This window comes from Nesoenas mayeri (genome assembly GCF_963082525.1).
Source record: "Nesoenas mayeri genome assembly, chromosome: 3".
In the NCBI taxonomy this organism is placed as follows: domain Eukaryota; kingdom Metazoa; phylum Chordata; class Aves; order Columbiformes; family Columbidae; genus Nesoenas; species Nesoenas mayeri.
In genome coordinates this window covers 57184724-57316510 of record NC_137544.1, presented here as the reverse complement: position 1 = coordinate 57316510, position 131787 = coordinate 57184724, and the positions used below count along the sequence as shown (strand labels likewise).

Sequence of the window (131787 nt, the reverse complement as noted above, 5' to 3'; positions counted from 1 at the left end):
ACAAAGGCAGGAGGATTGTCAGAGACCATGAAACATGAGATGGGACACTCAGCTTTTCACCAGGCTTGCCAGGTGTGATAGAAAGGAAGAGAGATGCTCTTACTACTTGGAGGTGGAGGGTGAACCTTGCCACCAAGGAGAAGGCCATCTGGCAGATGTTCCTCAGACTGTGTCCTCTCTTCCTGATACTACCTGTCAAGCCAGACAGTCCCAGCTGTGTGGTCCATGTGGTGGCTTTTCCAACATTGGAAAAGAGATGGCTGCAAAAGCTGTGTAGTCATTTCCCTTATTTTGTTAGGAAATGCAACAATGACAACTCAGCAGCATACACATACACCTTCATTCCTGCTCAGATGCTTATTTCCTCCAGTCTGACATATCTTCTCAGCCAGAGCTTCTTATCAGCAAAACTGACTGCAATGAGTAATTGAAAAGCCTATTATTCCTTTTTTTTTTTTTTTCCTGCAACAGTGGTTAATGGAATCATTGGATACTTGATGCTTATCGTGTAATAAGTATAATTTTTGATCAACCTAATTCCTCCTTTGTACTTTGAAAATCTTGTTCATAATCTATGGCCAAGAAAAAGAAGCCTGTGTGGCCATCACCTTTCCCTTGGAGGGAAGGGTTGCATCACTTTAATAATTTTTCTCTCTACAGCACAAGGATCAAAATGAGAAACAGTGCTGCATAAAGTAAGCTTTGAGAGATCAGAGATTTAGTGCAGGAGCTTGACGCACAGTGAAAATTATTAGAAAATCCACTCAAGAAAATAATACAGGCAAGCACATTTTCCTTACTAGAAGCAGAAGCCAGCAAGCCAGAACAGCTCTTAGCCACTGTGTCCCATTGAGCTGTGGGAATTTGAATAGTTATTTAAAGTATTGAGTAATTAGAGGCTGAGTCATTTTGTGCAATTACTGATACATAAGTAAAGCAATGTTATGGTAAGATGTCAATGACTTTGTAAAAAAATGGTATATAGCTGCAGTTGTAAAAAATATTCTTCCCAGTGAGCATAGTATTAAAACAAGTAGTGAGAGAGAAGAAATGCATGCTAATTAAAAGTGTTCACCCAAACCTAAATAGGGAAAAACAAGTAGTAAGAATGACACTCGGAGGTAGGCTCAACACAAGAACATTTGGCAAAAAATGAAGTAGTCACAGGCATTCCATAAATTGAGCAATTTTAAGAACAGGAACGCTACTTCATGTGCTTCTCAAAATAAGCTTCAAGTCAAGGCAGATATTATCTGTGGAGTCAAAAACTCTGTTTCTTCCAGCCAGTACTTTTCTTCTTTTGTTTGATTCTGTTTTGCTTTATAACACTTTCAAAGTTAGAATGTCTGTAGGTGGTGGAGTGGCAGCTCTCCTCACACTCTGGGCAGGGGCATGCACTGACATCATGGGCTTTGCCATAATTCCTGTGGCAAAACCAAAAGGCTTAGGGATTTACACAAAGTAATGAGACCCAGACCTGCTTACCCTTGCTTACACTAATATTTTCCTTCCTCCCCTTGCTGCAGAATTGACATGTCCTCTAGAAGAAGTGAGAAGACAGTCCCTCCTCCTTTTCACAAGCGCAGACTAACCTCTGTAGTCCATTCTATAATGCTATCTAATTATTTAAAGTTTCTCTAAACCCCAGATTTCAGAAGGTGGCTTATATGTGATTGAATCTGAGTGTCAGAACCTGCAAGAAAACATTGGAGAAGCAAGGAGCTGTTTGTGATTTGCATTCCAGCTGTACGGAGCAACTCGGTGAAGGAGGTGGATATAGAAATGCTGCCTCCAAGAACTGTGGTAATAGCCTGGTGGATGCCTTGTAAAGGCAGGAGACAAAAAACTCAGACATTTCAATACAAACTTTATTTTATCATGTAAGTAAGGCATATTTAAATAAAAAGATTGTTCCTTTACCTCACAAGTTGAATAGTCAGATAGATTTTACTTCAATATTAATATTAAATGCTAAAAAGACAGCATAGCTGAATGAAGAAGCCTTTGTGGAAAAAATTTCAACTCCTGTAAAGGAACTCAAATTACTAGAACAATGTTTTTTTGGCACAGGAATTATGAATGCCTCAAATCAACATTCAACTCAGTGTGTGAGAGTCAAATACGAAGTTAAAAAAAACCCCCAGTCTATACTAACTATTAAATCAAGCAGAAAGCAATAATTTCATTACAACTGATAGAGGAACTGCAGAGTCAGAACTCTGATTCCTGCCAAATATTTTGCCAGATAAAATTAGTAGGAGGAATGGTTTTGTAGTCCTTGGTTATCAGAAAAACATTATTTACATTGAATTTATAGGAAGTTCTTTGTATTCTTACTGTTTGAAATAAAACAACGAAATTCCTATGTACAATTTATTATGGTGGACTTAACATGAAAAAATCCTCAAATATCTGTGGAAAGTTGTGTTAAGTGGGTTCATTAGGTCTGGTTAAAATTTGTAATAAGAGATAATCTTAGCATGCAGGAAAGTGAGTGGTTCTGTTCACGCTTCGCAAAAGTGTCACATTGAACTAGTTAAATGGCTGAGATGATCACTCAGTGAAAAGGGAATTGCTTCAGCTGAGATTGGGATCCTTGCTGGAAGCTTATGCTCATTCAAGTGAAGAGAAGAAAGGGTGACACTCAACCATCACAAGAGAGTAGTACTTTACCACTTCTATAATACTTCTCTAATATTTTTGTTTGGATATGAAAGTCAACAAAGATTTCAGATACAAACAGTATTCAGTGGAAAGAAGGCCAGACCACTCTAAATAAGAATTGTAAACCAAATACATGCGGTTACCGTAGCATATTGTGTGTCCTCTTTGTCTTGAACCTGGTGGACCAATTTGTATTCTGAATGCTGTTATGTGATAAACATTTAACAGCAGTTAAGGAATAACAGAAGTGCAGCAGTCTTTAGTGTTTCTGATTCCTGTGAACAAGAAATTAACTGTCTACAGAGAAAGTAAGGTGCACTATTTTATACCTCATGAGTCTTACTCTTTCCTATGGGAGGAAAGGGCTCCGTTTGAGCCTCTCACTCGTAGAAGGGCCGCTGACTTCTCTGGGCGCAGGCGTCCATCACAGTCCAGGTTGCTCAGGTGAACGTGCACATGCAGAAAAACAATTACAGTTGCGATAACATGTGGCAACTAGGAGAGAAATGTCCTTTAGAACCAGTTTCGGTCCATTTCAGGTCATTAAATCAAATCTTTGCCACAGAGGTGAGCTGTGAGACGTTCGCCCCTTCATGTTACTGGCATAGGATCACTACAGTGAAGGGTAGGTGCAAGAGGAGAATTGATCTCCCATGTATTAGGTAATTTTAATTCTGTTGAAGCAATTTTGATCTGCTCTGCTCTTCACAGTAGAGAAGCATATGGTCCCACATTTGGTGGCCAGCACTAGCAACAGATTAACATCTTAGATAAATGCTACATTTTGCTATTATGACAGCAAATGCAATTAGACCTGGGCATAATGAGACAAAAGATTCCATAGCCAGACAAAAGCACATGTTCTCTAAGAATTAGAGACCTGGTATTGATTTGTAATTATATATATGAGATAGAATGGTTTATATCTCCAATAATCTTTAAAGACTACCATCTGCCCCTAGACAAACATAAGAAGGAAACTTAATTTGGATAAAAACCTGCTGTGGATAGCTAATTGAGTTAAGGGATCAATTTCTAATAAAATTTAAGGATTGGGCTGTGTGATAATCCTTTGAACTACCTGCAGCAGCAAATTTGTCCTTAGCTTTTGTTCCTCACAGTAGTAACTGGCTTCCTGGTAAGTGATATGCCCAGTATGGTAAATAAAAACTGACTGAAACAAAATAGAAAGAATTTTAAAATTACTGCTGTCATAAGAGTAATAATAGCAGTAAACCTCATCAAAATATAGATGATAATAATAAAAGTACATTAAAATATATATTTGCTAAATGTAGTAGTGATATGATGTAAGTAGACATTTTTAAGATTAATTTAAAAATAATAATTATAAATGCATGCACATGTACATGCACTTGCTACAAATGGCATCAACGAAGACCTTCAGTGCTATGTGATAAGACTAATATGAAATGAGGGCAGAACAGAAATATTTGAGTAAATGTCAGTTTGAAGTGTCTTCTCAGTCTTTCAGGACTGCATTTCTGCACCTAAGCAAGAGCAGTTTGCATGCAATGAACTCCCTGGTTTATGCTGGCTCCCCTGCATTCTGTGTCCTCAGCAATTCCCTTTGAATTCTCTCGCTCAGCAGAGTGAAGCGTCCAGTTCAATTTGATAAAGAGGAAATCATGACATGTATGTAATAGATATAAGTGCAGTATGGGGTGTTATGTTTTCTTTCAAGATGTCTTTAGAGCTAATGCAGTGATACCATTTCAATGTTTCGGGCTTCATGTTGCTATCCATTTAATGGTTTACATCAGATTTATAAATCCACCATGACATTTTTGCTAAAGAAAACATTACTTCATCAGTTACACTGTTAAGAACAGCATATAGTTTTCTTAGGTAAATCAGAAGTTCAGGCCAGTGTCAGAGGTTAGCTACATTAGTCATCTGTGATGAAAGAAAAGCCTCTATTAATGCTTATGCACTAGGATTAAAATGACTTGAATGCTGTAATCCTTCCTGTTCGACTGTTGGCATCGTGCTGCCATGTGACAACAGCTGTTTCCTCCTTAATCTAATGGAAAAAAATTGTGATAGATTGTTGCCCACACCATTACAAGCTCAGTCATTCCAATTTATGTTTTAGTAAATACGCATGTTTATCACAATAAAACCCCTTAAATGTATACATCTATTACATATAGTATAGTCTTATTGATTTTTGGCATCTTCTTTAGTAAGTACCCAAAGAACCAACCTACATTGTTCTGCACCAACACTTTATTTTAGTTCTGTAGTTAGGAGCATGCTGTGTGGGACAGCAGGACTCAAAACTTGTTGTGAGGAAAAGAAACGGCCTTTGGGCACATAAAAAAGGAGTAAACATTGCATGTCATGACACTTTGTAATTGCCACTCTTGGCAGAAGGCCAAGCATGAAGCTCACAGAATCTTTTGAAGCCGCTGGAGCTGGAGGATGGTGCCTTGGAACTGGACATCAGGCATCAGACATCAGACATGTCTGTTTTCCTGCCAGCTGCTACTTTAATGACACAAAATTACATTTGCCTTAAGTATTTCCCGAGCTTCAAATTGTTGGGATACTTATGTGAAGCTTGGAGTTCCAAAACTCATCCATGAGAATCTGATTTGGATGCTGTTGGATCATGGTGCCATCCTACACACTGGTTTGACTGACAGCTACTGGTATGTTCACATACATTGAATACATTTGGTATTGGAAGATAAAAAAAAAGGCTTGCTAAATGACCAAGTATTCCTTGAGAGCAGAAGACTGAACATTTATGTTTAAAAAAGAAAACATTGCCTTTTGGGTTGATGACACATGGAAGAGTGATTGCTATTGGTTCTGAAGTGGGAGAATTTAGCCTGAAGATCCTGTCCCTCTTTATGGATGTTTTCTGAGTTTAACTTGGGAACACAATGAAATGCAGACATGGACAGAGGGGAGAAAATAAGGGTCAGATTGAAAATCAGGCAAATAATTCTGTACCTTTCAAGAGCAGAAACTCAGAACTCAGGGATCCCATGAGATACTTTATTAGAATTTCAGGTGAAGTCATTTGAATTGAAAGTAGAGACTCCCAACTTCTGCTGGGCCAAATGGGTTCATGACCAAGATCTCCCAAAATCCACCTGCACCAGCCCAGTTACTGTTGAGTGAAGTGAAAATAAAACTGCTCTACGTTTTGCAAAACACAAAGTATTCCCAGTAGTAGGAGACAGACGACAAATAGTCCTACTCTGCTGTCCACTTTTTGCAGCAGTTATGCATGATGAGACATTACTTTACATAACATTACTTCGTGTTTGAGGATGATGCTTTCAGGGGCTGGAACATGCCATGGACTGCCTGGGCAGGGACTGAACTTCTCATTCACTTCTAGAATAATCCTCTGGAGTTTGTGCAACCACTAATTTGTAATGTAGAGGATCTTTTGGCATACTCTTGTGTTAGCTAAGATTCATGCTAAGATTGTTAGCTTAGCAAATCACTGGCTTCTGCAGTGCTCTTCTATATTAGCTGCTTCCAGTAATGAGACTTTGCACTAATATATGAATAGTTGGGGCAAAATAAAAACATTGTAAATCCTAACAAGTAGAATTAAATATTGCAGGTATTTTTATGGCACTGCAGAATGTATGAGTAGTGATCAAATGTTTATGGGTAAAATGCAAGGAAACAACATATGGAATACTCTGAATATATATTAAAGGCCTGCTCTGTAAACTGTATTTAATATAATCTTTAAACAGATGAGTTCTTGTGAGCATGCTCAAGGGGGTTTCTTTTATTTGCATGATTTACCTTGGTTTAGTCTGAAGTAAATAGTTTATTTAAAATGCATTCTTAGGTTTCAGATATACTGCCTGAAACATAAGACCAAACCCAAACAATCAATGGTACAGTCTGTGATCTTCAGTATGTGCAGGATTATGAGCTCTGTGGATGCGTGTCAATTATTTTTTAGAAGGATGTAGGAGCTGATACTATATACTGACATTTTACAGTGAGAATAGATCTTCTTTTGGAAAATCTTGAACCCAGAGGTATTCTTAATATTTGTGCTTTTTGCTATAGCAAAATGTATTTGACAGTTGTAATTCTTTAATTCAAAATGTCACTCAGAAATTAGGAGTGATGCAGAGGACATCTTTATGTTTGTCTATTGACATTTTTGTTATTTACATTTCCAATCAGGGCATAAACACAACAGTTTCACCTGACTAAAACGCACCATTAAAATTTAAATAAGTGTTTATTTTGCTAATACATAACTCACTGAGTTAAAATAACACTGAACATCCACTATGAGCTAAAAACTTGGCTTGCAGTTTAGAAAAGGGCCTGTGTTCTGCAGATAAGTACACTGTCAGTATTATTCTGTGTTTAAAATGTTTCAGCTACAGGGGTTAGAATTGAAGAATTGCTTCATTTCTGCAAAGCGGGAGCAGGCCAACCTGTGCATCACAAGAACCCTGTTTGGCACTGAGTTCCTGGGGTTATTTGTGACCACAGCACATTAAATGTGATCCAGATTTCTGCAAATGGTGATGCTTTTAAGTCTAATCAGAAAATTGTGTCCTCAGAAAGGTTAAGAAATTCAAGCATAAAGTTAACAGGGTATGTTACTTTTATAAAAGTTATTTTAAAAAATAATGTAGGATAATAAACTTTTTTTGTGACTGTCCTATATACTGAATAATAAATTGTGTTTTTTATCATTCATACACTTTTACACTACTTTCATTGTTGCAAGGAACCAGAATTGTTTTTAATTATAACCTCTTTAGACATAAAAGTAGCTCTACTGGTTTGGACCAAAAGTCTATCTATCTGGTATCCTACCAGCGTTTAAAAGACACCCGTACAAGAGTTTTAAAGCAGATCTGCCATTCCTGATATGCCATATGCTGCCAGCCAGTTCCTGAGCCAGATGTTCTTTCTATGTATTCAATAATAGTCCACGGATTTCTTTTCTGTGAACGCATCCGGTCTTTCCGAGAACCTGTGTGAACTTCTAGCTTCCCCAGGATCCTGTGGCAAGCAATTCTGCAGTGTAATTACACATTACATGAAATGTCACCACTTTCTGTTTGTTTTGAATCAATTTTTTCATTGTAGTTATAGTTAATACCCCCTAGTTCTGGTACTGGAAGAGACAATGAATGACCAATTGGTATAATTTTTTTTAACCTATTGAGGTTTGTATCTTACTAATTTAAGTCCCAGTCTCCACCTGCATATCACCTTCTCTGCCCTGTTTTTTGTGCTTGTGTGTTTGGTTTTTTTTAAGGGATCCTATAATGATAGTAGCCAGCAGTAAAATTGCTAAGATTACTTACATGAGCAAGGTATACCAAACTAAGCCCTGAATTAGAAATTATATTTAATATAGTTTAAATATGAATATTGTTTAAATGTGAGCATAGCTTCCATTATATTTTGTTTGGATGTTGGGGGCAATCAGCTTCTTAACAGAAAACCTGATCTGACTGTACATTTTAGGCCAATACTTTTTCTTTTTTTTTTAAATATGAATTGTTCAGTAAGAGTATGTTATGCCAAAATAGTTGTACTCTTATGGCTTAAAGGACTTTCTGACATACACAAGGATAATACAGAAAGTGTCATTCCTAGATTTTCAAGTGTATTCCCAGTATTCTTCTGTATTTTGCTATGTGCCTATAATTTAAGAACAGTACATAATAATCTATTCAAACACTTGTGTACTTTCTGTCCCTAAATGTGAATAATACAAAATACACATACTGGGGCCTTATGCTTTGAAGTTTGGGTCCTTGCAAAGCAACTGTGGTGAAGCTTAATTTTAAAATATTAGCCTTGCTTATCTGCAGTCAAAAGAATGAGAAATTAGGTTGACTAAAATAGTTCCAATATTCTGAACAGAGTAGTTAGAAGTAGGGAATTCCACTGACTTAAGCAGGATCCTCGAAGCCCCTGGAGGCTGCTGTTCATCGTGGAAGGATATGGCAACGTCCTGAAGTTATTACCATTTCACAGCTTGTTGGCAGCTAAAAATGATGCATTTGCTTCATGGGGAAAAACAACATTCCAGTTTGGCCCATGTAACAAGTACTTAAGGCATTTAAAACTATTATGGTTGTATATTGTAATGTATATTTCTGCATAACATTACAGCACGCTTTATACATCGTGCTGATTCCTTGGGAAAATATCTTCCTGTGATTACTGTAATGAAATGCACTTTGCATAGATAATGTTGTAGAACTTGATGCTTCCACAAATAGATAACTCTCAAACTGGGGCTAGGAAAAAAAAATCTTCAGCTTCAAATCTGCTCCTATGAGCATCTGCTCTTATTGTAACAATAATCTTTTATAGCAATTTTGTCTTAATTTTTAGTGATGCCCCAAAGCAACTGAAGAGAAGAAACTAGCAGGCTAAGGAGAGAAAAAAGAATGATTTTGGCAGACATGCAGCTTTTCCCCCTTAACTGTTTATTCATGGCCAGAAGCAGCATACAGACACGTGGTCCCTGTGCTGATTCTTTTGTAAAACTAAAACAAATAGATATGTGAAGGTTCAGTGGCTAAACATTAATTTTCCTCTTTTTTTCTGAGTGATTTGTGGGATTCTGCACTCTTGAAAACTAGTCCATGTTAGTGAGAAATGTCATGTTTTTATAAACAATAGCTATACTAGTAAAAGGCCTACTGCAGCTGCAGTAGAAAAGCACTTTATACTGCTCCAGCCCCTTAAATACCTGAATAGGTATTAAATATTACAAGTCCTTATATTATTGATAAAATTTATCTACACTAGGGTCATTTTTCTTTACCCATTCTGGAAGAGCCTAACTGGCAAAATTAAAGTGTAGGGGGCCCTAATGAGAAAGCACACAAACAGTATGCTAATTTTCATATGACCACTGCTTGATTACCCCTAGCCCGCTAAACTAACAGAAATACAGTTTTATGGTATCTGTTAATGTCACTGATTTAATTCTGGGAAAACTGCAGACTCTCCCAGAGCAGAGGTACTTGTGTGTAGTTGAAGCTTTTGTACCTCAGCCAGCAGGTGGCAATGAGATGACAGTTCCTACAGGTGACAATTCCCACATGTACTTCAGTAAACATGTTCCAAACCAAAATTAAATTAAATAGGTGCTACATTCCTTCAAGAGCAGCAGGGCTGATGGTATCAGAAGTATCCTCCTTGTAATATTTTCTACCAAATTTTATTGTCATGCATGCTCACATACTAATCTCTTCAGTGAGAATTTGTGAAATACCTTAAATTACTGAAAGGCCTTACTTATCTTTCAGTTTTAAATATGGTAAAAATACAGTTTGGAAAAAAGAGGCAAAAATAAAATAGTTTTTGCAGCCTACTTGCTATACAGGGATTGCCAGAATACATAATTACTGATAAAGAAATGATACACTGGCTGGACAAAAGTATCCTTTCGTTAATGGAAAATGTGGTGCTCCACTCTTTGCCGCTGTCTGTCTCTCATACATACAGGTTCGCAGTATTTAAAGCAGCACAGCACTTTCTTTTATGATCAAGGAAGGACAGAAAAGAGAAGCTGATGATTTCTTCTTATTTTAGATAATTTGTCCCATAAGAAATGTGGACTCATGTAAATTCAGAGATGGAAATACTACTGACCAGATTACAGTGCTTTCTGGCAATTTGATTCTGTATTTAGTAAAAATACATGAAAATGCACAAGGAGTGGTGTTCCCCTATCCTGAGAACTGCTGTCTGTCCCCGAGGAAAATGCATCTCCTCACTGATGAAAGTTAGCAGCACCATTTCCATTGATTTTCAAGTGCCAAGACGTAACCTTCCTTCCCTGGCCTGAGAGAGCACCAGCCAAGGGCTGCAGATGGCTCCTTGTCAAAGACCAAACCCTGACGCAGCTGCACGTTGTGACTGCTCACTAGGAGCCCTGCTTGCCTATGGCAGCCATATGGCTCCAAGCCATTCCCTGCATCCTCTTCCCACGTGCATCCTCCTCTGCAAACCACCCAATTCGCCGGCCTGTTTTGTGCTGTGTGCTCTCGTTCTGATTTTGTTTGTGACTGTATTAATTCCTCCTAGTGAAGTTACAATTGCATTTCATAGATTGAAATTTCAGGACACTTGGTCATAGATGTCTTCATAATACTTACGTTATGTACATGTGTACGTTTACACACCTTTACGTTACTTTTCCCACATGCATCCTTATTTAAAAGACACTTCAGCTTCTCTCTTTTTCCAGCTTTTTTTTTTTTTCCTGGACATACTGTGAATAGTATTATACATAACACAAGGTATTAAATAGTAATACTCTATATTAAATAAAAAAAAAAAAAAATCAGACTGCTATAACATAAATACCATTTTTAGGTTAATATCTTCCAAATGAACTGCAAACATTATGTTTTTCCTGTGGAAACTACACAGATGATATCCTGATGTAAGCAAACTTTCAAGTACAGCCTCCTGTAACACCAGCGATTGCTTTAAAAAATCACGGAACTGGTATATATCCTTGCCTTATATTTCTGCATCTCTTGCTGAACTTTGCTCTACAAACCTGTCTGTCACAATTTCTCTGCAGACAGAGATGAGCAAATTAGCTGCAACGAGTGATTTATTAAACTTAGTCATTTGTGACTGTCACAAATGTACCCTTAGAGGACTGAGGCCTTAGAGGCTACACATTCAATGTTTTCTTTAAAATTATTTGTGACTAGGGCATGTGGCATCAGTATAGTTATTGCTAGGTACATGGTACTATAGTACAGCTAAAATAGTTCTTTGAGATTTTATTATTCTTGCTGTATGACTGGTATTTTCCAGCTTCTCACTGTCTGCTTTCAATCATTAAAAAAACCAAAACCTCAAATACTTATTTCTTGTACAAATTTTTGCACAAGTCTTCACATTAATTTTCCTCGTAGTTGTTCTTCTTGAGAATTACATGGCAGTTACTTCTGAACAGCTATGAAGAGTAAATAAAAAGCATTGGAAGTACTATCAGAAACAAATAATTGTTTGTGAATTTCTTTGTTCAAAATTTGGCCAATCCTTGTTATAATAATGCTACTGGAAAATAGCTTCCAATCCCAAATATCACACACATTCAAATTTAATTCAAAAGTACAAGTGCTAAGCATTGCTGTCAAAGCTGATTTATGCAAAAGATGTAGAAAAAATTCTAGTTGTGTTAATTGATGATTTTTTTGCAGAATGGAAGCATAACAGAAACAAGGCTGGTAAGCTGATGAAACAGGGAAGACAAGCAAGAATGTGGGGACTTCTATTCCTCCTTTCTGACTTGTCTCTGGTACTTAAAGACATGGCTTTAAGATATACTGTCTGATTGAAATGACATTGTTCAAACTGTACTCGGGACTTCACATGTAGTTAAAGTATGGTGCCCTTCTTTTGGATTTTCATTAAATTTCTGGAAAATGCAGTTCTGAGTTTATAGGAGCCATTTTAAAAATTCATGTTGAATTCAGAAGACTGTTTCAATTCCAACTAGCAAAAATAATACTGGCAGGTTGGAATACTCCATATTAAGGGTGGCTGAATTTGCATTGAGTAAAATGTGAGAGGGAAACATTTTTCTAAGATTTGTCTGGGATGAAAGAGAATGATGCAAAATGAATGCTTCTGCCAATAAGAAAGAACTAAGAATATTTTGCTTTGTGTTAATGTGAAGTTTTACTGGATAATCTTCACTTTTAAAGCCTTTAGAGAGAAGTGGTTTTCTTTCTTGCAGCCCATGACTCATGCAATTGTTCCTTTCTTTGTTCTGAAGCATTTCTTCTCAGCTCGTAGTGACATTTCTGGATAGCTCTGGCTAGCTCAGTTTGGGATTGTGTCACGATTTTCATGAGCTTTTCTGATTGACTAAATTCAGAAGAAATTCTTCTTCATGGCTGCTCTGTGTTTTACTTCACCAGATGTTCCTGTGCCACAAATTCAGCTGTGATCAAATCTGCAGGCAACAGCAAAATTAGAAGGGTAACAAACAGAAAAGCTCCCAGTCAATGTGTAAACTGAGTTAGTGAACATATGTGAGAGTGAACATGGTTTCAACTTCCTATCCAGATGTAGACTGAAAAAGCTATCCCAGCCGCTGTTCAAACCTGATCTAAAGCAGGAGGGGAGTGTCTAACACAGACCATGAACCTGAGTGGTGGATACAGCCTGCCTTTGAAACCAGCAAATCATATGTTTATTTTCAAGTTATGTTCTCCACACTTGCTAGCACCATCCCCATCTCACTGGATGAAACTTCAGCTGGTCTGCTCACCCATTCAGTTACACCGTGAATGCTGGATACCACAGTCTTCTTCCTGACTTAAAGAAGAGAGGAGGAACAGATACAGAAAGGAGCAACAAGGATGGTCAGGAGGATGGAAGATTTCTGAAAGAAAATTAAAACCATGTGGCGTGTTTAACCCAGAAAAGCTCTTTTTGAAGGGTTAAACAGCTGTCTCGTATAAATGTAAAATGAGATTGAACAGAAACATGAGATAGCATGCTCCATCTTTATTTCATTTTTATACTCTAGTAGATTATATCTACCTATGCAGTGAATGCATTTGGTGTGCACCACATCTAGACAACGCTCTGCTTGAATTAAGAATGACCAAGGCCATTGTATTCTGAAAATACACTGTTTTTTCATAATTAGTGGCATATGTTAAGTGATGTTTTATAAAACTAAAATTGTATCAAGACTAGCTCAAGGGAAAGGAAGCATTCAGAGTCACCAGTGAAAATCCCTTAGTCTCCAGCATTGATGCTGACTTTTCAAAAGTGGTATGAAACATTGGTTATGGTATTAAGTTTTCCCCAGAAGTCCTATACCTCCTGTGGAGATACTGCAAGATGTACCAGACCTGTTATCTGTGCTTGTGGATATAGAAACCCATGCCATTTTATCCCTATTAAATCATACACCAAAAGAAAGTAAACAGTGATGTGATGGGAAGTAATATCCTGCATTTCTGGTACCTTTCAGTGTAGTTGAACATATGGTGAATAATCCTCATGAATAGCTAGATATGATTAGCTCCATTATATGGATAGGGAACGGGAAGCAACAATTGATATGAGGGTTTGAACAAGGTCACACTACAAATAAACATGGGTAAATTACCGCTACTGAAACCGATATACCTCTGGGTAAAATTCAGCAGCTGTCTGACCATGAGCAAAAACATAAACAGATGCCACAAGAACCTCAACCACTCAAACCCCCCTGTGACTTATGTAAGGTAAGTAGATGGGCTGCAATGGGCAAGATCTGAATTTCTCCAGGGGATTCATTCAAGAAAAATCAAACTGGATAAACTGAAATAAATTCATGTCTTCATTAGTCTTTGTATGGATAATCTCAAAAACATCATCGGTAGTTACTGTTTCACCTTTTGCAAAGTCATTGAATTCAGAATTACAGAAGCAGCCACCAGAGTGCACCAGATACATTGTAAAGCAACTTGCAAGAAAAGAGAGAAACCTAAGAAGTGTCCCTCCTTCTTATTATTTTCTTATTTTCTTTTTGCTATGGGAAACAAATCAGCTGTTTACATATGTACATGGAGGGCAGTGAGGGAGAAGATGAAAACTTTCAGGAAGGTGGGAGGGTGTCAGTTCTCTTACCTGTGGCCATGCCCATGGGGTTGCTTCTGTGCCAATTGTGTCTTGCTTGCTAAATTCCCCCATGTTTCAAGCTGCCTCCTGATAGTATTGGACATTTTTTGCCATTAAAAATCCTATGAAAATTTGGATGTAGGATAAACATTAGCTTGAAGGATCAGACTACTAAAAATGTTTATAATGTGCTTTCTAGCAAACATGTTATCAGCTTTCTGTGTACAAGTCTGCTTTTTGTGTACACGTGTGACTTCATCCTCAGCTTTATATTCAGGGATATATAAGCACCCTCTTACATACCACTACTGTACCTTCAGAGTCCTGACTACTCCACATTGTGTATGCCAAATGGTGCATGTTATAACTGTACGTTGCGTCTTCCATATTTTGAAGGGCAACATAAAAGCATTAAAGGTGGAGCTTATCTGACAGATGTGGACATCTGCATGAGGTCTGCCTATGTAGTCATCCCTTCTAGTCAGTGGAAATAAACAGAAAATTCTAGAGCATGGTTCATCTTTACATCCTAAAGTGGATGTCTAACATGGGGCAGAGGATTTTACTCTCTAAGAGTACATTTCTGTCACAGACTTTCAGTGGAGCATAAAATCACTTACGTGGGTGTAGCCATCAAGAGTTAAGTAACAGAAATCATACCCTGAGTATGCTAACCTGTAATATTCTTTTTTATATTATTTCTAGCATTGATTATTAACAGCTGCAGAACACTACTCATGTATGTAGCTCTTTGTGTAGTGGACTGCAGCAATACACGAAGTGTGAAGCTTAATAAGGGTTAGATTCCATCTTACAATATACAAGCAACTTTCTATTTCACGTCTTTTCTGGCTGCTAGCTGGAACCGTGGAAACACAATTTGGACAATGGAAGTGCTGCTATTTTATTTGAATGTGAGTTAGGTGAGTGAGCTGATGAGACATTTTCTGCTCAGTTTAAAACCCATATGAACATATTTTACAGTAGATAATGCTAGGGAAAGGATGAAACTTTCCTACATTAAAAAATACACTTTCCAGGTCCTGAAGTACAGTTGTACTTTACTGCAGGACTGCATCAGTTGTCTAAATGCTCCAGCATTGGTTCCAGAGGGATCTCTGGACCTCAGCAGGAATAAATCCACCTACTGCCATTGAAGTCAGCCTGTGAATTCAAATTTGTAAGTTTACGTTCTGTAAGCCAGTGCTTCTCCGTGGACTGCATTTTTACCTGCTGGTAATTGATGCATGATCAGGAACATGGAGTGTGGAAAATCATCCATCACCTATATAAAATATATAAACATATATCTATATAAAATATGAAAATCAGTGTGATTTTTTTTTTAATCTGGGAAAGCTTTAAAAAGGAAAAAAAGCGCTCTGCAGTGAAAAGTCAAAAGCACATGTCGAACACATGCACGCTCAAACCCTGTAAAGCAGTCATGAAGGATGGTACTGCCGAGAAGTTCTCTTTTTAGCAATTGCTTTGCAAAGACAGCACGAAGCACGAGAACCCTGTGCGATCTGCTTGGCTCTGACAACTGATGATATTAAGTGTAAAGGCACTGCGTGACATCTTAATATTTAAACTCTTTGACAGAGTCTTGGATTTTGTAGCAAGATTGACTAATTTGTAATCTCGGTGATATCTCCTTTCATCACATAAAGCTATATGCCTCAAATGGTGCATTCTTATCTAGTCAATTACAAAGAACTTTACTTTTCAAATAAGCATTCCTGTATCTTGTTAAGAACATGAATATTAACTGCAAACTCAGCAATTGCTGGGTGCAAGTTGTTTTAGGCAGAAGATAGACCAGTGAAGGAAAGCGGTGATATTCATGTCTGTTGACAGCAATAATACATCTGTAGGCCAAAATTGTCTAGCTGGCTCCACTGTAAACTGGGAATATTTAATCAAAGAAAACTATTCTGGTTTTATGCTGTCATAACAGCAGAGTTTGATCCTATCATGTTGTTAAGCATAGTAAATAAAAAGGTGTGCCTAGAGTTAAGCTCCTAAATCCACTTCCATGTTTGAAGTGCGTCATATTAAAGACAGATTTAAGAAGGGAATCAGTATCTCTGGTGGTTTTATCAGTAATTTAATCTCTATTCTCATTCATGAATAGAACTTTCTTTCTAGCTCCTTTCCCACCCTCCTTGTGATATACTTAACAAAGCTTTCTTACTCTCCAGTTGGCTGGTAGAAACTCATTCTGGGTTTTGCCATTCTTAATCTCCTCCCTCCATGAACGACGCAGGTTCTTCCCCTTCTCCATTTGCAGTAAAATTTTCTTTGTGCAGTCCCTGGTGACGCCACATTGGCTACATCTCGTTTCTGCATTCTTCTTTTTACAGCAGCAGTGCAGCATGTTATGGTGTGCCTTAATTACGATGTGTTTTAAGATGCTTATCAAAGAAAAAGCAGTTTATATTGTTGTTCTTCTAGCACCTAATATATCTCTGATTTGGGCAAAGGGCTTTGGAAAGCACTCATTAAACACAGAATGCTTTAGATGTTTTTACTTTTCTTTCTGTTTTTTTTTAGTGATTCTTTGAAGGAAATTTTATAATGAAGTGGAGTATTTGGCATGCAACCAATTAGCTGAAGTTTTAGAAATGGCTGGGTCCTAAGGACCCTGGTATTTACATGCTTAGTTTTCTTGATTTAGTTTAAAAGAAAGAGGTTGGGTTCTTCAGAAATTATTTTGGGTTCTGCATAGGCTGTTTGACTATTATCCACACATGCATTTAAAGAAAGACCCAAAGGCACCAGCAGATAGGTAGGTGTACTGATATACATTAAAAGGACATTTTCTCATCTCATGCAGATTTACTTCTAAAGTGAGCAGTGAAAACAGACAAGTCTTATTTGTATGTTTATGTGAGAAGTTAGGCCAATTTTTGCCTATTGGACACAGCCTGAGATTGGAGTGGGGTTTTGGAGTGGGTTCATGTATGTTCCTGTGAGTAGGTACTTGCAGAGAATTTGTTACAGTGTATTGCTCCTGGTGCATACTGCCAGTTAAGCTGTTGTAGCCATGCTTACCAAGCCATTTTTTAAGCAAAAGTGTAGCTGTGCCTTCTCTTTTACCCATTCCCTTCGGAAACTGAGAACATCTGGGGAGGTGGGGCAGCACCAGCCTCTTTTCTGTGCACTGTAAATTGTAAAAAATTAAAAAACGCACATAGTTCAAAATAGACATGTTCTCTTTTCTAATTTATATGCAAAGCTCATCGGTGGTAGTAATGTCTACTTCTTAATATTTTTTTATTTAATATGAAAGTTTGGATTAAACATTAACAATACAAAAATATTTTAGCCAAAACACCTTGGCCAGCTGCCCACAGACAAAACATCTTACAGAAGCCATGGAAGAGGCAGGCTATATTAAACCCACTCCTACCCTCAGTTCTTTATATGAACTTAAAACTAAGGCAGCAGTTGACCTTCAGTGTTGTAAGAAGTCGTCTCTGTAATGGTTGGTCTATTGAATGTCAGCCAAATTTTCCTGTGCCTGTAATGTTGACACTCTTCTTTCATAGTGACATTACTCTTTTTAAAGAAATCGGGGAGTGCCTGTTTGGCACTCTGTAGAAGGCAACCCTTTGAAGAAGAAACCTACTGGCTGAAATCAGCTGCTTAAATCAATGACAAAATTCAGTTATGTCTGGATATCACCTGTGAACTCTGAAAAGTCACCAGCTGTAAGCACCAAGGACTCTGAAGGACAAACTGATCTTGCTCAAACATGACGGGAAGTTCTTTCCCTTTGCTCCTCCGCTGGGAGCAACTTCACAGCAACCGTAGGTTGAGATTTATGTGCTGGCCCTGCTTGGCAGCTCTGTGCTAGAGAACAGCTGCACAGAAAAATGCGTGACAGCACGCAGCTCTCTGGTTTGGGTGTGTGACAGTTTTAATAAGTTAAGGTTCAGAGCTCGATACCTGCATGCTCCAGAACACCTCAAATAGCTTGGTGGTGAACTCTTCAGATGTTTAACTGCAAGCAAAGAAGTTGCATGACTTGTTTTGTTTTAAAAGGAAAAGGGAAATGCAATTCAAATTACGCTCATATTGAAGCCAGTTCATTCACTTATGGCACAAAGCAATTCTAATTCAGGTAAATCATAGGCTTCTGTGGACACAAATTACAAACCTAAGTAGTGTATATACATTTACTGGTTATGTAGTTGCCATGGATAACAAAACAAAACAGGTCTGAGTGTTGTGTTACAGGTCCTGCCTACTAATTCAAAACTAATACTAAGGCAGTGAGTCCCACCTCATCAGTTTGTGCTGAGGTGCAGAGGACGCTGTCCTTATTGAAAAGGCCGACTCAAGGCTGCCCTGCTCCAGGTGTTGCTGGTTGGTAGAGCACGACCTTGAAGGCAATGGCAGCTGGTTGAAGGCACAGCATCTCTGAGGCAGCTCGATCACCTTGTGTCCTTGCCTGACGCTGCCACCTGCTGTGATTTTTATAACGATAGCTTGCAATTAAAAAAAAAAAAAGCCATGGGAAGTTAAACCAAGCACAGAATCACGTTGTGATTCTGTGAAATGGACAATGCATAAACTAAACACCAGATACCGAAAACATTCCTTATTTTTCTGTTTGAAACACAGTGGTCTCGTAAGCCACCTCTGATGGGAGCAGGCACTGGCGTGTGGCACACAGCACCGGCCATCGGGCGACTTACACAGCTCTGCAGCAACTTTCCTTCAGTTGACTGGTTTGTTCGCAATGCCTTAAACAACTCCAGCCTGACTCGGGAACGCTGTTTCTTAGCAGTACGTGATGTACGGGAGCACACAAAAGGACAAGGCGGGCGGGCAGGCAGGGCGGCCGCGGGTGCGCGGGGCCCGTCCCGGGTGGAGCCGCCGTCGGCGGCCGGTGCGGCGCAGGGCGGCAGGACACGCTCCCGGAAGCCGCTCGGTCCCGCCGCGCTGCTGAACGGCCGCTGCCGCCGGCTCCCGCCGCCCGCGCCCGTGGGGCGACCGAGCCGGGAGGAGGGGCATGGCCCGCCGGAGGAAGCGCTGCCGTCACCCAGCCCTGCCCCACTGCCGTGCCGGCGGGAGGCTGGGCTGGGTCGCGACGCGGCCGCGCTGCCCCGCTCCGCCTTGGCGTCCCCAGAAGGGATGCGGCGGCGCACGCCATGAACTGGCGGTCCGGCTCCCGCGGGGTGGTTCTCACCGCCTACCACCCCAGCGGCGGCGGCGACGCCCCCGGCGGGTGAGTGGCGGCGCGGGGAAGCCGGGCCGGCGGTGGCGGGGCTGCCCGGCTCGGCCCGGCAGGTGCGCTCGGGGTTGGCGGGGCCGGGGCGGCTGCAGCCGCGGGGCTGCGGGCCATGTTGTGGAGGAGCGGCGTGGCCGGCTCAGCGGCAAGCTGCTGCACGGGGAGAAGGTGTTTCCTCCGTCCCCCAGGGACTGGGGTTCCCGTTTCTTTTCTTTGTCCCGTATCCTCCCCAGAGGGTTTTTCCTTTCTTTTTTTCCCTCTCCTTTGTTTAATATCCCTGCGCGCTGTGGAAACCCCAGGCGTTTTTGCTGAGCTACTTGGAGTCGAGTGCCAACAGCAGACGCCGGCTGTTGTCAAGGTGTTTGTAGCTGCAAACAGTCCCGTGGCTGCCCAAGCGTGTTGTCGGTGTTAAAACCAACCTGTTGCTGTCGGTGTGTTTTCAAACTTGGTGTGTGGAGGGCGTCCAGGGTGCAGTGGTGGGTGCTGCTGCCCTGTAGTTTCAGGGGGAGCTGGACCGCAGCAGTCTTTGGGGTCGGACTGTTTGTGGGATGGAGTAGATAGATTTTCGCATAACCTGTTTGCACTTTAATGCTTTGTACTTTGCATTCTTATTATTATAATAATTATTATTATTTTAATGTGATAAAAGGAAGGAACGTGCAAGTAAGGTCAAGATAAACTTTTGGAAGCGTTTGTCATTTAGCTTAAAAGGTGGAACTGATAATGGACAAAGAAGTCAGCTTCATTTATGTGAAGGCTGAGGACCACCTAGTGCCTCACAGCATGTGTTTAATACAGGCAGAAGCACTGCTGGCTTTTCCATAGCAATGACGAGAAAGACTGCTGTGTGGAAATGGGAGTCTTTATGGCCCATTTAGTCTTCCCTCTTCCTTCCTGAAACTGTCAACAAAGGCCCCATTGATAAAGATGGGACTTTTATTAAGGCCAAGAAGCCAGCTGAAACTGGGAAGGTATTGAAACTGGCACACTGTTTCCATGTGTCCATAGGAATAGTGTGTATGATAAAAGAGATTACAGTCTGAATCAAAGACGATACAAGGAAGTACCATGTTTGACCCTGGTCAAAAGATAACTGATACATCATGATATGTCACACCAGGAGTCCACAGCAAAGGCAGGAACTGAACTGAGAAATACAGCCTACCCTGTGTTTGAACCACAAAGTCATGCCTCTCTTTTTGTTGAGATATTGTTTCTCCATAAGTAGTAGTATTTATCAGCCCCGCTTTAAGTCCTGCTGTTGTCTTAGCTACATATATAAGGGCACTGCAGATCTAGTTGTTTACCATGGAATGTAAAATATGTGCATTTTGACAAGAAATCACAAAATCCACTAACTTCTCAGTTATTGTTTCTAGTGTTTTTACCTGTCATACCTCTCCTCAGACTTCCCATGGAGGAGAGACAGAATAAAAACTACTCCTTGCAATAACTCCTGAGTAAGGATCTGTGGATCTGTAGACTGTTAGGATTGGTTCCCCCTTTTTAACGTGGGGCTGCCTTGATACCTGTCTCTAAGCTGCAGTCACTCATAACCCCCAGAGGTCCTGGATCCATGAGCACAGTGCTGGGGGCCCCTCCGTGTCATAGGAAATTGTCACTCGTAATAATGCTGCACCGTTAGGAGCAGAGATCTCATAAAGTTCTCTGCAGCTGCTTCTGGGGACAGCTGCCTGGGTAAATTGAGACATTGCCATGCGAGCAATGGTGATCCTTCACAAATTGTTCAGCTGTGCGAGAAAGGGAGTGTGGGAGGGAAATTAATGTGAAAAACAGTGTCATTTCCTTAATTATAGTAAAAAAATATGGATGTTAAAGCTGCGCAGAACAGGGGGTTCCCAGTTAGTTTGCCTGAGTCCCCCTACTGGCAGTGTTAGAGTTTTCCAAGCCATGCATGTTTTCCATTTAGCTCATTAAACTGAGAACCTGAAGGACACCTCTCTGTCTTTCTGCTGTGCCACTCTAAATTTGGAAGTCGGTTCCATCTCTCCAGTTTTCACTACCCAGGATGTCAGTTCCATGGTTCTGATTAATCTCCCTTTTGCCCTGGATCTCCAGTGTTTTCCCATTTCTGAAGTGAGAGAGGTGGGGAATATTATTTTCATGAGGCATGGAGGGAGTGGAATGACCACTTGTGTTTTTGTGGGTTTGTTTGTAGTGGGTTTTTTGGCTCTTTTTTATTTTTTTTGTGTGTGTGTGTGGTTTTTGTTTGTTTGGTTTTGTTTGGTTTTGTTTTTTTTCCCTTTCCTTTAAATAAATAAAACTTTTCTGAAACAGTATAACCTTTCTGTGGGATTTTTTTTTTCATTTTTCTAACTACTTTCTGTCTTCATCACCATCCCCAAGATGTGCAGATCTGCATGATAAAAATAGAGAAAACTCCCAAATCTATATAGTTCTGAAATATTTTGTGGAAATACATTCTTCTGTTATGCTCTGCACAATGTGAAAATGCACCAGTTCTGCAGTCTAGATTCTGCATCTTACTACTGATGTGATAGTAGAACTTATTTTGCCTTTTTAAAAAAGAGTAAGAACATCTTTCAGTATCTAGGTTAGCATCTCTCTGCTCATTTGAAAATTCTGTGATATTTAACAGGGATCAGAATATTAGGAAGCTAGCTTAATAGCATGCCAGCTGTAATGAAACAGCCCTTTGGAAAGATTAATGGAGAAACTCTGAATTATTTTTTTCAGAGGCATTCAAAATAGTGCCTGTTAGAGATTGTATTGTCTTTGGAGAGCTGGGGAAGCGTGGCAGTGGTGCATCCTGGAAAAAGCAATACCTTGGCTGTGCTCCAAACAAAATGACATCCTAGGAAAGGGCTATACTTCCTAACCATTTATTGTTTCCTTCAGGCATACAAGAAGTCTTGCTTCATAAGACTGAAGAATTTTACTGATCTGATAGATTGTTGGGATAGTTCTCTGTTCTTTTTTGGCCCTTGAAAGACACAATGAGCCTGTGAAATATTTCCTTTAGGAAAGGCTTGCCCTACCATTGGTTCACTAGGCTAAAATCTAGAACAGCCTCGGTGTCATTACTTCCAGGTTTGACATTGGTGCTGTCATCTTCACCATAGAGTAGTTCTTTAAAGTAAAGGTTAGAGGGATGTATTCATATAGTTGTAGATATTGATTGTGGGTGACATGTCCAAGTATGTATCTAAGAACTAACTTAGAGAAATTACAAAGGCAGGTTACCCAGTATCAAATTCAATTTTAATAGCTTTCTTTTCTGTATTGCATCAGTTTTCTCACTTCCCAGTTTTCACCCATTAGATCCACTAATGCTCTACCGGCTGTCACGCTATGTGCATTTTGGTTTATCTCCTTTGTGATGTTTCTTTGAAATGTTTTTTTCTTGTTTTCCCTTGAAGCCATTTGTTGTCACATGGCCTGTGGAAAAAAAGAGTGAATCAGACACCTTGCAGTTCAAGGCCCTGTTTCAGTGACTGCTTGTAGGTATGTCACCCTCATGCACGTGAAATGTGAAATCCACACCCTTAAGCATAGATGTCCAGTGCCATTTAGTTTCCTTGCTGAGGAATTTTACTCTACGTACTGTGGCAGAAAGGACTACAGGTCCTGTGTCATATTTGCCAGCCACATGTAGGGGTTTCAGGTAACAACAGGCTTCTCATATGGCTGTGTGGGCTTATCCTCAGGCAATCAAATGCCATCCAGAAAGTCTTCTACAGGAGTATTTCTGTCCTGTAGCATCAGTGAATGTGTGTATGTGTATGCATATATGTATATACATGTATGTATATATATGTATGTAAAAATATTTTGAAAATGTGATTATAAGGCTAAGACCAAGTCTGGACTACTCAATGGGGAACAGGATAGAGCAAAACTACAAGTGAGTATGTGTGGAACCGACTGCATGCCCACCAGTGCATGAGGCAAATAAACTTCTTCTATAGAGCATTTTCAAGAGCCAAACCTAAAATGTGAACAGAGTAACAGATAAATGATTCTAAATGTGGTGGGCACTGGAAGTTGATTTTTTTTTTAAATTTATTTAATTTTTCTTTCCGTACCTTTGTCCTATCTGGGAGGCTGCCGTTCTGTGCTGTCTTTGTGCTACACCAGATTGTCCTGTGAGTCACAGCCTCCTGGTATCTGTTTCCAGTGAGTCACTGTGCTTGTTCACCAGCAGGCAGCATGTGCACTTTGCTGCCAGTTCATTTGCACTTCTCTAACTTCCATTGGAAGACCAGTTTGAGTTTTGAAGCTTTGCAAGCTAGTGCCTGTTTAACATGCTCCCCAAGGGCCTGTGAATCCTCATACTGCTAATGGCTTTTTAAGAAGGACTCCATAGAGCTTGGGATATGTCTCTTCTTCCTCAGAGGCCTTGCAATATTTGCACCTTCCCTTATTTGCCCTATTTAAATCTTGCTTCTGGTTTGCTAGTCCTCACTTGCAAAATGAGAATGAGTTGTTTCTCTGAGATGAAACTGAAGCCCAGACCAGTTCTGGAAAGAGTACTGTAACCCTTGGCTGCGGTATGAGAGGAGATTGCTGCTGCCTCAGGTCTCCTTTTTTGAGTGACACCTGCCAGCCAGGGCCTTTGGTCCCTCAGGCTCCCTGTCCCACATCATTACTGAATCTGTGTGACTTTGGGAGATGCTTGGGTCTGTATGGCAGTGAAACTGGGGGGGTCTCAGGTTTTGTTGTAGAGAAGTGCCCTTTTTTGTGTGTTACTGTGCAAGTCAGCATAAACCAGAATATTTATTTTTTATATGTCTTTGTAAGTATGGGCTTTCCTAACTTAGTAGCAGTAGCATTTGTGTTCACTGTGGGGATGGATGACAAGCGAGGCACTTGAAAGGCTTGGTATTTTCCACATACAGCTGTGGTCTAAATCACTGACTCACTGCTTGATCTCCCTAAGAAAGAAACCAGATGACAGAAGTCCTTTGAGCTTGGAAAAATGACAAAGACTTCTGCTATGAATTTCCCACAATATATGATTTTTTTCCAAATATTGACCACAATAGACATTGCAAATCAGACATGCAAGAGAAGTTTATTCTTTCCTTACCAGAATAATCTGCCTCATTCATTATTCAAATATTTGCTCAGTTAATCTAGAGACTTAATAGTTTGCATTTTAAGCCAAGAAGCAGCCTTGTAGTAAGCATGAATTCATGCCTTTTTTTCAAGGGCAATGTCCATCTCCATTCCTTCAGAGAGAAAAGCCATAATTCCTTTCCCCCTCTTTTCCCACCAGTGACTCACTCTTGGAATTGAAATCTAGTGAAATCCAGTATGAAGGACTAAAGCACTGTGAGGGATACATGTAATGCTCAGTGTACAAGCAACAAACTCACAAGCTGATTAATCACAACTGGCTTAAGTTGGTGCAGCCTTTTGCAATTTCATTTGCAATCTGCTAATACAGCACAGATTTCATGTGCTCTGTATCATTGCAACATTAATTGTTCCTAACCCTTATAAACTGTCTTTTTTGATGCCAGTATGCATAGCTTAGTACCTATCACACTACATCTGACTTTACAGATTCATAGTAATCTTTTTATCAGCTAAGTTTGCAGGCTCTACATGAGCACAGTCTTCCATCTAAATGCATTAGAAAAATCTTTCCTACCTTGGATTTGCCTCCTACTTAGAACAGTGTTTCTTGTCTGGTGCTTACCAGCATCTTCAAATACAACTGACAGGCAACAATGCATTAAGTTGCTTTATTTAGAATTGCTTTTATGTCTTTTGCACTTCACGTATGTATAAATATGTAGTATACTGCAGACCCTTAATGCGTTGCTTAGTTACCAGTGTATTAATCCCAGTAACTTGATCTACTGACAGCAAGATCTGATGTCCCAACATTTCCTGCTTCTTTGATTCCTGCTTCATGGAGTCCACCCTACCCACAGTTTGCACCATATTTCTTCTTTGAATTTGTCTTGCTCCTGCCTTTGTTTCTTGCTATGTCTTTCCAATTGATCAAAAAGGCCTCCTAGTTCCTCTTGCTTATTGACAAGTTGCTGCTCAATTTTATCGTGGTAGGCAAAGCAAATAATTCTTTTGAGCCTCTTTGTTTCTTCAGTCTGAGAACCCCTTTTGTGACACTTTTCTTCAGCATTTTCGGCATCCTTCTTTACACTTGTCCTGCTACTTTGCTTACGCTTCACCACCAGCCTGAATTACGTTCAGGGCTTCATTGTCAGTCTTACAAGTGTTATTATAGCTTCACAAGTAAAATCACTTCCTTGCTACTAATTGCCACCGCAGCCAATTGTACATATTGCAATCATGCTATTTTGTTTTTCGAAACATCCTGGTGGAACTCACGTTGATTTGCATGGCCTTTCTGAGCCCTAGATTTGCCCAAGCTCTTTTTCAGTGCAGTCCTTGTTGTGTAAATATGGTCACTGTCTTGCGCTTAGACATCTATTTAGCATCTGTCAGTATAATAAAACAACATTATTTCAACAAGCCCACTTCACTATGTGACCTAGATTATCCAACGTTGTGGGTGTAGATTTGATTTAATGCCTTCTGCTATCAGTGAAAACAGTCTATTCACTGCTACTCTGGGTCAGGCCCTTAAATAGATATAAAATAAGAATAACTGTGCTGAATCAGTGGAGCTACAGAGCAGAAAAGAGGAAAATCAGGGCCCTCGGTATATACGCTTTCCTTTTTATTTTAATGACATACAGAGAATAAGATGTCATGCTTGTCTAGCTATAAGGAATGTGAAGCATAAAGGCCTTTTGAACATTTTAATTAAGGGCTTTCCCTTTTTTTCTTGAGTATATACAAAAGAAGATGATACAGAGCGTAATACAATGTATTGCTAGATGTCCTGTTATAAGCATGTAGACTTTATGCAAAATTGGAATTTAAATGTGCTTCTGATGAACAAAATGCAAGAGGAGCTGTGTAAATCTGAACTCCAACCTTTGTGCTGTGTTATCAAATGAATATTTTTTTAATTGTTTCTCTGAGTTCTTTTTCTTTGAAGAGCAGAATTATTTAACTTGTTTTTAAATAAGACTAATGTAATATTCAGTCTGCTTGTACTGATGCTTGATTAAAAAGTGTTATAGCCTACTGTTACTGCCAATATTTTACTTTTGTTTTGTAACTGTTACTAGTGAGAGTGGAGCTGAAAGCTGCAAGGTTTTTAAAAGGCTACTCAGGTATGTTTTGGTAATGCAATGCCAGCACCTTTTTCTGTTGTTAGTGCTTTTTTACTAGAGATACTGAGTGTTCACCTTCATTTTTTTCTTATGTGATTCGGAATACTATGGCTGAACGGAGGCAATGATTATGTTGAGGTTCCTGCTGTCGGTGGTGTTGCAGATTCCCGTTATACACAGGTCACCGACCGTCACTTCACACTCCTCGGTAAATCTGCTTGTCCAGGGGAAGGAAAATTCCACACTCATCAATTTTGAGCATTTCCAATGTACCAGTGGACTGTTTTGTGAGGGCTGCTGGTTTTTCAATGAACCTGTCTCTGCCTTGGAGTTTTGGCCTTAGAATAATCATGTTCAACCAGGGAATTTAAATATTGCCAAATAAATAGGAAAACAAAAAAGTAGTTGTTGGGTTTTTTTTAAGCATTTGGATGTGTGAAAAATAGATAGGCTTGATTTATTTCACAAGTAGAATTTTAGCCATCGTTTTCTGAGGTTTATTTTTATGACAGCAGTTTACCCCTGTGCCTCTCCTAAAAAGCTGGATCTATGAACTTATTCTTTGGTCATTGTTCTGTGCCAGCTCTCATGTATTGCAGCAGAATAAAGTGTCCACAGAAATAATTACTCACCTGGTCATACCTTCCTGTGAGGACAAGCTGTTCAATATTCCCCCTTGTTCTGTGACTGTTTGCTGCCCTTTCTGCTATAGCATCCCAGTCCCATTAGCCCTGAAATCCTTTAATGAGCATTTCAGTTATTTTACATGTCATTTTTCTACAACATCCTTTCCTAGAGAGGCTTCTTAGGCTGAAGGGTGACAAATGTGTAGAAACATATTACAATATTTACTTTGCTGTGCCCCTGGTGTTGTTGGGGGACTAAAATGGTTTGGGGTAGAGTATTCAAGGAGGAGCAAATATGAATGTTTTTAGCTTGCTTAGAAATATGATTGAAGGTATGCCACACATGAGAAAGCATCAAGGTAAGAATAATGCTGTCTTCAGCAAATAAATGTCTTATCATGTATACTCAGTGCCAGATGGCAGTAGAGCAGTTGGCATGTTTTGCTTGATCTAGCATCAGTACATTTCTTCAATTTACCACTCCTCAGTCTACCTTTTTTTCCTGTCTGCCAGTTGCTAAACCACACAGACAGCTTTCACAGTGGCTTAGGGAAGTCAGCTCTTTTGACTTTACTTTCCTGTTTGAAAACCAGGAAAATACTTAAGAGGATATGTGAGAATTCTTTGCCTAATGTTTCATGACTTTGTGAAGTGCAATGTTTAATTTTTATTATTTTTAATCACTTGATTGTTTTTAGCTGACTTCTGTGTAATTGTCAGAACAATAGCTGATGGGACTCATTGCCACTGATGAAATATTCTATAGGAAATTCTCTGCCTTTAATAAAATACATCAGCAAGGTCCAGGAGTATACTGTCTCAGAGGTAACAGGGAGCTTTGTCCCTGGTTTGAGAGCATGCAAGGTTAGATTTTAACTGCACAAATAAAGGAGAAAGCTCTTGTAGGCTCGTAGTGGCCCAAGGAGTCACATAGTAATCGCAGTTATAGCTGTGGTTATGGGTCTATGGTCCCAGCTACAAAGCAGGAGGCTTGGAGCAGTAAGGAGAAGCCTCAGCTGTGGAACAGGGATGAAACCCTGTCAAGTGCTGTCACACATGCAGCTGTGACTTGCTGGCCAGGCACAGCAGAGACCAGAGCTGTGGTTACTGGTGAAAGATACTGTCTCTTTCAGCAGCTGCCCATGGGATGATAGATTTAATAGATCCATAGTGTAGCTCCTGGAGCCTCACTGTGTGATTCCCTTTGCCACAACCAGATAAAGAAACACTGGTGAGAGTGTTCTCACTGTGGGAATAGTCATCCTCATCATTACAACTCATTTACAGCGTGAGCTTTTGTGTCCTACTGAACTCATTCTTGTGGCTTGGCTGTGTCATCTTCTGAGAAGCCCATCTTTCAGAAAGACTTGAGGAATATCTTCTTGTTCTGTTGAATGTATTATCTCAGAAGACAGATGCCATGCTGTTTCCTGAAACTTTTTCTTATCATCTCAGAGTGCCTCCTAACCAGCAGAAGTTTTGGCATGCAGTGACAGTGGGTGCATGTTATGGCCATATGAGGCTGAAAAGAGTGCAAACATCACTGAAACTGCAGCTTCTTCCTTCCACCTCTCACCTACACTTTTCCTAATGTTTTTCTTGCCCTGGCATTAGCGTTTCTGAGTCAACAGACCTAGGTTGAGCTGAATTTAAAACAAAAAAAATCCAACCGAAAGCAATATTTTTTGCAAGTGGTATTTTCAGACAGATTGGTTTCTTAACGTAGCTCAGCAAGTGACTGCATCAATGATGATGCTGATGCAAGGGAAGTGACAGAAACCCACAGGTGAAGGGGATTTGACAGAACCCTCTGGCGGCAGGCTACATCTGTGCCAGCTTAACGTGATCATTATGGTGCTGCGATTTGACAAGATAGCTCATTTTTATGACTTCTAGCACTGGCTGTGGCCACATCCTGTGAGAAGCTCATCTGATCTAATTTAACTCCATTGGTTCAGATTTGCTAAAAAGATATTTGATGGCTTAACTTGTACTGACAGGTTTTAAGTCAGTTCAAGTACAACTTGTCCTTTAGCAGCGACTCTGAAGCTAGCCTAAGCTTTATCTCCAGCTCATTTAGTCCTGACTTAACGCTGTTCAGTGATTCAGTCGTGTGCTTGGCTTCTACATGCAAAAGGCAGGCTGTGATATGAGTAGAGATCCTTGGGTTGCAGGTGTGTTACGCAGTGGGGAACATCTGCATTCCTCTTGTGGAGCTGCAGATAACCTGCCCTCCCCTCATTGCACATGGCATTGTGCAGCTTGCTGCAACGAAAGAAACAAAAACCCAGCTTGGATTCCCGCACACTGTAATGAAGTAAATTAAAGTGCAGCTTCTAAATTGTGGGTGGTTGTCAGTTGATAAGCTCTTGAAAGGTTGTTGATTGGTGCTTTGTTTAAACACACCTTTCTTTGTTCTGAACTTTGCACCAGAAAGATTGCTTTGGTTTCGTAGTGCCCAAGGTTATACATCAAAACAGTTGTCAGGAATGAGAAGTATAATGAGAATAGCTCATATGATTTCCTATAGGAAACACAACTGAACTTTTCATTGCAGTAATATTTTCTGTTTTAAGGGTAGAAGAGTCTAAGACATTATACAAATATGTCACTGAAAATATTATGTACTAATTAAAATGTCCAAGTGACTCAAAACTTCCCTGCCTTCCCCTTTCAGAGAAGGATATTTACACTGTGATACTTGTTCTTCTTTGAGGCAAAAGCTGAATGCTGTACTTGTTTGAACTTCTTACTGTGGATGCTGCGTACAAGAACAAACTAAAATGTTTTTTTTTTTTCTCATAGTTAGTAGGAGTGTCTCATGAGAGTTTATGGGGAACTTTATGAGCTTCGTGCTCTGGAAGCTGGTATTTGGCACTTTGTACTTGAAATCAGAAAACAGCTGATGAAGATGTATGGTATCAGAATCTGTGTGATGTGTCAGTGTTTTGGTTTTGAGTCCTTGCTTGAACTTTCGAAGTAATTGTTAAAGGTAGTTCAGTCATCCTGTATTAGAGAGTGCAAGTGAGACTTCTGTTTTCACTCACCGTCAATTGGCTGAATTATTTTATATAGATTTTACAGACCACTGTACAAGTTGTTATTTCTCTTGAGAAGTTTCATTTTAAATATATGTGTTCCCAGTCTGAGAAACCTTCCTTTCCACCTGATTTGGTCTTTTGGGTTTGTTGTTTTTTGGTGTTTTTTTTTTTTTTCCCCTACTGTGTGCTATGGTATTGACACAGGTGCACAACCTCTGATTCTGGACAGTGCTGCTACCCTTTGTACCGTGCTCTGTTCCGTTAGTCTTTTGGAGGTATTTGAATCACCCTTTCTTTCTTACCCTCCACGTCTTCTGACATAGGTAATTTCATGTAAAAAATGTAATTCAACTCTGATCCGAAAGAGCTTTATTTGGATAAAGGATACTTCTCCAAGTAGGTTATCTTGCACAAATCAATAACAGGAGTTGCTGTTCTGATTACATAGAAGAATCAAGGTCACATCTGCATATGCTGGTTTGGTTTCTTTTAATTTTGTTTGCAACATTCGTAGATAATCTTAGTGCCTGTACATGCAAGCATTTTTTATGTGGATGTATCGATAAATCTTTTTTTACAATGTATACTGACTTGTGTAATTTTGTATACAGCTATTGCTGTAATTCAGCTTGCTGGCTAGGAACACTTAAGTTTTTGGCTAGCAGCGTTCCTCTAGGCAACAATTTTCGTTATGAAAACCCTTCTATTGGGCTACTATAAATTTCTTGCTACAATTCTGATTTCATTTAAGACTTGAAGTTCTTCTCTGTCTGTCTGGATTTCTTTCCATTTTATAATACATTATGTAAGTATATATATGTTTATATATGAAGAGATATCTGAATTTCTATAGACTTGATTTCTGCTGTTGATGGAGTCATGGTTTCATCCCATCTGAACACAAATAATTTTGTAGGTATGTGTATTAACCTCTTCCTTAACATTTGTTTTATTTTCCTTTCATTTAGTTTTATTCACTTGCAAATGAGGACTGGGAGGTAAAAGCTTTTTATTACAATGTACAACATCATCGATTAATGAATATCTCTGAAATAATGAGGGACTCTTACTTAAAATAGTGTAGGACTGCTGAAAAGCTGTTAAAGTTGTAAAAGCTTTCTGGTGTGCATCAGATGTCCCACAATATTATGTGATCTTTGAAAAAAACAAAACCAAACCAAAACAAGACAAAACAACAACAACAACAACAAAAAACCCAAACAGCAAAACCCACCAACCTTGTTCTTAAGAATATTTGGAAGGTTGGAAATCTAGAAATGAAGAGTAACTGGACAATTTCTCATTTTACACACTGTTGTTCCAATAATTAAAAAGGCCATTCACCTGCCACTTTCATCTAAAACTTAAGTAAGATATTGCCATATACTACGACAATGTTGGCCTGAGAAACTAATCTCTGTTTCGCTTTAAAGCTGGAATTGCTGACCATGTTTTGTACTTACTCTTCATTTTATTTTTTAGAAGTATTCCCCATTTCTTAATTGAATTATATATATTTATATATATGTATTTTTTTTTCTTTATATAATTACTGAATGATTTTCTGTCTGGTTTTAACAACTTTTACTCACCTGTAGTTTAAGTTACAATAAGATTTTTCTGAAGACTGATGAAATTCATCCGAGTCAAAATATTAGTAAGAAATTAGATTTTGTGTTCTAAGGTGGAAAAATAAAACTATTCAGTGAAACTCTAAAAGCATAAGATGCTTTTGCAAATAAGAGCAACACTTTTGCAGCTTATAGTAACCAATGAGGGAACTGTAGTATTTTAAAGGTTTGATTTTTATCGTTAACTGTATTACTTTGGTTCTGTGGCTTCTTTTGAGCTAGTCAGAGATGATCCTTTGTCCCATTTCAGGCTGCTGCTGTCGCAAGAAACCATTGCTAGTACTTTAAATCAGGAAATACTTACAATAACTCTCCAAGGGCCATGTCATCTCCAGATCAAGAGCAGGACATTCTCTTATTGATGTGTGTAAGCTGCCTTGTGGCTGGCCTCATTAGTTCTGGAGATGCAGAGCAGATATTTCCCAGGCCTTTGTCTTGATCCCAGAGGATGCTGTATCTCTCACTGATAGTTGTCCACCAGGGTAGTGTATCAAACAGTATCTTGGCAATTTTACCTCAGGAAGTCCACCATCTATCTCCTTAACAGTCTTCCAGCTCTGTAAGTCCATGTGCCATCCAGTCTGCTTCCAGCTGCTTGCCATCTGAGAAGGGTGGCAGGGTGAAGGGTCATGGGACAATCAGCTGTGCCAGAGTACTAGAAGGGCATCTATATCCATATCTATATCCATAAGGAGGAGGCTTGTGGTGCTTACAACAAGGAGAAGGTATTGCTTTGTGTTTTTATGTTAGCAAGGGTCCCTCATGCTGCAGGTTTTGCTTTCTCAGAAGCACCTGCTTTGCATGGTTTTCAGCAAGTTGGTGCTGCTAGGCCAGTGGGACTTTGCCTGCTCATTATCCATTTGAGTGAGCTCTCAGTAATACTAAGGAAATTGATGCAGTTAAGGAGAAGTGGCCAAGATGTCTTCCATGTTCCTTCTGCTAGATACCCCAAGGTCTGCCTGCCTCTGTTTCTTTGACTTGATAGCTTGAACGAAGGACAAGGTGGCTGGCATATGGAGCTGTGGCAGGCTCATGTATGGTTAACTAATGGACAGATGTCACCTTCTACATTCTGGTTCCCTTAAAGGATGCCTTGCAGGTGTTAGGTGTTTTCCTATGATTCTCTGGAATCAAATGGCATTAAGGAAAAACTGAATGACAAGGGAAATTCTAAGTCCTCTGTACAATTCTGGGAATCCAAATCTTTTGCTGTGTCAAATTGAATGAGCAGTACAAGGGAAAAAGCAGTGACATTGTGGGGTTGGTTGGTTTGTTTGTTGTTGTGGTTTTTGTTTGGTTTGTTTGTTTGTTTTGTATGTGGGTTGTTTTTGTTGTTGTGTGTTTTTTTTTGTTTTTTTTTTTTTTTTGGTGGGAAGTGGCTTAGCTGCTCAAAGGGTGACTGTGTTACTTTGGATGTCTGATGGTCACCTCCAGCAGAAGAAAGCCTAGCTGTTGGCTGGAGGTGCAGTGCTGAGATGATGCTGATGACCTTTCCATGGATGTAGAGGTATTGCTGTTTCTGAGTAAAGAATTATTCCATCACTAGTTCTGAATAAAGGATTATTCTTTGCTGTGGCTGCAGAGGGTGGTGATTTTCACTGGACTGGTGACCTGCTTGAGTTATGCATCTGGTTGACTCTGTCAAATATTATCATACGGTCCTCTGACAGTCCTGGTAGCTGGAGTTTTCCCATGTTTTCTCCTCATAAACAGTGATACCCTTTACATTCTCCTGAATAGCACTGAGTGTGTGACAGGCTGGCTACCTTCCTGCTTATGCTGTCTTTGAAGGGCGTCTGCCTGTAAGGATGGGATGCACAAGGTCTGGCACGTGGCAGTTTTGGGGTGTGGATTAAGGCTCCTCTGTGAAGGGTGCTCAATGGGTGCTGCCTGCCTCTTGCAAGTTACTGTAAAGGATGGAGTGGCCTTGATGTGTCGCCTCTGGGTGCATTGCGCTGGGACACTCTGAGGTTACACTGGTGTGAACACTGTTAACTGAGCCGGTGCACCTGGAACTGAAAAGCATTACTTGGGGCATTCTTGTAGAAGGGACAGCTTCAGCATGTTACTTCTTTTTTTAAAAAAATAGACTTTGTGTTTGGTAATAAAAAGACATATATTCTGAGACTTGCAAATCATTTTAACTGATTTGGTTCCAAGTGAGTTGTCATGAAATATCAAAAATGGGAAAATGAGGTCAGTTGCCTAGAGGGCACAGTCAATGAAAATATCCCTAAATTCCTCATTGCACCTTCCTGACTTTCAAAGAGGAAGGAGATCTGAGAACCTTTGGTGAAAACACACAACAAGGGTGGCAGAAGCTGTGAAGTATACTCACCAGTTTTGCATTTAGAGAATTGAGAAAATGGTATAATTTAGGTATATGGGCATTTGTCTTTCTTTGAAAGACTCCTTTTCATCTTTATGTTAAAATGTGTTGTAAATTTTCTGTTACAGAGTCTTGACTTCCCTTGCCATTGCTCTTGTTGTCTTACATTGTAGGTTTTAAACCCTTTTGATGCTGACAGGTGTATGTTTCCATTTCTGTGTCATTGTGTTATCACTTGTATTGTCTTTGTAAATGTAGGGCTTTGTCCAGGTGCCTTATTTTGGCGAGGGCATTATTCTCTCTCCTCTGAGATAGAATTGTCTGCTTATACAACCAAGTATTTCTTGTATCCAAAGAAACTTTTAAGATAGCAAGTGTGCGTTTTCAGTGCAGAAAATATTAAGAAGGTGTTTAATACTTCTGGCAGGAAGGGCCTCAACTGTGTCACCTTGCCTGAGCTCCAAGGATGTGTTTGTCGCCCGCATCAGGCCCAGAGATATTCAGTACCTTCATTGCCTCCCCAGCACTGTTGGTATGTGCTGGTTCCATAAATTTCAGGGTGCATTAGGGAGTGTTTCAGAGCTGGAAAGCCAGCAGGGTCCTGGTCAGCATGGCGAGGCGGCGTGAGGGTTGGGGATAGACTGAGTATTGGGCAGTGCAGCTTTGGAGCTGGGAATGAAGGATTTGTGGGGCCCTTCCATCCTCTGCTCTGGTTTGCCTCACACTTCATTCCCTTTGCTGTCTGGAAATTTCTCTGCTCTGTGCACTCAGGTCAGGCCTGTTCAGGCTGTCTTTCCTTCCTCCCTCCCCCTCTCCCCAAACTGCAGGCTTGGATCACTGTCACAATGTTTTCAAAGTAATTTAAATGGAGTTTCCGTATGTGACTTAAAATTGCATTCAACATTTTTTTTTTTCTGTGTATGTATGATACTGTGTAAAAACCATATGGTATTCATTTGTAGAAGATGCATCTCATAATGGGAAGTACAGATGTCTAGCGTTGGGGTCTTGGTCCTGTAACTAAAAATCAAGGATAGTAATATTCAAGAGTATATAACATTGCTCTTGTTCTTTTGTACACAGTGTGTGTACATACGGCAAAATAAAATATGATTTCATTTTTATAGAAGCAGCTGCATATGGATTGTGCCTTATTTCAGGTTTAATGTGTTGTATGTGAAGCATTGTATTTCATTTTCCTTGATTATTACTGGGGTCTGTAATCATAGCTACTTAGTGTTATAAGTATGTGCTATTTTTACCCTGTTTACACAAGGAATATGTCTGAAGTTAAAAGTCAGGGATTTAACCTCTAGATACGTGGGGGAAGTTAAAAGAGTACAATCTAATTTTTTACTTGCATTTTTTGCTGGCAATTAACCCTCCACTGAAGTGTTTTGTTTGGGAAAGCAGGGTAAGAGTAATGGCTAATACTAGTGATCCAGTGATTTTAAAAAATCAGGTTGATGTTGCGTTGTATAACTGATTGACATCTTCCAATGATACTGTTTTAGAACAGTAATCACAGGTAACGTTATCAGCTGAAAAAACATAGGTGTCACCTATATGTTGATTTGGAAACTGGTATCTCTCATGTTTGTAAGATGCTGGTAGAAAAAGGGATATTGGTTAGGAAGGAGACCAAAAGGATTTTCCTAAATAATTTCTATTAAGAATTATCTAAATACTTTGTAAATCTAAACAGTGACACTTTTGTTTTACTTCAAGTATTTAATATTTAAGTCCCAGAATTCTCACAGTCCCTGTCTGTGTCCTCTTTGTAATGAGTGTGATTTAAACTAAAGCTGGTAAGAGCTCTTTTGGTCTTCAGTTTCCATAATTCTGGAACCATTTTTTTTTTTTCTCATTTTACTAGCAGCACATTTGGTTTTTTCAGCTGCAAAGCAAGCAGTGACCGTCAGCCTTCCCTTTCTGACCAGTCTTGGACATTTTCTATTACTGCCTTAGAGTATGATGACAGTCTTCCATGACCATGTTAAGTTTTGAACTCACTGCCCATGTACCCACAGGGAAAGGAGACTGCTTATGCCAAAAATGAATCAAGTCTGAGAATAAAGAACAAAAAAATGTAATGCTGTTAGTGGAAGTGAGAATCAAGGATTACATGTGTAAAATTATGATTGACTAATAATAAAAGACATATGGGATTTTTTTTTTAGGGTTTGTTTTTTATTTTGAACAGTTATTCCTATTAAGTGATTGGTTATTTAATTTGCGTGTTTTGTTTACTTCATTTCCACTGTTTGTTTCTTTTCTGGTTTTCTCCCATTGTTTGTTTGGTGTTGTGTTCTCTTTGTTTTTCCCCCCTCCTGGAACAAAACCAAACCTCTTTTAAATCCTTACCATTGAAGTTTTGGTTTTGTATTCAAGTCCTGATGCTCAGACTTTGTGGACAGGTGGCACAGTAGTATACGCTACAGTAGGCATTTAGGGATGGGTGGCATATTATCAAGGGAGACCCTGACTCTGAGAATGAATTATTTACCATGGGTAATCTGGGTTGTCCTCTGCATTGCTCCTCTAGAACCTGACACATCAGAAGACACGTTGTTTCTTCTGTGGTGTCACCTCTGTCTGGGCTGGTGAAACAACAGAGCAGCTGGAGCTCTTAAATTGCACACCAGGGCTTTTATGTTAGGACTGCCAGTGGCTTCCAAACTTGCACTTGAATGCATCTGTGTATACAGATTGGTAGCTGTACATCTGTGTACTTAATTTGTAAGCAAAGGGATGCACCTGCACATACAACTACCACTAAAGCTTTGTAGGGCACTTGGTTGAAAAAAATACGTTTTTATATCTTTTTGGCTGATGCTCAGAAAACAGAGATGGTAGTGAAGAGGGAGAGGGAAGGAGAGAATGTGTGGTCCCGAGTTGCTTCCTGCTTGCTTGGTTGTCTACTGACATTTAAAAACTGCCAGAAATACAAGTGGGGAGGGAATATATTAAGGTAATTTTGCTTCATTTAGTGGCATTCCTGCTGGGTATTTCCCTGGAATATTTCCTGGTATTTCCCAGGAATATTTGCTTAGAAGAAGGAATTTGCTAGGAAAGGAGTTGTTGCAAAGGCTCATGGCTTTTGCAGTTGCCCTCAAACATAAAAAGTAAGAATTTTGACCGAGTGCACTTTTCAATCTCTTCTGTTGAAGTGACAGTGGACTTTTCTGCTGCTGTCTTTGTGGGGTGGGTCGGGGGTGTGAATCACAGAATGTTAGGGCAGCCTGTTCCAGTGTTGTCACCCTCACTGAGAAGAAGTTTCTTCTCATATTTAAGTGGAACCTCTTGTGTTCCAGTTTGAACCCATTACTCCTTGTCTTACCATTGGTTGTCACTGAGGAAGAAGGAAACAGCTGGATCAGGACAGACCTGTATTGCTGTCTGCCTCGGCTGTGGTACACTGCCCAACTGCTGCTAGAGGAGTTCCTCAAAGCAGGTTTGCCTCCTGTGTAGAGACCTATGCAGTGTTGTTGTCTTTGCACCTCTGAGAGCAGGTGAAATCCCAGTGACCACTTTTGAAGCTGGTTGCAAACACCTCCTTCCTAATGCTGAGCCCCAACTAAACCCAGATTAGTCAATCCCTTGCAGTGTCCTTGAGGCCTCCTCTCTCCTACCTCATTGCCTTTAAGGATGCTTCTTAAAAGCATCCTCTCTGTTTTGCTTCTGAACAGACCTGTTCCCTCAGTCTACTTGAGTACTGGCCCGCCTTGCCCATGCTGCTCTCCTCAGCCTGTTCTGCTCCCTCCTCTCCCTCCTTGATCCAGCTTCTGAGAGAGCACCTGTATCTGCTTTGTCTTCCTTGATCTTTGTTGGTGATTTATTTACACAATTAAACGAATTTCCTGACAAAACCTCTTTAGCCTCCTACGTGGATTTCCTTGCCTTCTCTTTGAGAACGCTCATACAAATTTATTTATGATTTATTCTGAATGTAAGGATTATATTGTAATAAATTGACTATGAATGCGTGCCAGTTTCCTTCAAGCATAAACAAAATTACTGAATTGTGCTGTAGGCCTTATATTTGCAAGTAACAGGGTTATAGGTCTAGCTAATACGTCCTTTAACATGGTAAGAGCTAATGCTTTTAGAGAACTAATTGCTTTTAGAGGCACAAAAGTGACTCCAGTATCATTTCATGGCTGTAACTGCACTTTACTAGATGGTCCTGTTATTTGGCAGGATAGGTTAAATCAGGCTTTGTTACCATGCTTATTTTTTTTCCACTGTGTAAAGAAAAATCAATTATTTAAATCTTTCCTCTCTGTGCCTCTCAATAATGGAGTTAGACTGTATCTATTTCACTTCCTGGTTTATTCTCTTTGATATCTGTGGAGCCTGAAGTAATCTCACATAGGCTTTATTCTCTTTTTTGGGAGAAGATTAGTTCCAGTGGTTCTCTTCTCTGTGGGCAATAGGTTTTCTTTAAAACTTGAGCTTTAAACACAATTAGAATTGTGTGTAAGGGAAATATACTGCGTGTCTTTTTAGTTTGGAGTCTGACTTCTGTTTTCATTCAGTGGGATTTGAGGTTCTGTAAGCACTTCCAGTTCTTCCAATAGTCTGCAGCAGTTGCAAACTTGCCTCTAATGTGATGCCCCTTGTGTGGCTGTGTCTATATTGGTCACCTAGGTTCCCTTGCTGCCTTGTTTTCCTCTCTGGTGGTTTTTGCACTTCCAGGAATAGCTATTTCTTTTTCTAAAATGTATGTTTTTGAACAGGAAATTTCTGTGTATGGGCAAAAAAATGGGAATGTGTTTTAAAAGGGTCAGAATGGGAGGACCTGAGACAATATAGTCTGCTTCATTTTGTCAATACAGAGGTAAAACCAAAACTGATTTTTTCTGATATTACTTCTTAGTTTGGCTAATTGTGATAGTTTTATTGCAAGTCTGATAACATGCAATGTTCAATTTAAAGCTCCAAGTCTGAGTCCGTGGGACACGCTTTTCACTAACAGAAATAAGCAGACTTCTGTATTTTATGGCTGTGAGAATAAAGCTAAAAGCATGCACTGAACTGAGCAGCTCAAACCCTGGAATGCAACAGTCTCACAAAAAACAAGGAAATACAACTAGTCCAGTCATTCTGTGGGGGACAGGCTTCATGGCTGCAGTTGTCAGTCCTGAATTCTTTCTTGCTTTGTATGGAGTGGAACAAGATCACATTTATTATGGAACAACCTGCGACGGCATTGCAAACAACTCTTTTTGCAAGTGTTCAAAAGTGCATATGTTATAGTTCTATCACCTTTTTTGATTATAAATCATCTCACATCATCAACTGTACACAGGGGTCAATGATGTATACCATCATTTTAGATAGTGTGTGTATGTGTATCAGTTTACTATAATTATAATTTGTCTAATCAGAAGTAGAAAATAGGTAGAGTCTAATTGGCTGTGTGGGAACATGAGCTCTTATTACAGGAAATGTCATTAAATATTTTAATCTTCTTAGAAGTGCTGCATATAGTTCAGGCAGATTAAGTTTTGGCATCATATCTGCAATCTCCTATTTCTGGTGCAGTGGATTAGAATATTAAGTGTAATACTCTATGGTTTTGCCACAATTTCCTTCCTGTTTTATTCAGTGACATATTGGGGTTGGAAAAGGAGGAAGGTTATATTCAATAAGGTAAAAAAATCTGATCTAAATAATGATGAGGATATGGCTGGAAGCAGTGCAGTGTATATATACACCTTTTAGACTTACAGTCTGGCAGCCCTAACTTTGGGCTGTTTTGCATTTATTATTCGTGGAGGGGTTTAAAATGCTAGTTTGTGGGGTTTTCTCTGTTTTTTTTTTGCTGTATGTGTATGTGGATTGGTGTGGTGGTGGTGTTGTTAATCTCCAGAGCAGTTTTGAGCAGGTATTAACAGCAGCTGGTGGTATTACAAAAAAAATCCTAAGAGAGCTGATTCTCTTTGCTTAGGCTTTTTTATGCTCATTTGGGAAGTTAGTACTGTTTTATATGCTCTCTGCAATCACTTTGTGCTAGCTTTGGAAGGAGAACAGAACCTTGCCTCAGTTCCTAGTTCTTTGGCTTTTTTTGGGAGCTTAAGGGGGAATTAGGCAAGTTTCAGTGCAATTGCTATTTAAAATGGCTTGTAAGGTCATGGACGAGCCAAAATAAAACTCTTTAAGTTGGGATAGAAGGAGTGCTAAGCATCAGTACATGAAAAATACTGGAAATTACATTGATTTGTTACTGTTATCTTTACAAGTCTTGTATGACTCTCTTGAAAAGACAGTTGCAAGAGAGTTTGCAGTCAGTTATGGAAACAAAAGTGATAGAAAAGGTGGAAAGGAAAGGACGTAGTTGTTGCACTGAGTGACATGCTTTAGGAGCTGGAATGAATGGCAGAAATACAAGTCCAGACTGAAGTTTCTCTAATGCCTTCTAGAAGTTATGAAGCACTTTAAAATGTATGAGAAATATTTTTGCAGTGTTCTGGACACCAAATGTCTGGACTTGGGTCTTGGTAGGTATTGTTCAAGGGCTACCTGGCTTTTGTTTGATAAGAGGTTTTAGCTATCAATGAAATAGAACTTTTTTTTTTTTTTTAATGTTAAGCCATATAAAAAGATGAAGACATTTACATTTTATAAAAAGAAAACCCTTCAGTTAGGTAATGTACTACTCTGTGACTTATGTTAGATCTGGTTACTTTAGAACCACCTGCTTTGATGGGCACATCAATTACAATTTGATATATTTTTCTTTAACAGAAGACTTTGAAAGGATGCTCAAAGCTGCTCTGCAAAATGCTGAGTTCTGTGGAAGGGGTGGTGTGACAGAAGTCAGTTTCTTAAATATTAGGTTGAAACCATTAGAATAAGTGATCTGGTAATAAAAATTCTTTAACACATCCTTGAAATAAAGGCCTTGTGTTATCTTCATATCTGATCATTTGGCATGCAGCTTTGCCTAGATACTGTGAAAGATCAGGTTCTGGTAGGCACTGTGGCTATAGGAAGATCTGGCAATCACTTCCCAGGCCGTTGTCCCAGCCAAGAACAGGGAGCTTAAACCAGGCAGCTGTTGTTGCCATTAGATTAGAGCTTTCTTGGTTAATTCGATTAAGAAGTCTTTGCACCTCACAGTGCTACTTGGCATCTTGAAAGGAGGGGAGGGATGGGGGGAGCTTTGGGCGCAGAAGCTTTAGTTATTCCCACGCTTCTGTAGCTCAACCTTCAGGATGAGAAGCAGGACAGAAGACCACATTGTTTCCCTCTCATCTTTTTAGTTGTTTAGATTTGAAAGCACTTGGGAAGTCCTGTATTTATATTAAAGGGTACAGCATCCCGTGGATGTGATTGCTCGGTAGATAGTTGTCAAAATGGCCCACAGGCCATCGGCCCATAGGCAACTTCAATTGTTTGAATCTAGTTAGCCTTTGAACAATGTAAAATGACTTATGCAAATTACTGCTTAAGTTTGTAACTCCTGTGTCAAGAAGATAATTCTGTTTTGAGAGTGCTACTCTATTTATAGCCACAGAGCTGGAGTCTGTCAGATACCCACAGCAGCAGAGCTTCCTTTTATCTGGCTTGCAGTTTGCCATGGGGCAGATCTCGATCTTTCATGCTTAGTGGTCCAGTGGTGAAAGACTCTGGAGATCAGGGAATGGTTCTTGCTTCTGTCACTGGTTTGCACCCTCAATTTGAACAGCATGCTTCACCTCTACAGGCCAAATACCCCCATTGTCTTTTTCCCTCTCACAACCTTTGTGTGTCTTGTTTATCAGGTTATTAACACATCTAAGCATGTGTTGGGACGATGCTCAAAGTTGGTGAGCCCCAGTATCAGCTGAGGTATGGCTGCAATAATACTACCAATGGCTAAATGCACACAAGTCTTTGGGAGCGATGACTCCCTTTGTGTGGGGGTTTCAGAAGTTGCTGGTGTAATATAGCTGTAGTCAGGTGTGTCTTTATCATTTTATGTAACTCTGGAAGGGAAATGCTAGTTTATTGGGGTACCAGAGGGTGTATCTGAAGGGAATGTAGTGCTCAAGATGTTGCCTGTACAAGAATCCCAACAGCAGTGCTTTATGTACAGGATTACTTAAAGAAGCTTTTAAGGCGAAGCATATGGGTGATTGTATATTCAATGTACAGTTTAAGGAGGCTTAATAGTGTAGTCTGACAAGTAATTATATCACTTGATAACACATTGCTTTTTTTGCACTGCTCTCAATGTTGGAAATTAGCTGATACAAATGTTTGTGAAACTTTTAGTCTTATAGAACATTGAATTTGCCTTCAATTTGAGCTTGTTTAATGGTGATGTTTAAGACTCCCATAGGCTTTGTTAGGCAGCTGTGGAAAAGGATAATATTTGTTTAATTTCAAAGAGCTAAATCCTAATTGAGGTCAAACCTAGTAATTAATCAGGTGGCCTCTTCCCTTCTTCCACTTGTGACACTTCTTATAGTTACAACTGTTTTTATTTAAGAAAGATCTAGGCCTGAATTTTGAACCCCAAAATTTGACAAAAGGAGGTGGAAAAAGGACTCTACAGAAATTCCTAATTTGTGGCCAAGAAGAAAAGGAGTTCCTTACTTCTCCCTTTCCCTTGCTTTCTATATTTTATCGTGTTTTTGTTTGTTTTCCCCAAGGAGATGATAGCAGATTATAGGGACTGGTATCTTTTTGCTTTATGTTCGTGCAGTAGTTAGTAGCTGGACTTTGTCCTTTCCTGGAGTCGGTGAGCTCACCTGCAATAATCCTATTAAAGGAACTCCACTTCGCTTTCAGCATCGTTAATCTATTCGATTTGGTTCAACAGTGTATTTATATTCCCTAATTTGTATGACCATGAACATCCTTGCATTTAGTATTTCTACATTTCAGTGTATTTACACATCTAATACATGCATGCCCATATATAACATATAAGGATGCCATACAATTCTGATGTTTATATAGCAATGGAGAAAGATCATGTTCACGTTCAAAATTAGTGGCTAGCGCTATAGAAATGATGAAGTTATCTTTTTTTTCTCATCACTTACTGTTTTAAAACACAACACAGTCCTTAATTCTTATGGAGAAAACTGGAAGTAAAGACAAAATTAGCTTTCAGTGAAATGAATGTATCTGAAATGGCAGTGAAAGTGCACCTTCCTAACTGATTAATCTCCATGTGACAAGTTTCAGTTATGAACTGCTATAAAGGCACTGAACAGACAAGGAGGTTGAGATTTCACAGAAAAGAAAATAAGGAATAAAGATGACTGCACTAGTAAAAAGTGCCTATTGAAATCAAAATCAGGCTGACAGAACCTGAGAAATGCACGTTTTTATTATGATGTAAAACAACGATTAATGTGAAGAATTGTGTTTTCCACAGTTGGTCAGGAAAGGGAAGGCTGAAGAAAATATTTGTGCCCAGTTCTTCTCCCTTAAGTGCCACAACGTGAGGCTCATTAGTGCTTAGTGAGATAACCTAAATCTGGTTTCTTTCCTTATAAACGTTAGGAATGGTGTTCATTACAGTAATTGGTTTTAATAGCTCCCCTCTGGAAGAGCTAGAGTGCTTTGTCTTATATCCTTGACATTTCTAATAAATAAATGCATCTCTAGTGGGTGGGACAAGAAGATTAACTCTGGTAAAAGACTGCAATAACTATATTGAAGAATGTGTTTTATACTGGGGGCTCAGTTTAGTGTTGAGCTACATAGGCAAAAAATCTCATCTGCTTCAAAGGGCACATGTCTGAGTACCAAAAGTCACAGCTAACTGTGTAATTTGGAAATGAGTACTTCACTACTCCCTATAAAGCTATTTGAAGAGTAAACTATTTACTAGTGATTGGAAATAGATGTTAATAAGATTTTAATAGAACTTGAGGGTGTTGTTAGCAAAGACCTTAATGGAAATACAAGTTTTCTGGGGGAAGAAAGGTGCTGGAGGGTAAACTTACAATTTAGTAATCTGAAATGCTAAACAAGTAGTGTTTGAAAATGACTTTAAGTGACTAGTGTTTGTTAGCAGTAGCTTATTTTTTCTGGGAGAAGAAGAGACATCTCCTTAAAGATACTTGTGAAAAGCATCTGCATTCTTCACATTTTACATAGAAAAAATATAACACCTAAAAACTTCAGAATGTGCTGGAGAAGTAACCTATCTTCTGCAACCACAGTAATAGCTTTGTTTTTTGCAATGAACTGTACTTATTTCCTACTGATAGTTTTTTGGAAGGCAGTCGTCTACAAAGTTTTAAAGGTTTCAACATGGGGTATTTGAAATAACTTTTTTAAGATTGATTTTTATTTTTTTTTTTAAATGAGGCTGTGAATGTGGGATTAATTATTTTTAAAAACCAGATCTCTCTTGCAGATTCCTTGTACTATTCTTACTAAGATTTATTGCTTTTTCTTTTCTCCTCTCTTTTTTTTTTCTTGGCCTTAACTTGTTCCCACCTATGCATTTTTATTGTGTGATGTGGAACTAGTGCTTACTAAGCATATGTTTGGAAAAGGATTTCATTCAGTGGAAGGTCACAGCAGAAATCCCATGTTCTTGGTCTTGCCAATAAATACCTAGAAATAAAAATCTTAATTGGCAACCTATTTTTCCCTATACTGGGCATTTAAAAAATTGTTTTCCTTCTCTCACCTACACCAACCCTATGATATCAGGACTGTCCTTGATATCCTCAAAGGGCCGTTCTCATTCGTGCCTCTGTGCACAGAGGGAGAGACAGAGATGGGGATGCCTGGAGCCACTTTCCCCAGTGGGGCATGTGAAGCAAGAAATGTTGAGCCAAGTGAGGTGAAAATCAGATCTGCCCTGCTCTGTCAGATAAAGTTTTAGCAGTTCTCTCCCAGCCCGAGCCTCTCTCTGTCCTACCCGATAGAAACATCAGGCTGTGAATGAGCCTAAAGCAGGATGGATTTTGAAGGAGAGATTCGCACCAAAGCGGTGAGGTTTTTGAGGTGAATATTTCTTGGAAGGTTCCCCTGGCTTGTTAGTGTCTTTCCCTCTCTGAGGGCTTTCACAATGAGAAGTGGCGTTACTGCCTGATGAAAGCTGGGAGTTGCTGTATCGATTCATTACTGAGAGGCAGAGATCAGGCCGGGGGGAGCCTTACAAGACAAGCAGCTTATATTTGGTCGAGTAGAGCAGGTCTGTGCCTGGTGATTGAAGGGTAAGGCACGAAGGGTAGAGCACAGTCTCTGAGAGTTAGTGGAGTTGTTTTAATGTACAGCAAATGCTCACAGGACCTTGAACATGGTCATGAATGCTCTGTCCTGGGTGTCACGTATGCATTTGAGGACACAGACTTCTCATCTGTGAGACAGGACTTAGTCCAGGGAAGGTGATGGGCTGGCTTTGCTGGAGGAACCCAAGGAGTACTGCCCTGGGAGTGTGGCACCAAGCTGTGGCCTGCTGCAGCATGTCCCACCGCAGCCTGCCGGAGTCCCCCAGGTGCACACTTTTAACATATTCGATCTGTTAGCTCTGTCTGCCGCTTGGTGTGCTGTGGTGGTTAAATTTCAGCCTAGGTGGGTCAGTGAGAGCAGTTTGTTCCAAAGGTGAAAGGCCACTGAAGAGCTGCTGAGCAGGTCGGCAGGGTTAAGCCTAGGGACGATAAGCTGAAATCTGACCTCCCTCAGGCTGAATTCAAGTGTGCAGAGTCTCTGTGAGAGGGACCCGGTCGGCTCTGAGCACCTTCAGCCACAGGAGGAGGGAAGCCCAGGCAAGGGCTGGGAAATCCAACCTGCTTTGGCCACACCTGAGACCTACGTTGGCTGCTGGGAATGCTTCTGATGTGGCTCCATGAACATCCTTCTGCAGTGATTAGTGTTGGATTCACAGGCAGCACAGGTCACACACAGGACACACCTGTCGGGAGAAGTTCAAGAGCAGAGGTAGCTACATGGAGAAATCGTATTGGTTTGGTAACATGCTCTACTACCAAGATGTTATTACCATTGATGCAGAACCTGAATACTCCTTTCTATGTATTTTTTTCTGGGATTTCAAAGAAGGGCAGGTTAGGGAATGGTTTTGGGGTGCCTATTGGCTTGGTAATTCATTGTCATTCATTAACTTGTACCTGGAGGAGGGAGGCAGGGCGGGTGGAAACTCAGCCCTTTCATAAGGCTCTTTACCTTTAAAGGCAAAGTCCATATGGTTAGTATTTCTTATCAGAGAATCAAGCACGTATGGTGTGAAAGGATTTGTGACTTGGACACACAAGGGGCTTATCTTCAGAGAGAAAGGTATGACTTTTTTTACTTAGGGGCAGCTAACAAGCGTCAGTTGTCCCAAGATAAAATGTAAGGACGAGGTGCTTTTGTTTTAATTCTAGATAAACTTGCAAAGTCAGCCAGATGGGGTAGGACTTAATTTACAGCATTTACATTGTGATAAATCCACAGTGCTTGATCTTTGATATGTTCTTTCAGAATAAGTGATATTTATTATTTAACCCCAAACGGTGGCTCCTTTTTTTAAAATATGGAGACAAATTCAGACATAAAAGACATCTGAAGCTGTTCCTGAAATGTTAAGAACATACTATTTTTTAATACAAGGAAGTATTTTGATATACTGTCATAATACTAGAGTTACTCAGTTTAGAAATGACCACTGGTGATAATCTTGTCCGATATGCCCCAAACCCGTAGTATGGCTGCTTTTAAGTTAGATCAGGTTGCTACTCATGTAATCCATGTCCTCTTTCTGATGCTTTGAACCAGTTTGTGGCTTTTGATTTGATGTATTTGACCGTAAGAATGACCTGTAACTTCGATAATGTAATTATAACCTTTGCACTTTTTAAGAGGAATTCTTTGCTAGGTCAGTGGTAATTTTTGCCAGTGACTTAATGAGGTCAAGATGAGACCTAGAGGTTTTAGCTTGTTGGTTTCTTTTTTCTAGTTGCAGCTATACTTAAGATGAAAGGACCTTTTGAAAGCCTTAGCAACATATGTTTGGCAGAGTGAACCAAAAACTAACACCAAACTATAAAAATGGTAAGCTTTCAGTCAGAGAGGAAGCAAGACAGAAACAAATAGTGGCCTTTCTTAAACGTTTGGACTCACTAGTTTTACTTCACAAGCTGTAACTTCAGTAATTCTACTTTGTACTTTCCCAGCTGTAATTAAGGTCATAGATACCAGACTAAACATCGATAACAAAAGCAGAATAGCGAAGTAAAAGTGTAGGGACACTGTCAAGCTATAAGAATTTACTCAGGCAGAAAGACACTTTTGAAAAATTTGTTATGAGCAATGATGATAGGAAGATACATACCATGAGGTCTGTGAAACTGACTTGTGAATTAGAGGTTTGGTGTAACTAGCATTACTAGAACTTGGATTCATTATTTGTTCTTTAATACAGACTCCTATGCCCTTCCAGAGTGGGAGATGCATATAGCAGAAATGTTAAATTAAAAATCTGTTCCAGATATTAAAAATAGTTTTCAGTATCTTGGTTTGCCTATTTATAGTAGTTTGCTTTGATAGTCTGACACAATTAATTACCAACTCCCTTCACAGATATAAATATACCCTGTATCTTAAAATGCTAACCAAAAATTGCTTTTTGGTTTATGTTTATAGCCGTCGGTCTGGTCAGTATACAATGAACCATGACCATTCCAAGAAGACACCTGATGGAGCATCATTTGACCGCTCAGGATCCCAGGACTCCTTGGATGAACTGTCTATGGATGACTACTGGAAAGAACTTGAAAACATCCATGAAACCAGAGGAAATAATAATGAGGAACGAGTAGCACTTGTAGTGAAAGAGCCAGATGGTAATGAAATCCACTCTTTTGAATGATTGCTGTTTAGGGATTTTTCTTTAAGTCTTACTTAAAGAGATGGCATCCACCAAACACACTTAAATCAAGGAGGAGGTCACTCTACTGAACACCCATGTTGAAAATTCTGTTGCCTCTCATATATACCACCAGAAACAGGTGGTGCCCTGAAAGAGAATTGTCTCAGAGATAAGTAAAAGGCTGTTTTTCCATTAAATGTTATTTGCAGAACCTCAGAAAGTTTCCTGTACTTGCAAATCACAACAGTCAAAGCTTCATTTGCAGTTTACTGTTAAACTAACTTATCCTTTCACTTTTTGTATATGTTGTTCGTTATTGTAGCTATTGTGGATAGAAACCTCATGCTTTAGAAGACAAGCCAATGATTAACCGGTTTAAGTTTAGTGAGTAACTTTCTACGCTTGTAACTGTTGTGACTGTTCAGTTGTATTATATTTGTTTCTCAGAAGCATCAGTTACGGGCCTGATCTTAGAAGAAGTTGGGCAATTTCTGTATTTTTCTTGTCCTATCAGGTAAAAGAGGAGTAATGTCCTTAATTCTACTCTTCTCTCAAAAATTATTTTTAACAGTGCAGTATCTGCCCTTCTGCCATTCTTACAAGAGGCTCACAGTGTCAGTAAATTAAAATGGTGAGCTTTTCGCATGGCTTCTATGTGAGTGAGAAGAATGTGCTCCATTTACTTTCAAAGGGATTTGCAATTCTAACAGCCTAGGCATTTTGAAACATTGCTGCTATTTACAAGTGCTCTGAAGAGGGTGGCAGTGTGACCTCTGGAGAAAGCAGCAGTCTCCTAGCCCGCATTTCCGGGGAGCAGGGCATCTGACAGAGCTGCGAGGCTTTCTCTAGAGCAGCAGAGCCCCTTGTTCTGCAGCACAAGCCTCTTCTGTCACCCCAGCTCACTGATGCTGTTACACTTTCAGGCTCTGCACTCCCAAACCCACCTTTTCCTTTTTTATTTATACATAGCCTATTTCCCCTTAATTGCTGCTCCAGCTTGAGTCGCAGGCTGGCATGGAGCCCAAGTGAGTCAGCTGAGTTGAGTTGATGAGCTGGAGCAGATGTTGCTCTGCCCCACACCATGCCTAATGTGCAGCACCTCGCTTGGGTACAAGTACTCCTGAACATGTGGGAGACTGCACCTGGCTGATGGGCCTGCCTTGGCAGGGGCTTGCTTGAGACCTGGACGTGCAAAGGTGAGGCAGGGGAGGGAAGAGGTATACCTTGCTCACATCTGCTTGGAAGAATGAGTGTAGCACTTCTTTCTTGCCCCAATAACAGAATCTGAGAGAGTTTTGTCAAGATTTGGCCTCACAGCCATAACAAACTTCATACGTAAAATTTTGTGCCTGTTTTCTGTTAATATTCAGGTGCCCACTTGGATGTGCACGGGGCACTGTGGGAAGTTGCAGTCAATAGTGAAGATGACATGCCAGCTCTGGAGTACTTTTAGTTATCCAATAAATGGAAGTGTGGTTTGAATGTTTGAGACTGTTGATGGCATTCAGCACAAGCCCAGCTGCTACAGACAAAACTTAGGGTTTTAAAGAAAGTATCATTAGAGAGATACTGATTTCAGAAGCAGAAGTTTTGCCATCAATGACAGTATTTAATAGCTTTCTCATCATTCATGTGCAGTGATCTGTCAGTAAAGGATACCTTATCAACTATAAGACTAAAGCAATAATTGTGTCATGGGCTGTCAGCAGGCTTTAGACCATGTCATAAGGACTGATTAAAAAATAGCATTAAGGTGACTCCTGAAGCCTGGTTTGTCCTTCATTAAATTGAGCTAGTGGAGAGCTGTAGAATTAATGTATCAAGAAAAGTGGGCAGAATCCTGTCAGTAAAAGAGCTAAAAAGATTGAGGATTGAACTAAAAATCAATGAAGCAGCAATGATCAGAAGTTTTCAGACATCCCCATACACATTTATATCTAGGTACATTTATAAAATGGTATATAATTTAATAGAAGTGCTATAGATTATTATAAAGATTGCACTATAGCAATCTGTATTGGATTAACTATTTTAAAAGCTTTTCTATCATATGTTAACACTTTGGAAGCTCTTTAGAAACAACAGGGTTTTTCCAAGTCATGATAGGTTAAGTAATTGTTCTTAATTGTGGATCCCCTTAGTACTTTCCCTGTGAACTGCATTAAGTATATCGCGTTATTAACATCCAGTCTGCTTAACCATACTTGAAAGCCAACGTTTATACCTTTTTCTCTTTGCCTTGCTCAGAGGGAGAACTGGAAGAAGAATGGCTGAAGGAGGCAGGTCTGTCAAATCTGTTCGGCGAGAGCTCTGGTGACTCCCTAGAAAGCGTGGTGTTCCTGTCCACGCTGACCCGAACCCAGAGGGCAGCGGTAGAAAAGCGTGTAGAGACTGTCACGCAAACCATGAGAAAAAAAAACAAACAGCACCAGATTCCTGATGTCAGAGATATCTTCCGGCTACAAGATGACTCAAAGGGAAAAGTAAGTTCCTGTCTGTGGTTTTGTTTGATTCTGGCAGAGAGAAGAGAGGGGCATGTGGGAGCGGGGGAAGGGAAGAGGGATGCACAGACACAAAAGGAATATTTCCAGAAGATTTGTGTCTAACTTTTCACTGATTTCCAAGGGAATTTTTTACTGAATTTATGGGAATAGCATTGGTCCATACATGACATTACAATTTAGTGTGTAGAAAGAAGTATGTATGTTGATGATGAATAAAACAAGCACTCCATGGTCAAGATACTAATCGGAATTACTTTTAATGCAGATGCGAACCTCATGACAACAATCACCCAAAGAACTAACAACCGTGGTAGCGGCCAGCAGTCATCCTGAGGTGTCTGCCAGAGCAGTACCTCTAAGTTACTGGTGTTTTTGTTTGTTTGTTTGTTTGCTTTTAAAAAAGAGAAACAAAAATGGGACATCAACATAATGTACTCAATTTTGACTAGGCTTTTATGCCTGTCAACTAGGGGCTTAGACCTTGTACTGACTCAATGGGCCTGTGTGTGTCGTTAAACTGTGCGTGGGAAGTTGCTCTGACAGGTCCTGAAGGGTCCTTGTGTCCTCTCCTGGGCTATGGAACAGGAGAGTTCCTCTGCCACACGCAGGAAAGGGGAAGGAAGGAAATGGAGACTATGATTAGAGTTATTCTTCTCTGGAAAAGTGTATGTGTCCTCTCTACTCCCCCAAAAGCAGTGAGATCTTCAGCTGTAAGAAGGCTGTTACCTGGTGGAAGTGCAGGGTTAATTTACCCGACCTCAGCCCCATCCCTCATTCTTGCTGCTGCCCTTCAGCGCAGTGGTAGCAGTGGTGGAAAGCATGGTGGATTTTGAGAAGATTTAACTTCCTCTTTCCCCTCTAACAGCTTCCTCTCCTTCCACAACTCCTTTCAAATTAAATAGAAGTGAAGTGTCATGAGGGGAGTTTGTAAGCTCAAATGTATGTCCTGGATGCACAACTTCCCTTTCACTGTTCTGCCTTGCATGTGGTTGCACAAGGGATATTAACTCTGTAAAAGCTTTCCGGGATCTGATTTGGAATTGACTATACCTAAGAATTACAAGACCTAATAGCAGAGCAATTTATGTAAAATATCATATAGCTTAAAGCAATAAAATTTCCCTTTCAAGTATGTTATTTCAGTAGAGCACAGGAAATACCGGTGTTCTTGTATTTAAGTTATACATTGTAATGTTTGGAAGTCACGTCACAGTGTTCAGTAGACTTCTGAGTCTCTTAAACTACGTGTCTTGATATTGATACAAACAAGTGATTGTAGCCATTTAAGATATATAAAACAGAAGGTTAGAATACTTATTATGTACAGAAATAACTGAAAAAAATCCTTCTAAACCTGTCTCCTTGAGTGGAGTGAAATAAAATAATGCAAGTGTAGGCACTCAAACCTATACTGCATTCCTTTCTCCAAAGCAAGATAATTATTCAGAAACCTTTGCTCGTGATTATTCACCTGATTTATTACAGAAAGCCCATAGTAAAGTAGCTTCTACAACCTCCCTAGGTAACTTATCTCAGTGCTTTGTTACTCTCCCATCATTAGAAAGCTTTTTATGTGACAAAAGAGGACTGAAGCCATCTGCAGCTGTGTGAAGTCATTCCGGTTTAATAATAGCCTCCAAAAATCCTGTAGCCTCCCTTCACCTGGAGGAAAGCAGGAGGAAAGGTAAAACAATAGTGTTGATGTTTCACATCAATGCAACAATTGTGCTGATGTTTCTACTAAATTTCCTGCCATGTTCCCAAAGAGAAGCTAGACTTTAGGTACCTTGACAGCTTCCCAGTCTGCTTCTACTGCTCTGTGAAATAATAATAATTTTCTGGGCAGTCAGGCTATCTTCTTGCATCTCTGAATATCCCTGATTTGAGAGAATAATAATTGAAAAAAAGTATACAGATTTGTGTTGGTAGGAGGAATCTTTAAAACTTTCCTTTTTTCTCAGTAAGTATAGAGTTACACAGTGCTTGCATAAAATACCGTTAAAAATCCAGCGTGCTAAGCATTCATTGTTGATCTGAGTTACCAAAACCACAACAGAAATAATACATGGGTAAAAACTTATCTGGGTATATGTATACTCATATAGATAAGGGTATAGATTTTCTACATGCTCTGAAATATTTTTTTTTTTTTAATAATAGGTGTTATCCAGTTCATGGAATGTGACAAATCTTAAGACCGGGTAGTGCAGCATTGTAGAAAGGAGAAGGTGGTTCACATCCTTTCCTGCTTTATTGTCTTTTCAAAGTGTCCTTGTTTTGCTGTTGGGAATCTGAGCTGTAATCACGGATATTAATGTCAGGCTGTTGTGCAAAAGGGATGGGATTGTTCTGTAGGGGAGGCAATCATAGAATATTTTGCAAGAGGAAGGAATTTGGATTGAGTCAGTCAATATACTTCCTCCAGATTCCCTTTCCATATCCTTTCCAGTGCAAACTAGGGTTTCAGGTTAAAGACTACATTTTCTTATTCTTTACAACTCTGGAAAATAAAGTCTTATACCCACTTATCCTTTTAGGAAGAGGGGGAATTACTTAATTACTAATTTTTAATTACCTAGATTTCAGATCCCTTTAGACTTTGGCAAAGGGTTTTCTACTGAAACACACAGGTGTGCTTCTGCATACCCCTCAACTACAGGACTATGTGTTTTAATCCTGCACAGAATCAAAAGAGTTTCTGCAACTGTGCATTTGTTTTTTATAGGCATGCATATTTATTGTTCCTTTCTTAGGTCTGTGATGGAAGTGAACCCTCAACTGTGGAAACAAGTGAAAACAGAAATGAAACACAAGATGGAGCAAAAGGTAATGCCAAACAACTCCCTTCTTTTTTTTTTTTCTTTTTTTTTTTTCTTTTTTTGTTCTTTTTTTTTTTTTCTTCACCTTGTGGTCTGTAGGCTTTCAGCTACACAACTGACTACATAGGTCCATATTTCCAGTAACTTTTCAGGGAAAGAAAATGAAGTTCATATGAGGAACCTGTTCTCGCCTGCATGGTTCTGGTATAAAACTTTTAAGTGTGGCTGTAGGTAGTGTCCTTTGACCCATCTGTGAAACCTTGTGTGTTATCAGTGATAATCTTATCATCGAGTCATCTGGGAGAAGTCTCCTCTCATAGCTTATCCTTAGGTCTTTCCTGATCCTTAATTTATACCTTCTGGTTTATCTCAGCTGTGCAGCACAGGAAATGAAGCGATATACATAAGCTCATCAGTGCATAGAAGAGAACAAAACTAAATTGACTATAAGCATCCCAAAAAAGTGAGAACTGGCTATGGATCTGCAGCTCAAAATGAAAGAGGAATAGGAATGGAAGAAAAAATTTGTTTACCCTTTTAAGGAAAATGGAAAAGAAATAGCATTCTGTGTGCGTAGGACTGGATTGTGATTGGATTGTGATGACAAAAGAGTGGTGCAGTACTGAGGGAAGGCCCGTCCCTCTCACTGGAGGCAGGACAGAGCATCACAGAAGTCCTTTGCTGATTCCATAGTTTCAGTTTTGAGACTATGAATTTTGATGAAAGATTTGACAAAGCTTTCTACTGTTCTTCAGGTCCAATAATAGAAGGGTGACTGCCCTGAATCATCTTAGGTTTCTTCAAAGTAGGGGTTGTACCACGTCTGATATACCACCATACTCGTCACTGTAGAGATCAGGATATTAACTGGCAACCGTTTCAGCTGTAAAATATTGCATTGCTATTCTACACTCTTTGTATGTTGGGTTGTTTTGTACTTCCAGTGGACTGGATAGTACATAGGTGTTACACTGAACCCTATAGCCACTTAAATAAGCAGACAAACAGATCAAGTTCCCTACTGCAAGTTACTTATCTGTAATTAAGCCACCCAATAAACTTCTGCTCCAGTTCTAGAATACTGGCCAGTTGTATTCTGGAAAAATTGTTACTTTGAAAACTTTGAAACCAGCAACAGACAATACAGGATGTTCTTGAAAGTTGAAGTGGGAGAGATGAGTATAAACCAGATGAGAAGATCACCAAATCTCTGCGTTTCTAGAGGTGCTGTTAATCCTTCCTTCCCTTCCTCCCTCCCTCCCTCTCAGTAGACCTCTCTCTAACAGGAACAGTAAAAAATTGGGAGGACTGCCAAACTGCTGGTTCAGCACAAGGGAAGGAAGAGATGCCTGGTGTTTGTGTCAATAAACCACACTGTAGGATTCAGAGCTGGAAAATTACCAAGCAATTATTACAGAGTTTTTATCACATCTGGTTCTTGTTTTCCAGTGATCTTGATGAACTCTTCAGAAATGGGAAGTTCTGAAAGGCAAATTCCATATGCTAGAGCTCCTCAGCACAGTTTGCGATGTGGATGGCAAACACACTCTGCTTACATCCTGATACAACATGCAAAAATGGGCTTTGCTCCCAAGATTGGAGCAGGAAGAAAAAAGCCAGTTCAGTTAGCAGTCAAACCACGCAAGTTTGATGGTGTTAAAAACACCGCACCTGTTTGAGTGCTGTGCTGTGATCTTACCTCCAGAATGACGAGCAGATCAGTGTTATGCAGTGAATGAATTCAAGGCAAAAAGAAAATAATGCCTGATGTTTTGGAGATACCAAATATTTATGAAATCTAAATCCAAAGACTTTATTTTAAAATGGAAACCCCCTTTGACAGAGAAGTAGTACCAATTTACCTGGAAAATATTAATATAATCTCAGACATGTATAAAAAAAATCCAAAGCTTAAATTAAGATGTCTTAAAACTGCTAGAGTGATTGACTCTGTTTGGCCCTTCTCCAAAGGTGATGGCTTTGTTCCTAATTTGGTATTTGAATGCTGCTTTCCCAAGTGCTTCTGCCAGACTGATGATAATGGTTTGCCCTTAGAGCATACATCGGCTGTGTGAACCTGTGCTTACTCCTCCTTTCTTGCCAGTCTGACACACTTGGATTCTTGCCTAAACAGTGGAAGCAAACTCAGGGAATAATACAAAACCATTAAGTTTTTATTCACCTGCTCCTGCTGAAACAGAACAGTTCAATGAGTTCCTAAGTTGTTTTTGTTGATAGATTTTTGAGGTAGATTGTTGAGGTTTTTTGGATGGATGCTCACGTACTGGCTTTAAGTGCCTCTTTGTTTCATGTAGGTACAGAATGTGTCCACAGGAAATGAAAAGAAAATTCATAGTCGTGTATTATGCCGTCAAAAGACGTTATCATTTTAACAGTCCGTAACACTCATTAAAGACCTGCAAAGCTAGCAATATGTTCAACAGCTACGAAAGAAAAACGTAATTATCTTTGGATGCCTGTGAAAAGGAGTAAATAACTGTGTTGGTTGAGACATCTCAAGAAATAAAAGGGAAAGAATAAAGCAGCTGAAAAGTTAAATACTTGTTAGCTTAAACAGAGAGGCAGCAGAAGCGCAGGATTAGCTACAAGGGAAGAATGTTACATAAAACCTCTGTAGAAGGGCAACCTCAAAGCATAATGAACTGGCAAATGGATGAAATAATTGCGTGTACCATGTATAATACAAGGGAAAGGAGCTGTAATGTTTACTTCTTGATAGGGAAACAGACTGAAACATGGTTGTATTTTTTAATTAAAGAGTTTGTTTCTGCTTTTTATTTTACATTATAAATGAGGAATCTGTGGCTGGAGTAAGAGTGTGTTAGTGAAAAGATTGCAAAGTTTTATATTTTCTATTTAAAATCTTACGTGGGTTAGCATTTTGGAGAAATGCTTTGTCAGTCAAAAAAAAATCAGCCATTCTAACTTTTCAATTATAATTAAGATATGTCAGCATACCTCCATCGGGGTATACTCTGGGTTCTGTAGCAAAATTACAGAAGCAAGACTGACACTTGCGATATTTCCATGTCCTGTTAAAAAGAAACCCAAAACGTAACCTCCACCCCGTCAGAATTCCCATCATTTGATGTGATCTTTACATAGCACTGTGAACCAAGGACAGGGTCCAAGAGTTATGTAAAATACAGTTCTCACATCCCGACAGACGATGTTTACATTTTTCTATATCACACTTGCATTTCTCTCAGGAAATATTGCATGTAGTTGGCAGAATGCCAAGGCTGCTTCCTCTTACAGCTGCTTCCTAGTCAATGAATGCACAACAACAGGAGCAAAGCTATATGATCAGGAAGAAAATTCCCACCACAGCAACATTTCCAGACCTTTAAAATGCACTCAGCGTTACCAAGACATTTGCTGTACCCAGCACCCTTGGAAGTGGACTGAAATAGGAGCTACTACTTTATTGTTTGTTAACATCAGATCCCTCCCAGGCTGATAGGAAGTATGTAGGTCACATATAGGCCACATTAGCATGACAAAAGTCTTGAGGGGAAGGTGCATTAAACAGTTTACATAATATATACAGATATACACACAGGAGGCGAAAGGTTGAAACCAGGGATGAATTTGACCCTGGATATGTTTGGTTACTGAGGTCTAGTGTATCTCTTTACCAGAAGGACCAGCTCTAGTTTCAGGATCAACTTAATCTTTCGCATGTGCCCCAGGCTTCTTTCGGGGTCTATGGAAAGTGAGCAGAAGCCACTCTGGAAAGAGCAAGTCGTGAGTAAACACACGCAAAATTAGGAAATGTTTTGTTCTACTTCTCACAGTATTGCTTGGTAGAGTCGAAGTGTTAACTCAAGTCCATCCTCTTTCTCGCTGTAAGTGTCTGAGCTTTAGATTGATTACACGGACATGGGAGTGGTTGTGTAAAGCTCTGTGCCCTACCCAAGAGTGGCTGTGGTGGCTGCAGCCACTTACTTGTCTATCAGGTCCCTCGAGTTTGGCCCTGGCAGACTGAGGTCATTTTCAGGACTCACTCTAAAGAATATCAGAGACTAGTCTTGTTTTTGTATCTTTCAATTAGACATAGATAGACTTCAGAAAAATTTTTGAGTTTATGTAATTTTTTCTTTTTTTCTAGCTCGATGCTTTGTATGTTGTTTGGGTTGCGTGCTTACAGTTCAGCACTTTTGCAGACCACTGGAAGTATCCATGCAGAGCAGCACTTCCCTGTTGCCTTCTCTGTTACTCATACTATCTGCAGCCTTTCCCCTGCTTTAAAGTCAAATGTTGCTGTAGCTGTAACTATTTTCTGTAAATTTTTTTTTGGCTTGGCTTAGCACAGTTATTCCAGGCCGCACAAATATTTCTCACGGCAGTGTAAAGACATTCATCTATTATGTTATGCAATATTTTATACCAAAGCATATGCACTGCTCATGGTTCTCCTCAACTCATGGCTGATTGCCTATGACATTAGACTTCTTTTTCAAAAAGCAGAACTAGAACTGCCTCTCCCTTTTTTCCCTCTTCTTAAAAAAAAAAAAAAGTTCTGATTTTGTTTGATTCATTTAAGGAACCAAGAAAGAGAAGTGAGGCCATTGTTGTGTACTTAGTTCTTTCCAGTGTCATGGAAACATGTCCAAACAGTATTGAGGAATCTAGACTCTTCAGACTGAGGTGAGGACAGGAATGTTGGAACAACAGCATGATCTGTGTACTCCCTGTTATTCCAAAATGTTGATGCTTTGGATCATAGAGGAAACATTCTCTTTTGGTTTTGAAATTTTAACAGCAGAAAGAATTGCTGTTTTTGTTGCTGGATGTTACAGTCTTTGAGGCTGGAAAATGTTTGTTGGCAAGAAACTTTTGATACTAAAGCTGTTTGGCTCTGGAAGATGCTGGGAATCTGCTGTTTCTTCAAGGTGGATTGGTTTATCTTTACATAACAGATAAATAGGAGAAAACCCCATGCCTTGGCAGAACTAATCATGAAAAACTACAGAAGATGAACCCTTGTAGAAAGCTAAATTTTCAATTGACATAAAAAAATGCAGAAATCAGTGAATTTGCATCCAGAAAGTCCATCCTTTGCACAGCATTAACTTCCATTAATACTTAGTATTAAACTTATCTGTCATGCACTGAGGGATGCTCAATTGTGCTGCTATTGATTATTGTTTTTTCTACTCTGTTTTCAGGTCCAAAGTTCAGTCTTGGAATGGATGAGCAGAAGAGCCTACTTGAAGACATGCCGTTTTCGGACACTGACATCAATTTGGAGATATCATTTGCAGAACAGGCAGCTAATCTCAAAGACAGCTCCGTAGGCAAAATGTGCAAGGGTGGAGGGGGTGACACTCTTCTCCCGGTAGGTGTTTCTTATATATTGCTCTAATTCTTTGTTTTTACTAGTGGTACTGTTTGGATGATATTTATCTGATAGGGGCTGAATTGTGCTTGGAAGAATGTTGTCAGATCCAGCTTCGTGGAGATAGACCTTCTCAAGGTAACTTATTTTTGGGATCAGTACTCTCAATAACATGGAAGTAACTACTTTTGTGCCTATTTATGTCATTGTCTTTCTGGCAAGATGTACTTTATGTGTAAGGAATAATGGACCAATAATATTAAGCTAGGATAGTGGCTTAGTGGTAGTTGTACTCAAAACTTTGTCTTTACTTCATCTGCTTACAGCCCCTTTTCCTGTTATCTGAGGTGAGATGCTTTACCTCTGTAATGAAAATCTCTGTTGTCATTTAAAAAGGGTTGGTGGATGCCTGCAGAAACCTTGTGCGGTTATCCCATAGGTGAGGGGTGAGAATGAAGAACAGAACAGTCTATAGAAGTCTAAAGTCAAGGGGCGGGAAATTAAAGATTAGTTTGTACTCAGTTTTACTTTCCAACTCTTAAATAAAAATGACTCATTCTAAATGAATTCAAATAAATAGGAAAAAAAATCCTCTAAGGCATTTTTTTGTTGATCCTCAGGCATCTCTTTGAGGATCTCTCTCTAACAGTTCATGAACATGCAGTTAAGTGTGACCTGTGAAACAATGGCTGGTGTGAAAAATGTCTGTGTTTTTTCTAACAGTGTATGCAAACATGTCTGAGTAAACATAGTGTCTGAAGTAATAATGTTACATATTTCTTCAAACACTTAATTTAGATAAGGACATGTGCAGTTCTTCAAATAGTAATTACCTCATGTATTCTAGTTTAAACATTATAAACTAGACATTAATGAATATTTAGAAATGGATTCTAAAGTGTTTGAGTCGCGTTTCTCTAATGCAGCTTTTAACAAAGAAATTATAGCTATTGTCTAACTTCTGTATATATGCATGTATGTGTATGCGTACTACATACTTTATTTATACTTTTAGTGAGGCTTAGGAGGATTGCTCAAAGACATGGCTATGAGTTTTTTCCTTCAGTGGTAGAAGGAGTGGCAAAATGATAGGAAAAGGAAGGGAGTTACCTATTTAAATCTACAGTTTGTACTCGTTGCACCTTCATCATTGGCAGCTATTTTTAAACATACATGTTTGTGCAAGTCAATGAAACTCAAGGTGGGAAACTGACTATAAATACACAATTTGTAAATTGTGTTTATGTTTCGGTATGTGCCATTGTTGTTATCTACCGTAGCCACCAATTCAGCTGTGCTATCGCTGGGTCTGTACAGGATGAGATAATAATTCTGGAGTATAATTTATCTTTCCAAATGGCAGAAAGTCTTGTCAACCTTCCTGCTTTGATTCATGCACACTCCTAATGTCAGGCATGAGCAAGACTCTTACTTAGAAGCCTGCTGGTGAGAGATGGAGTTAGAAAGCCCTATGAGCTGGGAAGTCCCCCCTCTCTCTCCATCTTGATTCCGTTCCTTATATCGGTCTCTGACTGCAGCTTCTGAGCATTTAGTGCCATAAAAATGAGCCATAACTGAGGATCCTCCTTCTCTAAGAAGGGAACCCATTTATTTATATGACAGCCAAATGTGTTATTTTGTATGTGTAAGTGCACAGGGATTTCTGTCTCAATTGTACATGTGTAGGATTGCTCATGGACAGCTATTTCCACCACTGTCAATTGCAAAAGGTTGCACAAGGTGGATGTAGTGGGGTGGGAAGTGGTTACAAGCAAGACAAAGCCAGAATTTTCATGGAGGTGCACAGCGGAAGGACAAGAGGCAATGGACAGAAGTTACTACAAAGGAAATTCTGTTTTGCAAAGAAAAGAATTCCCCATGAGAGCATTAAGCATTCAAATAGACCCACGGAGGTTTTTGGAAGTTTTCAGAATTTGGTTGGACAACACAACAAGCAACTTGATCAGACTTTGAGCAGGTAGTTATTAAATGACCTCCAGAAGTCATTAGGAACCTAAATGCTCCTCTGATTTTAAGATCATCTGCTGCTCAGCCTATTTGGGGGATTCTCCTGTGATTTATTCAGTAACAGCAGGCTTCATGATGAAAGCTTGTGCCCTCAAAGAAGCACAACCTTTGAGCTAAATAATTTGTTATGACTTGGATTATTCACTCTGCTGCAAATCTCTTCTTTTAGAATTTCAGACTGCCAAAGGACAAAACAGGTACCACAAAGATTGGTGACCTGGCCCCTCAGGATATGAAGAAAGTATATTCTTTAGCACTGATTGAATTAACTGCTCTCTATGACATACTTGGGACAGAATTCAAGCAGCAAAAAGCTGTAAAAATCAAAACCAGAGGTGAGTCGGTGTTTCATATTCTGAACCAAATGGGTCTGGTTTAATCCCATGAAACAAATGCATCTGGTTCTTTATGATTTTCCAGCAGAAAAATTGTACTAATATATAAATAATAATGTAGGTCCTGAACAGCATGTGATGATATGCCTTAACTCAAAGCACACTTTAAGCAAGGTCATGCACCTAGTCACTCCAGCTATGGGACTGTGCTCTCCATCTAAAGTTCAAACTCAGGTCAGTCACTCAACAGATAAACCGAGGAGTGAAGAAGGGGAACTATCTTAGTAGTGTGCTGTGCAGGAAGAATTGCTTCACAGAAGTTTGTATGTGCTGATATATTCCCTGGGAAGGCACGTGTATGTACTCTTTTTGGGTATTCTTTTCCTGCTTTTCTGAGGGTAGGTACTATGCTACTTCTACTTGACTTTTTTGCTTTTATTTCCTTTGCCTGGAGAAGCTGTGGTAGTGTTTGTCACCTGCTTTCATCTTCTATCTGGTACAAACTTTTCTGTGTCACATAGGCCTTGCCCACCCAATATGTACTCAGGCCGTAATGGAATTTTTATGCTGAATGACATAATACTAAGTGGAATACGTGGGCTGCTGCAGAGGATGTCGAGACAGCTGCAATGTGTCATTATGCTCTGAAGGCCATGGGAGCACATGTATAATCACAGTGCTTTTCTTGGGAACATAGGACACATGGAAACCAATTTCAAGATGCTAGAGGTTTTCAGGGCTTTGTTTGTTTTCTGTGTTTCTGGCTTCTGCTAAATGCTTTACAAGAGCTTGAAATGTGTTACCAGTTAATCAAGAACCTGCTTTGCCCAGAACCTTGTTGTCAAGGTTCAGTGAATGTGACAGTGCAATAGCTCACTTTAAATACTTGAAAGCAGCAGAGAGGGTTGAAACATATATAGCAAAGTACAATAGATTCTTTAGAATATGGTCTCAGTTTACAGTAGTAGAAAATAACTTTTTAAATGCAAAAAGCATACATGGCAACATCTGTGAAACCTTGATCCCTTAAATGCATTTTCTCCTTGCAGAAGTGCTTCTGGTTTCACTAATAGAGACAAAACACATTCTTCTCTTGTATTTTGGGTCTTAGTTTTAACTGATTTTTTTAACCAAATTTATTGTTAATTGAATTTCACTCATAGCATTATTATCTAAATGACAGGCAGTGATGAAAAACACTGAATTGATAGAAACCCCTGGTTTTACCCAATTTAGAAAAGTTGGAAATGTGTAGGAAATAGACACTGACATGTCACCTTTTTGCCAAACAAATCTGATTTAGCAATGTAATGCCTTCAGTGCCTTGTTCCTCTACCTGATTCTCACCTCTTAACTCCTGAAGTGTTTGGCCAGGTGATTCATACAATGATGGATCTATTGGCTGTTCCCTTTTGTGTCTGAGAATGTGAAGATGGTGAAAACAATTCTTCTGTGGACTGTCGTGGTGTGCCCAGCCTTGCCTTTCTGTTGACCTCCTACAGTTTGCTTATTCAGCTTCCTCCCAGTAGAAGCTTGTACTATTGGCAAAATCTTCAAGGTGATAAAACTATGGGGTGTGGAAATTGAATGCATGTATGATTCTCTACATATTTTATAGAGAGACTTTTTATGCTGACAGAGATATAAGATCTCCCCAGTTTGGCACTGAAACTGATGTTTATTTGACATACATCTCATTCCCTCATGGGCTGACATCTTTTTAGTAATTACAGCTGTTCTGTGCTCAATATTAGCATGGCATCATCCCAAGCAGGAGTTATGTAGTGTTATATGCTGTTGCAGAAAAGTTGCACATACAGCAATTATCAGTACTTCTGACAGAGAAGTTCTATGTCAGCAAACTTTGGGTTAGTAGTTACTAATATAGCTCTCTCTTAATGGTCATTCACTTCTGTTCAACTGGGCCATAAATACCCAGGAGTCCCATTTAGTTGAAGACTAAGGCTGGTTTTGCATCAGGGCTAGATTAACTGAGACTAGATTCCATTTTTCTAAATTTGCATTGCCTTAGCATTATTGCAAAGGCCATTTTCTAACCAAGACTTAACTACACTTTTGCTTTTATTTAAAAAAAAAAAAAAAGGCAGAACACGTTTGGCAAGACAGTGATCTTGCTTTCCTGCCAGTGTTGTATAATGCAAAAGCACAGGAGTTGAAAAGCTCTTCTTTAAAAACCCTCCCAGAGAGAAGTGCTCAGAGTAACTCTGGGTGATAATTACATCTGTCTCATTTTAGTAGCCAAATTTCTGGATATTTTACTCATGCCATTTGCACCTTAACTGTAATAACTTGCATTGAGTGATGAAGATCTGCATTGCAGGGTTATCAGCAGACCCATTCTGCAAACCAGAACGATGCAGATGGTTCATTTATGCAGTTTGCTTCACTGTACTGCAGAATGTGTGGATGGCAATTTGAAGTCAAACCAGAAGACTCCTGATTTATGGATGAAGGAAGAGATGAATGAATCCTTTTAGCCAGAGTGCTTTGTGTAATAACTTGATTGACAAAGACTTTCAAACACTTTGAACAAAAGGTCAACAGCTCTGACTGTATTGAATAGGCCATTATCACATATACTGGCACAGATGTGGATAATATCTCAAATTTTTTTTGCTTTATTCTTCAGACTCTGGCTTGTTTGGTGTCCCACTGTCAGTTTTACTGGAACAGGATCAGAAGAAGGTGCCAGGAACCAAGATCCCACTGATTTTTCAAAAGGTAAATAGGCATGAACAAGTCAACTTGTTACATATCTGCAAACGACAGACAAATAACATTTTGTCATGGATTTATTTGCTTCCTGTAGCACAGTTTTCAGTATATTACTCTAATCCATCAAAGTTATTGTAACTTTTCTTTTCAGCTTTACATACTAATTTAGTAAATGTGGTACTTTGCTTTGTATCAGACATATTTTGAGTTAAAGGACTAAAGTTTGGGTTTTGTCTGGTCTCTGTGATTTAGGCAAGTTTACTACTAAGCCTGTGGAAAATGACAATCAGCATAAGAACCCACTGCAGCCAAATTCCAGCTGATAAAGGTGGCGTGACTTTCATTATCAGTAGGGCTGCCCTTTATTGTTTTTCAGATAAAATACTTGAAATTCTGTAGAAATTCTCAATCCTTGGCCCACAGCCTGAACCAACCTTTCTAGAAACTGGTTTTCTTCTTTCAAAAGTAATTTGGGCCACAAGGCAGCTGGCTGGAAAACTGCCTCTGGTGGTGGCAGCAACTCTTTTCCAGAAGAGTTGTTGCTTTAGTGTGTGAGGAGATGCTTTGACCTGTATCATGTCACGGTAGATAATAGGAAAGATGATGGAGACCCTGGATTTAATGCCAATGCGTAGCGGGTCTCGTTGCATGGGAAAGGAGAGACCACAGTGTGTGGACCTGTCCTAATGCTGACAGAAACTCAGTGCTGTGTCATCACCATTTCAGTAGGCTTGGGGACCTGCCTGTTAAGTTATTTTTCAAGAAACTGAAAACTCGCTCTCTCAAAATGCCATATCATTCATGCCAGAAATGAATTCCTCGGGATTATAAAAATACATTTCTGGGAAAGATGCTACCAGGAAATAAAGAAATCAAATCACAAAGTGATTGATCGCTATGCTGTTCTAGCAACACAGTAAGCAAGTTCATCAGGAAGAAAATTATACATAAAAATTTCTAGCTCATGGATGTGATTTGTTTTGTAAGGTACCAGCATCATTTGGAATACAGTTTTTCTTTAAATAAGAATGAAAATAGAAAGTTTTCCATCTCTTCTACCTGTTCTCAACAGCATGTGCTTTCCAAGAATAGGAGATCTATGTAAGTGCAAGAAAGAACATCTTTGTGCATACTGCTTTTTAAATGTACCTTGGTTGTCACTAACATGAAACAAAATATCATAGTAAAATACAGATAGTTTTTATTTCATTGAGGAATTGCAGTTAAAAATAATGACATAATCTAGCCTAGGAATTTTCCACATGGAAAATCTGAGGGTAATATCATTACATGTATGTCCAACAGAAGTTTCTGCTGATAATAATTCAGGTCTCTGGCCCGCTAATGACACCACACAAAGCAGCCCTGGTAGAGATGACAAGGGAATTTTCCACAGACAGGCAGGAGTTCTGGTGGTGTCCAGTGGCCACCTCTCACTGCCTGCCAAGGGGCCACTTGTGAGTGAGCGTGTGCAGAGGAGCTGTGGCCACCAGCAGTGGCACCAGACCTTGTCTCCTCGCAGATGTGGTGATGGTGGCAAATCACACAGCCACAAATCCCACAACATCTGTGTGCCTTGGCAGATGGGAGTGGCAGCCGCTGCTCTGGTGGAAGCTGGGTATGGGGGGTATGGGGAGACTTGGATGTGGCCAGTGAGCACTTTTTTTTTTCTTTTTCTGTTTTCTAACCTTGTGGATTTTCCTGTCTGACCTTGTTTTTATGGCATTTATCAGGTGCATAAATACACTGGTAGGTAAACCCCCTTCAATTTCTGTGACTAGACAAAACACAACTGTGTTGCATAATTCTTCTTACTCAAGAGCTGGCACAGGAAGGTGTGTGACAAAGGCACTGCCCTAGTTAAACACTGTGAGAACCATTTGTGCTAAATGATGATGTCATCAGCTTTTGACGTTTACAAATTTCTTTTGAGTACTTTTAGACAGATCCTTCAGTGGATACTTCTAGTCATATCTTTTAGAGAAACAGAATTTATGATATGTGTTTAAAGTACTTTTATGGAATTTCTACTAATTGATGTCTAAGCCCTATGTAGGATGCAAACTCTGGAGCTTGTTAGGAGAATGCGGAAGCTTCCTTAAAGCCTAAAAGTACTTAGATCTTCTCTGGTAAAGTTGTAAAAAAGAGTATTTGTGAGAAAGTCAGTACTGTATCTCTAATGTAACTTTAATTGATTGAGACATTTTAACAAGAGTAGTAATTGGGATTTACTTTTGAAGACAGAGTAATTTTGGAAAAAATCTGCTTCAGTTTCTGAAGGAGGTCTAAAAAAATACAGTTTTCTTTTTTTTAATGAAACAGACAAATTCTCCTTTAATAATGTTCATAAAACGGATAAGAGCCATATTAAAGAGGTTTTTTTCTATACCTACAGCAACTGTAATCCATTCATATTCATAAACTGTGTGTTTGCTTGTTACATATGTGCATGCACAAATACATGAATACACGCATACGTACATAAAAGCTCCATTATATCAGAACTATTTACCAGTAATTTTTAATTGACATCTTCATTCATGCAATTTGCTTTGTTTGCCAGCTGATTGCCCAGATAGAAGAGGCAACTCTGGAAACAGAAGGACTTCTTAGAATACCAGGAGTTGCAACAAGGATAAAGGTAAACCATTGCACAGATTCTCATCATCCTCAAAATCTTAGCTGTGCTTGCTGATTTTATGTTGTTGTGGAAATATATTTTAATCTTAGGTTGTTATGAAAATTTTCAAAATCAGAAAGCAAAATCTCTTTACAAAGAAAAGTGAGTTATATTAGCCCGGAAGCTGATGTTTTCATCCAAGGTAGTTCTGGGGAGAAGACTGGAGTTAAAAGTTTGAAGAAGAGTCAAGGCTACGTTTCAAATTCAGCTCTGCCAAAATCTCATTAATTCTTGGCACAAGCTTTCTAGCCTTTTGCATTTTCCCTGAACCAGTGTAAGCATTTGAACAGTCTTTCTGCCCCAGGAGGAAGCTTTTCTCTGGCATTGTGAGCCTATTTTAATAGCTGGACTTAACCTGTGTTACAGAGCAAGGCAGCCAGCATGGCCTGAAGAACCTCTCACATTTATTTTTATGAACAGCAATATAACTACTCAGCTCACTAAGCACAGTCTTGTTAGGCACATCTGTACTCACCGACACTTTGCAGAGCGAGTGCCAATTGCATGCAGACTCTTCCCTGGTATTTGCCTTAATGCAGGGAACTGAATACACAGTATAATTCATGCCAAGAGTCAATGTGTTAAAAAGATGTCCGAACTGGCCTTAAATTCTAAACAGAAAGGACCATTTAAGTGGATTCAGCTGTTTGAAGACAGCTGCCAGCCTCTGCTGTGTAGAACTCAGTCCTGCAGCTGGTTCATTAGAAACAAGTGAAAGAGGGAAATATTATGGAAATTGACTTTGTTTATTTACCAGTAACTAAGATATTATTTTTTTTACAGTTTTCCTCCATTCTTTATTTTCTGCTTTTCATCAGTTCTCTATATTGGAAGGGTTTTGGAGTTATTTTGTTTATTTGTTTATTCTTTGAGTTTATCAGTGTAATACAATTTTGGAGGCAGAGGTTCATTTACCATTTGACTTTCATTAATTTTTACCTATTCATTTGTAGGAGCTGCTTCTTTGAATTAAGCGATTGTTTTGTTAGCAAAGATGTTAAGTTCCTTTACTTGTGCCAATAGAAAACTTTATAGAAAAATAAATAATTTAGCATACTAAAGGGTTGATGATTTCTCTTAAGTTTCTTTTTTTTCCCATAGAAAATATTTCCTTGTGGTTTAGATTATAGAAAGGCACAGATTATCTTATGAAAAAATATTTTGCTATCTTACTCTATAGATTTTTAGAGTTAATTAAAAAAATGCATTGCATATCTACAATACCCCATAGTTAGATACATTTACTTTAAAATCTAAGCATGGTTCCATTAGGATAGGTAGTTGGCATTTCTGCCCTTGCCTCTCAGACAAAACAATTCATCTTATAGAGTTGTTTAATACTGCATTTGCCACAGTGATTTGGTCTGAATGTGTATGGAGAAGCTGATGACACTCAGGGAGAATTTTCATCTGTATTTCTAAAGCTTGCCTTTGTTGATGAGCAGGAAGTCATACCCACTTGACTTTAGACATCTGAGGTAGGCTCTTTACACCTTTGAATCCCCTATGTAATCTGTGGCGACAGAAGATCTCTCTAGGGGACAGTTGAGAACATCCAGCTTTTATATCAACCTAAGTGTCCACCATTTTCTTTGGAAATAGACCCATTTTCCGTTTGGACAAAGTTAAATTTAATGAGAACAGTATCTTAAAAATGTATCTAGTATCCACTATCCAAGGCGTCTTTCTTGTCCAGATAGACAAAGCCATATTTTTCCATAGCGCTTTCCCTCACTTCATCTCACAGACTTTACAAAACAAGGCAGTGTCTCTGTCCTCATTTTCTGCCTGGGAGAGCTGAAGCAAGAAGGGACGGACTTGAGAGAGGTGCCTTGGGGCCACTGGCCCTATACTGGGGCCACTTCCCTCTCTGCTGGATTGGGAGATAAATGAAGTGGCTGCAAGGCCGGGACCGACGCTTAACAGGAGACCAAGACGACTCAGTCTTTTCAGCGAATTTCCATTTGTACATCTCTGAAAGCCCAGTAATAGTACTGCCATGGGAGCAGGGCAGGTACATGGTGATGTCTACTGCCAACAGTATCCCACAGTAACTTACATGAATGAATATGTCTGGTTCTTATAGTATGGCCATATGGCCATATAGTAAGGCCATATGGCCTTGAGGCAGGCCCGTGGGTTTTCTTCCTGTATGATTTGGCCATCTATGCCTATTACTATGTGTTTTCTTTCAATACTTCTGATCCTAAATTTATCTTTTTGTAGCAAAAGATCAGCAGCTGGAGTTAAGTGATATTTCAGGTGTCCCATTTTTTTACCCCTTTCAAAGTATGGAAAGTATTGCTATGTGTATAATACGTGACTTCCAGCAGCCAAGCGTTATTGGTGCTCTCTCTATCTACTGTCTTTCAGAGTCTTTGCCAAGAACTGGAAGCAAAATTCTATGAAGGGACTTTCAACTGGGAAAATGTGAAGCAACATGATGCAGCAAGTCTTTTAAAACTCTTTATCCGTGAACTGCCTCAGCCACTCCTCACTGTAGAATATCTCAAAGCTTTCCAAGATGTACAGAGTGAGTAGTGTCCTTTCTGTCTCAGCTGCAAAGAATAGGTACCAGTGCAGAGAAGTGCCTCTTTGCTGTAGCAGTATTTTCGCTAATAATATTTGAAACTGAAAATCAAGTTGAACAACAACAATATGACTTCTCCTGAGAAAAGACTGGGCATATTTTTGTTAATGTACAAATAACAGCTTTTGTAGAACTTATTTTTTAATAGTTTACACATAAAATGAAAGCACACTGCCTCTTTCTGATAAGATGTTGCAGTTAGTCGTTAGAAGCTATAGATGGGTTATAAGGAAATTGTGTATGATGGTATCAGTTTATAAACTATTTGCTTCAAAAGAAAATAACAGCAAAGATCTAATATTTCTGCAGAAAATCTAACAAATGGTAATTTATACTGTTTAGGGTATTTTTAACAATTTACAATAGGAGAATCAGATCAGAATTGTCAGAACTGCTCATCATCCCAGATCCCTTGAGATCAGCAAGAGCCTGTCAAAATGTCTTCCTTGCCAACTGGTCACCAAGACAGCAAATATACCAGCTGTAATTGAAAGAGAGCGACTCAGTGATAATGAATCAGGAGTAAGAGCCCACATACATTAACTCCCCAGCCAGCACAGGAGTGCAAGTTTCAGAAAAATCTGTTTCCACAGACAGGCAGATAGACAAATATTCTTAAAAACCATGGGCTGTATCAGTCTGTGGGTTGTGTGCTGCCTTTCAAGGCAATTAAGTTGGTGGGAGTAGGGGGCTGGTGCTTGGGCCTGCTACACGGTGTTGCTGATTTTGCAGAGCTGAGGGGCAAGTTAAAGCTGCCAGAATGCTTTCAAATGGTGCTGGCAGCAAACAGCTCCTTAGGGTTGTTCCACTTTCCAGATACTGATTGGAGCCAGGAGGGTTTCTGTTTCCTGCTCCTGAGCTGTCTGAAGGCTTATGTGGTTTTACTTACCTAGAAAATACTCAGGTGCCAGGGTCCGAAGCACTTTCTACATTGAGCCAAAGGATTTGACGCAAAACAGACATAGCACTTCATAGCCTCCCGTTGTTTAAATTGTCTGCTTGTCTTTGTTGGTTACATGTAATAACATTAGGTTATAGAGAAAAGGGGCCATCTTTGTCACAGTAATCAAAATTCAATCATTATTTAGGTGAGCAGACAGAAAACCTTAAGTAATGAATTTTATTTGGTTTGTAATCATATTTTTGCTTACTTTCCTAGGAAAAGGCTGATTGTCATGGCTTTTTGAGCATTGTGACATGGTGTTTTGCAAGTAAATTTAAGCTTTACTTTTAATGTATGACTTTCTAGAGCAGCTAGATAAACTATACAGGCATTTAAAACATGTAAGTAGTGATAACAGTGTATCACTCATTTAGTCAGATCCTTACTTTTTATAATGGTAGAAAGTAGTCAGAAAGGGTTTTTTTTGTTTGTTTGTTTGGTTTTTTGTTTGTTTGGGTTTTTGTTTGTTTGGGTTTTTGTTTGTTTGGTTTTTTGTTTGTTTGGTTTTGTTGGTTTTTTTTTTTTAATGGTTCAGTTGGAATGCCAGCAGGGTGCACAAGAACAGCCCTGTTGAATTTTGAGATAGTGTGATAAAACCATGTCACGTGGGTATCTCCTTCTTCACTTGTTTTTATGTATGGTCTGATTCATTAGGAATCTGCTGAGAAGACTTGCCAGAGCATGTCCTCTAAAGCATGACAGGAGGAAACTTATCCCAAGTGACAAATGTGAGCGTTGGGGCTTTCTGCTGCTCAGCAGTGCCAGAACGTAGGAGCTCTTGTAGCAGGTGGAGGAGTGCAGGGCTGCACTCACCCTGCATCTTGGGTGAATGATGCACCACTGAGCAATTGGATAAAAGGCAGAATCAACAGTACTCTTCTTTAACTATAGCTTGCCATGATTGGTACAGTGCTCACTGCTCTAGATATGTGTTAAGCTTCTCTGTTCTTGGCTTTATCCCCACTGGTTTGCCATTGCAGCAGCTGCTGCTTATGTTGCTGGAGACCTGCCTGATTCAGCAACACGTGGTATTGATTCTGCGTGGGTGACTTGGGAGACTGTGCAACTGTTCAGGCAATCAGAGAAACTGTGAAAGCAGTATTGAATATGCCCTTTCATATGCTGGGACACAGGCTCAAAAAAGGAGGAACTGACTGTTTCTTCTTGTAACATTGCAAAATAAAGAATCACAAGGCATCTGGAAAATACTGCCAGAAGACTGCTGAGTCATACAGCAACTGAATCCTAAAAGAACATTTGGAAATGAGTATCAGAAAGCAAGGATCTGCCAGTCCTTTGTCATACTATGACAATTAGCCATGTGTATGCATTCAGCATTTTGCAAGAGATTTCCACTTTGGAATCGTGCCTTTTGAAGAGGACAAATGACAATTTTAAAATACTGAGGTTCTTGTGCTTCACTGGCAGATCTTCCAACGAGGAAACAACAACTACAAGCTTTGAATCTTTTGGTTCTCCTTCTACCTGAAGCAAACAGAGACACTCTGAAGGTTAGAATTGCTAATACTTTTTTCCTGCACAGATATCTTGTCTGTTTCTGTGAATCCACTGTAATGAATACTGTCTTTTAACATTTTGTTTCTGTTCAAAGTTAATGCTGAAACTAGTGATTCTTTGTTTTTTCATATTTCAGAGAACTTTAGGGAAAAAAAAAAAAGGCAACTTAGTACCCGAATTCCTCCCAAATGACTCCTAAGAATTACTTGAAATTTTTCCAGGAGATTGCAATAATAATCTCTTACAAGTTTTGCTCTCTCGCCTTTTTTTTTTTCTTTTCCCAGAAGTCATCATTTCCAGTTCAGAAAATAAACAGTGTTAGAATACTATGGATGAGAGTTTGCTTTTATGAAATGGGTTTTGCTCTTCATTTTTATTCCCCACTTTTCTCTGTGCTGTTTGTTTCTACTTGCAATAAGCTAGACATTTACACTTCCTATTGATATGTGCAGCACATTAAGTGGAGTCTTCCAATTTGGGCTTGTTCTTTTGTAACAAGGCTGTTCATCTTTTTCAGAATATGCTTACTATTAAAATTGCTACAATCAAAAATGAATTTGCAGGATTTGTATAGGATGCAGAACATCCTCTATTACATGCAAAAAAACCCCCATGATAGGTGTTATTGTTTAAACATTTCTTTTTGAGTTTATTTACTGTGTGGAAGCAGTCAGTAGGGCTCCTGAGTTGAGTTACAAATGTCTGGAATTGAATTAATTGAAGATTGGCAGTTTCTGACTGGCTACCTGTCATTCACAATGCGGTGGTTTACTCATGAATTGCTTACCTTACAGAACTAGCCCCTCCATGTCTCCATAACCGTGACAGCTGGCAATATTGTGTTCACTTTCAATTTAAGAAAAGCAACAGCAGTGTTTTTAAAAGCATCTGTGGGATGCTACTTATGCACCTACATAACGAGGGTTTTGAAAAAAAATCTTACTGTGCAGGGCTTCAAAGTCACTTGAATGCTTTTGAAAACGTTATACACAAAAATAACTAGAATTATTTACTTCAGTTCTTAAAGGAAACAAAAATTGTGTTACGCTCCTGTGAATAAACATATTCACACTTCTGGTATTGATTGTTTTTAATGTGATTTTATTAGGGATGAAGAGCTTTTTCAGTAAATGTGTAACATCATCTTTCACTCGTAACTTTTTCACATGCAGAGTTGAGCTCTAAGTTCTGCTCTTATTTCAGGTACTGCTTGAATTTCTCCAAAGGGTAATTGATCATCGAGACAAAAATAAAATGACGTTAAAAAATGTTGCGATGGTGATGGCCCCAAACCTTTTCACGTTTCATGGATTGGGCTCAAAGACTATTGAACAAAGCGAGTTTGTTATGGCAGCTGGAACAGCAAATGTCATGCGTTTTATGATTCAGTACCAAAAACTGCTCTGGACAGTAAGTGTATTCTCCAAGTGGGGGTGGAAATAATAAAATTTGCAAACAAGGCATCTGAACAAAGAAGTAAAGTGAATTATTTCCGTGATTTAGAGAAAGGTCAGCCCCATCCAGCTGGGTTCTTGTTCATAGGTCACTCTTATGGGAGCAAAACAGGATCGTTGTATCTTATAGAAGAATTAAGCTCTGATGGTCAGAGTTTTTATATTGTATGTACCATATGTGAATTCAAAACTAAGTCCTTGAGGAATCTTTGTATTTGGCCTATCAGTATGCATTGTCATGAGGAATTTATTCTTTTATGCTTAGAGATATTTGCAGGAAACATGGTGTTTTAGTCCATTTCTCTTTTGGATCAAACTTGATATTATATGAAGCATGTTTTGACAAAACACGAAGTTGTGTCATGGTCTTAAGCAAAGCTCTAACTTAGACAGACTGGAGAAGTTCGGGCTTTGTTGTCCATCAGCAACTTTAAACCGTTTTGACCTTCGCTACATGTGAGGGAACGCTATTATCACCATCACACAGACTAAGTGATGAGTGAATGATTTTGGATGAGGAAAATAAAAACACTGCATGATTCCACCTCTCTTCCTCTGAGAGCTTACTGAATGGAATATAACATTGCAAATGGAGTGGGGTTTAAATGGTTTCACAGCTCTATATTACTGGAATCTTTAATTATTACTGGAAATAAATACTATTTTTTTTTGAGTTCTACCTGACAATCTGTCAATTTTCAAAATGTTGATAAATTAGTTACTTAAGGAAATTATGTAGATGTTCATACTTGTATACTAATGAAAATACATTTATATTCATCTAGATTCCTAAGTTCATTGTTAACCAAGTGAGAAAACAAAACACTGAAAGCCAGAAGAAGGAGAAAAAGGACAAAGCTATGAAGAAACTTCTGAAAAAGATGGCATATGACCGAGAAAAGCATGAGAAACAGGAGAAGACCCCTAATGATGTAAGGAAACATACCACTAATAAGACAATAATCCCTAGTGAAAAAGTGCAAATACCAGGGGGGATATCTACATTTATTTAACTTAGAATTTTGATAGATATCAAGTTAATATGGGTTTCATAGTTCATGAGTTACCAGCAGGACACATTTAGAGGGTTGGGTTGGTTGGTTGGTTGTTTTCCCAGATTTTTCAAAATATTTATATTTGGAAAAATTATATCCCACAGGTTATTTCAGTTTGAGTGTCTGAAACACAAGTACCTTAGGTCTGTGTCTGTAGAGGAAGCAAGTGTTGTAACAACACTCATTATTACTGCACCAGGTTTAGATGCATTGCTGCCCAATGAAGTCACAGCAGACCATGTGTTTACTTAAAAAATAAATATCTAGATTTCACTATTAGATATTTAATAGTGTTTGGAAACAAAGACAGCATTTAATCCTTCTTCCTCCACTACTGCACTCTTTGCTTCAATTAATGTGTAACCATTCCTTGTAAAGTGGAGCATGTCAGAGCATGCACAACCTGCCCACCCCAAGAAATCCCAAAGGGTGAAATAAATATAAAAAACTCATAAACTGCTTCTTATGCAGCTGCTGTCCAAGTGTCTACTCCCAATTTACTATGGTATATATAATCTACAGTTTCGTATCTCTCCATTAGGTAATTGACTTCTGCCAGACCCGCCACTGATGTCAGGGCATAAGTTTCAGTGTAACCTTCTTCATACACTCTTTAACAAAAACAAATGAAATCCCATGGCATTATAGTACTATTTTTTTTTCTGTACTTTACAGGTATTTTAACTGAACTGTTCCCACTGCCATGGAAACTTTTCAAAACTATATCTCATGTACCTTGAAATTGCTTATTATTTACGATTTCATTGAAGTTAGTAATTATAAGTCTTTGAAGCTCATTAGCCTATACAGTATGGTATCTTAATTAGAATGCATTTAAAATACATTATTCCAAAGTTACTTTCAATACATAAACATGTAACCCCAAATATCTGTATCCCAAAAACATAATGAGTACGTATAGGATTTAGTTGGTATGAAAATATTACCTTGTGGGTTGAAGTAATATTGAAGATTCTGGTGAATTAGAGACATCTTGTGGTAGCTTGCAAAAGTGCATTGGTCTCAATGGTCTGTTTTTCTTACCAAGTACGTGTGTGGAAATCTGTTACAAAAAGGGGTTGTCATATTCTAATAAAGGCATTTTTTAAGCAATAAAGCCAAAAAATAGAATATGGCAAACGAATATGCTATAATGTCCCTTAAATCTGCCTTGTAAGTATGCCTTTTTTTTTTTTTAATGTGCAAAAAGCTGGATCCTTTGGACAACTGCATCTGTTATCTGCTGGGTACATATTTCAGTGTTCCTGCCTCATTTTGTGTGCAGTATTGAATACATCTCTTAATGTCCAAAATTAATTAATTCTCCATACATCACTTTGCCTTGCTTTCATATTTAGCTGTATGAAGGAATTTGTACACAGAATGAGGACTTGCAATTTTAAAATAAAGGAAAGTAAATGCTGACATTTGTTTTACACTGTAAGAAAAGGATTCTTTGACTACAGCTCAGTTATGATGAGATTACACTTAATGCTGCCATCCTCTGTTCAGCAGAGGAATAACAGCAAATACACTGAAATTGGCAAATGCTGTTGAAACTTCAGGTATTGAATTTCTTTGTAATTCAGTGATGTTGGTCTTTTAGAGTAAAATATGCCTTTTTAATCCACTGGGGAGTTAGGGCTGAAATCTCATGTAATACCCAAGTGTAAATGTAAAGTTACTCCTTAAGAGTTTTCTTTAAGCCCTAGAAATCTGTGGAGATTTCCTTCAAAATTAGGTGGTACAGTTTTTCACAAATCCTTCATGCTTATTTGAAGCATTCAGTAATTTGGGTGCCTGAGAACATATTACTCTTAAAATCATATTCCCAAATTGATAAGTCTTCATTTTGAATGACAGTCTTATACATTTTTCCAAGCAAATACTTGTCCTATTCTTTAAGGAGAAGGAATTGATTTTTCTTTTTCCCCAATTTTCAATTTATACTGCCTTAATTTGAGATTGAGGTGATTTACCTGTACAGTTCCTGAACTGCATTCCACTACTAGATAGCAAGTAAGCCAGCCAGATTTGTGGTGATTCCCCACTCCAGTGAAGACTGTTTAAAAGTTCTGAGAGTTAATTATCTTGCATGCAGCTGAACAAAAGCTAAGTAAAAGTTGCTATTTTCTACCATATGCTGTGGCACACCACATGATGAAACATAGATGGACAGAGCTTGAGTCACTTCCATGCTCTTCAGAAATATGTAAATATCTGCATTCTTAATGGCAGTCAACTCATTTGGATAAAATTTCATCTTATCTCTGATAAGGGCTCTCTATCAGATTTCTCCTTTAAAGACAGAGGTTAAATAGCATTTACTGTAAACTTTGGGCAAGATCTCTGTACAGTGCTGAGAGTGGTTAATGTTAGAGGGCTCATGAGGGTTAATTGAGAGAGAATAATAGTAGAGGGCTTGTGAGGGTTAATTGCTCTTTGGGATGCTGATGCATACCTGTGTCTCCAAGTCTGTGTTAGGGATTAAGTCTTTGTGATGTTGTTGGAGTGCATAATGCTCTAGCTAGGGAAATGAAGATGCCCTCAGGACTGGAAATTTACCTACTAGCACAGTCACATTTATACCCTCTGTTATTGTATTCCTCCGTATGTTGCAGTTGTTCCAAAAACAGTCATGTTAGCAGTACAATGCAATGCTGTTGGGCTTATCTAACAGGCTAAAATAACCATTGTGTTCTATAGTCCTTCAGTTTACATAACCTTTTTGAATTTTCACAGTATAACATTACTGACTCTTGCCAAATTTGTTATCCACTGCATTGCCAGATTATTTACTAAAGAATTGCTACCTGCTAAATCATTTGTCTTTATGTCACTTTACAGTTTTTTGTCCCAAATGAAGTGCAACACTTCGCAGTTTGAAGAGAACAACTCCATCTCCTTTTTTTTTTCAGACTTTATCTTGAATGTAGCAAGATCCTTTGGAATTCCAGTCTTGTTCTTCATAATGTTCATCCCATTCCTGCCTGGTATCATTCTCACATTTCATGAATATATATTATATTCCATCATCTGAGTCATTAGTGAAAATACTGCATAGTCACTTTGTTCCTCTCTTCATCTAGTCAGATGAATATTTGTGTCATGCAAAATGGAACAGGAGAATCTGGAAGAGACCCACCCCAGATCCTATAGCCAAGCAGCTGCAGTTCTTTTGTGACATACAGATTCAAGTCCCTCTGAAAAGAAGGGGCTTGAAGGAAGACAAATACCTCACAGGCAACTGCTGTGCCTGCTGTAGACTGAATGCGGGCCAGTGTATAGTCCATCAACTAAGGATGTATCTGTCTCCAGGTTTTTAAGTGTCAAAGTGCCTAATTTAGCCAAAGGTTTCAGCGTTGCAAACCTCGTCTCGAGAGAGCCTGTGGGATAGGAGTGGAGACTCGCAAGCCAAGTAGTGGTGACCCACCCTTCAGCATATTGTCAATCACCTTATAGGTACTTGGCTTGCATGTTGTGATGTGGAGCCCTAACTTGGATGTTTTGAACTGTGTTGTGCAGAAAACAGATCCTCTGTGACTCTGCTCCTAGACATTTTATGGCCACATTTCTTTCCCACTGACTTGCACAGTGAATGGGCTAGAGGATGCTCAGTATCTGTTCTCTTGTATAGTTGAGGACCATGAACATATTGTGCAGCTGAGCATGAGTTCTTCTGTATATGCAGGTGGTGGAAGTGGCAAAATGGACTCATTAGCTGAGTTAATAATGATTGTCTGAATAAACAAAGTAATTATTCTGTTTGATCTGTGACTGTAATGTTACAGCTCTGTGGACATTCCTTGTTCCTTCTCTTGTACACTCAAAGCAGGCGAGTTTTTAAATAATTTATCATATGTCCATTGTATAGAAAAAACCCATAACAGGGTAGATAACACTAGCTGAAGGTTGGAAAAAACCCATTAATGTCAACTGAGATAAAATGTTGCAGAATTTTATAGAAAAATTAAAACCAATTTAAATTTACCATGTTGAAAGACAAGTTAGGGACATATGTAAATAACTATTTCATCCTCAAAAGTTTCCTTTCCTTTCGCCAGGATCACAACGGTTTTGAAAGAGACAAAAGATGTTTAAGCAGGTGTTAACTTCCTAGCCGATGGCTACAGACATTGTTTCCATAGGTGGAGACTTTAAAGAAAATGTTTTACAAATTTAGGGATAAATTTAGGGAGTTGCTCTTTGGTAACAATTGTAGCCTTATGAATTTCTGATTCCACATTTACTCTGAAGCAAATTCTCAATTTGGTGATCTTAGTGTTTTAGGCATGAATAGTTATTATGTCTAGTATTTTTTAAATCAATAAATAAAAAGACTGGATATAGAAGGATTATTTGAGTAAAATTACCATAGCTCATCACTTGTGCTATAATGAGCCTTTAGCTTTCTCAGGAAGCTGTGCTTCTGATTCTGCTCACTTTCATACTTGTTCTATATTCGTTTAACTCAGATGGTTTCAGAGAAGCTATCCTGGATTCACAGGTGCCCAGATTTGTTCATTGATTATGGAGGTAGAAGTGTTCAGCCATAAAATTGCAGTAAATGTAGGGATAAAATAAGAGCATGAATTGCCATAACCAGCCTTGACTGCTGAGACTCTTACATTTCATATCAAAATGAGTACATTTGGGTAAATGGTAATGTAATATGAATAGCCAAATTACCTCAAGATTTCCAGGAACAGAAATTAGGACCTTATTCATAAATACATTAATCCTTTTGTAACTTCACATGTCGTGTACTGCAAGTTGAAAAGAAAAACTGTCCTTTGGAGCCTTTCTTCTCTGTAACTAATATGATTGATATTCGTCACCTAGGATTTTTGGGTTGAAATAAAATAAAAATCCATTACATAGCCATACTTGCAGTTTGACTAGCTGTATACATTCTGGAGAATGAAAAATAGGGAGAAAAAGCCGTTTTAAAAGGAAATTATATTTGGAAAGAGGGATCACTTAAAGTGGACTTACCTATGAATACTTTGTGATTTCTTTTTTTGGCATGAAATTCAGATTAAATGAATCTGGAAAGGTTTCTTCTGGAAGTTTTAGTGGGGGGTGGTACAGGGAGGTTGTCCGGATTTCATGTGTGCAGCAAGTCTTTTCTGTATCAGTCTCATATGCTTCTTATCATGCTGAAGTGTGTTCTTAATATAGCAGTAATTGTTATTCTTAACATCTTTGAAAAATAATTAAACACTACTGTTCTTTTTTTCCAAAGTTCTCCCTGCTGTTAAAAAGAGATTTGAAGGTCTGATGTAATTTACTGAATTACTGTGTCGTTATCGTATTTCTGCAGTGAAGTGTAGTAGATAGCACTTCAGTGTACTTACAGAGCACCGTACCAAGTTACTTCTGCCATACTGTGTTTTGAGGAGCACATCAAAGCCAGCTGCAAGCTGCTTTGCTCCAACACTGTTATTGCTTTGCAGGCTGATGTTCCTCAGGGAGTGATACGGGTGCAAGCACCTCATCTTTCCAAAGTTTCCATGGCAATACAGCTGACAGAAGAACTGAAAGCCGGTGATATAGTAGCCAGGTTTCTCAGCCAGAAAAGGTACGAACACATTTTTGTTTTGTTGTTGTTTTGGAAGAATATTATATGCATATATTTATATGTATATATATTACATTATATCAATATATATTATATCAAGAAAAAAGTTTTAAATACTTGAAATCCAGGTGACTTAATGAACTTTTGAGCCAAATTTAGCCTGTTAGAATACATGCTTGAGGAATTAGATTAGTACTTCCAATGTCAGTAAAGCTCATGAAGCCTTCAGGAATACATGAGTGCTGTTAGTAAAATATTAGCTGCTATTTAATCTGATGGGTCAGGAATACTTTTGTAACTTTCTGGGAAGAAGATAGAAGGGAACTTCAAGTAAATAAGTCTAGGAAACAAAAAAATGAGGAAAAGAGGAAAAAAAATATTTTGTAAAAAAATGCATTTATATATAGCAACAGTATAGGTGTTGGAATATAAATACATGCATATGTTGTGCAGGTAGAGTGATTTAAAAGGAAAACTACATTTGAGTCATCCAAATACCTTTAGAAAGGGAGAAGTTTTAATCAAGCTTTTACATTTGTCTTTATAAATATGAGAAAGTAACAAATCAGAATAGACTTAGAAAAAAAAAAATGAACACATGAGTGCAACCATGTATAACTATTCGTGCTAAATCAATAATGTGCTATACTAGTTGAGCTTAAGAAGCTGCATTTTCCTAAATGCTGTTTTTAGAAGTTTAGACTTTGACAGAAGTTATTTTCTGGCTGTGCCAGAAAAGGAGTGAGAATAATGGAATCCCTTTGTAATACAGGGACTTTATTCTTCCACTGTCTTTTTTATTTTTACTTCTTTTAGTTGCAGCAAAATTAAAAACAGCAAGAATGTGGTTTTTCCCACCCAACCATAAGGCTTTTTTTTTTCAGAAATATGAAATGTTTGAGGGCAATACTTATTTTTGTAGCAGCAGTGAAAGGAAAATCAGAGGGTAAATATCAGGCTACTTGCTAATAACAATGGAATTTTCCAAAACCCACAGTTTCTTCACATCTATCTTATTTTATCTTTTCTGTAGTGTATTACTCACTTGCAGGGCTATTCATTTGCCCTAGCATGCACGGATATGCTTTTTCACTTACTGTATCAGTAAATTAGTATAAAAAATGAAGGGTTTATGACTCGTATAGGTTTATGTTAGACATTAGGAAAAGGTTCTTCACCCAGAGGGTGGTGGAGCACTGGCACAGGCTCCCCAGGGAGCTGTCACGGCCCTAGACCTGACAGCGTTCAAGAAGAGACTGGCCAATGCCCTCAGACACATGGTGTGAACTGTGGGGTTGTCCTGTGCAGGGACAGGAGTTGGACTCGATGATCCTTGTAGGTCCTTTCCAACTCAGGACATTGATTCTATGATTCTAACTACACTGCTGATGGTAATTAGCTTAATTTTTCCTGGACATGTCTACATGGCGGGCGTACAAGCTCTTTCACAATACTATTATTTATTGTGTTTTGTTCTTGACAGTGGAAATGTCCAAACACTGAAGAAAGAAGACGTCTTTCTTTATGAAATAGGAGGAAATATTGGTAAGAATGGCTTCTGAACAACTTATTTTGCTATTAATAGAATAGGATTTCTTGGTGTGTTGTCCATTGGCTTCACTATGGTTGCATTTTTATTCATGTTCCCAGTTCTCCCTGACACTAAGGCAGACAGTTAACCTTGGGGAGAAGGAAGCAGAGGTGTTGGTGTGATCATCATATCAGTAGTATCTTCTTACCTCTCCAAGGGGATGCTCACAGCTGTAACAGATGTTCCTGGTATATAGGCACAGTGAAGAAGCACAGAAAGCTTGGATAGGAAGGTGCCTGAAGTTCATTTTACTCATCTCTTTGTATTGAGGCATAATAAGTGATCTTACAATCCTTCATGCTCTGCATTTGAGCATTGCTTGCAGGTTCCTTTGGGGAAAAATGCTCAACCAGAAAGATGACCTAGTGATAAAATTTTCCAACACCTTGTCTTTCCTGCTCTGTTTTCTAGACCCTCTTGGTTAAAGCAAATAGCAAATGGGTAAGGTTAATGCCATTTTGCATTTTGAACACAATTCTGAAATTTTCTTTGGTGAATGCAGAAGTATTTTTGCATTGGAGATCAGTTTCTAATCACAGTATTTTTCATATGCTCAGGAAAAAAAAAATATAACTAGAAGGCAGTATTGGATTGGACTTACATTTACATTTTTCTTATTAACTGTGACCTCTTAAACTTTATTTGAAGTTATAAAATTACATTAATACCCTGTACTTTTTTACTTTGCAAGTTTAAATCCTGTATGTAAATTGCTACTTCCAGCAATTTTCCTTTTTACTTAATCACTATTTTAAATCAATTACTTTTTTGTGTGTGTGTGTCTAAATCAAGTGACTTAAAGTAAATTAAAAATAACACTTTTCTATATTCTGTACAACAGATATGTTTTAGTGTTTTTACTAAGTCTGATGACGAAAAATAAGTTACTAAGATAGCTGGATGCCAGGTTAATGTATCATATGTTCCCTTGCATTTCCAATATGTGCAGACATTTGTAAGACTTTTTTTAAAGGAAAGGAGTATATTTTTCTTTTACAGAGATTTGGTCACTGTAGAAAAAAGTTTTTGTAACAGAATTGCAGTGAAATTGAAACAACTTACTGTCACTTTAATCATGTGACAGAAATAGTATGGATCTCAGAGAAAATAAATTACTAGTTGCAGGTTTGTTTTGTTATGAAATAGGGTAGAAAGCTTAGATGTTTCTTCTGTCTAAATACTTCTAGACAATTTCAGCTTTAATCAGCCCTTACAAATACTCAGTTGAGATAAGATAAACTCCATTACTATAACCTGCTGTCCATGTTTAAGTAAACCAGCTGTCCTGATCTTTGCTATTCTCTTTCTGCCCAATGTGACTGACTCACGTAGAGGGACCCCAAAAGCAAGAAGACTCAACAGGCTCAAGGGACACTCATGTGCTTACACTTATGCTCATAATTGCAGCGTGCACAATGCTCTGATCCTGTCCCCTGGCAGATGGAGGTGCTGAAGTCTCCAGATGTTTACTTAGTACTGCATAGAGCTTCAGGGCACCGAATGGGACTTCTGTCATTGCTTTGTGACCAGGACTGGGTAGGGACGTGGCAAGCCACTGTCTCTGTGCTCTCACTGCCCGAACACGCTGCACTGTGTGTGGGAGAGGACCGAGTTCAGCAGCGTGGGCAGTACAGGTCATGTAGGTTGGGATAAAAATCCTGGAGGGAAGACAGGCTGCCACCTGGCAAGGAGAGTGGATGAAGAATGAGCAGATGGAGACAGAGCCTGGTTGAACAGGAGTCTTGCCTTCTCGCCTGCTCTGCACAGGGCACCCAAAGAGCTGGCAGACAAACCCAGCTGCAGCATCCCACCTCTGCTCACCTCCTGCTTCAGGAGCACAGGGGCTTGAAATGTCTGGCTGGCACACAAACTATCTACCCCAACCACTTGGCATGGTGGAGTGGGATAGGGGCTCTGCTGTAGGGCTGCAAATGCATGAGATAATGCTTTGCCTGTTCAGGAATGGGAAGAGCATGCAGATCTTGATGGATCAGCATATGCTATTTTCATCATCGCTACTAGACATAAATTAATTGCTTGTAACTCTGTACTGCTATTCGCTACTAGGGCAGTGACCTTTACAAGTGCTGTGCAGAGCTGCTGACCAAGAGGAGCAGGATAGGGAGTAAACCTTCTTAACGAGGACAAACCTTGCTGAAACTTTCAATTTAAGAGTGGGAAAATAACCTGTAGTTTTAATGGGCTTCTATGTAAATGTGAACCATAAGAGGACCAGGGCATTGCTCCTTTCCTAAACCTTTGCAGAGGGGAGCTCCCATGCGCATGATCTGTGTGAAAAATCTGACCTAGAACATACCACAGAGGTGACACAGCCCCTACGCTTCTCCTTCCTTCCTCTGTCCCCCTTCCTCCCCAAGACAGATAGGAAGGGCAAAAGCACTTCTAGGTTTTAGCTGCATTGTCCTTTGGTTTTGTCCCTTTGCACACAAAGGGCTTGAAAACCTAAACTGATGAAAGCAATGACAGAACTTTGAAAATTGTTTCTTTGGTTTTTGATACTGATGTAACCATGTATCTCTTCTGTTTCTAGGAGAACGCTGCCTTGATGATGATACCTACATGAAGGACTTGTACCAGCTCAACCCAAATGCTGAGTGGGTTATAAAATCTAAGCAGAGCTAAGCTCACAACTGATGGCAAAGGAACAACTTGTGGACTTACTTTGTAAGGCTGAATGTTTCAAAGGGATAATGTGTCCTTTCAGCATTCAACTGTTATAGATATTAATAGAACTTTATCCAGTTTAAAAAAAAAAAGTGATGGAAGCCCAATAGTGATTACCAATAATTTTTCAGTTTTACTCGCAGCAACATTTTGGATATAGCACAGTTTTCCCACTCATATTTGAAATGAGAATAACTACCTTAAATATTTTAATGGCACTAATCTACCTCCCATCTGGTAGGTCTTATTTCAGAAAAATTTATTTTTCGAACAGATGTTTAACCTCTTTATATTAGAGATCTACAATCTGTTTGTGTAGAGTTGTGTTCATATAGGTCTGTACAGTGCTAGTACACTGGAGAACCAAATCCTGATGAGCACTTCTGAATGATACAGTATTAAAAATACCTAAAACCAGTCATATGGATTTCCCAGGTGTGAAATTCACAGGAAAAAAAAAAAACCCAAACCTGCAATGCAATATATTTTGTCTTTGAAAGTCCTAATTTTGTTCACTTTGTAGGTAAGGTTTGATGAATACTATTGAAAAACAACTGTGAAAATGCTTTCTATGCAGCTTTTTTGCTAGATCTTTAAAATATTTTTTTATTCTTATTCCAGTTTATTGTATTCTTGAGATTATTTTAAAAAAAAAAAAAAAAGAGGAAAAAAAAAAAAAAAGGACCATATGACAAGGTGAGTCATTTTTGTAGCTCACCACTCTTGGCAGCATCCTTTCTGGAATATTGTCAAACACTGGAAAGACCTTTTGGTTCTTCAGCAATGAGATGCAGCTGTGTTACTTATACTGGTTTGGGGTTTTTTGGACATCTGATAGATTGCATTTTGTGAACTGCCAAAACCTGCCACTTACTAGCACAATAAAAACTTTCAGGAAGAATAAAATAACTATAGAGGAAAACTGTAGTCTGAATTCCACAGGTAGCAAACCCCCAAACCTTTCACCCAAAATCAGTGGAAAAGTGTACTGTGGAGTTCACATGGGTTTTTTGGTGTTACCTATCATCAGCTTTATGTCTGGTCTGTCCTGGTTGAGGCTGGAAATGCTGAGGCTGATAGATGCTGTCTAAACCACTTCAAAAATTAATAGTCCAGTGGTGAACTATTGCAAATACTTCTCTTTGCAGGGAAGGACTGAAAGCTCCCTGTGGACTTCACTAATAATGAATTATAATCTGACGTGGCTTGTTGCAGCACAAAGAGCTGTGGACAGTGGCTCTGGAGCCTCAGTCCCACAGCAACACTTTGGGCTTCACCAATTTGTGTACTGCTTTACAATTGATATGTAAACTAGCTCAGCCGTGCTTAAGTGCTCACACCTGTGTGCTGACTACCTGAAATAACTACTGTGAAATTATATCCTTGGGATGAAATATTTTCTTTCTGTGCACACACAGGATTATATTGACCTCGTAGGGAATATTCTACGTACAATCAAGGACTGAATGGCATTCTTTTATGTGATCAAAGCTGATTAAAGGAATAAAGGGTCTTTCTGCTGAGCTTTGGATACAGGCCCTGACTATGTTGTTCCCAAAGTAACCACTGGAACTCTCTGTTTTATATTTAAGCAGTGAAACAGAACTCTGAAAGGTCATAGAAGAATTAGACATCTACTAGTTCTATTTGTTATCCACAGCGTATGAACAATTTTGGGGGCGCAAGTATTTATTGTTTTTCTGAAGTCAAAGGCTGCCTTCATATGGAAAGGAAGCACTGAACGCTTCTCAAATGCAGGATGAATACCACAGGAAATTGTTCTAATGTGACTGTGCTCCCCTCGAAGCTCTGTCTCTTTGGGTACCCCTGGGTGATTTAGCACTGTGCCACTATGGGTGCGCCCTGTGAGACAAATCACTTCTGTCAGTAGAACAAACCACACTCCCTGTTCTTTAAGTCTAAGCAGTAGAGTAGAAAAACAGTACAATGCTTAGGTAAATATTTATGAATCTAATGTAATAAATGTAAGGTTTTTTTGTCATGTAATACAAAAATGATGTGCATTTTCATAATACATTATAGCTCTGTAAAAATTTGCTTGTTACTGGAACTCTAGATGTTATTTTAATCAGGAGCAAAGTGCAGATGATAGGAACAGCTGTACAGTTTCAGTGTAAAATTACAACCGCCCTGTGGCTATGATCTCTTAAATAACTTTGTTTCTGGTTTAGTGCCATTATCTTTTTTTAATTTAAAAGGCTCTTTTGTAATTAAATGTTGTTTTTTTCTGACTTCTTTTCTCATTTGAATTCTTATATTTGTATGTAAAATACACACAACTGACACAAGCAGTGATTATTTTTTAATTTCACACTTTGTCTTTGTAGATAGTTTGTAGTTTTGTGGGTGAAAAGGAGACATTGATTAAGTTAGAAACAATCTTGCAAAATCAATGCCTGCTGGAAAAGGAAATACTGGTTAGAAGTTTAAAACTTTGATGCAACCACAGCGCACCTTTGCTAAAGCCGTAATATAACCCTTTACTGGGTATACATGAGGGAACATCATTCCTCTCAGCATTTATTGAAAATACTGGCTCTTAATTGCTCATAATTAAAGAATTCAATTAGGGCACAAGGAGGAAGTCCAAAACGCATTCAGGTAAGCTGATAAAAATCTTTTATAATTAAGAAGACAACACTGCTTGGGTTCCTTATTTGGGGCAATTTGGCAGCCGAACATTGTTTAGCTGATGACTTGGGAAAACACATCCACGGGTTTGGGTTCTTTTTACCCAGCTGACAGATTAATTGATTCAACACTTAGTGCGCAACCCTGTGCCGATAGAGTGGCGGGAATGCATCCGGTGCAGCAGGACCGGGATGGGGGAAGAAAGGAGCGGGGCAGCACGCCTGGATGTTACGGAACATGTAAGGTTGGGTTTATGCTCAAAAATCATCCTCAAATGTATATTGGGGAAGGGTGTGCAGTGCTTGCGTGGGCTGTTGACACCTTTCTCGTGCTGCCTGCCCTCTTCAAAGAGTTTGTGCTCATTTTCCATAGCTTCCTGTACTGCCCCAGCTTGTGTGAAGCAGATGTACCATCCCTGGATAGCCACAGGTTCTGGGAAGAAAGCTGTCGTCTTGTGTTGCAGCTCCACAGGCAGCGTGTGTGAGTGTGCTGGTGAGGCTTCACAAAGGCGGGAGGGAGGAGGAAGATCCTCCCCCTCAAGGCCAGGCTGGATGGGGCTCTGAGCAACCTGATCTAGTTGAAGATGTCCCTGCTCATTGCAGAGAAGTTGGACTAGATGACCCTTGAAGGTCCCTTCCAACCCAAACCATTCTATGATTCTGTTGGTCTATGATTCTACAAATGGGTCTGCATGGATGGAAGCATTGGCTGAGTTTCCTTCAGGCCTTTCAGTACCCAGTGCCATGACTGAGAAGAATTCAGGGGCTAAGGAGATGTATTTTATCCAGTGAGTACAGATGGAGAAGGAAACATTTGAGAAAGGCCTCCTAGAAACTTTTTCCATTATTTCTTTGTCAGATATTCCTTTTAAAACTAATGAAACTGTCCAATCAAATACATTCTTTTACTAAGAGTTAAATTGCAGCAGAAAGCTAACTTGGCAAAAGATTTGCTAAATTAATGACTTCTTCTGTATCACACTTAAATATATCTGAGGATTAGACCTCTATTGTGCTATTTTTAAAAGGTTGCAACCATTCAAAATGAATAAAATGAATACATGGTTACATCAATATTTACAATAATTATTTTTTTATGTAAAGCAATAGGATCTTATGTAAAGCTTATAGGATCTTCAAACCACTGTTTGTGTGCACACAGACCACATCTGAGGCAGGTAGGTAATTGTTATTCCCATTTAACAGCTGGGAAAAGTGTTCATAAATGGCTTGCTTGCGGCTAGAAGGGGTGGGATCAATCTGATTTGCAGAAACCAAATATAATCGTCCAAAAATTGTTTTTAAAATCTGCCATATTGCCAATAACAGAAGTACGGCAATCACAAATCTGACTTCAGGGGACTGTTTTAATAAATATAATACTGTGAGTTTTAGCCTGGTTTCCAAAGGAAAGGTGTCTGGGCTAATCTCGCTGCCTATATGTGTCTTCCCCTAATTACTTTTGCTTCTCGTGGCAGACTTCAGTTATTTTTGGCAAATGGGGTGGGGGGAGGGAATGTCTCAAAAATAATTAAGTTTCCATGAGCTTCAGAAAATAAGGTACTTGGGAGACAGAGGCAGTACAAGTCTGTTGATCAGAGAAGACCACAGCATCAACTCAGCCTTTATTGAGGCACCAGAACAGGTGTGGAAGAGGGAACCTCTGCATGCTCTGACCATGGAGGGAGGGTGTGCTTGGAGCTCACAGCCAGCTGTCGGGAACTGGCATCAGGCGTTTGGATGCCAGTGAAAGCACCTGCTCGTGTTGCCTTCTGACTTCTGAATCTTCTTTGCTGACTTGATGTGGGTGATTGTTGCTGAAGCTGCTGCACTTCTCCTGGGCCGGCTTTTGTGACGCAACTTCTCCACAACTTCTGGTTAGTACGACTCATCCCCATGCCCTCTCTATGGACTGAACCACTAAGTGAGCACCTTCCCAGCCTGAGCTGTACCTGCAGTTAATGGTGTTCACAGAGGCCAGAAGGTGGGTAGTGGTACATCTGCTCTCTCTGCTTGTAGGTCTGCTGGAAATTACCTTCATCCTGAAAAAAGATCAGATCTAAAATTGGTCAGTACCCAGGGACACCCTTCACATACAGGTTTTAAACTCTAGTGAGAATGTAACTTGCTGTTCAGATTTTCGGTTCCAAATCACATGGAGGAGGTGGTGGTGGTGGTTCAAAATCCCTGCAGATGTTACCATCGATTAGTCCTTTTTGGGATGATTGAAAGGATCCTTCATTCTTCCTGTGGCACTGTAAGACGAGTAAGTAGCACTCATGCACACTGAGAGCTGAAGTCTCCGTACCTCACCTGCCACATGAGCTTTGCCCTCTGTGTTAGCATGACATTCCCTAATGCATCACTCTTGAAAATGCCTGGGTTTGGTGGAGCTGGCTCGGTTCCCGCAGGCATCCTGACCACATGCTGCCTCACTGGATCAGGTCCTGCAGGTCAGTCAGTTCTGTGCTTTTTTTTTCCCCTCCACGGGATTTCACGTGTCCTCAGAGCAGTGAAGCTGCCACCTGGTTATTGCCTGACCGTGTGTGTGCTTTCTGCTGTAACTCATCGCCGGTTTGGGAGTAGCGGAGGTTCAGCCCTACAGTGCCCACGCCTTTATCTCCCTGTCAGACAGCCGCCCCTCTGCGTGTGAGATCTCCGCACCCTGCCACGGGTGGCCTGACCTCGCTGTCCTGGCTCCACCGGGACCTGCCGCAGCTGCGGTACTTCCTGGCTCTTTCTCCTGCGGCAGCAGGTGGCGGTGCTGCACTGCGCTGGACCGGACCGGGCCGAATGGTGCTGGCCCGGCCGCCCGCCCCGTCCCTGCCGTCGCCGCGGAGCTGCGCGCCCCTGGGTACAGGCGGGGAGGTCACTACCCCCCGCCAAATGCAGGCTGGCTGAACGTGGGAGCCGCGAAATGGAGTATGTACATCTCATAATGTCTGCTCCCCTTTCCTACTCCCCCTTTTTTCCCCAATATAAATAAATCAGTGTATTTTGGAGAAGGTGAGAATTTAAAATATTATATAGTGCTCTAAATATACACATCAGATCTGTACTACTGTGCCCCTGTCTGCTTTCATCTGTGCATCCTGTCAGCTGCACTGACAGCTCTTTGACTTCCTGAAGTCATGTATACAATTTAATGTCTTTTTTGCACACCCGTGGCTAGTCACACAGTGCATAACTTAATTTATCTGAGATGGTGCATCAGGCAGGTACAACTTCAGCATCAAGTTGTGTCAGCACAGTGATGCTGTGAGGATAGAAAGCTTTGCATAGCAGAAAATCGCAAGCTCGCATGAGTTACTGGAGTGTCCCTTGTGGATTATCAACATGAAGATACATGACTCGCTCCAAATGACCCAGAATAAACGAGGGAACACGTAATTGCTTGGAAATGTTTGTGTGTCTGACTGAGGTTCCAAACCCCAGGCTGCATTGGATTAGCAACTGGAAACTAGTTTTTTATTCACTTTTTCCCCTAATCTGAGAGGAGACATTTGATTTAAATCTTGCCTTCTTATTTTGGATTAGTCTGAAACTTATCAGGGTTTCTAACCTAATTTGGTTGCTTTAGTTATATTCTAGCATGTTCCCACATTTTGCTCTGTAAGTTACGAGGCAAATGAGCTCCTAAACCCTTATTCTGGGTGCTCCTCCTCAGCTGTAGTCTGCCAGAAGCTGTCTGTATTCATAAATCTCATTGAGCCTGCACGAAGGGAGTTTCTTTCAGCTGGAACAAGAGCCTGAGTAGGTGAAATGGTGCTGAAGCTCTTACTGTGGGGCTTTGCCTATCTGTGAAAGGCAGAGCTGAGGATTGCCCATCTCAGTATCACAGCATGACTCCTTTTCTCCTGTGTGTCAGTCCCATACTTTGTACAGCATTTTGCTTCTGTGACTGTAAGATCTTTGAATGGAGCCAGGTGACATCCATCTGAGATGCTGGTTTTGTTTAAAACACTTGATCTTGAAATAAGCAGCATTTGTGAGGTATGATAGGGGTGAAACCTTCCTGTGCAGTCTTGAAGTTGTGGCAAAAATATCTGCTGGTGCTTTTAATGTGCCATTGTGAACCAAAAATAAATAAGATTTTTCTTCTTGTTGGGTTTAACAATGAGAGAACAGAGAAATTTGACATGGTTAGGAGTTCAAATATATGAAAATTATAGTGAAAACTCAGCATAATTAGGAGAATTTTTCTGTATAACCACAATGTGGGTGTTTGGGATATATATATATGTATGTATGTATAATATACATGATTACAATATTCTGCTTTTCGTGTTTTCTAAAAAATTCATAAGTTGCCTATATCAAATCTGCTTGGATCATTATAAGAGGAATTGAGCTAGTGGAGAAGTACATGCTAAGCCAGTGGCGCACTGTTGGTAAAGTTAGGAAAGAACTAATTCTTTCTTTTTTTCCAAGACTTCTGTGGCTGTGGCACAGCAAATTCTAAAAACACTTACTTGGTCCTAGGAAAAAGTAAATTAGTGCATAAACAGTATGAATAAACTGCCTAATTAGCTATGCTGATAGTGACAGCACTGGTATCCCATGTCTGTTTATTAGGTGCTGCCTCTCAAAAAATGCTGAGTGTGGGCAATGCTGATTAAAGAGGCTATTCTTCATTTGTCTCTGCCTTTACTTTTGGGTAATTTTAGCACTCCACTCTTTTATAAAGCCCTTTAGCAATATTCAAGCAGTTAGTACGACAGAGACAAAAGGTAAAGATCTACTCTGTGTGATGTTTTTGTCTGTGCCAGTGTGCTCAATCTACACTATGCACAGAGGAAAAGGCCAGAAATAATATTCAGCTATGTAACCTCACAAGGCATAGCTGATGGTTCAATCACTGTGAGTGCAGCTGGGGACTTTTTCCTCATATTCGTTACTTTATACTTCACACTGGATTTCATCTGTCATTTTTTTTAACCAGTCTTTGATATCTGTTTTTATTTTTTGAGTCTTCCTTATCAACATGCTTGTATGAACTTTCTCAAAACCTTCAACAGATTCATGAATCATGACTATATAATAGTGTCATCTTCAGTAATGGATTACTACATTTAACAATTCAGCTGTGTCATACTTGAATTTTGTTTATTTTGTGAGCAAAGACCATCTGCTGCTGGTAACTAGCTAGTGTTAATTTTCTTAATTTGTGTTACAAATTTTTGCTGAGCTTCAGTTTGAGAGTTCATCTGGAGTCTGTTCTGTAAATCCTAAAGAGATAAAATAGACGTAGAAAATTAATTTAGTTTTTCTGTTGTGATCTCTTCTTTGTTCATTCCATTTACACATTAGCTGTTGGTCCTATAGACTTCTGGCAGCCCTCCTACTCCTAAGAAAAGAAAAACTGGTTTTACACCCTTGAATCTTGCTGCACCTTGAACCGCAGATTCCTTTCACTTCCAGGGTTGACCTCTCCTCTATACCCGCTCACCTCAGGGCTCCAGGTCACATTTGAAAACACAGACAACCTTGGCACCATCCTTCCCCCTACCAATCACTTGCCCAAGAGCTCCTCCTGCTCCTGCTTAAGAACCAAAATGAGCAAGAGTGAAGTCAACCCCTGTTTTCTGGTTGCTTTTTAAGAAAAGTGTCAGTACCGTGGCTGTCATGTCCCTGTGTGGCGTGCATGTTTCGGTGGGACACCTCAGAGTGACATTTCAGAAACCTGAGTCTCGTTGGACTGTTGGCTTTCTTGTCAAGGTTTTGCTTTGACACTGATCCTCTGCTTTGTGACAATTTGATTATTAATTACTACTACAAAAAAACCCCAAACTTGATGGAATGCAACTTTTCCCCTTCTTGGAGTATTTGAATCCTAATGTAGTATTTCTTTGTCTGCTTCCCATTCAGAAACAGTTTTATTTTCTTTTCCAACTGATTCTGTTGTCTCTTTTTCCCCTCCTTCCACCTTTCCCGTTGTCTTCCAGTCCCTCCATTCTGGCGCAGTGTCCCTGAAGTCAGTGGTGTGTGTGGAAGTGGAGAGGGACAGCACTGTCTGCATTGTCACTCCGCAGTTCAGCTTCTGCAGGCGCTCAATATATTCAGGCTTGTGCCTTTACACTTCCTCTCTTCATTCTTCTCAATGATCATCCAAAGACCTGCTTAGAAATGTTAAATAACTGCTGTAATTACCCAGTCTTTCTTAAATTCTTTTTCATCTGTGTCACACTTCCTACAAATGCCATTCATTTGTGAATGAAACAGCATAGATACAAATGCTATTAATTTATTTCTCCTCTGACCTTTTGTATCACTTTTAAGTATTTACTGTGTCAGGAATGCCTTGGCTCGCTGCATTTCAGTGCGGCTTTTATCTGCTTTTGGCTTCATTTAGTTTAATTGCTCCCCTATCAATGCAGCTCCTGTCTACTCTCTGGCAAGGGGGTGTGAGAACAAGGAAACAGTAGTTTTCAGTGCTGAGTGTAGATATTAATCTCAGAAGTCATGGCAATGGCCAGGTCTTCAATATGGAGCCCTGATTTTACCTTTGTGTTAAGTGTAGAAATCTGTTTTAGCTGGGAGATGTGTAGCAGTTACAGAAAACCGAGGCAAATTTGATACAAAGTTCAGAGAAAACTGTTAAATCTCTTTCTATGGTAGAGATCTCTGCAAATTTACCCTAATAGAGCACTTCCTTGTGTCCCTTTCCTCAGGAATAGCTTGTTGTTATTCCCCTTCAAACTGTCCTCAGAGTGTAGCTAGCTGCCTTTGCAAAAAAGCAGAAAAAGTTGAATAGTCTTATATCAGAAGAATAGAAAATGTGAAGTAAGCAGAATTATTCAACCTAATTGTCTCTGGGGTCTCACTGAAGTTTATTAAGGAACAGAAGGGCCAGTTCTAACTTTTATGGGCCAGATTTGCTTAAGAATTTAGTATATTATGTGCTGCCTTCCTTATACTAGATGTCTTACACTGGAAATACGATTCAGAGTGTGTGGTTCATCCTCGTTCCCCCTGTCAAGAACATGATCCCCCATGCTCATTGAACAATGATACCTAAACAGTGAGAGACTGGTTGGCAAGTAGTCAATTATTCTTGGTAGCAATGAACTTACAGCAAATAGCATTTTTTTTCCCCTCCTTATATTTAGCCAATTCTTTGGCATAATTTGCTAAAAATTTGCACAGGGAAGTTATAAAGTTTATATCAACTTGCTTTTATGGTTGGCATGTGGAAAATACTTCCTTTTTGTATGATGCTGGAGTATTTTTGGGAGCTGGAGACAACTAACTGGTCAAGCAATTTCCAAACATAGACACTCAAGCATATTCTTAAATGGTTACTTTTTCTAAAAGGTCTATGCCTTTATCTTTAAAGCTACAGTATGAAGTTTGGATTTTGTATTCTACCAAAATCTATCAAAGGCAAAAATAATCCCAGGCCACCCACCTGTATTGATCAAATATCAATGCTACCCTGCAGTCCAGAAGTGTGCACATTGAATTGCCTGCATGGCAGAGTGAGTTTCTAGTTTTCTTTGCTCAGCGTTGTAGAAAATGAGATTACGTCTCAGTTCTGTAGGACAGAAAAATATTTAGACAAAGATTTATACTGTAAAATGTAATCTAAAATAAAGCATCCCTGTTCCTTGTTTTAATACACGGGGAGAAGGGAATGTTCAGTGAAACTAAACAGTGTCAAATCAATATCAACATCTGAAATGGAATATTTATATAAATAACAAGGCACTGATGATGTAGCAAAGTGAAATTTGAACTGCCTTGGTACATATTTTGGGCTGAATGTTACCTTGTTCAGCTGGAAGCGACAGCAGCCTGATGTTGGACCTTGTTTGCTGCGAGCTGAATGTGATCTTCAGAGAGATGGGTAGAAGCTGGAGGCTGGTGTAGTTTGTTCTGGTGAGAAGGAAGAGGTCCTCTGTGCTCCCTCTCAGCCTCACAGACATGTAGGGGTGCACCAGCCTGGCAGAACACCCAAAGAAAGAAGAGTTTCGGGCTAAAAGCTTCAGGAGTGAAGAAAACATCTGGGGATGGTGGGTGAAGGTTTCTTCTAATTTCATAAACTCTCTTGGGTTATGTGTATGCCCCGGTGGGAAAAATTCTTCTCCTGGGAATGGGAGACCTCCTATACAAAACAGCCATATCTTAGGAAAAAACAGGAGGCGAGGCCAGTCTGTGGGAGTGTCTGCTCTGTGTGCGGTGTTGAAGCTTCAGATGAGAGAGCTTCTGCCTGTGAAATGGGTATGAGCCATTCTGCAGCAGTCAGAGGTATGGCTGAGTCAAGTCGCCCATGGGGGCCCATGAGGCCTTTGTAAGCTTTTGCCATGTCCTTACACCTGCCGCTTTGCTGATATGTCTGTGGCTGCTTTCTGAACCCTGTCAGAGCAGATGGACCCTGACTGAAAGTGGCAATTCCCATGTTCTAATGGGCTGCTGAAGCCTCATGGTCCAAGAAGTGAGGGGGTTGGTAGAAATTACGAACCATATTGGCAATGGTGTCATGGGAAGAATGAGAGCCAAGCTGAGTTAGTAAACCCTTTGTAGCAACGTGACCTAGATAGAGTCATGGTCCTTGTAGGATTCCTGAGCTGTGTGCCGTGGAGGCATTGAGAACTATCAAACTCTCAATGTTATGGTAGAGATGGGGACAGGATCTCTTACTCAGCAGTGATATATATCAGAATGTCTCAGAAAGGAAAATAATTTATGCTCTCTAATAACAAAAATGTCTTGTAACAACATAACCAATCTGTTTTTGCTTCCACATTTATATGCATGAAAAAGGGAGATTTATGAAATGCACACTGTATAGTGCTTTGTTGCATATTAGTAATACTTTCCAGATCTTCTTCATCAGACTGGATCAAGCAGCCATAATACAGAGAATGCCATAGATAACCGTTTCTACCGGTAACATGGTCTTGCTGCAATTGTGCTTCAGAGTGGGCTGAGTTACAGCTTTCTGTCCATGAAAAACAAGCCGAGATGCAGGTTGAGACCAAAAACTTCCTCTGCAAAGATTCCCAGACATAGGCTTGCTTAGAAACTAATATAAAAGAGTTAAAGCATTACATTTATTCAGGCTTTTAAAATTTCCCTCATGAACACAATATTCACCAATGTCTACCAACTCTGCACCTTTCCTGGTCCTTTTCAGCTCCTTACAGAAAAAAGGTGGAGAGGTAAGGAAAAAAATATTTTAAAGTATTTGGAACTCATTCACATAATGATTTGCCATTTCTTTGAAGACATGAAAGCTGCACTAGCCTTTAATTCTGCATCTGAGATGCCCTGACTTGCAGCAGAAAATAGAGCAGATGTATAGTTCCATTTTTTTGTTAATGTGGAGGTTCTCACCTGGTGCCACTGAGCACCAGGCTGAAATTTTACCATAAAACATCTTAGAGAAAGGAGTGTCAGTAAAGGATGTTTTTGATATCATACTAAGTGGAATTCCTTAGATTTATAAGTATAATGCAAGACAAAGCAATTAAGGAGGCAACACAGCATTCACATTGCTTGTCTTTTCTTCTTGGTGTAGTTGATGCTGTCCTGCTAGTCTCTGTGGCTAGGATCCATAGAGAACTTCATAATAACTTATACCAGATTATCAGCTGGAAGTAGATTTATGCTACAACATTGAAGTGAGGCAGATAAGCCTATTTGCTGCTCAGTGTGTTAATTCTATTTTAGCAATGAAAAATGTTATGTGCAAATATATAAAGAGCTCCAGTAGCATCTGACAGCTTCCCAAATTCGTGTAGGGAGACAGCTGGAGAAGAGTACAATCAAATTACTTGCACATCTGAAGTGTTTAATCTTTTTTCCTCCACAAAAATGTTCCCACTCTTCTTTACCCATCATATAGCTTTTTCTGTAGGTAGAAATGTAAAGTATACTGAAGTGAGCTTTATTTCAGTAACGTCTGACCCACTATGATTTTTCTTAGGTACTCTTTGTCTTTTCTCCCTGATGAAGGTACCTGGCACTTACAATGCAACTCTCTTCACAGTAAGTTTATGCATTTTCAGTATAAGAGGTTGTGAAGTTTTGTATTCTGACTGCAATTCAAATGAAGTTTGTGTAAACAAGAAAATTATTTTCATGTGCTCAAAGTCATTTATGGAACAAAAATTACTAAAATATACAAGAGAAGCATTGAGAAAATATTGATTACAGACTTATTTGCTTGTTTTCTGCCATTGAAAGATGGATTTTTTTTTGAAAATGCATTTATATATCTTCTAGTAGCAGCAACATTAAAAAAGCCACTAATTACTGCCTATTACCACAGAACAACTTTCTTCCTCTTTAGAAAATACTTTAATTCTTTTTAAGCTATAATAACTTAATGTGAAGACTAATTAAGTGTTCCAAACTTTAACATCTGCACATGTGTCATCTAGAAAACAGTTTGTTATTTTGGATTATTATTTACTTGGTTCTAAGTAGCCCTTCCACTGGACTCATGAAGATATTTTGGTAGCCCATTTGCAGAAATAGTGGAGAAAGATGGCTAATATAATGATATTAATGTAAACTGACATGCACAGAAATTTATGTCAGAAAAATGAAGCATAGGACCTTACTGTGGGGTTATATAGCAAGCAAATCCATCTTTCACATTGTAGCTGAATTTGCAAAATGCGAGTGGTGATTACAGTTGACAGAGTTGTTTCCCAAAACAGGGCACCTCAGAAGGACTTTGCTTTTTAGGAGGGCAGCACTCAAAAAAGTGCGTGTGGATCATTTGTTCGTTTTTTATTAATCGACATTCATGCCACAAGCTGGGCATGTAGAGATGCTCACAATCATTAGTTGATGGTGAAAAGCTTTACTTAGTCTTGGATCCATGAATAAAAGCAGTGTAGATATGCTTCATTGTGTTTCTTCAGTGACAGAGGAGGCGGCAATAGCAAAAATGATGATCGTATTGATTCTGAAAAATGAATCCTCTCCATATTATGAGGAAATAAAGGGGGCTAATGTACCCAGAACATCGAGCCAAATTCCTGTATCATGTTTATCTCTCCCTGCTTCCCCAGCAAGGAGAACGGCTTTCCAGGTGAGCAGCCCAAGAGAATTACCTGGGGTCTCAGGCCATGGGGAAGGACAGGAGTGTGCCCGTGGTGCCACCAGGAGGAGCTCTCTAGAGGGCAGGTCAGTGGAAGGACCTGCAGCCCTTCTTACCCTCACATTGGTACCACCAAGTTACAAAGTAGAAGCAAATAGCCCAGTCCCAAGCATCCATAAGAGGGAGGGAAGGGAAGAAATGATGTTTCAGTTGCGTGTTGTTTGTTATGGCCTCAGCTTTGTGGCACTGCGTTTGTGCAAGTGCCAGCATTCTGCCTGCTCCTTTGCTCCAAGCTTGAGCGAGTTCAGAGAGACACTGGTAATGCTTATATTCTGTGCATCAGACAAAAGATAAATTACCTTCTCCTTCTGAAAGGGACAAATAGTGTTTGATTTTTTTTTTTTTTTTTTTTCATAATTAAGGAGGGGAGAATGGTCTGGCAACAGCTGTCAGGGGAGGAAGACACCAGACTACACAGGTGAGCATGATGCTCCCCCGCACAGTGCCTGCTGCAGGTTCAGTCCTAATCCAGCATCTGATGCTTCCTGAGAAAGAAGCACCATGACAAGTTTAACACATGCTGCACATACAGTAATTATGCATTTGTCAGCTGGTGTCGCTTGAAAAAAGCTCTTAGAACAAAATAGAGGGATTGAATAGAATGTCTGCTAGTGAACTGCAAGAAGGCAATTCAGAAATACCATAATAAAATGGTTGCTACTGACTGGAGTCTTGCTTGCAGTGAATTACGTCAAATATATTTGCCTCTTCTTGTTCTACGGTGTTTCCTCCAATTACATCGTTGCCTTGGAGGGACATTAGTTCTTCATCAGCTTCTTCAAATTGGGTCTGGAGACCACACAACAAAATGTTGTCTCCCGTACAGTGGAAGAAACCAGCTAGAAAAAACACCAGTTCCTTAATGCAGTTGCTCATTACCCACAAAGAAAATGATTTTAGCTATATTGACACAATGGTTGACTCTTCCATGCTCTTGTCTCTCCAGTCACATTAAATAAGCTTCAAGGGAGTGCGTGATGAATATTTATTCTGTTTATTAGTTTGAAACAGCACTAACCATAAGCAGATCAACGAGAGACAGACTGTCAATATGTGTATGTCTAACTGCTGTGAAAAATGAAGAACATGCACCTTTGGCACCTTTGTTAAATAAGTTCTTGTTCATTGCTGTAGACAAGGATGTCTGGTTTTGAGGGAAGGCACATAGGGAAAGAAAGCAGTTGAATTGGATTTCATTGACATTTTTTAAGCTGATATCACTCTGTACTGTGCAAGCACAAGAGGGTTTGCAGTGTATTTAGGCCTTCTTTAGAGACACTTGGTTGGCAGCTGTCTTCCCACAACTGGAGAGGAAAATGTGAGATTATATTTAATTTTTATGTAATATAAGATTATATAGTTACAAGATGTCTGTGTGCTTGTAGAGCCTGTGCAGCTGATGACAGCATGCTAATCACAGTATTTGCAACAGTTTAGAAGGAAGAAATGGGACACAGCATTCCCCCTGTATTAACAAGCCTCTGAAAATCTGTGGCTATATAATTTCCTTCTATGAGATTGTGATTTTTGCAGATGTACCGGGGCTGCATCTTCCCTGGTAGATCCATCATGGCTACAGCATATGCGCTGTTAGCAGTTTTCAGCTTTGCCATGTAGTCGTAGATCACACAGCACTTTCTTTAGGCAAGGTAATGCCAGTGGAATATACTCTTGAGAAATGAAAGTGATTTGACCCCTAGAGCTCATTTTTGTTTTCAAGATCTACGGCAACCCTTGCACTCCGAATGAGTTGGTTTTGGACAGGGGACTTCTGAGTGTGGTAATTGGTTTTCCATAAAGGATGGAAAAACTGTTAGTGGTTTTTGGTAAACCTCTGCCTGCATTGGAATTAAGGAAAGTAACACCACTGTGGCTTTCTTCATGGCTTTGCTGGTTCTTTGCGTCACTTATTTCCTCAGGATGAAACAAATTAAAGATGAATTTCCCTTAGTTCCCAGGGTATCCTAACTGTAACTGGAATAAACCCGAAACTGAAAGTCTTTTAGACTGGGCCTATTCCAGTGGGCATATCCTTGCATACTACTTACTGGACTACGATTTCTATATAAAGACAATGAAAAATAAGAGAAATTCTCAGTATAGAAAAGTACTATATTTTCTAAAAAATCTTAAAAATGAACACCAAGACTGAGATCCAGGAACTTAATTCTCTTAGCAGTATTAGGAAATTCTGTTCTTCCTTGTTTACCAGGGAAGAAACTTGCTGAGTAGCCTGAACTCTTGCATCTGGATTTATGTGCCATTTTTAGGCAGGGAAGACATGGCAAACCTTAACTGCAAATTTAGGAAGCAAATTAAACAAGAACATGTGCTCAAAAGTGCTCATTTCAGTGTTTTAGATATCTAAAATTTCAGCCCAGCAGACAGAATTCCTTCAGTGGCTGCTGTCGAGAAAAGCTTTCTTAAAGCTTTCTCTGCTGTCACTCAGTGTTGCCCTGCACCTTCCCTTCTGTTCTCCTGTTCCCTCACCTGCCTGCCTTTCCAGTGTCACTTTTTCCTTTATTTTTAGTCTCAGTTGTTGAGTGAGGACCTGTCACACAAAACATGGGCCGCATACACAAATCTTCAGAAGAATCATTGCCTTTTGGCAACTTTTTCTGCTAGTGAGGGAGAATGAGCACTGAATTGCTGATGCTATTGGTAGGAGTGCACGATGCCACGTTCTCAGCTGGCAGCCATCCTGCAAAGCCTGTAGTTCCCCATGGTTGGCATTAATCACCATTAATCCTTAATAGAAATTTTTTAAAGTAGTAGTTGTTGCAATGCACTGGTAATTCCTAGTCCCTTCATGTTCTTGTCACCTGCACTAGGGACAGCCGAGAGCCTGTGTGGTACAGAATCATTTCTCAAACACAAGACCCCTTTCCTTTATGTTTGCCAATCTATATGAAGCTGCACCCCAGTTGCTCAGGCATGTCTGAGGAAGGTCTGTATTGGATAGGTCTGTATGTAATTCTTTGACATATTATCTTGGAAACCACTGCAGAGTCTGTCTTAGTGATTTTTGTTGGAAATTAACATACAGGGAACTGAAGGCAGAAGTTTTAAAGGAGAAACAGATAAAATAGAACAGTGTAGTTATTGCATTGGATAACTTCATTTCCTTGACATGCTGTTTGTAGTCAACCCAAATTATGACTTTTGATTATTAATAGAAAAATAGATAAGCTAATATTCCTAAAGCAACTTATAGATAAGAATTTATTAAATGCAACATTTTATTAATAGTTTGTATTAAAGAGTCATCAGTTCCCCAAATTAGTCTGCTAGTTTAGGACTTTCCATTCTGGTTTTATTTTTATTTTATATGTATCAGAAAAAAATGTGTGTATTGTCTTATTAATTTTGGTAACTCTTTTTTTTTCTTCCTGGCAACTAGATACTTTACGTTTGGACTCAGAATGAACGTAGCTGCTTAACTCCCCTTGCATGACAGCTTGAAGGTGTACCCATGGTGGCAACTTCCAGTGAGAATACTTAGTGTAGTAGTACAGCCCTACAGTAATAATTTTCCATATTAGAACAATTATTGGTGTGTGTTGTAAACCACATGCCATTCAGGTATTATTTTCAATAAGCATGAAGCTTCAAATACTTTTAATCCAACACAGGTTTTCTTAGCTGGTGTAAAGCACTAGATGCTGCCTTCCGTTGTTATTGCCACCATTACCTTTAAATTACAAAGCCACTGAAGTAAATATACACTAGTGAAGTACTTTGGGTGGGTTGTGGTGCAGTTGATAAGAGTCTTCCATCCCTTTCAGGTGGATCCTGGTTCATCAAGTGACTGAATGCATTCTTGATGGATGGCAGTGTGTTAGTTTATAAATCATTACTCTGCAATTGCAAATCAATGTCCCCTTCTAAGCACTGAGTCAGAGGCAGATCAGTATGACTCAACCCTATTTGCACTGCTATAAAAAACCATGTACTGACACAGTGCTCCAATAATTTTATGACCTTCTCCACAAATGGATACAGTGTGCTAGATGGTTGAGATCTTTATTGATGGCTATGGCTCAGCTAATGTATGCATTAACAGGGATATTCAAATGTATCTTTCTCCACTGGTTCCTTTTCATTACACTGGAAAATGAGCTTTAGTCGCTTTGCTTGGAGTACTTGATAAAGCTGTGTCTGCTTCTTGCGCTTCCGTTGAGCAGGGAAAAAAAAAAACCACAAGAGTCCTCAGACTGGCTAATGAAATAGAGGGAGAAACATGGTCATTAGCTGGAGTGGTGGTTGGCTCCTGAGCCAACTCTTCCACTGTAAGGAAGCATTTGATGCTCTTAGGAGAGTTGCTTATTTCAGTGGGTAATGGTTTTGTTTATTGAGTTTGCGCAAATGCATTTGATTTAGTCAATTTAGGCTTTGCATTTAAGCAAATTACAAGTTAGGACTCGATCAGCGAGAGGTAAATTAGTTTGAATGCATATAAAAGGATCTTGCTGAGGGTAAATTTACAGTCAAACCATTACATGGAAATCATAATGTGCAGTACATGTCAGGTTTGATAAATGAAGCAGGAATGTAAAATTGCCCTTAACTTGAAGTGTGCTTGCTTGCATTTGGCCGGCTACAGAGCTGAAGTGCTGTTATGTCTGCTGTCCTGAACTGGCTCAGGAGGGAGAAATCTCTCCAAAGCTGGAATTGCTAAAATTGAAAAGGACAAGTGAAGGATCCTTGCAAGTACATAAGCTACTCAGCTCTCCTTCCTCAGCTAAACTACCCAGCTCTTCTTCCTCTGCTCCCTGGTCTTGCCCTCATTGGGACAGTGGGCAGGTACAGAACATAGTGCTGATGCCTGCCAGGGAAAGGCATTATCCCAGAAGAAACCTCGTGCACAAATACAAATGGGGAATTACTGGCTATGTCATTGCTCTGCAAATAGGAAAGTATGAACTAGGTGGCCTCCTCAAGCCCTTTCTACTGTGTGATGTGGGGGGTTTGGTCATTTGGGGCTTGCTTTTCTGAAAGACTGTTTCCTCTAGAGCTAGGCCTATCCACATCTCTTTCAAGAGTACCCCCATGGTATAGGAAAGATTTATTTTGATTTCTTGATTGCCTCAATGCAGCCACATAAGAAGTGGCAGAAAAAGTCAGGTAGCCAAACAATTTTGTTTTGTATTTAAGAATTTAAAAATTTAGAAAATATAGTATCTCAGTGATGCAAGAAACCTGTTGTTATTACTGAGGTGGCTAATTATGGATTATCAGTGCAAAATACTAATTATCAGTCAAATCTGTCAGTTCTTACATACCACAAAGCAGGATATTACAAAGAGGTCATACCACAAAGTGAAAGAAGAAATGGTGTATTAAAACCACCAGTGAAAAAAGAAATGCCAACAAGAGCTCTAGATGTTGTTTTTATTTGTATGTAACCTTTGAAATTAAAGTTTTCTTTAGGGATGACAGTCCTTTTAGCAGAAAACTTCATGCGTTTTTTCAACCTGATATAAATATTTAGTGACACCATCTTCACGCACTGGTGAACAAGCTCTTTCGAGGACATATTGGCTGTTTAATCAATAGATGATAATGCAGCTAATAATTTCTGTTGTTATCTGAGATTAGGTAAATGATCAAACAGACAAGGAAAGATTGTGGAAAAGGATAAAAAATTTTAATTTCAAAAATGTTTGATAGGGGGAACAGAAAATGGTCCATGGACCAGGCAGCTAAATGGTAAACTTAATTCTTCATCTGTTCTAGTACTTTTAACAGTTCCTACGTAGCAGCAACACCCAATGGCTTTTATGGAATCACATTTTAGAGACCTCACAACCCAATGTGCCACTGCCAACTGGTGTTTGAGAGCACACTGCTACTGCTTGGAGGTTTAAAATAGCATATGCCTTATAGACAATGTATACAAAGGTGCGGTTGTACATTGTGGCCATGCTTGCCCTTAGTCTTGCACTGAATGTATTAGTATCTTGCAAACTTGGCCTAAGAGCTTTGATATGGATGAACACTGAGCTTACTATACTACTTTAAACCTTACCTTACGAGGTTTAAATTCACTATGTTGGGTTTTGGTCAATGATGACTGCTTGTCCTTTAATGTAACTGGAGTGCAGCAGTGCTGTCTTCGGTTTGTATTTTCAAGCATAATGTCTGGATACAGGGTTTTTTCCTCTCTGTTACCCCTTTATAGGATGGACACTAAGCAATTTCGTAGTGTGAGAAGCACACTACGAAGTGTTGAGTTTTGAGGTCCATAATAATTTATAAAAAAACAAACAAAAAAACCTCCAGAACACTCTTGAAAAACCTACCTACACCCATAACCATTAGCTACTTGTGGGATAGTTGTAATCTTCAGGAGAGTAAACAGTCAAAAGTATACAGACACATTGAATAGAATTTTATATTAGTTTGTTGGTTTTTTTTCCCCATTATTTCATTTACATGAGAAAAGCCAGAAACAAACCACTGTGAGCCATTTTGTATGTGGCCCTGGTGCAGATTTGCAGATCAAGTACCCTCATCTGTAGCAACCCTTTTCTCTGCTATAATGCTGTAATGGCAATCCTGACCAGCTTATTTCCTTCTCAGAGCTGCCCGCTCGGCTGTATGAATGTTTAATCTCGTATGTAGATGTGATTTCAGTGTTTTGCATGTTGTAATATTTTCCTTCAGTGTGCACGAGCTGTATGCAGCACCAGATGAAAGATGGGTTTTCTAATTTAGGGCAACCCACTGTTGCCAGTAGTTTTTGTTTGGGGAATTTGCTCTTCTGTCCAGCTGTCTGGAGGAGATGCAGTACACTGTTAGCAGTACCCTGGCCTTTCGACCTTGAGACTTTCCACAAGACAGTGGTTTTGTAAGAGCAGTCAGAAGTTACTTAGATTTTTCCTATCTGCCTCAGTATCAGTGAATTCTCAACAACTTTGACCAACTATTTCAGCCAACTCAGCCCTGGTGTTAAAACTTCTGTAACTTAATGAAGAGATTTATTCATATTGTCAAAACTGGCTGAATAGTAGCAATAATGCAGCCACTAACAGAAACAAACAGGCTTTAGGGAATACCTGTGTAAGGTTAATTTATTAAAATGCTGCAGTCTGTGACAAAAATCTGAGTGCTTGTGCTTGCATCTCAGGTTTACTGGGGAGGTTATTTTTGTGTGTGTGTGTGTGTGTGTGTGTAAAAGAAACTGGCTAGTATTGTTTCATAATACCTGCATCTGGAAGTTTTTCCCTAAGCTTGGTCTCTGTTCTGTTCCATCCAGAGTAACCCTAATGCTGGGTGATATAATAAATTGCAGCAGAGCTACCAAGTCCAATTGGGAAGAAAGGTTTTACCAGTGACACAAAATGAAATGAAACAAAATCCCCAGGATGACAGTGGGCTTGTCTGCAGCTTCTGGAGTGACCAAAGTTTGCTGCTTGTTGGTCACTTGCACAGTATGGGCTTGCAGGCCTTCTGACTCAGTTGGTGGATCAGGCTTATAATTTGGGTTCTGGGGCAGCAGTAGGCAGAAGAACTCTATAGGTGGCATTTGCAGATATGGTGAATGAGACCCTGTTGTTTCCTCTGGTCATTTGAAGTAAAAACTGTAGTCTGATGGATATATCAATAACAGATTAACATGACATCCTTTGTTTCCAAGCACCAACATTTCTTTTCAGCTGAAGATTTATTCCTGCCCTCAGTTGTAGAAGATAGTTGTCCACTAGGCAGAGTAAGAAAAAGTCAAGAAAAAAAATAAAAGGACTGTTGACTTTCCACCGAGCAAATTTAACATAAAAATAGAATTTTTAAAAGACGAATGAAATGTAAGTGTTGCTTGAAGAGGTGCTAATAAGAAATCCTACAATAATTTGTAGTATTCGCACCTTTCCTGAATCTTCAGATGGGCTAAACTGATGCAAACTGCAAGAAGTATCAGTCTGTGTTGTGTTAGGCCTGTCTACACTCCCAGGCATTTCAGTGCTTAAGAAGTCTCTTCAAATATTTCAGAGTTGTGGAGGAAAGAGCCCTCTTATGCTCCTGAGGGATGTAGGAACCTGTGTTGCTCCACGTGCTGTGTTCCCTCAATGCAGCGATATGGGCACACATGGGGACAGTTTTTTGTCTCCCAAGGAGCCATTCTCTTGACATGAAGCTCAGTGAGAGAGTGAAGCCTTTGGCTGTTTAAATCAAATTCGTGTGATATTGCAGCACAGAATCATAATGAAGAAAACCACAGGAAATTTAGCTACTCTAGGGCCTCAACTGCCAGTCATCTTTTCTTGCTCATGCCAAATAGAAGTACTGAAGTTGTCAAAATAAATTATCATTAAAAGGGGAAATGTCACAGCAGATTATTCTGCTTTACAGAATATTTAATAATACTATATATCATAAAAGTATTTGAAACTCTAGTCATCTACTTTCATTATTATTGTTATTATATGTGTTATATAGTGTTATATAGTGTTATATAAAGATGGGGCAAGAAGAAAGCTGAATTTTGTACTCAAACATCCTTTTGAAAAAGAAGGCAAAGAGGAGCTGACTCTAGCATTAGGAATGTTTTGTGCAGTTCTCTTCAAAATAAGTAAGTCTGTAGCCAAGTGAAAATTACTGGATTTGGGCTAAAGCTTCTGATGTTGGTCCCAGTGGGAGAATGAAAAGTGTACAAGAGCACTGACTGTTGGAGATTTTTCCTTAGGATTTTCTTTCTTACCTTAAACTAGATATTTTAGTTTCTGAAGTGCTGTCATTTTATGCTGTGTTGTCCACTAAACTGAAAATGAAAGGATCTGTGGTTTTTTGGAGTTGAAATAGATACATCATATCAGGAATGATCTGCAACTTCACATACCTGAAGAAATTATTTGTAATCTCGAGTGTGAAGAATAACAGCATATAAATATACAGACTGAATAATTTGGTGTTTTGTTTCAATTCCATAGCATGACACATCAGCAATGTAAGGAATTATTTTGAAGGAAGGTCTGGATGATTTTGTTTCTGTTTATGAAGCATGAAACAGTGAAATTGATATTTCTTCCTACATATTTATGTCAGAAATTCATCTTATATGTACGCTGTAAGATGGTAAGTTGGATGACTGAAGAACCGGTAGAGTTTTGCTGTTAGGAAATGCAGATGATATAAAGAAAAAAAAATCTTAGGTTAAAAATCCAGTGGTCTAGCTATGGTATCTCATTAAATTGCTCTGAAAATAACATTTTTCGATGCCTAGGATATTTTCAGAAGAGTTTTATAGGCTTTCACAAAATCTTAGGCAGCTGAAAACTGCAAGGTCATCTTTAAAAGTCTAAAAACTGGTGTGGATGTGGGGATAAGGACCTTTTGTGCAGCCTTCACTAGACATGTTCTCATGAAAGGTATGGCATACACTTTTCTTTTTGGTCAGAAACAGGTCAGTGAAAAATTTGACTTGCATGTACTGAGAAACTCCTCAGCAGACAACTGGGATCTCCCAGAATCCCTGTGGCTGAACAAGGGAAAGCTGGAACTCACATTCCTGGTGTTTTCTGTGTTAAAAGAGAGACGGGGAAAATGGTTTGGATTTTTAAGCATTTGAAGTTTTTCTTGTGCATTCTAAAGAAAATTGCTAAGCCAGCAAAATGTTTTTCCCTTTATAAGCGTCTATAAAGAGCTTAAAGTATGACTTGACTTGATAGAAAGAACAAGTAAATTATTCTTTACAAGGAGTCTAGGTTGAAAACTGGTTGTATTTAAAACTAAAACCACAACTTTTATTCATACACAGTAGTTTGCCTAAAGCTAAAGATGAATAGGGATTTGTCCCATTCAGAGTGAATGCTCATCATAAATCCATAAAAGTGACCTTAGTCAACAGGGTCAGTCTTAAACACAATTTTAAAAACACATGGCTGTAAAGTTTTTAAAGTTTAGCAGCAAAGGTTACTTAATGTGTACAAAATAAAAAGGCAGTAAAAGGGTTTAAATTCTTGTGTTCTGTCCATGTGTATTAGTTTGCAGTCTTGAACTGGGAAATGCACGGCTTCTGGCAGAGTCAGCAATGACAATTGCTAGCAGTTTGCGAATGGCTCTGCGCCTCGCAACCTGCTATTTTCAGGAAATTTTATCTAATAGTGTGTTGTATGGCAAAAGGTAGTAATAGGGAGTGGGGATCATTCCCAGATGTTCTGCTGAATCTTCAAATGCAGAAAGCTTTGCTAACGGTACTTGATGCATCTACTCAGGGATCTACAAAAACAAATTAAGCAGGTTTTTATATTTCCTTTTAGCTTGGCTATTTGCTGAAGCAGCTTTTGTTTCAGCCTGCTGAATTTATTTCCTTTAGCAGAGGACAGAGAGAGAGAAGAGGAGACTGAGGGGTGACCTTATTGATGTTTACAAATATATAAAGGGTGTGTGTCACAAGGATGGAGACAGGCTCTTCTCGGTGACAACCAGTGATAGGACAGGGGGTAATGGGTTCAAACTGGAACACAAGAGGTTCCACTTAAATTTGAGAAGAAACTTCTTCTCAGTGAGGATGCCAGAGCACTGGAACAGGCTGCCCAGGAGGGGTTGTGGAGTCTCCTTCTCTGGAGACATTCAAAACCTGCCTGGACACATTCCTGTGTAACCTCATCTAGGTGTTCCTGCTCTGGCGGGGGATTGGTCTTTTGAGGTCCATTTCAATCCGTAACATTCTGTGATTTATTTCCACATCTTTATGTGGAAGACCGTTGCTGATGCAGCGCTGAGCAGAGCAGTGGCAATTTCCTGCCTCTGAGGAAGGGCACAGTATTAACTCATAGTGTTCTTGGCTCTGTTGTTTGAATTTCCTTTGTGTCTTCAAGTCCAAAAAAACCCAACAACAACAACAACAAAACAAGCAACTTCAGAAGCAAGTTTAGTTTAAAAAGAATCCAACATGCTGAATGGAACCAGAGGTAAGGAAACACTTCTCTGAACTAGGTAATACCTGTGCATGTAACGGGCCAAGGGGGTTGTTTGTTCTCTGTGTTGTGAGAGATTCATGACAATAACACACGTCCCTCTGCGGATAAGTCTTGGGGCTTCATTTGTTCATATTTTTCAAGAATTTCGGAAATACTCAACTGTATTTGAAGTGTTATGGCCTATTTTTCATGAGCTGATCAAACTGTCCTGAAGGATGAGAGTAGGTAAATACAAGGGACATAAAAAGAATAAAAGAGAAACATGAATATTTTACAGTGTTTGTTCGTAAGACTAGAATGTAGAAGTTACAGTACATGTCCCATAATCAGACTTTTTCAGAGATAAAAGTGCATGCTTTACTAATTTTTAGTGCTTTGAATGTAAAGAACGTTGCACAGCCATTAACTGTTTGTTAATATTAAGGGGCAATTTGAAAGTGAAAACCAGCATCCTTGCTGAAGTCAATTACTTTGGGGTTTCACTGCAGCTAGATCTTTTTCTTCAGGTGTATCTGATGAATGTTGGACTCCCCAAATAGTTGCAAGCTACATATTTATTACCATGTCTTTAATGTAGTTTCCCAGCGTAAATGTGTGGGTTTTTTCCCATGGCAGTTTAGAGCAATATTGTATGCCAAAGAGACCTTTCGTAAAATACAAAGCACTCATGCAGGAGTGCTCTTTGGCAGCACAAATTTTCAGCTAGCCTTTTTTCAGTCACGTCAGAAATTCTGAAAAAGTGTATTCAAGGCTCATGATGGGCAGAAAAAAGACTTAAAGAAAAATACCCTGCTCTTTTAATTGCGTGGCTGTGCTACCTTACTGTGTGTGTGTGGGGGGATGTGTGTGTGTGTGTGTGTGTCTTTTTCCCCTGTTGTTTTCTTTTCTCTTCTGTGTAGGTAGTTGTTTTACATTTGTACAGTAGATGTACAGCATGTCCAAGCACAGCCTTTGCAAAAGTAGAATATAACAATTTGAAACACTCCATAGAAAGGATAATTCACACTTCAGTGATTATTTCATAGTCCTCTAAAACATACAGAGCACTGAGGAAAATCACCAGGACTTGGTATTTTTGGTGAAAATCTAGGAAGCAACTTTCCTCTCCTTCTGCATTCAGAATCCCTCACAACCTGACAGCATCAAGCAGAACCAGTAGAGGCTGCTTTTACCTTAAGGATTTAGCTAAATAGATGACAGTAGAGATCAGTGACATGTACCATGCTAATGATCTCTGGGATTCTCCTGCTTCACCTCCATTCTGCTCCAATGCAGTAGTGTCAGATTTCATCTTCCTTTAGAGAATTGTCTTGTGAATTTGTGCTATGTGTAACTTCAATATCACGTGTGGTTGGAGAGAGGGACAGTATCGAACTTTGAGGATCATTTTAAACCATCTTTCCAGGTAAGTGACAGAACGTGGCTCTACGCCTTTCTTTACAGAGAGATGAGATATTTCTGTTTCAAGCTATAAGGAAAAAAGATAAAAATTATTGTTCTACTCCCTTCACGAAGGGAGTGGGGGGAAATTATAAGTTCTTGTATTCTTGGGAATTTCCTTGAAATAGCCATTTGAAGATACCACAAACACTACTGAAATACTTGCATAAAGACATTTTATTATGAATGCAATGTATATGTAGATTTTTATTTATTTTTTTTTTAATCTGAGGTGCTTATATAAACAGACCCACATCAGTTGAATGACAGTTAGTTTGCAGGGCATGACAGCGGTTGAACACCCTTCAGCTCCAAAGCTTTGCTGAAGTTAATCTCTTGAGGTTTAGCAGTACCCTTGGTGAGCTTCAGAAATCGAATACAACCTTTAAAACGGATATTAGTGGTCAGGCCAAACTGGGTCACACCATCTGAGGGATGGAAAAAAAAAAAGGGAAAAGGAATTACATAAGTGTGAGTTGATACTTCAGTTTGTTATCTGGGAGCCCTACAGGAGATGTCCTCAGCGATAGATACATATATATATATATATAGATAGATAGATAGATACACACACTCATATATATATACACATATATAAAACATGTTATGGTAGTGGTAATGATCTAGTCGTCTTTCCTTTTTCTGTCCTGGTATGATAGTGGCAGAATCTGAACGCATTTAAACTGGTATTGTAAATCATACAACTCAGTTATGCGACATACACAAAATTAAGGAAAATGGTCAAATTGCATCTTGGTGCCTACAAATGGTGTACGATGCACACACGCTCATCAAACAGATCTCCAACTTACTTCTCAAGCTATTTATCCACAGAGTAAGGAGAGAGGGAAAAAAAAAAGCGCCAAAATGGATGCAGTTCTCAGGCCTAACATCACGAGAAAGCCAGTTCCTCAGTATGGACTTCAGGTGTCATTTAAAGAATGATTTTGAGAGTTTTCAAGCATTATGATTTTTTTTTTTCCTTGCTGATAGTAAAGCCAGGGATTTCAGTACACCTCTTCCACTAAAGAAGGAAGGAACTATTCTAGTGTGATCAGATGATATAAGTGAAGGTTGGTGTGACTCAGAAGCTGGAAATATTTCCCTTAACTGCTTGAAATTCATGTCCCACCTTGTTTCTCAGTCTTCTTCCAAGTGAAAAAGTGGCAACAGGGATGTGCTCTCATACTGACTGACCTATGTTCTGGTTGCGGAAGTAACTTTGCACCTGTAGAGGACTGAATAGCCATAGCATTATGCTGTTTCACAGAGGATGATGTGGTTGAATGCGCCTGTCCCTCTTTGCACAAGGAAAAGCGATAGTAGGACATGAGTAATGGCTTTTATGGGTAGCCAGGAATTTGTATCCTTGCCCATGCTTTCATGGCAAAATGTTTCTCTGCACAGGAAACTCTCCAACAGCTAATTCTATCTGTTTTACAACTGTTTTGTGCTGTTTATGCAGCCAGGGGAAGCCTCAAGAGGACTGGAAAATACAAATGTTTACTAATTTTACAAAATCCCATGATACTGTGTTTTAAATTTGTGATAAGGTTGTCCAGGTATTGAGAATATTAAAACAAATCTTGGAAGAGCTACACTAGATAGCAAGAGAAGTGTGAGGTGTTTAAATGTGCATGTGGGTTTATTAAATCATTTAATAACTCACTGTGTGGCTGAACTCAGTAATAGCACTTCAACATGATGTAAGCGTAGGCTTGTTTTGGACAGATGGCAGTGTTACTTTGTTTGTTTCTCTTGCTATGTTCCTCTTGATGTACAGTCCAGAATGAGATGGTAACTCCATCTGCAGTGTTCCTTTAGCAGTAGCTTCTATGCTAGTATCCTGTTTTGCTATAAAAAGGCTGCCACAAAGTTGTTTTCCTTCTGGCAAAAAGTTATTGGTCCTTATCAATAGTCACTGTGACTGAAGTACGACTCTCATATCTCAGTATCAAGAACATTGTTGAAAATGTTCTGAAGCTTTGGAGACAAGGCTTTTTGGATGGGCTGTATCACACTAGAATGGGGGGAAAACAACTTCCAGAAAATCATTTCAGAATTCCCTCAAGGTGCATCTTGCCATTGAACTCAGTATTCACTACAGTAGACACATAGTACAAACATCCTTAGCTTTTTTGTTTGCAAACTAGAGGGAAATTTTATTAAAAAAGCAACAAAATTGGCACTTCACAAATATCTTAGCTGTGTTTTCAGAAAGTAAACTGCTACTAGACAAACTTGTTGATTGTCTGTGAACAGATGAATACCAGTATTCATCATCAGCTTAGTGGAAGATGAAGCAAACTACAGAGCTCAGCCCAGTTCTGCATCCTGCTCAATTACCTCTGCAGGAAGCAAGTTCTCTCAAGGACTTCTAGAATGTACTGAATAGCATTTTTTTTTTAACTTTAAAAACCACCAGACCAAGAGCAAAGACATTCATCAAAAAGAGAGGGTATCTTCTCACCTCTCTGTGCAAGCTGTTGTCCACATTCCTCAGGTTTTACAAGCTGATTTAGACACACAGTGCCCTGCTCTCCCAAGAGCATTAATACATTCCTTACTTAAATTTGCTATGCTTTCATTAAATTTAAATTTGCCAAATTCTGTTGCTATTGAAACATAACTATTACGCTGTTACTAAAGAAAATTTAAAGAAGGAGGCTGTGTGTGTGTGGGCAGCAGAAGACAGAAAGTCTGCCTCCTCCGGTGTCACTGTGCCTACCTTTGACACTGGCCGGGGGGTCTGTGAGAGTCCCTGGGTGCTGCAGAACCTCTTGTTCTGAAATGCAGCTGGATGCAGAAATGAGCATCCATGCCAGCTGATACAGACTTAGACAACCTTATCCATCAAGTTTACCATACTGGTCCTAATTGCATTTAAGCCATTACCAAGTCAGCGCAGCTAGAGCATAAGTATCATTTGTGTGCTGAATACTCACCAGGATACCCTCCGACAAAGATGGGGTCATTTGTGTCTGCTGAGGTCGAGGCCCTGTTTGGGCTGGTACCATCCACCTGCCTGTCATCCACAGTCAGCTCTAAATGGTGCTTGATCTTGTTTGCAAGAACCTTGTGCCACTGTCCATCACACAAGCTGCCTGGTGCATCAGGCTCATAGATAGCAGAGAATCGGCCTGCACCATTGTCAACATGGAACATCACCTGAAAAGTGCGATGTGGAAGTCAGTTAGTTCTCGAAACAGTTCTACAGGTGTGGTGTGTTTTGTTTGTTTGTTTTTCTTTTGTTTTGTTTATTTAAAGTCAACATGCTCTGATTGCACACACTGAAGCTCTAATTTAATACCAGACTCTTTGTGGATTGCTGTTCCTCTAGAATCTGGGTTATGTCACTGAGATAAACACTAGTGGAAATGTGCAAAACTGTTGTACAGGTTGTCATTTTTCCATTTTATTATCTTAGTTTTGAGGTGTTTCATCACCCCACCCCATGGTCTTTATAGGGATAGATTACTGACTGGTTTTCCAGACTGTGAAATAAAATATATAGACAAGAAACTAGTACTATTAAAGGCAAACCCTTTCCTCAAAACTTTTAATATTCCCACTAAGTCCTGACATTGCAGTTTTAGGAAACTCGAGGATTACGGAATCTTTTAAAATATCTTTGTAACAGTGTAAGAGCCTCTTGATGTATGAAGTGCTGCATTAAAGGAGAGCCCTGATTTAGACTGAGACTCCTTGAGATTGGTGTATTAAGTTTGCATTTAAACTACCTGTGCTTTTTAAAACCAGCCTCTATAAAGAGCCAAAAATGCTTTGCTACTCACTTTTCCGTCTACTAATTCGATGCCAAGCCCGTCCATTTTCTGGCTGCTGACTCCTAGGAGAACACCATTCATTTGCGTTGTGCGGAATTCAAATTCCACAAGCAAGTCTGTTCCCACTTTGTATGCACCAACTTGAAGAGAAAAGAGGAAGCATTATAAATTGAAAAAAAACATTTAATACTTTATTCCTAATAATATCACAAAGCATGTTACCAGTAATGCAAGGTAACTAACTCAGCATTATTAATGCACTCCATTTTGTGTGAAATGATGTAAGTAACAGTTACAGTGGTTATGCTTAGTGTGAGACCTTGCTAGAAAGTCATATCCCTAGGCAAGATAACTAAAAATGATCAGTGGGAGTTTCAAGTATTGGTCTCACTTTGCCTCCAGTCAACAGGAGTTAGGTAGCACTGAAAATTTTTGAAAGCAGCATCTTCTCTTTTGCTGTTCTTTGCCTATCAGCAGAATTGCTGTTCATTACCTGTTTTGGCAAAGCCTGTTCCATCGAAGTATGTTCCTTTCTGTGCAGTGACAAAGCATTTTCCAACATTGAAGCTGGAAGTTGGATTATCCAGGTCAACAGGGGATTCTGTCATTTTAAAATTCCTAACGCAGCCATCGATGCTATAGGTGACCTACAGTCAATATTAAAAAAAAAAAAAAGTGTAACTGTGCAAAGCAAGCTCAAATACTCAGAATAAAGGCCTAAAGCATGTCATCAAAAAGTACCTTTCCTCTGCTTTTCTGCTAGATTTATGGAGCTGAATAAAACTGGAATTTTACATGGCTAATCCTTAATATCTGATTGTAATTGGAATCTAATCTCAGTCATACTGAGGATGAAGTACATTTTGGGGATATGATCTGAGCCACATCTATTTGGCTTAATGGAGGAGACATAAAATAATACACTGCATAATGAAACATAGCAAATTACATCAGCAATGCAGGAATTTAATCGCCTATACTTTACATTTTTAATTGACTAGGTTATGGGTTTGCAAGTTGATGAAGATACTGGGTACAGTTCTCTGGGCTGCTAGTAATTTTACTAGGGCTTTTTTTCTTTTTCTTCCCCCTGCCCCCCTTTAATCACTTTAATATGAGCCTAATGTTGCATGGTAAGGCAGAGCTAATGCAGGTACACAGCTACTAAAACGAACAAAGGTTGTTGACTGTGTATAGTTCTTTGTATAATACCTGTGTATAGGTCTGATGGCCAGACTGACTCTGTTGGCCAGAGAGGCAGGTGGAGGAGGGGGATGTATGGAGGCTCCAGTGTGGGGTAGCAAACCACAGCTCAAGTTTGGTTTCTGCACTGAGAGCACGTTACAGGGTAGACTCAGGGTAGATGGCATGTGCACCCTTGAGCTTGTGGTTGGTGTAAGTAAGTAAGATCCCACCCCCGAGCTCTCCCTCCTCCCCTCCCTCCCTCCCTTTCCTCTCTGAAGTGTGCAGAAGCTGCATTTTTGGTTCTTGGCTTCAGGGAAAGGCTTCGATCTTTGACTTAGAGGCAGGAAAATTTATCCCTGATATCAGTGGGAGAGAGGAAAACACTACACATATACTTTGAGGGAGAAAAGGAAGACATTCATACGTAATGCAGTAAGAAGGAGGATAATGAAAATCAGCATATAAAATACAACATATAAATATGTAAAAATACAGAAAAGAGAAAGGCACATCTACAGAGGGAAGCCTTGAATCTGCACACTGCATCCTCTAACAATATCCTGACTACTAATTCAAAGAATGTCCAAATAATTTCTTTCCTTGTATATTAAATCAAAGTAGAATGTACTGTGGAATTATATAGCTTATTTACTGCAAAATACCCATGTACTAAAGTTTTCATGACAACTCGAGCATTATCAGTAAATAAATTGATTTCTGATCTGAGCAATGCTTTCTGTAAGATCCTTCATAAATAGATCTTTTTCTAAGTGAAAGTCATCACCAGACCAAGAAGTTTTGTTATCAAAAAAAGAAAAATTTGCCACAAAAGAAAAAAAATCTTGCCATAATCACTGTGAGAATAAATAATAGAAATGCCCGATTTGTAAACAACTCAGTAACATTTTCTAACTTTAAAATTTCAGTTTCTCTATGGAAAAGGAAACCTGATTATACTTTAGCATGGAAACAGGCAATATGTAACTTCTTTAGCAGAAAGGGGTGTTTCAAGTGCTTAAAATGTGACATCTGCTGAAGCCAAACAAGTAGGTATCAGTCTTCTGCACAGAATAGGAAGCCAGTCCATCTACGGTTATGTATTAGATTAGTGTCTAAAAAGCTTGATGTGTGTTCAGAAGAAAGCTCTAAGATAATACCTCCTTTCAACTTACTTTGCATCAGAGCCTTTACATAAAGCCTACAACACAACACTCTATTAATACATCACGTAGTGTATTTTACTGAGAATGATTGAAAGGTAAGCACTGTTTTTTACCTTCTGTGAATGACATCTGAAATCACAGCTTCATTTAAATCCCAAAGCATATAAGACTGTTGGGATCTGACATGACTGTTATTGCCAGACTGAGCCATTTATCTGCATGGATTCCCTCCATTACTTCTGACAAGGAGCAATAGGTAAGGATTTAGTGTTACCTGTCTCCTTAGATTAATATTTGTAAATTGCAGATTTATGTCAAAGAGCATAATTTGATAGTATTAGCAATTATATTTTGTGAGTAGTTAAGCATTGCTTTTGTTTTTCACTGCCTGAGATCTAGTTTGATAAATCCAAACGACTGCAATGATACAGGATCGGGGAAGAGTGGCTGGAAAGCTGCCTGGTGGAAAAGGACCTGGGGTTGTTGGTCGACAGCCATCTGAATATGAGCCAGCAGTGTGCCCAGGTGGCAAAAAATGCCAACAGCATCCTGGCTTGTATCAGGAATAGTGTGGCCAGCAGGACTAGGGAAGTGATTGCCCCCTGTACTTGGCACTGGTGAGGCCCCACCTTGAATATCCTTTGTTCAGTTTTGGGTCTCTCCCTACAAGAAAGACACTGAGGTGCTGGAGGGAGTGCAGAGAAGGGCAACAAAGCTGATGAAGTGTCTGGAGCACAAGCCTTATAATGAGCAGCTGAGGGATCTGGGGCTGTTTAGCCTGGAGAAGAGGAGGCTGAGGGGAGACCTTATTGCTGTCTACAACTACCCGAAAGGAGGTTGTAGCATGAAGGGTATTGGTCTCTTCTCCCAAGTAGCAAGTGATAAGACAAGAGGAAATGTCCTCAAGTTGTACCTGGGGAGGTTTAGGTTGGATATTAAGAAAAAATTCTTAACGGAAAGGGTTGTGAAGCGCAGGAATATACTGCACAGGGAAGTGGTTGAGTCACCATCCCTGGAGGTGTTTAAAAAACATGTAGATGACGTTCTTAAAAAAATGGTTTAGTGCTGGCATTAGGTTAGCGATTAGATTCAATGACCTTGAGGGTCTCTTCCAACCAAAAATATTCTGTGATTAGTAGATTTGCCTCAATTTGGTCTTTCTGCCAATCCTAATTTTTTTAAGAAATGTGATCTTACAGGTCAGTTTTCTTCATCGAATAGAACTTTTGGATTTAGACTTCTACTTTGTACCCAGTCAATGAGTTACTATAGTAACTTGTTTAAGCAGCATCTCAGAATTTCTTTTCTGTGTTTATTTTGTCCACCTGAACTGGTAGACTCTTGCCTGTCTATATACTAGCATTTGCTATTCCATAATCATCTTATTAGAATAGTATTTACTCACATGCAGTTTCTTTGAGAATCTGGTTTGTTTCCTTGCCAGGATCTGTGCTTTTGCCTCCTCTTTACAGATTTTGTGTAACCACCTGGAATGAGCCTGGACACAGCTGCTACTGACATTCCAGTTATTTGTTCACATCTTGCTGCATGATATGTCTAATTTGTTGCTTGCTATAATTACATTCCCTCAAGTTCTGGCTTCTGCTTTGAAAGAAGTCTCCGTGTAGGGAGAAAAATTATGGAGAGAAGAGCTTTGCTCAGATTCTGATACTGGCATCACTTGGGGGGTGGGATGACAGCAGGGAAATGAGATGACCCTCATCGAGCTGTGTGAATAGACACAGTAAATGGCCCAGGTGAGGGAATACACTATTCCTAGTTAATTCTACACAGTTTAGGCCAAAATGGTATTCAGCTCTCTGTTTGCCAAGGTATAAGTTCTGCGTCAGCATGGAAGCTGGTCATTTAGGCCAAAACAGTGATAAATTGATACATACACATTTGATTTGGAAACAGAAAGATGACAACAGAATTTCTATGGCCTTACTTCAAAATATATTCTCTTCTAGTTTAGTAATAACAACACAAAACCAATTACTATAGCAAGCAGCAATACTACTGGGTACTTTGTGCAGGGTAATTTTGGCTTCTGCTACTTCTCTTAGGAGATGCTTTCCCTGTTCATTAGCAGTTATTGGTAGATGAATTACAGCTAAGAGAAAGGACAAGTAGTATTCAGGACCTGATACCCTGGCTGTGCAGTGATTCATGTTGATACAAGTATATGGATCTTTCTGCTTTTCCATAACAATAACTAACTCTGCGATTTCTAGTTCTTTTCATTAACTGGATTCTGAGTCAGATCTTTCCACTTAAAGAATATAGCGTACCTCCACTAAGATTCATCTTATCGATATTCTTGAGCAGTCTTGGGGAAAAGCAAAACAAAACTGGAAGGACACTGGTACCAATTAAGACATACTTGGGGACTGTAGGATAACTACATTGACTTACTTACCGGACCAATTCTTCTAGTTGTGTAGTTAATGGGCAATCCTCCAACATACAGCATTCCTACAACATCCAATATATCAGCCTTTTTGGGGCTAACAGTCCTATTTGAAATATCATCTACGATAAGATTTCCTTCTTGCTTCGTTCGAGTGACTTTTATCTAAAAAGACACACAAATGCAATACAATTACAGATAGTTTTCTGATAACTGTTTCCAGATTGTAACTGGCCTTACAGTCTGAAATACATAACATTACAGGAGAAAGCAGTAGGAGTGGTTAGCAGAAGTACTGTGGCAGCAGCTATGGATAATGTTTATGGACCAAACCTCCCATGCCATGTTTTGTGCAAACAGATGACTACCTTTTAATCAGCTGTGGGTCAAGAGTCATCGTGACTGTTATTTATTAGAATTACCGAAAGGATCTGAGGTTCCTTTAAAAAGCTTGTTATTATAGGCAAGCCACAATATTGTTTTTCCTGGAATCAGATAGTGATTTTAAAAGTACTGGGAATAGTAAATGCTCAGTGTTAATGGCGCCGGTTGCAAACCTTTATTACAGAACATGTTTGCAGACAGTACTGAATTTATGATTCTACTTGTTTGGATGTGCCTCAGTTCATGCTAGAGTAAATATAGTACCAACTATGTGCTGTTGGTATTATGGTTTTGCTCAGACAAATGGGCTGTGAATCGCATGGAGGAAGTGCAATTGCTGGAGACTTGAGAAAATTATACCCCAACAACCACAGGCCGATTTATTTCCAAAGATTTCTATCGAAATCTCTATGAAATCAGTATAATAATGGTTCTGTATAAAAAGGAATAACACGTAAAATGCAGTATACATATTAGCAAATTTCTAAACAGAACAGTAGTTAGCCCACCAGAGCAGCAGAGAGACAGAAACAGTATTTTCCTTTGACTTTAACATTGTTGCTCCTGTTTCAGTGTAGCAGCACATCAGTTGTGCCATGGGAATGACTAACACTGACAACGGGTGGCCTGAAGGTGGGAGACTGACCTTGGTGTTTACAATGGTGAATTTGAGATGAACAGTTACACCTTGGGCAGAAGGAGGATTTGGTGAATGAGACAGAACTGGAAAGAGACACTTTTACGGAGGACCTACACAGAGCAGCAGTACAATGTATTTCTGTAGGCCTGATGGACACATTTCAACCTAAACCATGTTAAATGGAGAAAAGTTTCTCACTAAAAGGATTATTTTAAGGAGACACCCCAACTTTCTTAAAAATAAAGACTGTGGTCTTTTATTAAAGAGGTTGCCCTTTTCCTCCTCCCTAAATGGGTTTCATTGTGCTTTCTGGGAATGGTGACTTTGGATTTTCTTTCCATTCTTTCCTACAAAAATTTGACCTACAAGAGTCCCTCTGTGGCAGTGTCAAGCTGAATGTCCAAAGAGCACAGTCTTCCATTAAAAATATAAGAATGTATGTGCAGGTAATTCTCTTGGAATGTAGAGTAAATGGCTAAAAGAGAAAAAAAAAAAAAAAAAAAAAAAAAAGAAGCACCACCACCAAAAAAAACAAAAACCAAATAAACTTTGTTCTGTATCTATCGAGAGTCTAGCAGAAAGGGGCCCTGGTCTACTGCCAGTGTTCTTAGACATTATGGAAAACAGATAAATAATGTCTACAACTTTACTTTTTTCCCCTCATGAAATACCTTCGCTTAGAGCATTTGCTATCATCAAAAAGTTCATGAATAAAAATCCAGTGAAAACAAAATAAATGTGGAACAGGGTGGGAATGAAGCAGAGAAGGACTAAGGATGACTGCAAAGTGGGTTTCATAACAATCCAAGCATAGCAGAAAATCCAATTAGATTTTTTTCTTATTTGGTGATAGAGATGTGGATGGTGACTTTCCAAATACCTGTCCAAAAATTAATGACTCTCATAGCATATAACTTGAATACATGGTTACATGTATTCTCTTCTGTGCCTTTATTGGTGCTGTCAAGCATGTTATCTCATGAATATATTATGTGTCTCTTGTCCTTGGCCCAGTAAATACAAAACTTCATGGCTGTGATACTGTTCCTTCCCTTACCATCTGAAAGCCACAGGCATTGTATTATACATAAATGCTTCCTCTCATAAAGTCACAGAAGGGGCTGCCAAATACACCCACAAATATGCCCTAATGAACTGAATTAATAATGCAGGGAAGAGTTACTTAAATGTTTCTTTTTCTCTTTGTTCTTAGCATTATGGCTGAACAGTCACATTATTAACATAGAAACAACTGGCTTTAATGATGTATTTTATCATCATGAGTTGATACCCACCTGAGCCCTATTAAGCAAGAAGGAGCATTTTCTGCAGTTCCTAACCATACATGGGACATATTCTAAATACATCTGGAAATATGTGTTTCCTGAAGGACAAATTTCAAAGATCAGCACTAACTTTTTTTGTTAGTAGAGTATGTCCTATGTGCTTAATACTGTATCTGAAAGCACAAATTGTGCAGACTACAGAAATTCCTAGTTATAAAGTTTAGCTTGTACAGACTACATTTTGCAAATATCTTAAGGCAAAACAAAGCTCTCTGTTAGCATTACAAAGAATAATTTAGCATTAGAGACTATTATACCTTGTGCCACTGGCCATCATTTATTTTGCTGGAAATCATTGTGTTGGTGTCTCCACTCCCCAGATCATAGCTGAAGTAAGGCAGACCATTCTTTATCTGAACTGTAGCAAAATCAGCATGGTTGATGCGGGCCATATAAAACAGCAATCCAGAATGTGCTGTTGTTCGGACTTCAAATTCAATTGTAAGTCTGAAAATCAAACAAACAAGAAAACAGAAACAAAGGAAAAGATATTCAGAGTCAGACAGTAGACAGATTTAACTGCTTTTCCTTTTTGTGTTCCTCTAACAAAACTTTACAGCTAGTGATGCATTTTACTTGTTCATCAGGGTTTAAGAAAAAATAATTTGGTTATACGTGAATTGCATTTCACACATATCTGATCCCCAAGAAGAGAGTTTTAGTCACTTTACTGTGGAAATACAAAAGTACAACCTTGGCATAGAATTTCAAGATACAGTTCTCAGCTGCACCTGTAGTTGCTAGAAAATCCCTGCGCTTGTAAAATTCCAGCAGCGGTATCCGTCACCCACACACATAATGCGCACAAAGAGGAGTGAGCTGTAGTGACAGCCGGCAAATGTTGAGTTTCTAATGGGTTGTATTGTCTGAAGAGAGGTTGCAAAACTTTTAAAGATGGAGGGAGAAGAGTTAACGATCAGGATATTAAACACATATTCTGATTTCTACCCATTCAAAATGGGAGTGTGTCTGAGGAAGTCTCCTGTCTTGTGAAAACCAGTGACCCCCTGGACCAAATGTTGATGCCAAAACCCTCCCCTGCAGCAAAGAACCTGGGAGGAAATGATTTAGATTATCTAGATGCTAAGGTTGCACTGCGAGCACATCATTAACCTGGCCCAAGCTAGAGCTGCAAAGTCAGTACCTGAAAGTAGCTGATAATATAAACATGCAAAATCATTGCATGAAAACAATCACGCCTGGATTCTTATTTGAAAAAACAACATGCAAGGACTGTAGGATTACATATTTATTTTAATTATTTTCCTAGTTTTCTAAAATTAGCATATGTGAAAATAAGTAATACAGCATCTTTATAAGTAAAAATAAGTGTGAGGCTGATGGACCTGTAAACCATAAGGCAGCAAAAACGCCCAGTGGGGTGACAGAGCACACTTGTTAATGATCTATCACAGCAAAAATTAAGAAGTAACAAGTTGTAGCTTCACAAATCCATTTAAAACTGCTGTATTTTCACAAGTAGCTCTTGGAACTCCTTTGCATATCAGCGTGTGTGTATATATTGTTATACTGTGGGAGGGCAATATCATTTTGCCTGTTTACTGTGCAAGCTTATTCTTAACTATAAGACAGAAGATACAGCGAAGGCAGAGTTACTGAATGCCTTCTTTGTCTCTGTCTACTCTGCAGGAGGCTGTCCTGAGGAGCCTCGCACCCCTGAGGCCCTAGAGGAAGTCAGGACAATGGAAGAGTCTGCCTGGGGTTAGGGAGTAATTAAGCAATCTGGACATCCATAAATCCATGGGTCCATATGGGATGTACCCATGGGTGCTAAGGGAGCTGGCTGAGGTCATTGCTGGATCACTCTCCATCATCTTTGCAAAGTCTTGGGAAATGGAAGAAGTGCCTGAGGACTGGAGGAAAGCAAATGTCACTCCAGTCTTCAAAAAGGGCAAGAAGGAGGACCTGGGTAACTATAAACTGGTCAGCCTCACTTCCATTCCTGGGAAACCGATGGAACAGCTTATCCTTGGTGCCATCTCAAGGCATATCAAGGTCATTGGGGCAGTCAACATGGCTTCACCAAGGGGAAGTCATGCTTGACCAACTTCATAGCCTTTTATGAGGACATAACCAGGTACATAGATGATGGCAGAGCGGTGGATGTGGTCTACCTTGGTTTCAGCAAAGCATTTGACACAGTCTCCCACAGCATCCTTCCATGTCCTTTCTAATCCCTAATATTCTGTGATACTGTGAAAGGGAAAACCAGGTTTGCTTATTACAAGAAATTATCAAGTTACTGAACCAAGAAACTTTCTTCAAAAAGGCAACTTATGAACTCAGTTGCATGACCTGGTTTCATTATTTTATTTATTTATTTATTCATTTTTCTGTGAATCAATCTGGAAACTTTATATGCCCAGAGCTTTACAAAGAGGTAAACTGTTTTTGTGAGAGCTACTTAAGTGGGAACTTCATTGCATACATTTCATGCTTTAATGCTTTTTATGTTTGCATAATGAAACGAATTAGCCATGGGATATGATCTTTTTTAGACTATGTCCATAATTTTGGGAGATGCTTTTGAGAATATTAGGAGGGACATTTTATCTTGACCTCATTCCATCAAAATTCATTACTGAAATAAACACTATACCTGTTTTTCACTTTGGTGTCATCAAATGCAACTGCAATGTGGCTGTTCCTTGAAAGACCAAATTGCTTGCCACCTTCCAAAATGGCTGGTTCTGTGTCAGCAGCACAGGAATCCTGCAAAATACACAGCAATCATTCAGACTTCATATTTTGTATCTATCGTCTCAGCTGTGCACATGCTGGAAGTCTTCCAGCTGCTCAGGAGTCAGAATATTCCACCTAGTCTAGACACTGGCCCTGCAGTTTTTCAGCATGTTGATGTCTCATCACACCAGCTAAAGTTACCGAGCAGTATGACAGGAACTTGGTGTAAAGGCAGAGCCCATTAAGCTGGCTGTAATAGCAAATAAAAGTAATATACGAACATTGCTGCTTTCAAGCCACCGGTGGACATCTACAAGAGTCTTAAGTGATTTCCAGGCAGCTCAGTGTACTCTTAGCTCACATAACTGAGTTTTACACAGTAGGATGCCCTCTTACAGAATTGAAGCAAGAATTAATTTTTAAAGTGATGCTTTGCTGTCAACTTGAAATGTAGTCACCTTAAAAATAATGAGTTAAAAGTAGCTTGAGATCTTGCACCTGTCAACAAATCCCCCATTTTACTTCTTTATACTGATTTACAATTGTGTTATTTGTTTAATGTGCTGCTGTTTTCCCTGGTGCTGTTGAAAGGCCCCCACAAACAATAAGAGAAGCCAAATAACTGATGGATGGAAGTAACAACTGTTAAACTCCCTGAGCTGCCTAATGCAGACACATTACCCAGGGGGTGAAGAAAGAAACCCCTCCCTGTCTGTTCCACTTCTATTAAAGTGGTGCAACAATGGAAGGTAAAATATCTTCTGCCCAGTATAATTTTCTCTTTTTAATTTCACCAGGTCTTCTAATCTCTGGCCCTAAAGCTCTTGTATAGGGGTGCCTGGGGCAATGAGAGACCACGGTAATTACCAGCTCTTACTCATGTCTAACTTTTGCCTCCCACTGAGAGTATTGTGAAGAAACGACTCAAAGGATCTAACACAACACAATATCCAGACAATACCGCTGGGGAAAAAAACAAACTTTGATAGCTGCAAGCTCTGTTTTTAAGCACTGTGGCTGATATCATTTTGGATTGGCGACAGTCTCTTATTTGAGGCCTGACTCAGCAGGGACCTGCAAAGCACAAGGTGCGGTGCTTTGCTGACAAAGAGCTCTTTCTGTGAAACATTTTGAAAATGTCATGAGTGACTCATCAGGCACTGAGATTTCAGCTGCAAACATGAAATTTCTTTCCCCTTCTCACTCAGTTTTTCAGTAGTGTTGTATATTTTACTTTCACACATCACAAAAGACCTTCACAACAGTACAGACCACTTCTAAAAATTAGTTTTCCACAATGAATGCTCCAGTTTGAATGTGACAGAGTAGAACACCATGCATTACAAGTACACATCAATGTGCAATGGAGGGAAAAAACAGGGAAAATTCAGCAGGATTAAAGTAAGTTATGAATGTGTGATAGCAGTCTTCCAGTGAATAATAATAATAATAGTAATAAAAAATATTCCCATAATATTGGGTATAGTTTCTAATTATTTTAAGCTTTACGAGTGTATCTAGAAGTTTAACAACTATGTTGATAATAATACTGTGTATATAATATAATAGCATTTGGGCTTGCTAAAATTTGAAAACAGGGACTAACTACTGGTACTTGAACAGGAAAGAATTGGAAAATACACTAACACTCACTTTTCTAGGGCAGACTTTTAGATATTACATGCTAAAAGGATATATTTTTACAGTATATTCAGTCCTAGGCTGGTATATGTTAGTAAAGGGTCTGGCCCTGACACTTTAGGTGAGGGTTGGAATCATAGCAAGCATACACAGATTATTTACTGATAAATACTGATCAATAATAACAAATGTCCATTAGGCTGATGTGAAAATGTCAGTAAAAGGGAAAAAGCAAAGAGGGCACTCTTAAAAACCTTACAGGTTTTATTGTCAAGCTTACTTCTGCTTTCACTTTACCCAAGGACAGCCAGCTTTACTGCCTTCACATGACGATGAACTAGGCATGGTTTATTTGCCTATATTAAAATATTCTGTCTGCTTTTTTCAGTAATGGCCTTAAGGTGTCCTAAATTTAAACCTATGCTACTTAATAATCTTCCATGTTACCTGAGAGCCTCAAGACTGAACTCTTCAGCTGCACATTACCTCGGTCTTGTCAGATGTCAGGCACCTGACTGGTAGGTCAAGAAGCTAAGTGTGTATCACAGTGGAAATGAAGAACTGAAAAGCCAACTGGTGGACTGTCACACATTCTCTACAAATAGTGCTGTATTAGCTATCACAGAGAAAGTAATTAGGGGAAAAAGGGAGCACCGCTGAAACAATCCTCAAAGCTCATTGAATAGTGTTAATAAAACAATGAAATAATGCATGGAGAAACAGTAGAAGATACCGGCATGGAGTCAAAGGCAGAAGTAATGCTGGCACTCTTCATTTCAGTGGCAAGCGAATCCTGAGAAGCAGTGAATAATATGAGGCAGAAGCAGCAGTTACTCAATGTTGAGAAACATTTTGGCATCTACAGCAAGCAGCAGCAGCAGACTAGTGACCAGTGTATTTCCCAACTGTCCTACTATTAGATCTTGTCTCGCCTGCAGTAGAAGGTAGCTTTTTTTCATTTGGGATTAAACCCTCCCTCCCTCTTTACATGCAGATATATAATGAAGATTAAAAAGAGGTCCTAAAATAACTTACTTAGATGTCCTATCTGGAAATAATTTTTTTCTGTTTTATATTTTCTGCACATACAGTCCTTCTACATTGTGCTTCTGTATAACTAACTGTCATGAGTGCTATCTCATTGTTAAACCGTAGTTACTTATTTTCTTGCAACATTCCCCAGAAAAATACTTTGAAGAACTTACTTATCAATGTAAAAACTATCTAAAATCTTGTCTTATTTAAAATACTTCCAAGTCTTCAGAATACTAAAACAGTTTTATTTTTTCCAAGAGCAGAAGTAATGGTCTTTTATTCAGATTCTTATTTTGAACTCCTTTTCCAAGTTATCATGGCTCTAGATATGTAATATACAAAACTCACCTAGTTACAATAGAACTAGTTTCCAATATGAGTAGATCTATTCCTCTCATTTGTGCTATTTAAACATTAGTGTTTAGAGTCTTAGAAAGTGTGTACTCACTCTCTCATGTGCTTCTGTGTTTTTTTATTTTGTTTGTAATGTTTGTTCAAGGGATAATAGGACTGAACTGTTTCACATCAGTGAGCATTAAACTGGATGACCCTTTCTACCTTGTTGTTGCCTAGTGAATTATCTTTCTATGGTAGCCTTACTATACTGTAAATTTCCCTATCTTCAACTCTAAACAGGAAGGTCCATAGGAGCCCTCATGTTACAACTACTCCACCTTGTGGGAATGAATCAAAAATGCTGCCCCAGAGCATTAAAAGGCTCTGGGGCTTGGGACAGGGTAATAACTAAGATGAAGCTTGCCTATCTTGCACCCCAGGCTCCCATTTCCAGGTACATAGATGGCTTCATGTTCTGTGTAGACTTCAGTACTTCAGTATTGTGTGACAATCCTTCTAGACAAAGCTGTGCCAATAGAGGTGGCCATGTATATCAAATATAAAATTAACTTTAATGACTTAGGGGTTTTGCTCTCATCTTTGTACCCTTTTTTTCTTTTTTTTTTTTTTTTTTTTTTTTTTTTTTTTTTTTTTTTTTGGTAAGAAAACATTGTTAGAAATCCTACCGATGTCCAGATATGAATTCTGAAAATGAATCAGGTGTGAAACGGGGATGAAGATTAAATCTGACCCAGTGTGGACACACCTACCAAAACAGTTAAAAGTTCTTACTGCTACACTTGTGACAGAAGGAGTTTCTTCTTAAATTTCATTGTATAAGACTGCTTGCTGCTGCCTGGTTGAGGACTCTGACAACAACAGTTGAGCTCAGTTTAGCACTGACTGAGGTTTCAGTTCTTAAATTCATAAGTCTCCTGACTAAAATGATAAAATAACAGTGGAGGAATTGCCATATCAAACAGACCTCTCTGGTTTACCTGTTTCTTCATCCTGTCCCTGCTGTGACTGTTACAATGTGCTTCAGAGAACAGCACAAAAAATATCATAAGGTCATGGATTTCCCATAGAAAAATTTCTCTTCCAACCCCAATCGGATAGTACTTGGCTTACATCCTGAAGTGCAACGGTTTAGGCCTAAGCATGCAAGCCAAAGGGGATTCTACTGTTATATCATTGTTTAAAATTCTTTTATATTACTGTTGTGATAATCCAAGTATATGACATCAACCAATGTTCCCTTTACAATAGCATGCTGAACTGTTACTATTTTTGTAGCAAATTACTTCATTATTCTTGATGACTAACTTTTCAATTTTGCCTTGGAAGAGAAACTTTTCAAACTTTACCTGAGTGAAATGATCTACACTTACAAGTGCTGAAGATAGAGACGGTGTTGGAGGAGGAGGGGAAGCAGGAGGAGTCTCTGGTCTTTCTTTGTCCCCGTTGGTGTCTGGTTCGGGTTGGATCAGGACTGTTGCATGGACTGGTTTATCTTCATCCTCAGGTAGCCTAATCTCTGGTTCTAGAGAGGGACATCGTCCAATATCTGCATTTTCAAAGGACACGGGTTGAGCGAAGTCCATGGGGCTGAGAATACACAAAGAAATTGATGTCTGTTATTAGTTTTTCTGCCTTTTTACTACCCATATATAAAGAATAGCCATATGCTGCAGTGTAATTCCACTTCACAGGACACAAGAGTCCCACCTGTTTTAGATAAAGAAGTGGGACACTTAAATTAGAGGTGACAGTCTCCATTGGCATTCCTTCCTACAGTCATTGCAGAGAGACAGGTATCCTCTTCAGCAAACTTCACCAGCCTGGGTAGGCTGAATCACGTTGTGAAGAAGTCCTCTCTGATGTGCACTTATGCACTGTGGAACTATGAGATCCTACTTTAGGTACTTCAGTTATATGAAAGAATGTCTTAGATGGGAACTTTCTACAGAGGTTTTACATTATTCACCATTCCTTTTCTTTACTTAAATGTTCCTTCCAGATTACTGCAGCACGCAAATTCATTCTCATGGTGGTTCTCAGAATTTGCAGGCACTTGGAGATCAGCCTTGCTTAAAATAAAGTGTTGTGGTACACCATAAATATCTGTCACTGAGGCAAATTTTACACCAGTGTTACTGTTGAATTTCTCTGATTTTATGGCTAAGTAGACAGGGGTTAGCTTTTCTGCAAAGCAGTTCATTAATTGCATAGCCTAGGTAGTGTATATTGTAGACAAAAAAAAGGGAAGGGCATATTAAGAAAACAGATAATATTCTAGGATTTGCTGTTAGTATGATTCCTTGCAACAATTAAGTTTCTTTTGACAGCCAAGGTAGATAACCAGACCTCATTAACTGGACATTTGTGGCATCAGTGAGACTTACGTGGCATTAATGACAAGATTCCATATACAGCCTTCAAATGGTGGTATGTTTCTGATAGGTGCAGTGTGAAACTGAGAAGAAGTACCCCCCACAAAGAGTTTCCTAACAGAGATGGGCAGGTCTGTTGGCAACCTCTGAGTCTGGCCTTTGTCTTCATCTACTTGAACAGTGAACATCCTGTGAAAAAAAAATATTTGAAAGCAATGAAATATATATTATACTCTGGTTATTGCTTGCATTGAAATCACCACCCTGCAGGCCCCATTTACTCCTACACCAGCTATAACACTGAGCAACCCAAGTTATGTAATTAGCAGCTCACATTAAATGCATATTAACCACTAGAAGGTTTTCAGCTCCTACTGTGCTTGGTAGATCTCTGACAGAGCTTGGCAAAGCTGTGTTGTGAAGAGGTGATAATATCACTGCTCACTGGTTGAACGGAAGAAGTTGTTTGTAGTGTGGCAACACTGACCTGGTGAGAGCCCAGCTGGCTGTGTTGTGATGGTTGATATAATTATCTAGTGCTCAGTGGGACGGGGACAACATGGGGTCGTGTTTTGTTTGGGCTCCCTATTTCCTGGTTTGTACAAGTTATTACCTTCTTGCAGGGGAACAAACACTGCTACGGACTGCTCTTATTGCAGAATCAACCACAGATACATACTGTAGAGTTTCTAAAAGATCTGGTAGCTTTTGTTTCTGAGGGAGACAGCAGAGTAGAACTGCTGATTGTTCTCCATGTAGTGATACAAGTGCTATTGTTCTTTCTTGTGGGTAATGCACATGCTACAAGTTAAAGGCAAAGCTGTCCCATGGAAGATAGTGTTCAAGTTGAACAGAGGAAGGCAGAAGCCTCTGACACACAGGACCATTGGCTGACCAAACCAAGACAAAGAACAGAAAAAAGAACAGAGAGGAAAGGGCTAGTTTTGTGTTCATACCACATTTACAAGGAAACATAGTAAAGGGGACGTAAAGTGAAAATCTAGGTTGCCAAACCGTACATTGTGTATACTGAAAAAGCAACATTATTATCAGGGCTGTGGAACTGAGAGACAGTGGATTATTTTGATGAGTAACATATGTAACAAAGTATAGCAACAAGAGTCAAAAATAGAACTGCTGTCTTTGGGACAATTAATCATTAATAAAACAGAGAAAACCTCCAACGTCTGAACAAATTCAACTTAAGGTGAGCTGAATTGCAAAGGATGGATAAGAACTTCAGTAATTGTGAAGATGAATGTAGAATGCTAGGTGGCATAATTTCTTTATGTTGTTAGATTATATTTAATATAGCTTAGCCAGGAGAGAATCAGGACCGTGACAAAAAGCTATATGTGTCTACAGAAAACTCTGATATTATTTATGAAGTGCAGGTTTTATTTCAAATATGTTACAGTCATGCTAAACATGAGGACCTAATTATTCAAGCATCTTTGACTATTTTAATTATCTAAGCCTAAGTTGGGTAGCTGTAAGTAAGTAGCTTGATTTTTCAGAATTACTGGGCATCCTTAAGACACATCAGAAACAATCAGTTTCTGGCAAACAATCTCATTTTTTTCAACTGCAAAATTACATTGAACTCCAATATTCTTCATTAACAATAATTATAGAAGTCACCAACTGAATATTGAAAATGTTTACTTAAAAGAGGCCAGTTTTCATAAGTAAAACAAACACTTGGCTTTGTTATTTACACAAGTCATAGATAGAAGTGGATATTGACTTAAGTGCCTGAATTGTATAACTGTTGTACTACATGCAAAATGTCCTATTTCCTCATAGTTTTGGATGGATTCATTTGGTCTATAAAGCTCTAGAGTAAGAAAGTGGTTAATTTTTCAAAAGATTGGAGAAAGCAGGCATTAAAAGACTTATCTTTTGGGACAATCTCTAGGATTTTCCCCAGACCCTTCAGCATGGGAAACAGGAGTGAGATTTCTCTGGGGGCAGTTCAGAGCAACAGACTAATTTAGGTTCTGTGAAGTGTCCCAGAGAGGGCACTTCACTGCCTTGAGAGGACATGCAGAGAAATTAGACTGTCAAGACTTGAGTTATCCTTTGTGCTGCTGCACTTTAGCCATGGCTACTGATTTGCCTCATTTTCATCAGCATGCACTATTTCATCCCTAGCCATTACCATAGTAAACATTTTTGCACCAAGCAGAACCATACAATGATGTGCATTAGTCTTCAACAGTATCCTGTAATTATCTCAGAAGAGAAAGCAAATACTTCATAATTACATGGACAATTATCTCTCTGAAGAGTTTTCAAAGGATGTTCCTCATATTTAATCAAATAAAGCTTGAGTTTGTGATGACCAGAGGATGAGTTAATCTTAACATATCTTTTCACATCATTTCAGGTTACACAAACTGCAAAGTTCACATGATTTGTTTTGTAACAGAGGTTTCATCTGAACAAGCATTACTGGATGGCATTGTACAGCCATTGTGTCTTGATGTACTTTCACAGATCAAGCTACTGTACTTGATATATCACTGCATAAAATATCTTTGTTGTTTGAAGTTTCTTATTATCATC

The 131787-nt window shown here is 39.2% G+C and overlaps 2 protein-coding genes across 3 annotated transcripts in view; one reads left to right on the top strand and one right to left on the bottom strand.

Annotated features, from left to right (window-relative positions):
- Positions 1–19463: 19463 nt before the first annotated feature.
- Positions 19464–85033, top strand: ARHGAP18 (Rho GTPase activating protein 18; the record flags this gene model as incomplete). Its single annotated transcript, XM_080342263.1, has 15 exons — positions 19464–19540; positions 47969–48168; positions 50442–50677; positions 53452–53524; positions 58710–58879; positions 61077–61242; positions 63893–63984; positions 66542–66619; positions 69032–69191; positions 71620–71702; positions 72913–73119; positions 73949–74095; positions 79675–79799; positions 81283–81344; positions 83942–85033. 15 exons carry the CDS (start codon positions 19464–19466, stop codon positions 84031–84033), a joined length of 1968 nt encoding a protein of 655 aa, XP_080198389.1. The 3' UTR covers positions 84034–85033.
- Positions 85034–110122: 25089 nt separating this feature from the next.
- Positions 110123–131787, bottom strand: part of LAMA2 (laminin subunit alpha 2) — a gene marked incomplete at its 5' end in the record, with an annotated part of 356160 nt that continues 334495 nt past the window's right edge. For both annotated transcript variants that reach the window (XM_080342611.1, XM_080342610.1), the window contains 9 exons: positions 110123–110626; positions 113144–113366; positions 113993–114123; positions 114477–114630; positions 118751–118906; positions 121369–121558; positions 123732–123844; positions 128218–128434; positions 129232–129408. In XM_080342611.1, coding sequence (XP_080198737.1) covers positions 110469–110626; positions 113144–113366; positions 113993–114123; positions 114477–114630; positions 118751–118906; positions 121369–121558; positions 123732–123844; positions 128218–128434; positions 129232–129408 — 1519 coding nt within the window. In that variant the 3' untranslated portion in view covers positions 110123–110468. The remainder of the gene's footprint in view (positions 110627–113143; positions 113367–113992; positions 114124–114476; positions 114631–118750; positions 118907–121368; positions 121559–123731; positions 123845–128217; positions 128435–129231; positions 129409–131787) is intronic.